The sequence below is a fragment of the Sus scrofa genome, chromosome 13 (genome assembly GCF_000003025.6).
Source record: "Sus scrofa isolate TJ Tabasco breed Duroc chromosome 13, Sscrofa11.1, whole genome shotgun sequence".
In the NCBI taxonomy this organism is placed as follows: domain Eukaryota; kingdom Metazoa; phylum Chordata; class Mammalia; order Artiodactyla; family Suidae; genus Sus; species Sus scrofa.
The window spans coordinates 54204520-54322598 of record NC_010455.5 but is presented as its reverse complement, the minus strand read 5'-3'; the positions used below and the strand labels follow the sequence as shown (position 1 = coordinate 54322598).

Below are 118079 nucleotides of genomic sequence, written 5' to 3'. Positions count from 1 at the left end.
GCCAGGTGGGTTCAGTCTGGCAAAGGCAGAAAAGACAAGGGATAAGGCTGAAGAAATATTTCCTTTGGTTCATTTCTTCCTTGGAATTCTTCTCCATCTAGCATATATCCCAATGTCTGTGATTACTAGAGCCTCTCACTGGTACAAATTCTCTTAGAACAAAACAAAATAAAATGTGACATCTGGAGTTCCCATCGTGGCGCAATGGTTGACGAATCCGACTGGGAACCATGAGGTTGCGGGTTCGATCCCTGCCCATGCTCAGTGGGTTAAGGATCCAGCTCTGCTGTGAGCTGTGGTGTAGGTCGCAGACGCAACTCAGATCCCACGTTGCTATGGCTCTGGCGTAGGCCGGCGGCAACAGCTCCGATTAGAACCCTAGCCTGGGAACCTCCATATGCCGAGGGTGCGGCCCTAGAAAAAGCAAAAAAAAAAAAAAAAAAAAAAAAAAAAAGACATCTAGGGAGTTCTCTAGTAGCCTAGAGGTTAAAGACTTGGTGTGGTCACTGCTGTGGCTCAGGTTACTGCTACGCTTAGGTTCAATCCCTGACCCAGGATCTTCCGTATGCCCCTGACACAGCCAGAAAAACAAAATGGGGGGGGGATCCAACTTTGACAATTGTCCCCAATGATCCTTGTCTCCTGGGGTTCATGTTCCAGTATAATTTCCTCCTATGTGAATCAGAGCAGTTCTGTGTAAACACTAAGCATGGAGGAAAGGATGGTACTTGACTTCTGAGGTTGTTATAAAAGGTGTGGAGGCTTCTGCTCTGGGTACTTGGATTGCTCTCGCTAGAGGAAGCCAGCTGCCAAGTTGCAAGAACATCACAGAAGCCCTAGGGAAACACTCAAATGGAGAAGAACTGGTGCCTTTAACATGGGTCCTTCAGCCCCAGGAAATCCTTCACATCCCTGCAGCTCAAGCTGGCATCTAGACCACTGCAACCTTGTAAGGGATCCCAAGCCAGAACCACCCAACTAAGCTGCGCCTTAATTCCTGGTCCACAGAAACTATGAAAGATGACTAATGTTTATAATTATTCTTAGCTTCTAGATTCTGAGATGATTTGTTACATAGCACTAGATAACTAAAGCAGCAAAGGAGGATGTTAAGAGTAACAGCTAACATTTAGCAAACACTCTCTATATGGCTAGTATACTTTTAAGCACTTTATAAAAATATCTAATTTGAAGTTCCCTGCTGGCTCAGTGTGTTAAGGATTCAGTGTTATTACTGCTGTGGTGTGGGTCATGGCTGTGGTGTGGGTTCAATCCCTGGCCTAGGGATTTCTGCATGCTGAGGACACATCCAAAAAAAGGTCTAATTTAATCCTTGCAATAATCCTATGAGATAAGCAATATTATTACCCCCATTTAATAGAAAACTGAGGTATAAAGAAGCGAACTAACTCATCCAAGGTCACACAACTACACAGGCAAGTGAATGACCCATAATTCAAACCTAGACTGATTTCAAAGTCCTAGACTCTTTCTTGTCCTCAAGAAGGTGGCAAAAGACCAGGAGAGGTAAGACATAAGTATAGACATTGATGCAAAGTAGAAAGCAAGAATGCAAATCTGGTGGTGGGAACTCTGTGATATCTCTCCCAGGCAAGGACAGAAGTTGTTTTTCGGAAGGGCCTCCACCAGAGACTGGAAAAGATTCGCACCAAAAGAGAAGAGGCTTCTATGCAGAGGAAATGGTATTAACCAGGCAGACAGTCTGCGAGGACCTCGTAGGGGCTGGGGAGAAGACATGCATGGAATTTCTTTCCATCCAGAGTCAGGGTGTAATGGAGGAGATGAACTTTAAATGCACATAAACAGGCAAGAAGACTGGCCCGTGGCCCTGGGGATACGCAGGAAGGAAAAGCCCAATGACACAGAATAGAAGGCAGAGGTTGGAGATAGAAAGAGAAGGGGAAAGAGGAAATAGCTGGGTCTGTGTCGCAAACAGTGTGCAAGGATCTTCTCGTAACCCTAGGGAGAATTCCTGGAGTTGAGCCATCCCTCTGAGATGATTTTGTGAGAGGGACAACAAGAGGGGATTGAGGAAAAGTCTAGGAAAAAACTCATAGACCATCTACAAGGGCTGAATTACACAGAACAGTCTGAGGTAAAATACCACTACAGAAAGACATGGAGGGTCTTCGATTCTCACGGCCTTTTATTCATGCTTCTTAGTCCTTATTTGTATATCGCAATGGATACCAAGATGAAGCTGATGTAGGAAGGCAGACAAAATAGGGTAAATACAGTTTTCTAGACAAATGAGAGAATAGCTTCACATATCACTAAGGTTAACCTTTTTTTCCAGAGACTTTGAAAAGCTGTTGTTTTGTTTTGTTTGGAAATAAGGACAACAAAGGATCTACTCCAAAAGATCCAGGGTTTTTTTCCCATGGTGCTGCAATGATGCACTTGCTCCCAGTGGCCATGTTGGGTTGCAGAACAGTGTTAGGAGAGGAGGCTGGCAAAGAGCAGTAAGTATGGCTGGGTGGACGCCTTCATTAGGCCTGACTGAAATTGTGGGGTTCACTCCAAACTGTGTGAAGGAAAAGGGGAATTTATGGAGAGAGAAGAGTATTCCACTGGATCCAGCACACTTTCATGAACCCAGTAGCCCTTGTCTTCTACAGCTCGGCACATTTCTCTCTTTGTCTCTGAATCGATGTTTGTGGACCACAGTAGAAAGAGGTCTTCCAGTGACTCACTGAGACAACTGACCAGCATCTCTTAGTCACAGTCAGAGTATCTGACCCAACATGGGGCCAGCATCCACTCACCTGTGGCCTAGAGCACAAGATCTTCTAGGGTAAACCTAAATGCTTTGGCCATGCATTGGCAGCAGTGGGGTAGGGGTGGGGGAATCTATCAGGCCAAGCGTAGAGATTTCCAGAGAAGTAGGGGGGCAGTGGCCAGAGCCCCCCCAAAGGTGATGACAATAGGGACTAACTGGCCTTAACCCAACTCACGTAGGAGGCAGGATGGTGCCAGATGGAGCCCAAGCAAATGAGCAATCTGAGAGAAAGTTTATCCTGACTGTGGGTAATTTTGCAAATACCACCCCATCTCCTTGTGAAGAGTACACATCCCTCTCTGTCAGGCATCAATTCTTTGCTATCACCATTTGTTAGCCTAGTCTCTCCTAGTCTCTCTCTCCCCCCGCACCCCCCCTCACCACAACACACACACACATACACTATTATGGTTAATTTTTTTTGTCAACTTGACTAGACTACAGAGTGCCCAGATATTCAATAAAACATTATTCTGGGTGTCCTGAGAGGAGAAAAATATTTACAGCAGTAGACTAAGTAAAGCAGATTGCCCTCCCTAATGTGGATGAGCCTCGTCCAGTCAGTGGAAGGCCTGAATCAAACAGAAGTTTGCTACCCACCCCACTCCTTGAGTAAAAGAGAATTCTTCCTACCTAATGGCTTTCAAATTGGGACATTGGCTTTTTGACCTGCCTTTGGACTTAAAGTGAAACATGGGCTCTTCCTAGGTTTCCAGTCTACTGGCCTTCAGACTAGAACTAACCGCTTGACTCTGCTGGGCCTTCAGACTCAGACTGAAATTCAACCCTTGGCTTCCCTGGGCCTCCAACTTGCAGACTGACCCTGTAGATCTTGGGGCTTGCCCAACTCCATAATTACTAATTACTATAAGCCAATTCATTATAATAGATGCCCAAGTAGACACACACACCACACATCCTATTGGTTTTCTCTGCAGATATCTGACAAATACATATATTGCATGCATAAAGACAGAAACATATATACCCACATTATTCAGTAATTGAATATGGAAAAATTAAATGGTGTACGTTTAGGAGGAAATGGTCTAAAATCAAACAGATCTGGATTTAATTCCTGGTTTATCACTTCCAAGATATATGAACTCTGGGAAATGACTCATGTGAAAATGTCTGTTTCTTCATGTGTACATCGGAGTTAATACTGGTAACTGAGTCATAGGTTTGCACGAGAATTAAGCAAGTAATCTGACTTGACCAATGTTAGCTACTGTTGTTATTTAGGCTAAGAATTGCCAAAATAGGAGTTCCCATTGTGGCTCAGTGGTTAACTAATCTGATTAGCATCCACAAGGTCGCAGGTTTGATCTCTGGACTTGCTCAGTAGGTTAAGAACCCCGAGTTGCTGTGAGCTGTGGCATAGGTCGCAGACACGGCTTGGATCCTGCATTGCTGAAGTCATGGTGTAGATGGGCAGCCACAGCTCCGATGTGACCTCTAGCCTTGGAATTTCCTTATACCATAGGTGTGGCCCTAAAAAGCAAAAAAAAAAAAAAAAAAAAAAGAATTGCCAAAATAATATGATTTTGCTTGCTTTTTCTTTGAAATAACTTCAAACTCACAAAAAAGTTGCAACCAGTACAAAGAACATTTTTTTTCTAAACCATTTGAGACTTGAGTTAATGAACAAGTACCTTAAAACCACTGAAATGACATGCCCTTTAGTATGCAATTCTGAGAAGGATATTGTGCTACGTAGCCTCAATGCTATCAGATGAGGAAGTTAGTACCCATTATTTCCATCTGATTCTCGGACCCAATCTAAGATGCAGCCATTTACTCCATAACGTCCCTTCTATGAGAAGAATCCAATCCTGGATCACTTGTTCCATTCAGTTATTCTGTCTTTTTTTAATATATAATTTTAAAAATTGTGTGTGTGTATATATATATTATATATATATATATATAGCAACTATATATATTTTAATATATAGCAAATTACATATTTTTATAATTATGTAAAATATAATTAATTCATATTTTAATATATAATTTTTTAAATTGGGGTATAATTGCTTTTTGGTTTCCTTCAGGCTGAGAGAATTTATCAGTCTTTCCTTGACTTTCATAACCTGATCCTGTTGAAGATTACAGCTGTAGATGGTCCCTCATATTGGCTTTGCGTGGCATTTCCTCACACTTGAATTCAGGTGATGCATCCCTGGCAGGAATGCCATGGCAGGGACACTATGTTCTTTTCATTCCATCCTCATGAGTGGCCCACAATTGCAATCTGTCCCATTACTGAGGATGTTCATTTTAACCTTGTGATTAAGATAGCGACTGCCAGATTTCTCCTTTTTTTTTTATTTATTTATTTCCTTTTTATAGCCATATCTGTGGCAAATGGAAGTTCCCGGCTAGGGACTGAATTGGAGCTGCAGCTGAGGCCTATGCCACAGCCATGGCAACACTGAATCTGAGCTGCATCTGTGTTTGAACTACCATGCAGCTTGAGGCAAACGCCAGATCCTTTATCTGCTGAGTGAGCCCAGGGATCGAACCTGCATCCTCAGAAAGACAAAGTCAGGTCTTAAGCCATAAGAACCACAATAGGAACTGAGCCATAATGGGAGCCATAATGGGAACTCCCAGATTTCTCCTTTTTAGATTGGTCTGTTCCCCTTTGTAATAGTTTCCTGTAGCCGCTATCACAAGTTACCACAAACTGGGTGGCTTTAAAAACAGAAAAACATTTCTCACAGTTCTGGAGGCCTGGAGTCTAAGATCACATCCCCTGGAGGCTCTGGGGGGAATCTGTTCTCTACCTCTCCCCATTCCTGCCTACTCTGGGCATTCCTTGACTTGTGACTGCAAGCATCACTCCCTCTCTGGCCCTGTGGTCATATTGCCATTTGGAGTGGGAGTGGGAGCAGACCAGGATTGAACCTGGGCCTGCAGTGGTAAAAAGAGCTGAGTCCTAAGCACTGAATTATCCAGGAACTCTCCCCCTCCTCCACACATTGTCTCTTCTGTCTGTCAATCTCCCTTGACCTTACTCTTAAAAGGACACTAGTTATTGGATTAAGAGCCCATCTGGATAATCCAGGCTGATCTCCTTAGCTCAAGATTCTTAGTGTAAATTACATCTACACTTTTTTCCCAGTAAGGTGACAATTACAAGTTCCAGGAATAAGGGTGCAGATGTATCATTTTGGGGTCTACTATTAGCTCCACCACAGCAATTAAAATTGTTATGTGGGAAGGTATTTTGAAACTATGTAAATATCCTATTTCTCATCAAATTTACATTGTGTGTGTGTGTGTGTGTGTGTGTTTAGGGCCACACCTGCAGCATATGGACATTTCCAGGCTAAGGGTCAAATTGCAGTGGCAGGTGCTGGCCTACACCACAGCCACAGCAATGCCCGATCCACGCCAAGTCTGTGACCTCACTGCAGTTTATGGCAACGCTGGATCCTTAACCCACTGAGGGAGGCAGGGGTCAAGCCCACATTCTCCCGGATACTAGTTAGGTTCATTGCTGCTGAACCACAATAGGAACTCCAAATTTCGCTCTCAAGTTTTCGCATCCGTTGATGTTTCTTGGCTGAATTTATCATTCCTGTGATGGTTGCCAAACGGTGGTTTTCTAATTCCGTCATTCCTTTTGCATTTACATTTGGCATCCTACAATAAAGAGTCATCTTCTCTCATTTATTTGTTTTTACTTATAACACTTTAGATTCACTGATCCCTATTTTATTCAAGGGGTTATGATCCACTGCTCTCATTATTTATTTTGATACCTAAATTTTCCTAGACTTGGCCATGGGACCTTCTTTAAGCTACCTTCTACATCCTTTGGACATGTCCCCAAACTTCTTGGAGCACTTCTTTATTTTCTGGTACCAAAAGGTATTCAGGCTTCTGCGTCTTCCTCCCTAACCATTCTCTAAGAATTAGCCTTTTCTCCAAGAAGACCTGATTCCTTTTAAGTGGAGGATGACGGTTAGGAATTTAATGAGGTTGCTAGGGTGTGCATTGCCACTGGGGATGTCATTGCTCCAAGCTCTCTTGGCAGACACATCCACGAATATATTTATTTCTACATCTATCTATATAAATATATATATGGAAAACTATGAGTTCACAAGCTTCTAATTCCAGTCCAACACTAGAGGATTCATTCCAGTTTTCTCCCTTTCCATGTACTTAACTCTCCAACAATAAAGAGACTGGCTTCCATTCTCCTCAATATATTCATTTATTTTATCAATCTCCCCGGTATGCAAGTGACCTGTCACCAGTCCTTTACTCCCTTGGGCTCTGACATCCTATCCCAGGGTACTGTCCCCACCACCCTGTAGACCTACTTCTCTTGGCCATACTTAACTGGTTGACCTTTAATTAGTCTGGAAGAAACAGTATAAATTATCAGTATTCATAATATAATAGTCACCTTTATTTTTCAATGACTAATAAATAATATTTTATAAAGAAATTCAAAGAACACGAGACAAGCAAAATCTCTCAAGATGTTCGCCCCCACCCAATACCCACCATGGCATGATGGAGCTTTATGAGTTTGCTCTGAGACTTAGAGGTGTTTACGTGTCTCACCTTTACTTATTTTTATTAATTTTTTTTGTTTTGTCTTTTCTAGGGTTGCACCCATGGCACATGGAGGTTCCCAGGCTAGGGGTCCAATCTGGCTGTAGCTGCTGGCCTATGCCACAGCACAGCAACGCAGGATCCAAGCCACGTCTGTGACCTACACCACAGCTCACGGCAACGCCAGATCCCTAACCTACTGAGTGAGGCCAGGGATCAACACGCAACCTCATGGTTCCTAGTCAGATTCGTTAACCACTGAGCCACGACGGGAACTCCTCACCTGTATTGTTACAACAGTCTCCAACTGTTCTCCTGTTCCCATCCTTGCCTTACTTACAATTTATTTCACACAGCAGCCAACATTTTTAGTAAGATCAGATCATGCTCCACTCCCACAGTTACTCCTCATTTCACTCAGAGGAGAAGCCACAGTCCTTGCCATGGGCCATACTGGGGTCCTATAGCACAATGTGCCACTCCCCTCCCCCTCCCATGTCCCACCACCACCCCTCCCCCCAGCTTTTCTTCAAGCTGCTCCAGCCTCACTGGCCTCCAGGATGTACCCTTAAACCTATGAGCATACTCCCCACTTTGGACAGTGCCCTAGCTCTTCCTTCTGCCAGGATCCCTCTTCCCAGGGGCATCCATGTGACCTTCTCCTCTCCTTGATAACCACTTTCTGATGAGGCCTCCTCAGGCTACACTGGCACCCTGCCCTCCCTTGCACCCCTGACCACCTCCGCCACCCAACCAGGCTCTGTTTGTTTCTTTGCTCCTAGCTCTTTTCATCTTGTACATATTATGTCAGTTCCTTTTGAAATTATGTTTATTTCATCTTTCTATATTACTAGAACATAAACACCCCAGGACAGAAACTGTTTTGCTCACAGGTTTTTCCAAGTGCCTTGAGCCTTGTGCAGTGTCTATACGTCACAGGGCCTCAATAAATAAATGTTTATTGCATAAACATATTCAAGTTGTTCTTTTTGGCTTAAACTTCTTGCAAAAGGTAACACAGTCTTCAGCAATTTGATTTTTGTTTTTTTTAATTAACCGTATGTCTTGGGATCTTTCTGTTTTATCTTAGAGATACTAATTAAAATCTTATTTTGCTTTGTACTGTGAGTATAGATGGAATATTATATTACCAGTCTCTATGCATGACATGTAGGGCTATTCAATTTTTCTTATTATGCACAAGCTCTTGTATAATTCAAATCTCAGTGTCCTCTTTATAAAATAAGACAGTATCCACTTTATAAAAGACTGAGGATTGGAGTTCCCATTGGGTACGGCAGAAACAAATCCAACTAGGAACTCGAGTTGTGGGTTCAATCCCTGGCCTCGAATTGCTGTGAGCTGTGGTGTAGGTCGAAGATGCAGCTCGGATCCCACGTTGCTGTGGCTGTGGCATAGACTGGCAGCTGTAGTTCGATTCGACCCCTAGGCCTGGGAACCTCCATATGCCTCAAGTGCAGCCCTAAAAAGCCAAAAAAAAAAAAAAAAAAAAAAAAAGACTGAGGATTAAAAGAATCCTAGGTAGGACCTGGCAAATCTATTACTATGTTTTTATACTATATTACTTGTGCTCTGTGGTACTCCTGCAAACTTCTTTGCAACCATTTCTCCAGGAGACAGTTGCTGGATAGACTCTATATCGACACTGACAAGATTCTCAAACAGATTCACTTGTGAAAATATGTGACTGTACAATTTATGAGTCATACTTGTGGACTCAGTAATTTTTTCAATTGAGAGTAGAAAACAAAACAAAACAAAACAAAACGCTCTGTTTTGTGATTTTCATTTCCAAGATGTATCGTTAGTGGAACTTTTTTCTTGTTTCCCTCCCCTCCCAGGGTGTGTTTCACCTTTCATTACATTTAAGTCCTAAAGACTTTCCAGACAATCCAATCACCTCTTGGGATCTGGCTATCTACTGGGTCTCACAAGGTATGTCACTTCTGCAATGGCCTGATGGCAGGTGGATTTGTTAGTGTCCCACCCAAAGTGTGGAGTAGGATGGTAGGAAAGGATCAGCCTATATCAGCAAAGTCATAGAGACAGAACATAAAGCAGAGCTCAGGAAATTCTGAGAGTGTATATTTTACATCAGGAACTGATCACAGAGACAGTGTTCAGCAAGGCACAAGGATCCTGGTCCTCCTCGACCTTACCGTCTAGTGGACAGAGGATGTAAAGGAAGTAGTCCACTCCATGAAGGCCCAGGAGTTACAGACGGTAGTAAGGATAAGAAGGAAATATACAGGATGGTCTGAGAGCCATTGGCTAAGCCACTTTGGATGGGGTGGTCACAGGAGGTCTCTCTCTGAAAGAAGGTGTTTGGGTTGTGACTTGAAAAGTAACCATGCTGGAGTTCCCATCGTGGCTCAGTGGTTAATGAATCCGACTAGGAACCATGAGGTTGTGGGTTCGATCCCTGGCCTTGCTCAGTGGTTAACAATCCGGCGTTGCCGTGAGCTGTGGTATAGGTCGCAGACGCGGCTCAGATCCTGCGTTGCCGTGGTCTGGCGTAGACTGGCAGATACACTCCGATTAGACCCTAGCTGGGAAAACTCCATATGCCGTGGGAGCGGCCAAGAAATGGCAAAAAAAAAAAAAAAAAAAAAAGAAAAGAAAAGTAACCATGCTGAGGAGAAGTGAGGAAACTAAAGATGCAGAAGTTTTGAGACAGGACAGGGAATAATGGTTCAAGAATCTGGAAGTGGGTTGGATGATGAGAGAGGAGAGAGCACAGCAAGGCTAAGGAGGCAGAAGCTGGAAACTCTGGTCCTTCCAAGCCCTGTTAATGAGTCTGCTTCTGATCGTGAGTGTGATAGGAAGTGGAATGTTTTAAGAAATGACATGATCCAATTTCTATTTGTCAAAATCCCTGGAGTTTCTTGTCCAGTCTTCCTTTCCAGGCCCCCGACCCGGGGCCTTTCAGGATTCCCAGTTCTGTCATTTCTCTAGCTTCTAAAACCTAAAACTGATGACACACCACCTAGACTGTAATTCTCATAGTTTGGAGTGAGGTAGATTACTTGCGGAGCTTGATAAAAGTGGGTACTCTAGTCCTGACCCAAGATTCTGATTTAGTAAAGCCTGAGGTAGGAGCAGATATTTCCATTTCACCAACCCCCAGGTCAGTGGTCCTCAAATTAGCCTGCACTTGGAAGCCTTATTAAACCACAGCACCAATCGGATCCCATTGTGGCTCAGTGGTAATGAATTCAACTAGTATCTATGAGGACCACTGGTTCCATCCCTAGCCTTGCTCAGTGGGTTAAGGATCCAGCATTGCTGTGAGCTGTGGTGTAGGCCAGCAGCTGCAGCTCAGATTCAACTCCTAGCCTGGGAAAATCCATATGCTGTGGTGCGACCTACAAAAAGAGACAATCCTCCCCCAAACCAAAGCCAAACCCCAAACTCATGGATTAGTAGGCCCACTTCTTAAAGTTTCTGATTCAGAAACTTCATTCTAACAAGTTCCCAGGCACACGGAGGCCACTGGTCCAGGAACCACGTTTTAAGAATACTATCCAGGGCGATTCTCATAAAGGTGATTCTTGGACCATTCTTTGAGAAACACAGGCACAGGGCTAAAGCTAAGCTTACCCTGCCATAAAGGACCTTCCTAATATCTCCCCAGCCTCTCTTTCTGGCTAGTCTTTTCCCACCCACTCTCTGCGCTAGGCTATACGCTGGCATTCTTTGCTCTTGGCACAGGAAAATTTCTCACCACTGCTGGAATCTGTCATGACTGTGCATACTTCCTGGCCTTTGCACATGCTGTTCCTACTGCTTGTAATGCCCTTCCCCCAAGCGTTTCCTCAACACCCTGCCTGAATGTTATCCCTTCTGAGTTAAGTGTTTCCCAGCTCTCTGCTAGATATTTGTTGCTCCTTTCATTGGACTGCCTGACATGTTGAACACATCTCTAACATAAGAGCATGAAAACTATTTTGACCAAGACTAGTAGTAAAAAATTCATCATATCATGCTGCCCAATAACCATATGCTGATTTATTACACAAAATTAATATACAATTTTATAAAATAATATTTATTTTTTCAGTCTTTTTTTAAATTTTAGGGCCACACTTGCAGCATATGGATATACCCAGGCTAGGGGTCTAATCAGAGCTATAGCTGCCGCCCTATTCCAGAGCCACAGCAATGCCACATCTGAGCTGCATCTGTGACTTACACCACAGCTCATGGCAATGCCGGATCCTCAACTCACTGAATGAGGCTGGGGATCAAACCTGTGTCCTCATGGATACTAGTCAGATTCCTTTCTGCTGAGCCACGACAGGAAATCCAAATAATACTTACCTTAATATATACTCTGATAGTCTTATTTTTCTAAGTTGACCATAACTTTTTAAATTGACTGGGGTATGAAACACAGCTTTAGTATACTTTTCTCATACCACATTGTAATTTTTAAAAGATTTATTAAATATTTAGATATTTATCTCCTTAATTAAAGTGTAATATATTTGAAGGATGGGGTTGTGTCTTATTCATCATGTGTCTCCAAAGCCTACTAGGGCATTTAATACATAATCAAGAGATATTTAGTGAATGAATGAATAAGATAAGGGTCATTATCCAACATTGATACAAATTAATATTTTGCTAAACACAAATCAATTGGATCAACTGTTGAATCAGTTGGATAACTGTATGGAAATCAATGAAGGTCAACTATTATCTCTTGCTACACATAAAATTAACTCAAAATGGACCATGTATCCTCACAGGGTTGAGAGAGAAATGGTGTCTCTCTTTTTTCTTCTTCTAAGGGCATTAGCTGACCCTCACACCCTAATTACCTCCCAAAGGACCTACCTCCTAGTACTGTCACATGAGGTTTAAATTTCAACAGAAGAATCTGAGGAGGACACAAGCATTCAGCCTATAATAGTATAAAACCTAAAACTAAAATTTCTGGAAAAAGACACAGAGGAAAAATCTTTGCAACTTGGGAAAGGTGATCATTTCTTAAAACAAAAAGCACAAGAGTCCCATGGTGGCTCAGTGGGTTAAAGACTCACTTTGTCATTGCTTTGACTTAGATTGCTGCTGTGGCACAAATGTGATCCCTGGCCCAGGAATGTCTGCATGCTACAGGCATAGCCAAAAAACCCCACAAACCCACAAAGCATAAAAGATAAAGTTGAGATACTGACTTTACCAACATAAAATCTTTTGGAGTTCACTCGTGGTACCGTGGGTTAAGGGTCTGCTGTGACATGGATTTGATCCTTGGCCTGGAACTTCCACATGCTGTGGGCATGTCAAATATCATTTTTTAAAAAATCTTTTGCTCTTGGAAAGATAACTGAGAAAATGAAAAGGTAAGAAACAGACTAACAAAAAAGATTTGTAACATATATATCAAAGGATTTGTATCCAGGATATATGAAGACTCCCAAAATTTAAGAATAGGACACGACCATTCAATTTTTTAAAAAATGGGCTAAAGGTTTGAACAGACATTTTGCATATGAATGTTGAATGCATGAAATATCCTTAGTCACTAGGAAAATGCAACTTAATACTACAATGAGATAGATATCACTTCATACTCATAGACTGGCTAAAATTTTAAAGATTGTCCATATAATCCTGCCAAGTATGTGGAGAAAGAGAAAACTGTTAGTGGGAATGTAAGTGGTACAACCAACTCAGAAAACAGTTAAACAGTTTCTTGAAAAGTTAAACATGCACTTACCATAGAGCTCAGTCATTCCAGTCCTAAATTTTACCCAACAGAATGGAAAAAACATGTCCAAAGACTTATTCACAAATGTCTATAAGAACTTTATTTGTAAGCCAAAAACTGGAGACAAGCAAATCCATCAATAAGAGAATGACGTAAAAAGGAATGAGCTATCAATACATGCAACAATGTGGATGAATCTGAGTTATGCTGAGTGGAAAAAGCCAAGAAAAAAAGAGCACTTAATTTATGGTTCCATTTATATAAAATCCTAGAGCATGCACTCTTATGTATAGTAATAGGAAGTAAGTCACAGTTTAGCTGGGGATGGGATGGAGCAAGGGATGGATTGAAAGGGTATAAAAAGACTATTGGGGTGATGGAAATATTTGTTATCTTGAGTGTGAAATTGTTTCAAGGAAGGGAACATAAGTTAAAATCAATCAAATAGTATCTTTTAAATATAGTAGTTTATCATATTTCAATTATACCTTAACAAAAGTTGTACAGAAATATTAATGACTAGCCAAACACAAATCATAAACGCAAAAACTAAATAAAAACCCTAGTCTAAAATACAATGTATTTTTTTTTCTTTTTTCTTCTTTTTAGGGCTGCCCCTGTGGCGTATGGAAATTCCCAGGCTAGGGGTCAAATAGGAGCTACAGCTGCAGGCCTACACCACAGCCATGGCAACACAGGATCTGAGATGCATCTGCAACCTACAGCACAGCTTGCAGCAATGCCAGATCCTTAACCCACTGAGTGAAACCAGGGATAGAACCCACAACCTCACGATACCAGTTGGGTTCTTGATCCCCTGAGCCACAATGGGAACTAAAATACAATGTATTTAAAATATGCAGCTTAAAAGGGAAAATAAGGGATAATAGAATTCAAAGCATTTGGGGATCTTTAGAACTTAATAAAACATGATAGAACTTAATACCAACAATGGCATCATTCATAATAAAATTAAAATAATATCCATTGGAATGTAAATGTTCTAAACAAATTGGAATGTAATGTTATAAACCTTGAATATGTCAAATAATAATAGCTAATAAAATCTAGTGGTAGGAGAAAAGTAATTAGGAATCTGCATAAGAATACTAATTTCTAAGTATTGCGTGCAAGGAGTTAATTTAAATTTTCCAAAATGGAAACAGACATGATGAAGAAGGAGGTGGAGGAAGAAAAGGAGAAGAGAAGAAGAGGGGGAGAGGCTGGGGAGGAGGAGGAGGAGAAGAATTTTTATAAGTAAAATAATATCTTATTTAAATTTATTTGTGTTACTCATGTACAAAATTGTCAGTTACAGATGGTGAAATAAAGATCTAGTGCAAGTGATTTATTTCAGGCCCATAGCCAAGGAAAGGCTAATGGAAGAGTGGGGTAGTGAGACAGAGAAAGGAAAAAGCCAGTAGGGAATATATTATCAAGGAAGTTACTAATGTGGGAGGTTTGAACATGCTCCCATTGTAGAATTCTGGCTCAGAATTCCAGAAGACAGCTAAAAGTTGAGAAGAGAGGGAGCTGTGGTATTTATCCACCAAGTCCTCTCAGTCAATGGTTGAAAGCTACTCCCAGATGTCCTGACTTTCCAACATGTCCAGCCTACCCATAGGCAAGCAGAGCAGGCCAGGTTGGAAAAAGAGTCTTCAGGCAAAGAGTCACAAGGGCTGGAAATTATATTTGGAGCTGGCATGCATGAAAATAATGTGTGCTAAAGAAGTAAGTCAGGGTATGCTGTGCTAGTCATCTGTTATGTACCACATACTGTGAGGTCTAAAGAGACAGCAATCTTAAGAAGCTTAAACTTCTTTTCTTTCATTCTTTCTTTCTTTTTTTTTTTTTTTTTTCTTTTTCAGAGCTGCAGCTGCCAGCCTATGCCATAGCCACAGCAACTCGGCAATGCTGGATCCCCCACCCAATGAGTGGGGCCAGGGATCAAACCTGCGTCCTCATGGATACTAGTTGGATCCGTTTCCTCTGCACCACAGCAGGAACTCCAAGAAGCTTAAATTCCAACACCTAATACACCAACTATTCTCTGAATTAATTCTTGACCTTATCTAAATTTAATCTCAATTGAACACAATCTCTTAATTTTATATTGGTTCTCTCCTAAACCAACACACACATGCAAATGACAGCTGAATATCAGCTATCATTATAAATAGCTATCAAGTTTTACACATTTACTATACCAAAGCTGGTATCAGTCCTTTTATTTTTCTTTCATCTCTGTGTGCTTGCAATCATTTCTAGTAACAATAATTTAGGTGCAAGAGGACTCAATTTCCTAATGTGACATTTAGACTTCATCACTAGACCCAAAGCAGCAATCCTAAAAAGGAGGTGTATCCTTACACCTGCCAGAATGGGCGTCATCAAAGCCTACAAACAAAAATGCTGGAGAGGGTGTAGAGAAAAAGGAACCCTGTTACACTGTTGGTGGGAATGTAAATTGGTGCAACCACTGTGGAAAACAGTATAAAGATTCCTCAGAAAACTAAAAATAGAATTACCTTTTGATCCAGCAATCCCACTCCTGGGCATCTATCCAGCGAAAATCATGACTCAAAAGATACATGTACTCCAATATTCATTGCAGCAATATATACAATAGCCAAGACATGGAAACAACCTAAATGCCCATCAACAGAGGAGTGGATCAAGAAGATGTGGTACATATACACAATGGAATATTACTCGGCCATTAAAAGGAAAGAAATAATGGCATTTGCAGCAACATGGATGGACCTAGAAATTATCATGCTAAGTGAAATCAGTCAGACAGCGAGGCACTAACATCATATGCTATCACTTACACGTGGAATCTAAAAAAGGTCACAATGAACTTTGCAGAACAGACACTGACTCACAGACTTTGAAAAACTTATGGTTTCCAAAGGAGACAGGGTGGGGGGTGGAGGAATGGGCTGGGAGTTGGGGTGGAAATGCTATAAAATTGGGTTGTAATGATTGCTGTACAACTATAAATGTAATACAATTCATTGAGCTTAAAAAAAAAACAAACCTCATACTCATACCTCCTGGCAATCAAAAGAAAAAAAAAAAAAGGAGGTGCTATTATTTTGGTAAGACCTAAATGCTCAGTAAAGAGACAGGTGTAGACATTCCCAGGAGTCTGCTTATAGTCATAGCCTAAGAAGATACATTGAAACTCATGTTTTGTCTATCACCTCCATGAATCTATGGGGACTGAGGAGTTGAGGAATGATGAAACCACTCTTGCCAACAGTTCACAAAAATGCATCCCCCAAAACCCCAAATCATTCATTTTATCTTTAAAAATTAAAATTTTTCTGGCTGTGCCCACAGCATGCAGAAGTTCCTGGACCAAGGATTGAACCCACATCACAGCATTAACCAGAGCCACAGCAGTGACAATGCCAGATCCTTAACCCATTAAGCCACAAGGAAACTCCTACTGATTCATTTTAGATTGCTGAATCATTTCTGGTATGAAGGCTTTATCTGGTTAACTGTAGTTCTCAATAAGGGGGAAAACATCTATTACTGTTATTTTAAAATATACACCAAGAGAACAATTTACTTGATGTATTAACCCAAGTTAACAATAGCATTTTTTCAGCCGGACACAGAGACAATGTATTTTTCCAAAGATTCAATGATTCTATTGAAATGACATGAAAATTTCACGGCTGGAATCCTAGAAGGAAGTGTGGTTTTCAATCAAATATTAATGCAAAAAGCATTGTCAGGGTGACAGATTTCTCTTGACATTGTTCAAGCCTTTGAATCCAGAGCTATTTCTGGATTTTTCACTTACATGAGCTAGTGCATTCCCTCTTTCCCCTGAATCAGTTTCAGTTGTGTTGCTGTCACTTGCAATTTTAAAAGTTTTCAACTAATACAGAAATTGGCACCAGAAGTGGGGTTTTTCCAGGCAGCCAAAATCCCACAAATGTCTACAACAGAGACATAAAAAAGAGATTTTGGAAACATAGAACATTCAAGTAAAAAGGAACTTAAATATCATCTGACTCAACCATGTCATTTTATGGGTAAGTAAATAAATCTCCAGGAAATTAAATAAACCACTATACTTTAGCAAATGAGACTTGAGAGAATGGGTTATTATAACCCAGCAATCTGAATATTTGTAGGAGGAATAGATTTTGAGAACAACACTCAAATATAGTATATTATGAAGGTTCACTGATAGGAACTGGTCCCAGTTCATGATGTAGCAGGTTCACTTTATTTTGAATGAATATTTTTGAGCACCAGAAATTCTTTAGTCATTGAGTTAGGTGATGCACACAGAGGAGGGAACAAGATCAGCAAGGACTGTTCCTTCAAAGAACTTCATATCTAGTGAGGAAGGCAGTCAATAAACTAAGAGACTTACCCAAACAAGTACTGTTGCTGTTATAACACAGACTGCACAGAAAAAGTGGAGGATTGTATGAGTGAATATAAGAGGGAGAACAGTCTTTATGTAGGCAGTAGTAAAGTATAGTAGAATTTCCCAGGTGAATTTCTAGGGTAAATGACTCCAAGCATGTGCAAAGCCCTTTGATAAGAGGTTGGCTTCTCAAAGGAACAGAAAACAAACCACCATAAGTGAACAGTAGTGGAGTGAGGAAGGAGAACTCAATGAAGCCAGGGAGGTAGTAGGAGGTAGATACATGGGGACTTTCTGAGAACTTTGGAAAAGAGCTTGGAACTTATCCCAGGAGCAAAAAGGAAAAAATGAGTAGCTTTACACAGGGTTGGGGTGGGCTATGGTTCAGAGAGGACCAGACTGAATGCAGAGTAATAAGAAAGGCATTAGAACAACAATCCAGGCCAGGGAGGGCAGCAACCCAGAGAGTAATGGAGAGTGGAGACAACAGGGATGATAAATCAAGGAAGCTGACACACTGAATATTTTGGAGTTAAGATATCCTGCACTAGTTTGAGTTGTTTGTGTTGTCACTTAAAATTTGAAGGGACTTATAGGACTGGTACCGGGAGTTGGGTATTTCAGCAGGGGTGTGATGACTCAATGATGAGGGTGATGTGAAATCAGAGATGGGGAGGAGACGAGTAATGCTGAGGCTTCTAGGATAAGGTGGTGACATTTGCTGATTTATGGAAGAGTGAAGGAAGCGAAAGGGGAACATTATGAGATCATGATGAAGGACAGAAGGACTACTGCTGAGCTATTTAAGAGCTAAAGGGCATGGTAGGAACCAACCAGAAACAGGATTGCTTTGAGAATGGTAAAACTATGGAAGCCAGAGATGCTCAAATTTTTCCACAAATGTTTCCCTAAAAAGACAAGGAGGGCAGAACTTCCACATGTGGACACTCTGACAGGTAAACATCTGATACCATGGCAGACTAATAAGTAAAAGTGACATTTTTTTCAATCTGATACTCTTTAAAAACCCATTAGTCATTAATTTAGTAGAGGTAACAAGGGCCACAAACAAGGAATTTTTAGTATTTCAAAAATTTCATATTTTTGTGTTTATTTCTCCATAGTCTATGAGGGATTGTTGGCCTTGTGTTTACAAATGGGAAGTCTGAAGGGCAAAGATGCTCAAAAAGGTCATCTGGGTCATACGCAGTCAGAAAACAGCAGAACTAGGATTTAAATGCTGTCTAAATATAGTAGATGAATTTTCTATCTTACATAATAATTTGAGGTGGGCTCCCAGTTATTCCAGAAATCCATATCCAAATACCTTAGCATTTTAAATGTTTTAAAACATAGGGAAAATTCAGTAGATGAACTGAGTACCTTCTGCTGATTTTAAAAAGAGTCTTGGGATTGGGGGGAAAAAACCCTTATAAAGACTGAAAATACTTGGTACGTTATTTTTTTTGATGTTATTAGATAACAAGTCCAGCTCGATTTTGCTAAATAAAAAGGTGAGAACTGATTTCATATCTTCCAAATTTTCTTCATTGTATCTCAAACACCAAATACCTTTGAAACCAAATAACATTGTTTGTTTGCTTGTTTATGCAGCCACTCCTGTGGCATATGGAAGTTCTTAGGCCAGGGGTTGAATTGGAGCTGCAGATGCAGGTCTATACCACAGCCATGGCAACCAAGGATCCCAGCCATATCTGTGACCTATTCTGCAGCTTGCAGCAATTCTGGATACTTAACTCACTGAGCAAGGCCAGGGATCAAACCCACATCCTCACAAAGAAAACATCAGGTCCTTAACATGCTGAGCCACAATGAGAACTTACCAAATAACATAATTCATAGTACAGTATTTTTATAAACAAAGAAGATTTTTAATGATTTTTTTAAAAAGTTGGAATTCCCGTCATGAGCAGCAGAAACGAATCCGACTAGGAACCATGAGGTTGCGGGTTCGATCCCTGGCCTTGCTCAGTGGGTCAAGGATCTGGCGTTGCCATGAGCTGTGGTGTAGGTTGCAGACACGGCTCGGATCCTGCGTTGCTGTGGCTGTGGCTGGCAGCTGTAGCTCCGATTAGACCCCTAGCCTGGGAATCTTCATACACTATGGGTGCAGCCCCCCCCAAAAAAAAGCAAAAAAATAAAATAAAATAATAAGCTAAGCTACTTGCTAAATCAACTATCTCTTTAGCAGCCAGAAGGACTTAAATATTACTATTTAATATTATAAAATCTTAAACTTGAAATCATAAAATAAGCACACTCCTAAAATAACAGCAAAAGACAGGAATTAAAAAAAAAACTTTTAATTAAAAAAGTAAAAGAGGAGATGGCATTTAAAAAGACAAGATAGTAATTAAGTCATAATACCATGTTCTTTTTAATTTGCTGTAATAATTCTTTTTCTTTAGTGTTCTTTCTTTTGCTCACTTCTTCCCAAAGAAAAGAATCACTAAAAAATAAAAGTTTTCCATCATAAAAATGCGTTCAGGTTCTCCTTGGGAGTTATAAACAACAGGTGCACTTTTCAGTGACAACACAAACATGTAAAACTGATGAAGCAGAAATTACATCTGATTCTTACATATTCATGCACGTGGTGATACAAACATAAGCACTTTATCTTAAAGCTCAAGAGAGTATTTCCAGTTTTGACCTGTAAAACTTTCTCTGTTTGCCAGTTTTAAAAACCAACATGGCAACTGTGAAATGATTTCACCCAAGGGGTCACTATGATCCTTCAACAAACAAAGCACAACAAACAAAGCACAACAAACGCTGAGTATTTTTTAAAAAGGCTTGTGGTGTGTGTGTGTGTGTGTACATGTTGTGTGATTTTTTTTTTTTTAATTTTGGAAATTTCTCATCATAAAGATTTGACCTTAGGATCAGAACTCAATCTGCCGGCACAGGGATCCCAGGTGTCATGGCTCTGGCACTGATTCCAAGCACCTTGGTGCCCCTGGGAAGCTAACATCAAAGACAGGAAATGAAACGTAAAAACAAAAAAAGATGAAGAAGAAGAGTTCCCTGGTGGTGCAGTGGGTTAAAGATCTGATGTTGTCACTGCAGTGGCCTGGGGTTGCTGCTGTGGCTCAGGTTTGATCATTGGCCCAGGTACTTTCACATGCTGTAGGTGCGGGTAAAAAAAGAAAAGAATGATGAAGATAAAAATGTAGGCAACATGCAGAAAAACATAAGGAAACTTGTTTACCATACTAATAAATGAAGACATAATGATTTGTACTCCCACAACATGATACGTATTTCTAAATTCAATGTATTTCTTTTCTTTTCTTTTTTTTTATAGATTTTTTTTTTTTTTTTTTTTTTTTTTTTGGTCTTTTTGCTATTTCTTTGGGCTGCTCCCGAGGCATATGGAGGTTCCCAGGCTAGGGGTTGAATCGGAGCTGTAGCCACCGGCCTACGCCAGAGTCACAGCAACGCAGGATCCAAGCCGTGTCTGCAACCTACATCATAGCTCACAGCAATGCTGGATCGTTAACCCACTGAGCAAGGGCAGGGACCGAATCCGCAACCTCAAAAAAGTTAACCACTGCGCCACGACGGGAACTCCTAAATTCAATGTATTTCTGAGTTCAGTCATGAAATCATGTTTTTGGTTTATCCTACACATGAAATTTATCTTTTTCTGTATAAGTATCATACAATATTTATACCTAATCCTGAATCTGTATGAATGCTGTGCTGTCTTTAGGGTGGGTTGCAGGGATTATTCCATTATTGGATCACTATTTTGTGACTGTGAATAAGGTTTTTTATGATTTACTTGCCATAAATTCCAATGAAATAAATACTCACCAACCTCTATGAGTCTGTATACATATCTATTTCAACAATAAATTCAGTAGAAGTCACAATAATTTGCAATGGAGGCACTGAATATGACAGACATTTCAAATACATAATTAAGCTTGGAGCAATATACCCTAAATTGTCATTTTGGAAGTTGAAGGACAACTTAAGATTCTTTAGCCAGTTAATTGTTCAAAAATTGGAATTTCCAATGTAAGTCACAATTTCAGAGATTTATATTGGGGAGAAAACTCAGCGTGACAAATATGGTCAGCATTCTGAGTGACCATGCTATTGCCAGTCTCGATTGTCATGCACACAAAAATATTACCATATTTTGCTATTAGAAAGTATTCTTTCAGAGTTCCCATTGTGGCTCAGTGGGAGGAAGGAGTTTCAATCCCTGGCTTTGCTCAGTGGGTTAAGAATCCAGCATTGCCATGAGCTGTTTTGTAGTTCTCAGATGTGGCTTGGATAGGCCCGTAGCTGCAGCTCTGATTCGACTCCTGGCCTGGAAACTTCCATATGCTACAGGTGTGGCCCTAAAAAAGGAAATTAAAAAAAAAAAAAGTGTTCTTTCATTCTCCAATAGAACTCTGTAGTCAAGCATTAAACAAAATTTTAAAGGAAACAAGAAGAAGACAGGACAAGAGATAGGAGGACAGCAGAAACCCAGACCCAGGCTCAACCCATACAGATTCAATGTGCCACATGGGGCAACACAACCTTTGGCAAACTTTAGACCACAGACTGAATGTTTTAGGAGTCCACTGAATTTAAATGTGTGGTCATCATATTTCAAAGGTGCTAATGTAGTAGTTTTTTGAAAATTATCCAAGGCAGAGAAAATACTCCCTCGTGGTAACATCCTAACTACAGAAAACAATGAGCATGTTTGCAGTGGGGATTGGAAGATGAGATTTTTTTCTAAATTTTCTACCAAACTCACCTAACCTTTCAGGTTACAGCAAAGGAATTACAATGCAGAAAGCCATACCAAGTTCTAAGTTTTCACATGCTCATAATGCACTATTCTAGAATGTTTTAGAGTTTTATCACTGACCTTTGCTGGAAATTGTATTGTGCATCTTGAGGCCCAGAACCAATAGTTGAGAGTTATGGGTAAACAAGGCTGTCAGAAAAGGCACTGTTGTATTTCAAGTCTTTACAAGCAGATTTTTTTGGCAGGACTTGCGAAAGCAGGAAAGGAACTTCTTTAGGTCTGTGAGCCACCAGGAGATCTGAGTGACATGTGTGGGGTTTACTAGCCATGTTGAACAAGTAGAAAGAAAACTTGAATGGAAGTCAGGGAATCATCTTATATCCTGGCTCTTCCATCAAAACTCTTTTTATGGGTGTATAGGATGCATTTTCCCCATCCAAAAGCCCATCCAGAAATTCTCCCACATGCATTAGATATAAAATAATGAGTGATGTCACCTTTAGTGGTGAAATAAGGAAACAAAATACAACAGCAAAGATGAGTTTCACATCATAATGGTAATTTCCCTTAACAAAAATAACAAACCACAGACCACCCAACGTATCAAAAGGAAAGTATGGGTTATTACTCAACCATTTTAGGTTTAAATTTGTTACTACCATAATGGTGCTACATATTAATATTGATTGACATTTACGTATTTTTTGGTAGTGCTGAGGTTTTCGAATATTTTTGCAAAGTAAGACATCTTTTGCTGCTATAGAATCTGATATCCTACCAGATTCAAATATATAGGATACCACATTTGCAATACCAAAATTAAAAAAACTCATTTTGTACTTTCAGATCACTGTCTATATACGATGAAAAGTATTTAATATTTTTGTTTCCAAAAATTTCTCTGTAAAACAAGATGCATCTTGTACACATCTGTATGCCTTAAAAAACAGTAATTATATTGGATATATTTATTTCTTTGTGTTACAATTTTTTTATTTGCCTTGTGGAGATGATACAGGCCCCTACTAAGTTCACTTGGCTGTTGCAAACATCAAGATCATTTATGCAAAAGTTTTCTGAGATAAATCAAGCCTTATGCAAAATGCCCTTATGCTAAGAGTAGCTACATGAGCAACTAGAGCTTAACTTAGATCCCTTTGGGGAAAGAATATAGAACTTCCTCTACTGTAGCTAGGTGATAAGACCTGCCTTTTTCCTTGGCTAACAGCCAGATAACCCTAGAGAAGAAAAAAACATTTGAGAGAATTTTTGAAGGCTGGTAGGAAGTTGAATTTTCTTGCCAATGGAATCTGCTGAACTATGGATTTATACACATGATTTTCCAAGTTGGCCTTTAATTTCCACCTATTTTTCAAGAGTTTAAAGAGAGAAGGCCACAAAGAGGTAAAAGAGGTAAATTATTTTTGTTTGTTGGTAAACATAAAATCACATTATCAGGAGTTCCCGTCATGGCGCAGTGGTTAACGAATCCAACTAGGAACCATGAGGTTGCAGGTTTGACCCCTGCCCTTGCTCAGTGGGTTAACGATCTGGCGTTGCTGTGAGCTGTGGTGTAGGTCACAGATGAGGCTCGGATCCTGCGTTGCTGTGGCTCTGGCATAGGCTGGTGGCTACAGCTCCGATTGGACCCCTAGCCTGGGAACCTCCATGTGCTGTGGGAGCGGTCCAAGAGATAGCAAAAAGACAAAAAAAAAAAAAAAAAAAAAATTTGCATTATCACATCTCTTTGCTAAACAGACCTCTTTAGGTTTAACACAATTACTGAATTTCAGAAGCTGTGGCTGAATAGCCATTTCTTTTTTTCCTTTTCTTTTCTTTCTTTTTTTGTCTTTTGTCTTTTTAGCGCCACATTCACAGCATATGGAAATTCCCAAGCTAGGGGTCGAATCAGAGCTGTAGCTGCATTCCTACGCCACAGCCACAGCAATACCAGATCCAAGCCAAGTCTGCAACCTACCCCACAGCCCATGGCAACACCGGATGCTTAACCCACTGAGCAAGGCCAAGGATCGAACCTGTGTTCTCATGGATACTAGTTGGGTTTGTTAACCACTGAGCCACAACAGGAACTTCTAGTTATTTCTTATGACTTGGAAAATCTAAACAAATTTTTCTTAAACCCCCTCCCCCAATATGCTTCATCCTTTACCACTGCCCAATTAACTAAAATGTGGTTCTCCCAGATTTTAAAGAAAGTGCTGTAAATAAAATCATTTTGTCTATATTTCTTATCTCTGACATAAAATTCTCAGAACAGGGACTGACGTTTACTTAGGCTACCTGTTTTAGATATGTATTACGCTGGAGAAGACAACCAGCAGATAAATATAGAGGCAGGGAGAAGAAGGCTAGAAGGGACTACACTAAAAAAACAATCATTTCCCCTGGTTGAACAGGATTATAACTAATCTCACCTTGATTCTGGTCCACTGACCTATATATTCCTTATAAGTTTTAAAAATGTGTTTGTTTTACAACCATCATGTATTACTTTTATAACAAGGAAAGGGGGTAACACACACAAACCCCCAAAACGACAACAAGGGTTGGGGGAACCAACTGCACAGAAAGTGCTGGATAAATATGCCACGTCAGATGCCACTGACATTATGTCAGACATTTAGAAACTGGAAGGCTCACAAGAGTTCCTTTTCACAGCTAGCTTAACCTGCTGCAACAATGTTAAAGAGCAACAACGTCATTAAAAAAAAAAAAAAGACAAAGAGATAAATAGCATTTGAGAAAAAAAAATTAAAACATTTCCTTTCAGGGGCAACTAATTCAGCAACATTTAACAAGGCTTTTTAAAGTTAACTTTCATAGAGCACCATGAAATATTCACGTAAAAGAGATCCAGGCAGCTTGAAGGTGAGTATTTCCTCCTTGGTGAGATGCCTAATTGACTTGCAACAATGTGAATTACTCAGTGCATCTGGTTGGGGCCCACACGGATGATGACATGTTTCTCATAAGCCCTCTTCATGGTTTTCTCAATTTGCTTCAGAAAAACTTGTGGGATTCGTCCACACAAAGTGTGCACAGTCTCCAAAAACTTCAGCTGAAGAGGGTAATACATGGATTGAAAGAGATTGTCTTGAAAAGGAAACTGAAAGATGATATAAAAAAAAGAAAAAAGAGAAAGTTTATTTTAGTTACTGAAACACCAATTAAAATGCAAATAACTTTTACTGAGAAATGACAGGGAATTACAGCAAACATGCAGGCACAAGTTGTTTTGTTTTTGTTTTTGTTTTTCTTTTTAGGGCCACACCTATAGCATATGGAAGTTCCCAGGCTAGGGGTTAAATTGGAGTTGCAGCTACCAGTCTACACCACAGTCATAGCCACAGCCAACGCTGAATTTAAGTTACATCTGCAACCTACACCACAGCTTGCAGCAACGTGGGATCCTTAACCCATTGATCAAGGCAGGAATCGAACACTGAATCCTCACGGACACTATGTTAGGTTCTTAACTCACTGAGCCACAATGGGAACTCTGGTATGTTGTTTTTGTTTTTGTTTGCCACACCCAGGGCATGCAGAAGTTCAGGCCTGCATGCCACACCCAGGGCATGCAGAAGTTCAGTCACCTGCACATCAAGAGTGACTCAAGCCAGTACAGTGACAATGCCTAATACTGAACCCACTGAGTGACATGGAAACTCCAGGTTGGTAAGTTCTTAAAGCAGAAATGACCTCTGAGTGCTGAGGTTCAAACACTGATTCAATCCTATGCAACCCCAGTTAGTCACTTACCCTTTTGGTACCTCAGTTTCTTTCCTTTTTAAAATTAAAAAAAAAAAAAAAAAAGATAATTCAGTTGAGTTTTAAAAGCTCTTAAAATATAAGAGTAAAAGTATTATCTCCCAGGACAGGATATTCTACATATAGCATGAGTATATATAGAAGGAGTAGAAGCAAGACTCATATAGATACTTGAAAATCTGACAGTAAAACACTGAATTCTTCATACTTTTTGCCCTTTGTAGCAATCTTAAAGAAGAAATGATGGTAATGTCACGAAGTCTAGAGTTTAACACTACTAGTAAAACATATCATTACTGTACTTTAATAGTTCAGGTGCCGAATATTGGTGGTTGGTTTTTTTCCCAATTAATAATGAGCTTTTTTTAAAAATTACAGACTGGGATTACGAGTTTCTAGGAGGAAGATAATCACAGAGATAAATTGCCATTCCTATCACATCCTACACATTCCATCTTGATACTACTTACTATCAAGATACTTACCACTGTTGATATTAACCTGATCGTCTCATTGAGGTAGTTTGTCAGACTTTTTAAAAAAATTAGCTTTTGTCAGCTTTCAGAAAAATTAGTTTCTCAGCTTTTTAAAAAAATTACCTTGGGGGGTTTCCGTTGTGGCGCAGCAGAAATAAATCTGACTAGGAACCGTGAGGTTTCGGGTTTAATCCCTGACCTTGCTCAGTGGGTTAAGGATCTGGTGTTGCCATGCCTGTGATGTAGGCCGGCAGCTGTAGCTTTGATTCTACCCCTGGCCTAGAAACCTCCACATGCCACAGGTATGGCCCCCCATCTCCAAAAAAAAAAAGAGGCAAAAAAATCACTTTGTTTTCCTATGGAGTGTGTGTGTATTTTCCAAAATAAATCTTTCAGATCACCTAGTTATAAGCATGAATCAAAGTTCGGTTGAAACTATCACAGTTCTGTTGAAAGGGAAAAGGGCTAGAGTAGGTCAAGTCAAGGATTCATTGTTGGCAAAGATATTTTAAACAGTAAGACTAGAGAAAAAAAAAGGAAAATAAGAATGACGAAAAGTCAGTATACTACTGCTTGACAGCATAGTGGGTGAGTGTCTAGTTTTCTAGAACTTTTTTTTTTGCTTAAATATTACTGTGATTTATTGTATAATAAGTCTATATATTCATTTTTAAAACTCTTTTATAAAATAAATATTGCGTTTTTGCCCTGCTGTCATAACTCATTGTGTCTAGCTGGTCCGTAACTAGTTGAAGGCAAAAGTTTCTTAAAAATCAATATTTTTCTCTTTTTTATTGTGTCAGGAAATCAGTCGTCCCTTTCAATCTAAATACTTCTGCACTTCTTTAGATTTTGAACTTTTCTTTTTTATTTGAAATTTGAAAATTCCATTTAAGTTTTTTTCTATTTTCTTTTGTATCTTCAAATCTTGCCATCTTTAAGCTTAGTTTTCCAGAACTCTTAATCCATTTAAAGTTCATCAGAAATACTGCTTAAGCATGTTTATCAGAAATGTAAATTTCTTCCCAGAAGGAGACTATACATTATGTAATGCAGAAAAGGTTCTGTCCGAGACCATGTTTGGGACACTTTGTTTCATAGTACAGTTGAGACCAATGATAAGCTTCTTTTCACTACTGTATCCCCAGTGACAGGAATAGACTAGGTCAAAACCTTGGAGTCATTTTTTTTTTTTTTTTCCCTTTTAGGGCTGACCCAGGCTACTGGTCAAATGGGAGCTGCAGCTGTGTCTGCAACATACACCACAGCTCATGTCAACACCAATGAGCAAGGCCAGGGACTGAACCCATTTCCTCATGGATACTAGTCGGTTCATTACCACTCAGTCACAACGGGAACTCCTGGAGTCATTCTTAATTCTTGCCTTATACAACATATCCTGAGTATGGCATTTCCTCCCATCTTTCCGAGAGCACACAAGTGCATGCTAGTCCCATCTCTCACCTGGATGGTTGCAATGAATCTCATAAACAGTCTTTGTGCTTTTACTCTTGCACCCCTGCCGCCAAGTTACCAAGGACCTATTTTTAAAGCATAAATCAGACCATATCATTTTCCTCCAGGGGCTTCCCAGAGCAATTAGAATAAGACTCCAGGAGTTCCCACTGTGGTTCAGTGGGTTAAGGACCCGTCACAGTCTCCATGAGAATGAGGGTTCAATCCCTGGCTTTGCTCAGTGGGTAAAGGATCTGGCATTGCCAAAAGCTGCAGCGTAGGTCACAGATGTGGTTTAGATCCAGCATTGCTGTGGATATGGCATAGACCAGCAGCTGTAGCTCTGATTTGACTCCTAGCCTGGGAATTTCCATATGCTGCAGATGCAGCCGTAAAAGGAAAAAGAAAGAAAAAATTTTTAAAAAAATAAAAAATAAAAAAAAAGAGGGAAAAAAAAGATTCCAACTCTTGTCCCCAAGGTTCAGTGTGACCTGGCCCTCTCCACTGCATCTCCTCTTCTCTCCCCTTTTCTGGTCCTTCTGGTCACAGGGGCCCTCTCCTCTGTCTTGGGCACACAGCTTATTGCTGCCTCAGGGACTTTTCCTGGGTTATTTCTTCCACTTAGCAGGCTCTCCCCCGAGGTTTCCCTGGGGAGCTGCCTCCAGGGATCAAGGCTCAGGCTGGCAGAGGCATCCCTAACCTGAGCTTGTGAATATTGGTCTCTGGCTGGGACTCGGCCTGTCACCTGCCCTGGTTCCCTTCATGCCTTCACTAGCTAATAGGACTTTACTTGGTTCTTGGATTATGTGAGTGCTGTCTAGCTTTCTCCACCCAGAATACACCCTTCATGAGGACTGCGCTTTTTCAGTTTTGCTGACTTCTGAGTTCCAAGAACCAAAAATTGTTCCTGCATAAAAGAGGATTTCCTCGGACTTACCATCGTGGCTTAGTGGTTAACGAACCTGACTAGTATCCATAAGGACTCGGGTTCACTCCCTGGCCTTGCTCGGTGGGTAAAGGTCTGGCATTGCCTCGAGCTGTGGTGTAGGTTGCAGAGCGATTTGGATACCACATTGCTGTGGCTGTGGTGTAGGCCAGCAGCTACAGCTATGATTCGACCCCAAGCCTGGAAACCACCATATGCCATGGTGCGGCTCAAAAAAAAAAAAAAAAAAAAAAAGAAAAAGAAAAAATAGCTTCTCCTGAGATGATTACTGAAAGATTTACTGACAGAATGTCTGCCTGGTAGATGACTTTCCTTTACAGAATCATACATACAAGGTTAGAGAGTGTGTGTGTGTGTGTGTGTGTGTGAAAGGGGGGGGAGGAGGAAAGAGAAAGGGAGAAATGAGAAGGGAAGGAAAGAAGGAAGAGGGAGAAGAGGAATTATTTTCAGAGAGACAAAGGAAGAAAGACATATATTAGTGAAAGAAAGAGAGAAAAAAATAGAGAGAGAGCAAGTGAGAAAATGTGGACAAGGTAGAGGAAAAACTGTGAAACTGTTACCATCCAAACAACTTCTACTAATTACTGAGCACAACTCTGTTAGGCAAGTTGTACTTAAAAGTGTAAAAACCAGAGTTCCTGTTGTGGCGTGCCAGAAACGAATCCGACTAGAATCCATGAGAACACAGGTTTGATCCCTGGCCTTACTCAGTGGGATGGGATCCAGTATTGCTGTGGCTGTGGCTGGCAGCTGCAGCTCAATTTGACCCTTAGCTTGGGAACTTCCACATGCTGCAGGTGTGGCCCTAAAAAAAGCAAAAAAAAAAAAAAAAAAAAAAAAAGAGAGAGAGAGAAAGAGAGAGAGGCAAGGCGGAAAAAAAAAGTGTAAAAACCATCATTTTCTTGAATTCTCACAAAGCTTTTTATGAAGTAGATAATATCAGTATCTCATTTCACACATGAGGAAAAAGCTCAGTAAGGCAAGAACACAGAGTTAATGACTATTCACCAGAAAGTGACAAAATTGGAACCTGAACCCAGGTCTGTCAACGCCCCATGGCAAGTCCTGACCCCACTACACTATGGTGCCCAGTGGTGAGTGGGGAAATACAACTTTCATGATACAGTCTGTCTATACGTACTCACATTTCAGGATGGGGTTAGTGATGCTTCTGACTGACATGCTTGAATGAAAATCGTTTTTTAGGATCAACTGAGGAAAGTCAGTGAGTGTATTAGGCAGGATAATTTATGAAACCGTTTTTTGGCTGTCTTTCTGATCCACCCAGAAAACAAACAAGATGGATTGTAACTCAAGAACCAGAGTTGCTCAATCCCAGGTCAGGCTGACAGATCACAGAGCAACCTGGACTGTGGTTCTGATGTCCATGTCTGCATACTTACTTAACTTCCACAGGTACTCCTAGAGGGGTTTGTTCCTGGGGCCAGCATTTGAATATCTGTGATAGAATTAGTAAGTACAGAACAGATTTTCTGTGTAATTAAATCACCTGGCCTTTGAGAACCAATAGGAGGAAACTTAGGGGAAGAAAGAGGTGTTAGCTTACAGGCACTTGAAACTCTACCCCGGCAAAGAAGACAATTCACTGGGATTTTCTTTAGCAAAATGTATTACGAGAAGTTCCCTTTGTGGCTCAGTGGGTTAAGGACCCACGTTCTCTATGTGAGGATATGGGTTCTATCCTTGGCCCTGTTCAGTGGGTTAAGGATCTGGTGTTGCCGCAAGCTGTGCTGTGGGTCACAGATACAGCCTGGACCCTGCATTGCTGTGGCTGTGACGCAGGCCAGCAGCTGCAGCTTCATTTGCCCATAGCCTGGGAACCTTCATATGCCGCAGGTGTGGCTGTAAAAAAAAAAAAAATTGTGTTACTATGCTGCAGGACTCAGCCCCCCCTCACTCCTGACAAAGCCTGCTCATGAATCATAAGGGTTCAAGAAAAAACACTCTTAATAAAATACGCATGTTCTAGGTCAGGGTTGGCAAACTTTTTCTGTAAAGGGCTTAATTGTAAATATTTCAGTCTTTGTTAGTCACACAGTCTGTCACAGTCACTCATCTCTGCCGTTGAAGCACAAAAGTGGCCATGGACAACATATACAGGAACAATTGTAGCTGTGTCCCGATAAGACTGTACTTAGGAATGGTGAAAGCTGAAAGTCAGAAAACTTCCTTTTATTATGAAACATTCTTCTTTTCATTTTTATCCAACTATTTAAGAAACTGTTTTGAGTTCCCATCGTGGCTCATAGGAGACGAATACAACCAGGAACTATGAGGTTGTGGATTCGATCCCTGGCCTTGCTCAGTGGGTTAAGGATCCAGCATTGCTGTGAGCGGCGGTGTAGGTCTCAGACACGGCTCAGACCTGGCATTGCTGTGGCTGTGGCATGTAGGCTGGGAGATAGAGTTCCGATTGGACCCCCTAGCCTGGGAACCTCCATATGCAGCGGGTGCCACTCTAAAAATACAATAATGATAATAATAATAATAATAAGAGTTCCAACTAGGAACCATGAGGTTGCAGGTTCAATCCCTGGCCTTGCTCAGTGGGTCAAGGATCCAGCGTTGCTGGGAGTTGTGGTGTAGGTCTCAAACACGGCTTGGATCTGGCGTTGCTGTGACTCTGGTGTAGCCTGGTGCCTAGAGCTCTGATTAGACCCCTAGCCTAGGAACCTCCAATGCTGCAGGTGTGGCCCTAGAAAAGACAAAAAAAAAAAAAAAAAAAAAGAAAGAAACTATTCTTAGCCTACAGATCTTGCAAAACAGGCCAGATTTGGCCCAAGTTGGCTGACTCCTATACTCTATGTTTTGGAATGACTGTTTCAAGAGGAAAATCTCTGAAAGTAGCTGTTGCTGGTCCTCCCTCTGCCATCTCAAGGTGACAGGCCATTTGGAAAGCACAGTTTCCCAAAGTGAGGAATGCAGTCCTATGGGGCAGTACTTGGCATAGTACTAGGTGGTGGACCACAAAGCCAGGTCCTTTCAATCTTCCCATTCACTGCAAGATAACGGTTCACAGAGGGCTTTAACTTTTCCTTATTTCCCACTAACCAATCTCTTCAAGGTAGTAAAAGGGGGCCTCAGTTCCAGACCAAATTGCATCTTTATCCTTAACCAGAAGTAACTGCAAGGTTTCCTGGCAGGTCTGGAGTGGGGAGAGGGGAGGAGAAGCTGCCCTCCCCAATACAGATTTGGTGCCCAGGCACTGAGCTATAATAGTTTTCTTGAGGGAGCTGCAGTCAAGGACTCAGACCCTCCACCCCGTATCTGCATCCTGGTCCTAGGCACTTCTATTTTGAGGTCTCCTTTGGAAGGGGGGTTATACCTTTCTCCTCCTTCCATCTTCCTCCTTCTCCCTCTTCCCCCTGGTTCATGGGTCTGTAAAGATGCAGAAGTTTTTGTTCAGGAGATATTCCTGCCTCTGTGTTGCGGCCACTTGACCCTGCCCAGCATCCTTTGGCCCATAAAAATGGACCACTGGGAGCTAGTGCTTGGCTTGCCTCTCGCTTGTACTGTTACACTCCAGAAACAGACCTGATGGTTACTTTGGTTTGACTCCTTGTCCTAACTGACCATCCCAACACCTGTGTGTTTGGCAGGGTGGAGCTGGCAACCAGGAAACACACTTAGCTTGAGCTGAAGAATATCGTTTTATGTGTATTGTAGAATTTATACCCTAACTTATGACCCTTTATTATGACAACTGGCACAGGTGGGTTTTTTTTTTTTTTTTTCTGACATGAAATTTCCTTCTTTAGTGAACTCATTTGGGGGTAAAATGGTGACTTCCTTGGAAATATTAAGTCAAGAGCGGACAAAGTAGAGTATGAGGTGGTAGTGAAAAGAGTGACACAGAGTGCCTGAGGTGGGGGACAACTGGTAGAACTCAAAGCTTCTGGGGAATATTTTTGGCTTTCAAATGGACAGTGACCAAAGCACCGGCACAGCTTCTCATGATAGACACTTTCTGCTGAACTGGTGTGAGAAGACACTTACATCCCGGATTGCTTCATAGAGTGCTTTGAAAGTCGGCTGCTTCTCGTCATGGTAGACGCCTCGGTTACCATGCAGGACAGACACACCTTCCTGCTCAGCCTCTCTGCAGTTGCTCCCGTACATGCAGTGATCAGGACGGTAGTTCCACTGGCAGGGGAACACGTAGAGACACTCTGGAAGGGCGGGGAGGGGGGTGCGTGGAGACAAGAGAAAGACATGTGCACAGTCAGCACCAAGGATGAAATCAGTGTTTCCACCAACTGCATACCACATGGTATTTCAAAGCATGAGAGTGCGATCGTGACTCATATCCCAAATTTCACCACCTTTGTCAATATTCTGAGGTCAGGCATTGAGGGGGCACCCATTAGTGCGGTTGGAAGTTTCGCCCCAAAGAAGAGGGCAGTAGAGCATCTTGGACAAGAAGGCAAACAAGGGCAGCAGACAATTGGAGTCAGAATCCCAACTCTGCCACTTAAAAACAGTGCAACCAAGGTGCAGTGACTTAACTGCCCTGTGCTTCAGTTTCCGCACCTGCAAGAGGAACATAATAGGATCTCCCTCTTACTTTGATGATTCCGTTTTTTAAAAGCGCTTATAAAATGTATATGAGAATGTCAAGCACATAGTGGTGGCTAGCAGTGCTAACAGTTATAATCAACTCTTTGGAGAAGTTCTGTGCAATGAATTTTAGAGTCAAGGTTGAAGCAAAGTTTCCTTTTTGGATTAAAAACCAACCAACCAACAGGAGTTCTTGTCCTGGTGCAGTGGAAATGAATCCGACTAGGAACCATTTGCAGGTTCAATCCCTGGCCTCACTCAGTGGATTAAGGATTCGGCATTGCTGTGAGCTGTGGTGTAGGTTATAGACACGGCTTGGATCTGGCACTGCTGTGGCTGTGGCATAGGCCAGCAGCGACAGCTCCAATTAGACCCTAGCCTGGGAACCTCCATATGCTGTGGGTGTGGCCATCAAAAATACAAAAAGACAAAAACAAAAAACAACAACAAAAACAAAATAAAAAAACAACAAACAAAATATTACAATAGTGAAGGGGGAAAAAAACAACAGAAAAGCAAAACAAGGAGTTCCCTGGTGGCTCAGAGGGTTACGGATCTGGTGTTGTCAATACTATGGCTCCAGTCAACATTGTGGTCTGGGTTTGATTTCTGAACCAGGAACTTCCACATGCTAAGGGTGTGACCTAAAATAAAGAAAAGCAAAACCAAAAAAAGTCCCCAAATCAAGGTAACAGTGTGAAAATATACACAGTGGGTGAGCATGTGCACATGCATACTTGTGTGTATTTACATCTCTAATCCTGCGGTTCTTAGACAAGGATGATGCAACCCCAGTCTTCTGGGACCACTTGGCAGTGTTTGAAGGGAGACATTGCTTATCATACATAAGGACGGTGCTACTGGCATCCAGTGTGGGTAGAGACCAGGGATCAGGAAACATCCTTCAGTGAATAGCACACCCCCACAACAGTAGTAGTGCCAAGGTCGAGAAACTCTGCTCTGACCCTGTTGGACTTGGTAAATCTCCTCTTGGTGACTAGGAATATAAAATTAACAGTAAGTTCATAACCCCTGAGTTTCCTGGCTCCTCCTTCCAGATGCTTTTTAAAGGGCCAGGTCTAGAGGAGGATGAACCAGAGCTCTTTGCAAATATGTGTCACTGATCATGAGCAACGCCCCCATGTGAAAGCACAGGATTAGAGCAAATCAATTACCCCTGTCAGAAAGGCAATATAAAGACACGCATTTTGGTTGGGTAGATGGCATCTCCTTCTCATGGAAAGGTCGAGGGCTCGGGGGTTATTTACAGAAAGCTTCAAGCTGGAAAGCAGAGGATCAAGACAACACTACACCTCCCTTCTGGCAGATGGTGTGAACTTACACACTACTGTGACATTCAGGCACCCTCTAATTCCTAACTGTTCGCAACACACTACGAGATTGTCCTTTCTTCAGGACAACCCCATTCCACCATGAGGTTTCTCTTACTTGCATTCACCTTCACGCTAGCACTTACATAATCCATAGCCAGGAGGGCGTCCTGCTCATCCCGGAGTCATACTATGAAGATGTGAATCCCAGCCGCTGTATTTGCTGTGTGATTTTTTTACATTTCAGTGCAGAGGATGGATGTGAGGATAACAGGAGTTAAAATATCTAAACGTGCTCATGTGCTTCTGAACTGTGGCCTGACCTCAGCCCAACAGCTGCTTCTTAAATTTGTTTTTTTAATTTTTAAAGTGTAGTTGATTTACAATGTTGAGTCAATTTTTGCTGTACAGCATAATGCCCCAGTCATACACATATATATACTCTTTTTCTCATATTATCTTCCATGATGTTTTATCCCAAGAGACTGGATATAGTTCTCTTTGCTGTATAGGACCTCATTGCTTTTCCATTCTAAATGTAATAGTTTAGATTAACCCTAAACTTCCTGTCCATCTCACTTCCTCCCACCCGCCCCCCACAGCCACAAGTCTGTTCTCCATGTCTATGATCTGTTTCTGTTTTGTAGATAGGACTCATTTGTGCCATATTTTAGATTGTATATGTAAGTGATACCATATGGTATCTGGCTTTTTCTTTCTGACTTACTTCATCTAATAAGAGAATCTCTAGTTATATACAAGTTGCTGCAAATAGCATTATTTCATTCTTTTTTATGGCTGAGTAGTACTCCATTGAACATACGTAGCTCATCTTCTTAATCCATTCATTTGTGAATTGACATTTAGGTGGTTTCCAAGTCTTGGCCATTGTGAATAGTGCTGTAATGAACACAGGGGTGCATGTACCTTTTTGAATTGTAATCTTATCCAGATAGATGCCCAAGAGTGTGATTACTGGATCACGTGATAGTTCTACATTCAATTTTCTGAGGAACCTCCAGACTGTTTTCCATAGTGGTTGTGCCACCAACAGTGTAGGAGGGTTGCTTTTTTGCCCTACCCTCTCTAGCGTTTGTTTTTTGGAAGAGCTGCCTTTTTTAAACACAGTGAGTCACTTCATGCCTTTCTAATGCCTGCCTGGCATTATGCATTTGAGAATCATTAGGTACCTGATAATGTTCTCTGCTGAAAGAATTGCCCTAGACTCCATCTCTGTTTTTGTATACACAGTGATTGATGGAATCAACAAATATTTATCTAGTGTCTACTCTGTGTACAGATCTTGCCTTCATGGTGTTTAAGACTGGTGATGAAGGTTTTTTATCTCTTCCTGAAGAGATCCACCACCAAAGGAAAACTGTCCTCTCTTTGCACTCTCCTTAGAGGAGTAAGCCCAGTGAGGGCATCATTCTAAGGCAGAAGATGAAACAGAAAGGCTTGGGACTAAGAAGATGTGATACATATATATTATGGAATACTACTCAGCCATAAAAAAGAATGAAATAATGCTATTTGCAGCAACATGGATGCAGCTAGATATTCTCAAACTAAGTGAAGTCAGAAAGAGAAAGACAAATACCATATGATGTTAATTACATATGGAATCTAAAATATGGCACAAATGATCCTATCCACAAAATAGAAACAGACTCATAGACATAGAGAACAGACTTGTGGTTGCCAGGAGGGAGGGGAGAGGAAGTGGGATGGACAGGGAGTTTAGGGTTGGCAGATACAAACCATTACATTTAGAATGGATAAGCAATGAGGTCCTACTGTATTGTACAGGGAACTATATCCAGTTCTTGGGGTAGAATATCATGGAAGGTAATATGAGACAAAGAGTGTATATATGTGTATGACTGGGTCACTATGCTGACAGCAGAAACCACACAAGACTGTAAATCAACTATAACACTCTAATAAAAAAAAAAAAAACTTGGGAATGAGATGTAGCTTCAAGTTGGCTTCAACCTTCTAGCTCTAAAACCAGTGAGTTACTGAACAATTTGACCTCAGTTTAGAACCAATAAAGAGAAGCTAAATGATCTGGGTTTGAGATCCAGGTTTATCATGTGTTAGCTGTGACTGAATAGCAGAGTGGCAGAGAGAGTAACCTCTGGAGTCAGTATACTGGGTTTGAACATAGAACTCTGCCATTAGTTGCATGGATTCAAGCAAATTACATAGATTTTCTGGGCCTCAGTTTCATCATCTGTAAAAGGGGGAAGACTTTAAATGTCACTTGTCCATTAGCATTTGGGGAAATATAAAATGAGTTCATATATTCAAGTACTTGAACAGTGCTTGGTAATAGAAGGCACAGAGTAAAGGTAAGCTGTAATCATTACTATTATCATTGTTTTTGCTGTAACAACAACTATTGCATTAGGCTGCTAGAAGGATAAAACAAGAGAACTTAAATGGAACAAGCCTAGCATAGTTCCTGATGTATAGTATATCAGTAGTAAATGTTTTACTGCAATTGCCTTTAGACCTGCAGTGGCCAGTCATTCTGAACCTTTTTATGACTCACAGATCTGAGACTCTAACGAAAGCTTTGGACTGTGTCTCTGAAAAAATATGAGAAGAATATTTGCTTACAAGTTTAGGGGTTTGCAGATGTCCTAAAAGCCACATGTGAGGTTTAGTCCCAAACAAAATTCAATTCACATGTTTACCTCCTCTTCTGAATTTTCGAGAGGAAGAAACACAAAATACATTGAGAATATAACTGAAACAAGTATTTGTTCACCACAATGCAAGGCGTTGGTGTCACTGGGGATAAGGCACTGCTTCTGCCCTTGAGGAGTTTTACTTGTAAACTTATAAGGGAAATAGCACAGAGTGTCATCAAAATGAACACGTTTATTAGAGTTCATAGAAAGGAAGGCATATCAATAAAGATTTATTTAAACTTAGACTTCTATAGTGAGGCTAGGATCCTGATACTTAAAAATAGAAGCCTTGGAAGAGCATTCGAGGAGAAGAAAATGACCTGCTCACGGTGAAGAGTTTGGAAATCAGAGTGTGTTTCAGAAAAGATAAGCCATTTAATTTTTCTGGGCTAAATTCAATTTCTTCAAAGCAGTTAAAAGTAGGAAATTTGTCACACAAAATTGCTTTGACCTAAAATATTCAAAAAATATAAATCTAGGGAGAGAGAAATCAGGAGGTTGGGATTAAAACACACACACACACACACACTCTACTACATATAAAATAGATAACCAACAAGGACCTACTATATAGCATAGGGAATTATACTCATATTTCATAATTATCTATAAAGGAAAATAATCTAGAATATATATATATATATAACTGAATCACTGTGTACACCTGAAACTAACAGGATATTGTAAATCAATTACATGTCAATTAAAAAAAAACCCAACAGATATTGAAACTAAAAAAAAAAGAAATGTAAATCTATTTTTGGTTGCAAGTTACCAATTTTGATTCTAACTTGTGAGGCAAAAGAATTTTTTTTTCTTCTTCTTTGGAAAGAGAGGAGGCATTTCATAAAATCTGAGGGAAAGCTGAAATGGGGCAGCAAGTGGGACAGTGCCTGGGGCCTAAGTGTGGGGACTAATTAACCAGTGTCTTGGCATTGCTGCCAGGATGAACGAGCCTCGCCTACTTTCTGTCTTGGATTCCCAGACTCAGGTCCCCAGGAGGTAGTCTGACTGGTTCAGTGCGAGTCAGGGGCAGGCAGGACTCTGAGACTATATGCAGTGGGGGAAGAGAATTCCCCCTAAGAAAACTGGATGCCATTACTAAAAGAAAGGGCAATCAAGAGTGCACAGGTGAGGAGCTCCCTGGTGGTGTGACAGGTTAAGTATCCAGCATTGTCACTGATGTGGCATGGGTTTGATCTCTGGCTCTGAATTTCCATATGCTGTTGCTGCGGCCAAAAAAAAAAAAAGTGCACAGGTAAAAATAGCAGATGTGCCATTTTATTCACAGATACATTTTACGTGGGTTACAGTACGAAATCTCCACGTTGTTAACAGGGGAAGGAGGAGGAGAGGGGCTACCCAGCATCCTGGGGTGGGGTGAAGATGGAAACCGCTGTAGGCCAGCCAATGAACACGTAGCGTGAATTAATGATGGCTACTTGGCACATGATCAATAACTACTCCAAAACGAATCTAGTTTAAGCAAGATTATCATGGCTGTCAAAATCTAATGTTTAAAAATGACAGCATGGTGAAATGTGCAGGTTATTTTCTTCTACTGCTGAGGAAATAATACAGTGAATGGTTTTTAAATTCCAAATCCCCAAAGCCTCAAACCATGGCAATTTATTAAAAACATTTTTTTCAAGCTGACCTCTCTTCAGACCCTGGGTCTTTGCTATTTTTCCTCTTGATTTTACATGGATAAAGCAGCTCATTAATTGATTATTCATGACACTGAAATCCCTAAGTGATAGCTTCAGGAGCCTACATTTATTTATTTCCAGAGTCTCCTAACTACTTGCAAAGTACTGTATGAATTGATTGGCCCTTACATTTCCTATCATTTCCTACTCTTGGGGTCTCTAAGATGATGGAGTAGCTTATGCCTGATCATTTTAACTTCGTGGTGAAATAGGTTTGCTATTTACTCTCTACACTCTGTCAAAAGAACAGAGGCTGTTTGCATGATTCATAGCATTTTGTTTGTTTATGTCTCATTCTGGAATGGAGCTTTCCCAGCCTCTTCTTCCTTCTTCCCAAATGCACCTTGTTCCAGAAAGGACAATTCATTCCTCTAAGAAGACATTTCTGAATCATAATCTAAAAAAGCAACCCTCTCTCCCAGCCTTGAAACAGTTCTCTTCAAACCTGCATCTGTCTTTTCATAGCATTGATCACAATTTGCGACTTTTTTTTCTACAGCCACACCCGCAGCATATGGAAGTTCCTGGCCAGGGGTCAAATCAGAGCTATAGCTGTGACCTAGGTCACAGCCATGGCAACACTGGATCTGAGCCACATCTGGGACCTACGAGACAGCTTGCTGTAACTCTGGATCCTTAACCCAGTAAGTGAGAACAGGGATCGATTTGCCATCCTCACAGAAACAAGGTTGGATCCTTAAACCATTAAGCCACAATGGGAATTCCTCAATTTGTGATTTTGAACAACTCATTGCACTCTTTGAAAGTCCACCTTTCCCAATAAAAGATAGGTTTCAGGAAAGTAGAAAGTGACTCCTGTTTGCTGCCTATCCCCGACACTAACCCTGTGGCTGGTTCCTAGTTGGTGCTCAAAAGATATCTGCTGAATGAACAGAAGAATGAAAGTTTATACCTTCCTCTACCATCTGTATTTTGCTCCTTTCTTCCTCTCCTTTCTCTCCCCACAATCCTTTCCTCTTGCTTTCCTGGATGTGCTCTTTCTCTTCCATTTCCTTCCATCTCTCATGACCTTCTCTTAAGTCCATTCATCCAACCAGTCAACATTTCTAAAGACTAACTCCATTTAAGGTATCAAACCTCGCAATGGAATCACTCTATGAAGACAAAGTAGCGTGACCTCTTCCCACAAGGACCCTACAATCTTCATTCTTGTGCATTGTGTCAGAGCTCATGAACTTGCTAGGCTCCCAAAACAATGATCTGTGACCGGTTTTCCAGGATGGTCCTAAAACAAAATAATTGGGCCTGTCCACCCCAAAACACACTCATAACTGCCAGCTGCTGGGTGTTTGGGTGGAGTAAGTACACTGCACGCTGAAGCACAGAGCTCCAGCAACCCAGGCAGGATGAGAAGGCAGCCTGACGGGCCCACCGAAGGGGCCTGTTCCATGTGACTCTGTGTTCTGCTCCCTGTGGCCCAGCAAACCCTCCTGACTCCCCAGGATCCCATTCATGGGCAATCTATGTACATTCCATGGGCCTTTCAGGTCTTCTCTCTTTGTGGTTGGAATCCAACTGCTTCTACTCAGGCTGGATGCCCTACCTTGTCATCTCTACTGGGCTGGTTTCCCTTCCTTCCCTACCCACAGCCCACTTTTCTAAAAATTTCTCCTGAAGAAGGGTCAGACCTAGGTGGTCATGTTTGAGAGAGGAAAATGCCACATGGTTTGTTCCTCTGGCCCCTGATTATCAGATCCAGGGTGGTCTTCCTATATGAAGCAAATTGGTTCATAGCAGGGCTGACAATCAATTCATAGGCCATGCCAGGCCAATCTCTCTCTTTTTTCTTTAAGAATTTGAATTAGGAAACATAGCAAATCCATTACCATTAGTATGGACTTATAAGGTTGTATTGACTCAGGGTTGGGCCATGTGCAAACAGAGTAGACTGCTTGAGAGGTGGAATGGAGTCAGATGGGCATGGAGAGAAGAAATCAGCCTCTTGACAGATGAAGAAATCAGCTTTGGTCCTGAACACTGGCCCAGAACTAGTTCTCCTAAGGCCTGGTGTGATCTGATCCATGTGCTCATGGGGCTGGCACCTGGGCCACCAACATGCACGAATCCAAGCACATCTTTCTACACAGGGTTCTCTTTTAGCCCTTGTCAAATTTATGCTTCCTTGAGTTCCCATTGTGGTTCAGTGGGTTAAGAGCCTGATTAGTATCCATGAGGATGCAGGTTCAATTCCTGGCATTGCTCAGTGGGTTAAGGATCCAGCACTGTCATAAGCTGTGGTGTAGGCCACAGACAGGGCTCAGATCCCATGGTGCTGTGGCTGTGATGCAGGCCAGCAGCTGCAGCTCAAATTTGCCTCCTAGCCCAGGAACTTCCATGGGTGTGGTCTTACAAAGACAAAAAACACCAAAAAAAACAAAAAAAAACCCACAAATTTTACCCTAAGAACTTTGCTCTTGATTCAAATTCACCTGTAAAGATGTGAGTTCAGCCTGCCATCCTCTGAAGAAGCTGCTTTGGCTCACTTGCCAAGAAACGTCCTGGGAGATGAGCTCCCCGCATGCCCTCATGGGCTTCAGCTGTCTCCTCCTGAGTCAGTCTATTACCCAGCAGGGCAATTACACACCCACAGGCATTTACTATCTAATTATAGCAACAGTTTTACAACATTTTTGAGCTAATGACTTTTAAACACATTTTAAAAGCAATGTTATTGGCTAGGGGAGGCTGTAATAATAAAAACATTCTAGACATAGGCTCAGGTCTCAGGTTTTGTGTGTATTGCTTCACCCATGGCAACCCAAAGAATCAAAACAATAAGCATGTTTATCTCCTGGTTGGGGCCAATCTTCTCTCCCTCTCTCCTTCCCAGGGATAAAGGTGACAATTTTTTTTTGTGGCGGGGAGCCGAACCTACAGCATATGGAAGTTCCCAGGCTAGGGGTGAATTGGAGCTGCAGCTGCTGGCCTATATCACAGCCACAGCAACACCAGATCCATGCCACGTCTGTGACCTACACCACAGCTCATAGCCACTTGGATCCTTAACCGAATGAGCGAGGCCAGGGATCGAACCCATGTCCTCGCAGATACTAGTTGAAATTGTTACCAATGAGCCATGACGGGAACTCAGATTTTTTTTTTCAAATATAGTTTGTTCTGATTTAGAGAAAGTGCTCACCATCAATAAAACAAAGAAAAGGCTTTCAATGTGATGGCTCTCACTGGATTTCAGGTCAAAGAGCTCATGTTTTATGAAGTCCTGGATAAAGTACAAAAGATCAAAGGCAGGCCATATGAAGAACAATCAAGGTGTTAACTAATACTGACCTAAAGTTAGGAAATTCTGCTATACTTGCTACTGCTCAGACTCAGGCTTCAGAACAACTTTGTAATTATTTTATAATATCCCTGTACTCAGAGGATCTAAGACGGGGCAGTGTGACGCCATCCAACTCAGTTGGTTTTCAGCCCTAATTAAAGACAAGGGGCTTGTGTCTAATTTCAGAGCTGCTTGGAACCACCTCTGAGTATTATTTATTCACTGATCAAATTCTCAAATAATCTGCAACAGGCTAAGAGGGTTTGTGAGAAGGCAACTGTGTAAATCTTCTGAATTTCTCAGTTTGGGAATACAAAGAGATAGGCTTATGGAAGAGGGTTTTAGCCATACAACAAGAAAGGAAAAATGCAATATTGAAAGGACAGAAATAATGAGGGGGAGAGGCACAGTTGGGGATGCCTGTCCAGCAGTCCAGGATCCACCCCCCACCTCCTGGCTCTGAGACCTTCCTCCCCCCCCACACACACAGAGTGAAGTTGGAGTGGCCTGGGTTTGTTCCCTTGCTCTGGCATGCATTAGCTCGACTGCAGATTATTTAACTCTCTTTCCCTTGGTACCTTTGTCTTTAAAGTGAGGATTCTATTCTCAGGGTTGTTGTGAGGTAATGTTCAGAAGAGCACCTGACAGTACATAATCAAACGTCAGCCACTACTCTTTAGCTCCTGCTCCCACATCACTGTGGGCCCACGCTGGCAGTATCTGGTTTCTCCCCTGGGAATGTGGAACTGGGATGAAGTAAGTCTTTCTGTGTGGCTGGACCTGGGCTATAAAACCTTGGTACTCTGAGCACAGAATGAGAATCTTCAAAGAGAGGAATCAACAGCTCAGTGGGAGAAGGAAAGCCCAGCCTGGATTGCTTATCCTTTAACCTTTCCTACTTCAGGTCCTGGGCCCAGCCTGCTGGACTTACCGCCTTAGGTTTCTATGGAAAACTAAAAAAAAAAAAGTTTATAAAAACTTTTTTAAAAAAGTTGCCTCTTAGGAGTTCCTGTCATGGTGCAGTGGAAACAAATTCAACTAGGAAACATGAGGTGGCGTGTTTGATCCCTGGCCTCGTTCAGTGGGTTAAGGATCTGGTGTTGCTGTGAGCTGTGGAGTAGGTCGAAGACACGGCTTGGATCTGGCATTGCTGTGGCTGTGGCGCAGGCCAGTGGCTACAGCTCCGATTAGACCCCTAACCTGGGAACCTCCATATGCTGCGGGTGTGGCCCTGAAAAGACAAAAAGCCAAATAAATAAATAAATAAATAAAGTCACCTTTTAAAAAGAAAGTATCCTTTGTGCTTAGACTAACTCTAGAGCTCTTGTATTTGCAGTCAAGAATCCTAATCAATACACTACACCTAGATTTAAAAAGATGAAATCTACTTGAAAAATTAGGTGGAGTTCCCATTGCGGCTCAGTGAGTAATGAACCCGACTAGTACCCAAGAAGAAGCAGATCTGATCCCTGGCCTTGCTCAGTGGATTAAGGATCTGGTGTTGCTGTGAGCTATGGTGTAGGCCGGCAGCTGCAGCTCCAATTTGACCCCTAGCCTGGGAACTTCCATATGCTTCAGGTGTGGCCCTAAAAAGACAAAAAGGAAGGAAGAGAGAGAAAGAGAGAGGGAGGGAGGGAGAAAGAAAGAAAGAGAGAGAAAGGGAGAGAGAAAGAAAGAGTAGGAAATACAGGCTTTAAAATCCCTGTTGCTATCAGAGAGAAATGGATTAAAACATGCCACAGGCAAATAGCCAAGACATTCCTGTCATCTAATCAATTAGGACTAAGAATCTTTCCTTGAAATGAATTTCAAACCAGTCTGCTTTTTTCCTTTTCCAGGATTTGCTCCTTTTTGATCCAAAGGCATATGAGGAGAGGTTTTATTTCTGAATTTATTTCCGAATATTGTTAAAAAACAAAGGTACAGAGTAGGTGCTTCTAAGGTAATAAGCTACCATACACAGAAGTCTTTATAAACAGGAATCTCTATTTCAGGATTTTTAAAGAAAAAGGAGAGGCTTGAGTAGATCAGGGTGAGGACTACTCCCCTCTGCCCATCCCCAGAGATCTTTTTCAAAGGAAAAAAAAAAAAAAAACATGCTTTTGATTTTCATAACATTAAATAAGGTTTTAGAAAAGATGAAAGAAGGACCGTTTTTAGCTTTAGGTGTCAATATAAAAACAGACACACTGCTTTATGTTGAGAGCCACACGGGAAGTCCACAGACACACCGCTTTATAAAGTGGATGATTAACGAGGACCAACTGCATAGCACAGGAAAATCTACTCAATGGTTTGTAATAACCTATATGAGAAAAAAGAATGGATATATTTATACATATGACTGATTCACTTTGCTGTGTCCCCTGACTCATACAACATTGTGAATCAACTATACACCAATAAAATTTAAAGAAAAAAGACGAGAAATTTCCATCTCCTTTCCTTTCCCAATTCCACCAAATCACTGACTTAACAATAAAGAAGACTTTATTTTGCCCAAGATGAAAAGAAAGGGATGTGGGTATCCTTATTCTAGACCCTTTTACCCTTGAACAAGTCACTTAACTGTAGGGATTCCAAGAAGCAATTCCCTGCAGCCTAGCCATTGTTCAGGCTCTGTAGGGTCTTGAGCCTAGATAATAACGTTTGCATTTAGTTCTGGGCCGCCCATTGGTTTGGCGTGTACTTCTCAGAAGAAAGGCGTGGCCAGATCTAAAAGATACCCTTGGAAAATGAAGCCGCGCGTTGGAGGTTTCAACATTTGGCCTTTTGTGTCAGGAGTGCAAGGACCGCCTGTGTGAGACCCCGGGGGCGGATGAAAGGGCACACTTTACAAGGGACACAGTCACCATTCAAACTTCATCAAGGGTGGCCCAGGGCTAGAATGTGCTCTGGGTGGGGAGGTGGGTGGAGGAGTCCACCCACGGCATTCTCAAAGGAGAACCTACCTGGGTTGAAATAAAAAATAATATTTAATAAGTCCTGGTCTCCCCATGTGATGGCATTCTTGTACTTCTGGTACAGAGGGTACAGCATGTCCTCCCAAGCCAAGCCTGTTGGAATCATGCTATTCTGGAAAAGAGAAAACCATCAGAGTGGCTAAGGCACAGCTATGCATCTTGTTCACTGACCGTCAAGTCAGAGGCACTTGTTCTCCTTGAACCCCCACCCTGCCCCATAGAAGGAACATGAAATAAATTAGAGGAGGGGTCCTGCTGGCCTCAAGGCTTGGAACAAAGCAAATCTAGGGCTGCAGATTATATAGGTGTACACATGGACACCAGTTGGACCAGGAACTGGTAGCTGGGCCTAAGGCTCAGAAAACCATGCCCCAAATTGAATCTCTCTTTATTATGCTTAATTCCTGCCTCTAAAGTGAAGGAATAAAATACAGATAACATAATTAAGCTATCTTAAGAAAAAATATCCTTATCTTACAATAACTATTTACTTTTAAAATAAAAGCAAAAAAAAAAAAAAAGAAGGAAAAAGAGGAGTTACCGTTGTGGTGCAGTGTGTTAAGAATCCGACCGCAGAAGTTCTTTCTCTGGCACAGCAGAAACAAAATCTGACTAGCATCCATGAGGATGCGGATTTGATCCCTGGCCTCACTCAGTGGGTCTCGGATCCAGCATGGCCATGAACTGTGGTATAGGTTGCCGATGCTGCTTGGATTCCGTGTTGCTGTGGCTGTGGCCTAGGCTGGCAGCTATAGTTCTGACTCAACCTGGGAACCTCCATATGCTGCGGATGCAGCCCTAATGAAAAAAAGCAAAATAATAAAATAATCTGACTGCAAAGGCTCGAGTCATTGCAGAGGTACGAGGTTCAATCCATGGCCCAGCACAATGGTTTAAAGGATCTGCCATTGCCACAGTTGCTGCGTAGGTCAAAGCTGCGGCTTAGATTCAATCCCTGGCCCAGGAATGTCCATGTGAGGCCATTTAAAAAAAGACAAAAGGCAAACATACTCAGACTAAAATATTCAAATAGCATACAAACGTTAAAAAAAAAAACCGTTTAAAAAAAAGACAAAAGGCAAACATACTCAGACTAAAATATTCAAATAGCATACAAACGTTAAAAAAAAAAACTTCTTGTGGAAGTTTCTAAGGCACAAAAGGGATCACACTCTATGGTATTATGCTTTGTTGCATTTTAAGTTTTTCAATTAATATTTTTAAGAGATCTTATCTCACTTATAGATTTACCTAATTCTTTGTAATGGGAAGATACTTTTTTAATATTTGTTCTCTACTGATATTCAGATAAGTTTTTCCAGTTTTTTGCTAGGATAAAAGAGGATGCCAAGAACAGCTCTGTACATTTTTCTCTGTATATTGATGTAAATATATCCCTGGATAATTCCAAGAAGTTGTCCATGGTTTTTGAAGCTTGATATTCACACAGGGTTTAAGCATGGAATTCAGAAAAATGCCACATAATATTCCTGAATAGTAACACTACAGAAGCCTGGAATTCCATAATCACCTGGGGTTTTCCTAAACCAACAAATATTCCATAACTTTCCAAAGTCCTTTCTCTTCCCTGGCTCTTCCCGTTTCACCTATAAGCCACCTACTTCCAAAAGCAGCACACTGACACTCCAGGAACATCACTGCTGAGAATACAAAGTCCCAGTGTTTAAACAAGGAGGTATAACATACTTCCTTACCTTGAACTGTGCACTTCTTATCCGAGTCAGGTTCATCAGCATGACTCCTGAGTTTACTCCCGCAGAGCCATAGAAAGGGTGCCGGGCAAAGCGGCTGTACCAGCCGATCTTGGGGATCTCGTGCTCAGGGGCCATGGCTGCAAGCTGCGTGGAATTAAACTGCCTCAGAAGCTTCCAGATGTCATCGACAGGTCTCAGAAAGAGAACGTCAGTGTCCACATAAAGAAGGGAGTCCACATCCTTTAAAATCACCTTTGTGCGTATTGGGCGAGGAGGGAGAAAACAAAGCAAGTCAGAACAACAGAAAGTGACCTGATAGGTCAATCAGTGTCATTGAATAATGTTAATCTTAGAAAGTGTACCACTCTTAGCCCCCATTCCTCCCTTCTCCTTGGACTTTATAGATAAGTGTCAAAGGGCAGAGACTCAAAGGAAGAACAATCTTGATTCAGTTTGGTCCAATTCCAAGACCCTGGACTATATTTGGTAAGGGTTGAACTCCCCAAGGAATACAAACATCAGCAAATGACTGTGGCTTTCTTCTTCCATCTTCCAATGAGATCATCAGTCTTTCTCTTTCAGTTATTTCTTGGAACAGCTAGGGCTGGCATTAGATCCCTTGAAGTGGACAATCTTTAAACCAGGCTTTAAAGTAAATGCTCTTGTCTGTGGATTCTTTTTTTCTAGTGTTGATGGATATGGCTCTGCATCTTTTTGGAGTTATATTTTCAGCTATGATTTAGACTTGGGAATAGGCAAAGTGAGTCACTGGCCTGCTTTGTCTGCAGACTGGCTAACATTTCACTCTAAAGGGCCAGAGAGAAAATATATTGGGCTCTGTTACAATTACTCGGCTGTTGCAGCATCAAAACAGCCCCGGACAATATACAAACAAATGAGCATGGCTGGGTTCCTATAAAACTTTAAGTACACTAAAATCATAATTTCATATATTTTTCAGGTGCGGAGAAACATTTTTTTGATTTTTTTTCAACTAGTGGAAACACGAAAACCATTTTTGCCTTACGGGGTATGTTCATCTACCTCTGTTGTAGATCATATGAGGCATCCACCTTGAGTAAATAAGTTCTCCTATGCTAAATGTTTAGCTTACCAGAGTTTTGCTCTGGGGTTTGAGGCTTTAAAGCCTTAGTCAGAATAGTGTGATTTGCCTTGTTTTGCCATTGTTCCCCAAATTTAGAGGTAGGTTAACCAAGGAAGGATCATCATCCTAAAATCCTAACAATATTTGTAATGCACTTAAGATCTGTGTCTTTCCAAAATTCCTACATTGAAGTCCTAACCCCCAGTGTGATGGTATTTGGAGATGGGGTCTTTGGGAGCTAACTGGGATTAGATGGGGTCCTGAGGGTGAACCCTCGAGATAGGATTCTCAGACTTTTAGCCTCCAGAAAATATATTTTTGTGGTTCAAGCCACCCAGACGTGGTATTTTGTTATGGCCAGCTAAGACAACATTCCACTGGGATCCCAACATTTCAAATGAATGGACATGGACATCATGGAGTTATGGGCATCATGGAGATGTCCACATTTACACAATTAGCTGCAGGACGTACCTTCCCTTCCCCATTTACTAGAGGAATGGAATTTACAAGTCAATCAAATGAAATTACAAGTCAATAATGATCATCTACCACATCATACAAGGAGATTATCTTAACATCCATCTAAACAATTTAGAGATCCTAATTCCAGAATTACGATGAATTCTTTAAACTGAATACACATATTTAAACAACAACAAAAAAATCTACCACATTATACTTCTTTTTTCCTCTTTAGCCATGGAAAGGTAAAAACTTTAACAAAGATTAGCACCAGTCTGCTGAATTTTTCTTTTCTTTTTAGAGGAGGGGGCCACGCCCAGAGCCATGTGGAAGTTCCCTGGGCCAGAATCAAACCATACCATACAGTGATCTGAGCTACTGCAGTGACAATGCCAGATCCTTAACATCCCTAACACAAGGGAACTCCTGAATTTTTTTCTTTTTTAATCACAGCTCCAGAGTGCTGTGGAGAAAGGGCAAACTCTGGACAAAAGTATTATTAAAAGACACAATTATGATACAAGTTATGTATCACATATAAATGCAGTTTTGATGGTTTGTATGCTGAAGACCCTCTGAAGAACTCAACATCATGCCAATCTTATTTTACTTCGAAGGAAAACTAATGCATGGAAAAGTGTTCTGTCCAAGCAAGTGTGTCAAATAATACTAAGAATTGCTGGAGTTTGGCTAATAAGGTTATAACATGATCAAGTCTCTCTCTCTCTTTTTTTTTCTTGTATTTTTACAGCCGAACCTACAGCATATGGAGGTTCCCAGGCTAGGAGTCGAATTGGAGCTACAGCTGCCAGCCTACACCACAGCCACAGCAACCTGGGATCCAAGCCTTGTCTGTGACCTACACCACAGCTCATAGCAACATTGGATCCTTAACCCACTGAGTAAGGCCTGGGAGTGAACCCATATCCTCATGGATACTAGTCAGGTTCATTATTGCTGAACCATGATGGGAACTCCAAAAAAGTCACTTTCTAGAATGTGTTTAACAAAATAAAAGACTGCACAGTGTTTCACTAAAAAGCTAATTTATAATTACAGAATCAGAGTAGACTAGAAAGCTATTTCAACCCATGTGAAAGAAAACACATTTCTCTTTATGGCTGATTATCTAAGCCTTGAATGAAATCATATGATAATGTTTTTATAAGTTAAAGGTTATGTGGACATCTAGCTCCAAAATTCAAGCTGTATAACTTGATTAATTTTTTCCTTGGTCTTAATATTATTGTTAAAATTATCACTTTTTTTTTTTTTTTTTTTTGTCTTTTCGCTTTTTCTAGGGCTGCTTCCCATAAAGCATATGGAGGTTCCCAAGCTAGGTGTCTAATCAGAGCTGTAGCTGCCAGCCTACGCCAGAGCCACAGCAACCCAGGATCCAAGTCGTGTCTGTAACTTACACCACAGCTCACGGCAACGTCAGATGCTTAACCCACTGAGCAAGGCCAGGGATGGAACCCGCAACCTCATAGTTACTAGTTGGATTCATTAACCATTGAGCCATGACGGAACTCTTGACTTTCTTCTATAAAATAAAAGTTACTGCCCTTCATCAAAACAAAAAAGAAAAAAAAAAAAAGACCTGGAGAAAGATCTGGAAAAGGAAAACCTAAAATTTCCTAGGATGGAGGCATTCCATTACAAAGCTACAGGCAATATCTTCAAACAGGAAAGACAAAAGACAAAAAATATTATCAAAAATTTATAATATCAGAACAAACTTAAATAATGTTAACATTTTCATCGAACTAATATTCCCTTATTTGATATGCAAATTTCTTCCACTTTTCTTTTTTTACTATCATAAACAACACTACAGGGAGTCCCTATCGTGGCTCAGCGGAAACGATTCTGAGGAGTTCCTATAGTGACTCAGCAGAAACTAGTATCTATGAGGACACAGGTTCTATCCCTGGCCTCACTCAGCGGGTTAAGGATCCAGCGTTGCCATGAGCTCTGGTGTAGGTCACAGCTGTGGCTCGGATCTGGCATTGCTGTGGCGGTGGCATAGGCTGGCAGCTACAGCTCTGATTAGACACCTAGCCTGGGAACTTCACGTGAGGCCCTAAAAAGACAAAACAAACAAACAAATAAACAACACTACAATGGGTTATTTTTAGGGAAAATTTTAAACCCATAATATGGCATTTCTTTTTATTTTTAACTTAGTAAATATTTACATGTTTCAAAAATAAAAACATATTGGAGTTCCCACTGTGACACAATGGGATTAGTGGCATCTCTGGAGCACTGGACACAGGTTTGATCCCCAGGCCTGGCACTGTGGGTTAAGGTCCAGCAGTGCCGCAGCTGCAGTGTAGGTTGCAAATGAGGCTGGGATCTGATCCCTGGCCTAGGAACTCCATATTCAGGGAGGACAAAAAAGAAAAAAAATTAATTCCCTGAAAAGTTAATTTTCCTGTGTTTCTATCACCAAGTCCTGTTCTAAGGGGTGCCCATGTTATTGGACTGCTCTGTGTTGTGCCACAGATATTTCATGCACATAAGAAAAATCAGTCGTGCATACACAATTCCCTCTTTTACACCACAAATGGCAACAGAGGGCACACAAATGTCACCAGCCTGCTTACTTTTTTATTAACCCAAAAAATAAATATAGGAGGGCTTTCCATATCACTACATACAGATTTTTTTTTTTTTTTTTTTGGCGGCACTTGTGGCATATGGAATTTCCCAGGCCAGGGATTAAACCTGCACTACAGCAGTGACCTGACCCACTGCAGTGACAATGCCAGATCCTTAACCTACTGCACCACAAAAGAACTTCCAGTACATATAGGTTTTATTTATTTTTCATGTCTGTACAGCATTCCATTGTATGGAACTTCCACAATTTATCTAGCCACTTACTATAGAACATTTAGGTTCTTTTCAACCTTTTGTTAATTACAAACGATGTCACAATGAAAAAAATCCTCTTAATTCACTTCAAATATATAAAAGTGTATCCTCATTAAAATGTAATTCCCTAGTCAAAGAATACATGCATGTGTGAATGTGACAGATCTTCCCAAGCTACATCCTAGAAGTGCGTAAATTTAGGCTCCAACCAGCAAGGTAAGGGGGCCCTCTTTCCCCTCATCTCTGCCAGCACAGCGGATGATCAGACTCTAGGGAGCTGAAAGACCTCCCACGGTCCTGGTCTAACAACTCGTTTTAGTTCCAAATTTCCTGCCAGTCTTGCCTGGTGGGCTGGTTGTGGCATCTAGCCTGGTGGCAGACGGTGATACATGTATGGAAGGCAAGCAACAAGCATAGAGGGATACATGAATAACAGCGCTGGTTTCTACTAGATACCACCACACAGGCCCCAGATCAGAACCCTCAGGACAGCAGGCCCTTTACACAGTCCTCCTCCAGAACCAGACCTAATCCATTCCCTGATGGGGTTTGATTCTGAGACACACTTCCTGACTGGGATTGAAGAACAAGGAAGAAAAACATCCATGAATACATAGCTGCTGCTTTTGGTAAGCTGCAAGTCTTTCATTAAGGTGGAAAGTCCAATTCAACCTAAACTACAGATTACAAAGTAGGACCTGAATGGATGAATTCAGCCCATGGATGGATTTTTTTTTTTTTTTTTAAATGGCTACACCCGTGGCATATGGAAGTTACTGGGTGAGGGAATGAATCTGAGCTGCAGCTGCAATTCATACTGCAGTTGCAGCAATGCCGGATCATTTAAACAACTGCACAGGGTTAGGGTTTGAACCCATGCCTCTGCAGCGACCTGAGCTGCTGCAGTTGGATTCTTTTTTTTTTTTTTTTTGTCTTTTTGGCATTTCTTGGGCCGCTCCCGCGGCATATGGAGGTTCCCAGGCTAGGGTTGAATCGGAGCTGTAGACCCCAGCCTATGCCAGAGCCACAGCAACGCAGGATCCGAGCCGCGTCTGCAACCTACACCACAGCTCACGCAACACCAGATCGTTAACCCACTGACAAGGCAGGACCGAACCCGCAACCTCATGGTTCCTAGTCGGATTCGTTAACCACTGCGCCACGATGGGAACTCCTGCAGTTGGATTCTTAACACACTGCGCCACAGTGGGAACTTTGGATTTTTAAAATATACAGTGATTTGACATTTTTGAATGAGTTGCCACATTTTTAAAAACTGGAGATTTCATAATAATATCCAAATATTTCTGTCTTCTTTTGAAAAAATCTATAACTCAGGCAAGAATAGTCCGTATCCTATAATGAAAAAAAAAATAAAAATCATTATATAAAAAAAAAGAAAATCATAGACTTGGAGAATAGACTCATGGTTGCCAAGGGGGAGGGGGAGGGAGCGGGATGGATTGGGAACTTGGGGTTAATAGATGCAGACTATTGCCTTTGGAATGGATTAGCAATGGGATCCTGCTGTGTAGCACTGGTAACTATGTCTAGTCACTTATGATGGGGCATGATTAAGTGAGAAAAAAGAATCTATACATGTATGTGTAACTGGGTCACCATGCTGTATAGCATAAAATTGACAGAACACTGTCAACCAGCTATAATGAAAAAAAAATCATTTTATATATGTATAAAAAATCTATCCCTATCTATCTATCTATCTATCTATCTACAAAGAATAGCCTGCATCCTGTATGGGAAAAATCTACTAGTGTGTTTGGCCACAGCCACCCCTGCCCCCCCCACCATGTTTTCAGTTCATTCATATAATAAATATTTATGGAGCATCCACTAGGTGCCAGGTGTAACCGGCAATGACCAAGGCAGACAATCTCTGTCCTCATGAGGGAGTCAGACAATAAGCAAGATAAATATATTGATTATATAGTAGAGAAGTAGGAGAAAAATAAACTTGGGAAGGGACAGGGGTTCTAGGTTGGGAGGGATTTACGCTTTTATTTTATTATTATTATTTTTTAAATTTTCTTTTTTCTTTTTAAGGCCACACCTGCGGTATATGGAAGTTCCTGGGCTAGGGGTTGAACTGGAGCAGCAGCTGCTGGCCTACACCACAGCCTGTGGCAACACTGGAACCATAACCCATTGAGTGAGGCCAGGGATTGAACCCATATCCTTGTGGACACTAGTTGGGTTCTTAACCCATTGAGCCACATCAGGAACTCTGGATTTGCAATTTTTTTTTTTTTGGTCTTTTTGTCTTTTTAGGGCCACACCTGCAGCATATGGAGGTTCCCAGGCTATGGGTCCAATTGGAGTTACAGCTACCAGCCTGTACCACAGCCACAGCAATACCGGATCCGAGCCATATCTGCAACCTACACCACAGCTCACAGCAACACCAGATCCTTAACCCACTGAACAAGGCTAGGAATTGAACCTGAGTCCTATGGATACTAGTCAGGTTCGTTAATAGCTGAGCCATGACGGGAACTCTGGGTTTGTGATTTTAAATAGGGCCGTTGGAAGGGCCTTGCTGAGAAGGAGGGGGGCAGGCAGAAATAATGGGGGCATGGCTGCACCATGCTCAGAAGGGCAGCAGGCTAGGGCAGCTGCACCACAGCAAGCAATGAGAAGAGCTGGAGATGAGGACAGAATGGTGAGTGGGCTGGTCACTCCATTCACCGCTTTGAAAGAACTTCAGTTTTTACTCTAAGGGATATGGTAGCCATTGAAGGGCTTTTAAAAGAGACATGGTCTGCCTTAGATTATAGGATCACTTCGGATGCTGCGTTAAGATGACTGGGGTGCCCAGCAGAAGCAGGGACCCTGTTTTAATAATATCAGGACACTATTTTAATAATTTACCTGAGATGTTGCTGGTGGCCTGGTCCAGGTGATAACAACCTGGGGATGAGAATGCTTGAACCCTTAATATAGTTTGAAATAGAGCCAACAGGATTTCCCCAACAGACTGGAGGTAGAATGTGCAAAGAGGGAAGAGTTAAGGGCAACTCCATGGTTTTAACCTGAGCAGCAGGTATGCTGGGATCACCTTTAACTGAGATTGTACCTGATGTGTGTCATTCCTGAGTTACCTGTCTGGCCCTTGCACATTTGTATCAGAGTCTGCAGCTGCTGAAGTCTCCCTCCCTCCCTCTTCCTCTGCTTCTGCTCTTCCTGAAATATAAAGAAGCCCATGTGGGCCTGGGAAGGGATGCACTGACAGTGATTTCTATGTCTAGTTGTGGACCACAACAGCGGTCACACAGGTGTGAGTTTGTTAAACTAAGCATATAGCATTTTGGTGGGCTCTTCATGGTATGTAGATAATATTTCCAAACAGACACACCAAATCGTCCTAATCGTACATCTCAGAGTTGGGATAGAGGACAATCCTTCGGAATCCTGAGTCTGGCATTCCTGAGTTCAAATCCTGGCATCATGAGCCCTGTGACTCTGGACAAGCTCCTCGGTTCCTGATTTGTACAAAGTGGAAAGCAAGATCTCTACCACCTCCCCTGTCCCCAGGTCGTCACAATCACCCTGTGAAATAAAACACACAAGGAACTCAGTACAGTGGCTGGTACGTAGTAAGCATTCAGTAAATAGCCAGGTTGTTACTATAAGAAGTCTCTATGCTTTTCCTTTGAAAGTGTCAAATGTAATTCTTTACCATTTGCATCAAAGCCCATGGCACTTCAAAGCTTGTGTCGACCACAAAACATCTTTTATATAGTCAAAGTCAAGCACAGAAAAATGGAAGTTTTTGAACCTTTCTAATACCATAATCCACTTAGTACTTCAACTGAAAACAAGAACACAAGGCCTTTTTTACTTTTTATCTGGGAAAACAAAAGACCAGAAAAAACCCCACTGTTCCTATAATATTGCATCTCTGGAGGCTAATTCTGCAACAATTATTGCTGGTATTAATTTGAAGAGGATCACTGTGGCTATGTTCTAATGGGCAGAGGAATATTTACCGAAAGGGTATAAAATTAGCCATTCTAATTCCCTTATGGAAATTAGTCAGCAGTAGAAATGAGGCCTTTGTTTTCTTAGAGAAAGGGGAAAAGAGGCAGCACACAATAGCTACTTGTATATGATGCTGCCCCCGCTCCATTCACCACCCCAACCTGGGCAGCTGCCTTCAGGGAACCCTGACTCTCTGCCCTAAGTAAGGACCAAGGGTCGCCATGGGCAGCAAGATGATCAGGGACCACTATCTCTCCTTCAAGGTCATTTTGCTCCCAGCTTGTTCTGATTGGACAGCACAACTTTGTGGTTGAAAGCTCTGGGTTTGAAATCTAACTTCCTGCATTTAGATTCTGCGTACACTACTGACTGTGGCCTTGGGCAAGCTGCTTTAAGCCTTCTCAGCCTTAGTTTCTTTAACTTGTAGGTGCGACTGGTCATTTCACTTTAGAGTGCTGCCAGGATGATTAAATGAAATAATGTGTGGGAAGCCTCTGTACATACAGTAAGGACTGAATAAATGCTACATGACATTCTCATCGTCTCACTCTCACAAGGGCTGGTTCTTTGACTCTCAGCCGGTAACTATAGGAGCACCAGCAGCACTAGTAGCAGTACTGATAGCAGGACTACTGGTAGTACTAGCAGCAGTACTAGTAACAGTACTACTAGTAGTACTCGCTACAGTATTGCTAGTAGCACTAGCAGCAGCAACAGTAGTAGAACTAGTAGCAGCACTACTAGTAGAACTAGCAGCAGCAGCAGAACTAGCAATAGTACTAGCAACAACAGTAGTAGTAGTTGTAGCAGTACTGTAGCAATAATACTAGTAGTAGTAAAAAATGAGATATTCTCGGTTCTCAGGGAGCTTTAGTGGAAGAGACAGGTAAAAGGCAAAGCAAAGAAAGGCATGGCTAATGGTAGGGATAGTAGAGAAACACAACAGTGCTCCTAAACTGTTCTAGAGTGGAAACGGGGAAGGCTTCCCAGAAGAAATGACATCTAAGCCAAGAGATAAGTAAGTGAAGAGCAAGGCAAAGAGTGTTGGAGATAAATGGAATGGGATGTGTAAAGGCCCAGTGACCAGGAGAGGACAATGCACAGGGGTAGATGGCAAGCTGTTTGGTGGAGCCAGAGCTTACAAGTGGGACGGCCAGGAGCCAGGAGTGGTTAAGAGATTAGGCCAGCAAAGTGGGCAGGGGCTCCATCAAGAGATATGCTGACCAATGTGGACCTGATCCTAAGAGCAATGGAAATATGGAATATGACATGACCAGAAATCTTCCTTTGGATGCCTACATCTGAACCTCAGCAAGCCCCATATGCTCTTCCTCCAAAATCTGAATCTGTCATTTTTCTCTCTTTCCACAGCCTCATTCTGAGTCCAAGGCAACACTGCAGCTCCCTTAGAATTCTGGAAAGGTCCATCCAATGCACTTTTCCAGAATTCTAGGTCTCCTAGTGTTCATACTTGCCTCCTCTAATTTATTCCTCAGAGAGTAGCCAGAGGGATGTTTAATCTCCACTGTGATTTCTTTTTTGACCCATGGGTTATTTACAAGAGTATTGCCTCATTCCCAAACATTTGGGATTTTCCAGATATCTTTTTATTACTCATTTCTACTTTAATTTCCTTGTAGTCAGAAAGCATACTTTGCATGATTACAACCCTCTCAAATTCACTGAGACTTGTTTTATAGCCCAGCATATGTTCTATCTTGGTGAATGTTGAATGTTTATTCTGCAGTTGTGGGGTGGAGTATTCTATAAATTCTATAGCTGCTGATTAGGTCAGTTGGTTGATAGTGTTGTCAAGGATTTCTAAGTCCTAACTCATTTTCTGTTTGCTTATTTTAATCACAGGAGCTTTATGGAGTTTTTCATCTTCAGACACAAAGAAAGAGGGGAAAATATGAAGTCACTATAAATTCATTTATATTAACAAATACGATTTGGGAGCCATCATTCATTTTCACACCAATACACGATTATCAAAAGAGGAGTGCTGAAGTCTCCAACTCTGAGTTCGGATTTGTCTATTTCTCTATTTGTCTAAGCATGGTTTTGCTTTGTAGATTTGGGCCCTCTGTTATTAGGTGCATACCCATTTAGGCTGAATACGTCTTCCTGAAGGACTGAAATACCTGGGCTTTTAAAAAATTTACATTAGGAGTTCCTGTTGTGGCACAGTGGAAACAAATCTACCAGTATCCATGATGTGGGTTGGATCCCTGGCCTTGCTCAGTGGGTTGGAGATCTGGCATTGCCATGAGCTGTGGTGCAGCCACAGACATGGCTTGGATTGTGAATTGTGGCTGTGGTGTAGGCTGGCAGCTGTATCTCCTAGCTGGGAACCTCCACATGCCTCAGGTGCGGCCTGAAAAAGAAAAAAAGAATTTACATTAGAGGATGCCACTTTCATCTTTACACCTCTTAGGGCTCTTCACTCCACTGTGTTACACATGAACCATGGTCCCAAAAAGCCTCTGCAGGATGGACAGGCTCTGTCTCTAAGGGCAACCTAGTTCCTGTCAGTGGTGATCTTTCAGCTCTTCAGACAGCCTAAGGTTCTTCCAGCTTTAGGGCCTTCAACTTTTCATTATGGCTCAGTTACTGTCAAAATCAACAGAGTATAGGAAGCAAAATCAAGATGAACTTAAAGGGAGCAAATGAGCTCCTACTTCCCTTCCTGCCTATGGCCAGGGTTTCCTCTGTCAGAGGTGTTCTTAAGTCTAGGCTTAGATAGAAATGAACACATAAGTCCCCCTCCTCTGGCTTTCAGAAAGAAAACATAAATGAGAAACTATCTTAACAATGGAATTGTCTTCTGGAATATTTTCACTCACTTCACTCAAGGTGCTCAAATTTGCTGAAAAACAGTGGGTTTATCGGTTATGAAAAATATGTGCAGCCCTGATGCTTTAGTCGTTTTCCAGGTTTATGAGCTATCATTTTAGGTCATTGCTGAAAGTGTCAAAACTATGATCAGGGTGAAAATGAATGATGTCTTCAGATAGTATGTGTTGACAGAAGTCAATTAGTAGTAACTTCACATTTCTCCTCCTTTCCTTGGGTTTGGAGATTAAGCTCTAGGGAGCTGCTGTGATTTAGGACAAGCATCTTCCCAGGCCTGTGGCAAAGTGCTACCAATAGCATCCTCGATGTGAAGCAGAGCTTTCCACTTACCATTCTTGAATGCCCAGCTCATCTTGGAGATCAAAGCTCAGGTGTCACCTTCTCAGAAACGTTTACCTGAGAGCATCCTTCCTCTCTTCCTCCAGTCTCTCCTTCACAGCACTATACTTATTTCTGTCCATAACCAATGGCCTTTTGTTAAATTATTTTCTCACCTATTGCTTGCTTCCTCCAAGTAGAAGAAGCCCCATAGGGGCAGGGACTTTCTGGATCTAGTAAGTTTCCTTTTTTTGGGGGGGGTTGGACGTGTGGCATATGGAGGTTCCCAGGCCAGGGGTTGAATCAGAGCTGCAGCTGCAGGTCTACGCCACAGCCGCAGCAATGTGGGAGCTGAGCCATGCCTGCAACCTATACCACAGCTCACAGCAACACTGGATCCTTAACCTACTGAGCAAGGCCAGGGATTGAATCCACATCCTCATGGATACTAGTCAGGATTGCTACCCCTGGGCCACAAAGGAAAGTCCAGAGTCCAATAAACTTCTGAAGTTTGTATGCCTAATACAATGGCTAGTAAATATATTAGGCATCCAATAAATATTCACACAAAATAAGGTATTCAACTTCTGAACTGTCTCAGAACCATTGTAATGTTAAATATGCTTCAAGGCTGACTGCAGGAGTAAGGACGGGTTCTGGGAAATGAAAAGGTCTATGAATAATTGAAGAAAAAAAGACCCAAGTCTCCAAAGAGAAAACCAGCCTAACACCTCCCATGTTGAATATCATTCTTTTGCTTGCTGTTGTTCAGTACATCACCCTTCAGGCCCCTTGATTGGACAGCTAAGTCACTAAGATTGTAAACCATTCTTCCCTTACCTCTCCACCATTTTTAAAAGACCCTAGAAACTGAAGGAATGGAAAGGGAGCTGAAAGAGGGAACGGACAGAACAGATGCAAAGTTAAAAACAGCCATTTAGATTCACGGACAACTGAATTCCAGAGGGGGTATCTCTGGTAAATGATATTAGTGATTATTACTAGAAGAAAAAATATTTAAAGAGGGTTAAAGCAGGAGGTGAAAACAGAGAGGAGGAAAGGACAGGTTTCACGAAGAAGGAAAAAAGAAACACTTCTCTCTCTTTTTTTGGCGTTTTAGGGCTGTACCCACAGCATATGGAGGTTCCCAGGCTAGGGGTCGAATTGGAGCTACAGCCGCTGGCCTACACCACAGCCACAGCCATAGCAACACCAGATCTGAGCCAAGTCTGTGACCTACACCACAGCTCCTGGCAACACTGGATCCTTAACCACTGAGCAAGGCCAGGGATTGAACCCGCAACCTCATGGTTACTAGTTAGATTCCTTTCCACTGAGGCACAATAGGAATTCCCTACTTCTCTTTTTTTAACCAAGGGAAGACAACCCCCACATGTATGAAAAACAAAGAGAGCTGAATATAATTAGAATAGCAACAATTCATCTGTACAGTAAGAAAGCCACAGTCTGTGTAAGCGATTATGCCTCAGCACTAGTAAATGACAGCAATAGGATGAAACGAGGGTTCTTAGACACCAAAGCTCACATTCCTTTTGCTCTACCATGTTGTTTTCCATCTGACACAAAGCAATAACCATACATATTCACAATGGGAATGATAGAGGCGGCTGTGTCAGAGCAATTGTTCTTAAATTTCAGTCTACATGAGAATCATCTAAGAAACTTGTTTAAAATGCAGACTCCCAAGCCCTACTTCCAGATTCTGAATTATAAGGTATGACATGGACCCTCAGAATGTGCACATATGTACATACACGTGTGATTATTTATTTATTTATTTATCTCTTTAAGGCCATGCACATGGCATATGGAGGTTCCCAGGCTAGGGGTCTAATTGGAGCTGCAGCTGCTGGTCTACACCACAGCCACAGCAATGCCAGATCCGAGCTGCATCTTCGACCTATGCCACAGTTCCCAGCAATGCGGGATCCTTAACCCACTGAGTGAGGCCAGGGATCGAACCTGCATCCTCATGGATACTAGTCAGATTCGGTCCTGCTGAGACATGATGGGAACTCCCATGTGTGCTTTTAAATCTTTTACTCTGAGACCATTTTAGACTTATTGAAGAGTTGCAAAAAGTCCAAAAAAAAAAAAAAAAAAAAGGCTGAGAAAAGGCTGAGTTTCTCTTGTGTTAATATTTTACATAGCCACCAAACATTTATTAAAACTAAGAGATTAACTTTGGTACAATACTGTTAACTATAGAATTACTCTGATTTTACCAATTTTTCTACTAATGTCTTTTTTCTGTTCAAAAATCCACTTGAGGATCTCACCATGCACTGAGCTGCCCATACTTTCCTCCAATCCATGACAATTCCTCAGTCTTTCCTTGTCTATTCATGAGCTTGACACTTTGGAAGAATACTAGTCAGCTATTTTGTACAAAGTCTCTCAATTGGGGTGTTTTCTCATGATTAGACTGAGGTTATGCACCACCAGGAAAAATACTACAGAGGTGAAGTGTCCTTTCTGCATGTATGCCCCTCTCTGGGTGTATGTGATGGTGCAATGTATTACTGGTTATGTGACCCTTGATCACTTGGCTAAGGTCCTATCTGCCAATATTCTCCACAGTAAACTTATTATTTTCCCTCTGTAATTACTAAATACTGTCAAGAAGACACTTTGAAACCAGGAAAATATCCTGTTTCTGCTTAAACTTAGTTCTCTTAATTTTAGTACTCATTAGTAGATTTTACCTGTAGTAATTAGTACTGTAGTGTTCTAATGGTGATTTTCTATTTCCCTCATTTATTTCTATGTCTATTAATTGAATTTTTCTGTAAGAAAGAGTTGTCATTTCTCCCATACATTTACTTGTTGAATTACTCATTTATATCAGTATGGAATCAGGAAAATTATTTTGGGGGGGTTATAATTTAAACACTATCATTATTTTGTTGCTCAAGCTGTTTGCTCTTTTAGATTGGCTCCTGTGCCCTTTCAATATGCATGCCCTTCCTTTTTTTTCTCTTTTTTCTTTTTGCACAGAAACTAAGCTTTCTAGCTTTACAAGACACTCCATGCTTGTCGTGTACTTTCCCTGCCCTAAGCTCTACAGTCAACAAATTCTCCAAGGAGCCCTGGTTTCATTCTTTGGAGGATGGAATTTAGAAACCAAGATCTGGTTGTAAGGTATGTTCACTGCTACCGGGGTGTCACTGCTTCTAGCCTCTCTTAGTCAATTTCTAGGAAATACATGTACACTAACCACTGTATACTCCCATATCTCTCATCTCTCTCTCTCTACCTATCATCTGTTTTTAAAAAAATGAATCAGAGCTCCCGTTGTGGCACAGTGGAAACGAATCTGACTAGGAACCATGAGGTTTCAGGTTCAATCCCTGGCCTGGCTCAGTGGGTTAAGGATCTGGCATTGTCGTGAACTGTGGTGTAGGCCAGCAGCCACAGCTCCGATTAGACCCATAGCCTGGGAATCTCCATATGCCGTGGGTTTGGCCCTAAAAAGCAAAAAACGAACAAACAAAAAATCCATATTGATACCTGATTTCAGGAACTTTTGCGTGTGCTTTTGAGAAATAATTTGTTAAAGGGGAAAGACTATTTTGAGCTTAAATTATTAGGGTATTAGGCTGAGTTTTGAATTACTGGTCATTATTTTAATAAGTGAGGCTGGAGGTGGGAGAGTGGAGAGGCTTGGTGCCCACATAACAGTATGGGTGGGAGGGGATGCCCAACAGCATTTTGAGAGGATAGTGGCAGACAAGCCTGGCTGGAATGGGAATTCATGATTGGGAATAATGCTAAAAAATAACACATTAATTTGGTCAGAATGCAAAGGGCCTTGAACCCCAGGCTGAGGGGTTGCAACTTGATCTGACAAGAAGACAACAGGAACTCTGGGTAGGCTCTCAGCTGAAAATCAACAGGAGAGTAGCATTCAAAATCCAAAAATACAGGAGTGGCACAAAGGAAGGAAGGGACACAGGTGGCAGAGAAATAGATCAGTACAATCAACCTTTTCTCTATTATCACTGCCACATTTACTGTTTGTATTAATGTAAACATACCCAGAATCAGAACACCTGGTCAGAAAAAGGCCAGTATTTCCCATCACTCTGAAATTCTGGTGTGTCTGTATGCGAAAAGATCATTCACAAGAAACAAGATCATTGTGTCACAAGGAACTGTAGCTCATCACTTGAATTGGACTGGTTTTCAAAGAAAGTTTTCCTTTTCTTTGTATTGGAAATTGTGAAAAGCTCTTAATTTTTTTTTCCTTCTTACTGGTTTGCCATTTCAAAAAATGGTCTAAATTACACAATACACACACCCATGCTTGTGTGTTATGAAAGTATGGACAATTTGGGAATCCACAGACTAAGAAATTCCATTGCTGTTTTTCTCCCTATCCCTACCATGCCATGACTCCAAGTCCCCACAACCCTCACTTTTAAGAATTAATTAGTCATCATGGTTCAGTGATTATCACCCCAGACATTTTCTCTACACTTATCTATATATGCAATCTTTGCAAGGCCAGGAATTCAGATCTCAATTCAATTGTTAACTCCTCAGCAAACCTCATTGCCCACCACTCTCTAAATGCTTTATTTTTTTTTATTATTCTTATAGCTACCTGAAATTAACTTAAATTTAATTGTTTATGTCATTCTTCCCTGAGGAGGATGTAAGCTTCGTGAAAGCAGGACATTTGGATATCTTATTGACAATCATATTTCCAAGGCCAGTCGATAGTTGGGGCTCAATAAGTATTGATGCATGTATGTTTGTGTATATGAATGATTGTACACAAATACTCATGCTTTTGTAACTTTAAAAATACCAATGGATTCACATTATACATACTTTCTAATTGTTTCCTTTGGGATATTTTCATCTTGGATGTACAAAGGACAAAGAAAGCATTTCTGTTTAATGCTGTATGTTTTTAAATACCCTTTATAATGTTAAAATAGTTTAAGATAGGAGAGAGAATTATGAATAGTTGGAAAGTATCATTCTTATATAGTAATCTTTTTTCCTGTTTGTTTTTGGGAATTTGTATGAAAATAAATAACCGCTAGATCAAATAGTGACCCACCATTTAAACACTTTTGAGATTTTAAGGGTCACTAAATTGTTAGCTTAAAATGCAGTGGTACAGGAGAAAATTAAAGTATATCAATTTTTATTTTTGCTTCTACTGTGCCCTCTTGTGGAATGACATATAACTTACATATTCATTTTTATGAAGTTTTAACAAAGAGCAGATTGTACCCATGTCATGGCTATATTCACGCATGTTCCCATCAATGAAATAGACTCTTCTGATCAGTTTAACCTTTGATCTCCAGGCAAACAAGATTCAGATTGCCTCTGAGTTGGGCAAATCAATGATGGCTTTGTTCAGGATGGTTTTCTAAAATTCTGGCTCATCAAGCTTGTGTTTCGTCTGTGATTTCATCATCTCAGCTGTGGGGCCAACTGTTAAAATTGCATGCAGGACATTTTCCACAGGCCTTGCGTTACCAAAGGTGTCTCGTTTCTCTGGGGTGCTCTGAGATAATGGCCCTCTCAGATCTTCCATCTGCTTCCATCCCTTTTGGCTTGCTTCCTCCTCTTATCAGGTGTTGCAATCCCAGCCAGCAAGAATATACTATCTTCTCTTGTAGGCTGTAGACATCCTGTTAACCATGGCAACTCTCACCGAAAGCAGAGTCCAGTTTCTTAGTCAGATGGTGCCTCCCCAGAGGATGTGCTTGCTGCTAGGGTGTTGCTGGAAACAAGATCACTGTGTCACAAGGAACTGTAGCTCTTCACTTGAATTGGACTGGTTTTTAAAGAAAATTTTCCTTTTCTTTGTAGGGGAAAATCAAATCCAACTAACATTTACTGGGTTTAAGTCTGAGCGCTTCATAAGCACTGTTATCTTCAAATCCTCCCTACAATCCCTTGATGAACTTGGCAAAGACCTTGTTATAAATCCATCCATTCAGGCATCCATTCACCCATCCTCCTCCTCCCTCCTTCCCTTCCTTCCTTTTTTTCTACCTTCCTTCCTTCTCCTCCAACCATCACCAGTATTGAGTCACAATTCTTAGACTATGCTTCAGCACAAGCTTGATAATCCCAGAACTACTAAGATGGTAATCATGGTGGGGTCAAAAAAACAATTCCCTACAATGTGTCTGACATCATAATGGGAGCGTTCTCTGCTAGGGCATGTTATAATTGTTTAATGTTGGTTATAGCTTAGCCAACTAGACCAAAAAAATCTTGCTGCTGTTAACCAAGATACTATCCTCTTGGGAAAGAAGTTAATGGTTTCAGTAGTTCCATGCTACTCATCAGTCCTCACGAAAACAGCAATAATAATAAGGATGGCAGCTAACACTTTATTGTGTGCCAGGCATCATTCCTAATGGTGTTCAGTGCATTAACTAATTTAAATGTTCACAACACTATGAGTTGGTAATTTTATTCTCTTATTTTCATTTTACAAATAAGAAAATTGAGGCAAGATAGAATTATTTCTTTAGGTTATAAAGTAGTAAGTAGAGGAGTAGAAGCAAGATCTGAACATACTTGGACTGCCTTTAGAGCCTGTGGGCTCAACAACTATACTACATTGCCTCTATATATCTCAAATTAATTTCTGTCTCCATTAAATGCTTCCTCAATACTGGTGATTAAGTTTTCTAAAGGCCTCTCTGTGTTTATATATACTCCTCACCTTAACAGAGTAAAAGGACCTCTCAGAAGGCCTGAGAAGAGATGTTATGGAATTATTCATTCTTAAGTCAGATTGGTATCTATTGTTTGGTCCCCCAGCCTATCATCATCCAACTTCTGACAAGAGCAACTCCATCTCCAGGGGAAAAACTGAATCCACATAGTTCAGATACAGTTGGTCCCTGTCGCCCAGGTGAGAGAATGTAACTTAAGTCAAGCCAATCAGAATATCCTATTTTCCTAGCCATATAAATAATTGTTTAGGGAGAAGCATATGAACACTACTGAGCAAAACATAGTCTACTCCAAGATTTTAATGACAGAGTTATTAGGCATCATTCTTTTACTTTCTCTTGTAATGGCTTTTGTAAAATATTACTTACATATCATACAATTTACCCATTCACAGTAAACAATGTAGAACACTAAGAGTAATTACTGTGGCTTTATAGTCAAACCTGAAGTTGCGTAGTGTGGGTCCTCCAACTTTGTTCTTCTCTTTCAATACCGTGTTGGCTATTCTGAGTCTTTTGCATCTCCATATAAACTTTTAGAATCAGTCTTTTCCATATCCATAATATAAAATTACAGGGATTTTGATTGGGATAGCATTGAATCTATAGATCAAGTTGGGAAGAATGGATACCTTACCAATATCGAGTCTTCCTATCTATCCATGAATGTGGAATATTTCTTCATTTACTTAGTTCATCTTTGATTTCGTTCATCAGAATATTGTAGTTTTCCACATAGAGACTTTGCATATATTTTGTTAGATTTATACCTAAGTATTTAATTTGGGGGAGTTCTAATGTAATGATACTGTGTTTTTAATTTCAAATTCCCCGTATTTTATTGCTGGTATGTAGGAAAGTGATTGACTTTTTTGGGGGGTGTGGAGGGCTGCACCTGTGACATATGTAAGTTCCCAAGCTAAAGGCTGAATCAGAGCTGCAGCTGCTGGCCTATGTCACAGCCACAGCAACTCCAGATCCAAGCCGCATTTGTGCCCTACATCACAGCTTGTGGTGATGCCAGATCCTTAACCCACTGAGTGAAGCTAGAGATCGAACCTGCGTCTTCATGGATACTAGTTGGGCTTAACTTGCTGAGCCACAAAGGGAACTCTGGAAAGTGATTGACTTTTAAATATTAACCTTGTATGCTACAACCTTACTATAATCAAGAGATTTTTCTCTTAGACTGTTGTTGTTATCCACTATTGTTTTTCTATTCTTTATTTCATTAATTTTTACTCTAACCTTTATTATTTCCTTCTGCTTGTTTTGATTTAATTTGTTCTTTTTCAAGTGTCTCATGGTCGAAGGTTAAGTTATTAATTTGAAAACTTTAATTGTCATGTAGCAGCTTACAACTATAAATTTCAATCTAACTACTGCCTTAGCTACCTCCCATAAGTTTTGGTATGTTGTATCTTCATTTTCATTCATCTTTGAATTTCCCTGATAATTTTTTCTTGGTTCATTGGTTATTTAGGAATGTGGTGTTTAATTTTCATATATTTGTGCCCTTCCCAAATTTTGTTTTGTTACTGACTTCTAATTTCGTTCCATCGTGGTCAGAGAACATATTTTGCATGGCTTCAGTCTTTTTAAGTTTATTAAGGCTTCTTTTTATGGCCTAACGTACAGTCTATCTTGGAGAATATTCCATATCCACTCAGAAGAATATGTGTTCTGCTGGTGTTGAGTGGAATGTTCTACAGATGTCTATTCATCCAGCTGGTTTACAGTGTTGTTCAAGTATTCTATTTCTTTGTTGATGTTCTGCCTACTGCTTAATCCATCACTGAATGTGGGGCACTGAAGAGTCCTACTATTATTGGTGGATTGCATATTTCTCCCTTTAATTCTGTCCATTTTTTTTCATGTATTTTGGGAGCTATATATATATTTATAACTGTTATATTTTCTTGGTGGACTCACACTCTTATCATAAAATATGCCAGTTTTTCTCTAGTAATGTTTCCTTTTAAATTCTATTTTATCTGATATTAGTATAGCTACTCCAGCTTTTGATGGTTTTTTTTTTTTTTTTTTTTTTTTTTTGTCCTTTGTCTTTTCAGGGCCACACCCGTGGCATATGGAGGTTCCCAGACTAGGGGTCAAATTGGAGCTATGGCTGCCAGCCTACACCAGAGCCACAGCAATGCGAGATTTGAGCCATATCTGCCACCTACACCACAGCTCACCGCAACACTGGATCCTTAGCCTACTGAGCGAGGCCAGGGATCAAACCTGCATCCTCACGGATGCTAGTCAGATTTTTTCCGCTGAGCCACCATGGGAACTCCTACTCCAGCTTTTTTGTTTTTCTTTGATTGACATATTTTCCCATTCTTTTGCTTCCAACCTGTATGTATTTTGAACCTAAGGTGTATTTCCTGTGAATAGCACAGAGTTAGATTGTATTCTTTTTCATCTATCCCTAGTAATTTGTCTTTTGACTGGATTTCTATCCAATCTGATTTAATGTTAATACAGTTAAAGCTGAATTTATGTCTGCTAATTTACTTTGTTTTCAATGTCTTATGTTTTTCTATTCCTTTAGGCTTCTTTTAGTGCTTTCTTTTGCACTATTTTCTTTCTTGCTTGCTTGCTTGCTTGCTTGCTTTCTTTTGTTTTTTAGGGCATATCAAAGTTCCCAGGCTAGGGATCGAATCTGAGCTGCAACTTCTGGCCTATGCCACAGCCACAGCAACACAGGATCTGAGCCACGACTGCAACCTACACCACAGCTCGCAGCAATACTGGATCTTTAAACCACTGAGCAAGGCCAAGGATGGAGCCTGCATCCTCATAGATACTAGTCAGGCTCTTTTCTGCTGAGCCACAACAGGAACTCCTGCACTGAGTATTTTCTAATGTAGCATTTTTTTGTCTGTTGTCTTTTTAGGGCCGCACGCATAGCATATGGGGGTTCCCAGGCTAGGGGTCCAATGGGAGCTGTAGCTGCCAGCCTACACCAGAGCTGCAGTAACTTGGGATCTGAGCCACATCTGTGACCTATACCACAGCTCAAGGCAATGCCGGATCCTTAACCCACTGAGAGAGGCCAGGGATTGAACCCAAAACCTCATGGTTCCTAGTTGGATTCATTTCTGCTGCACCACGACAGGAACTCCACACTTCAGATTTACACTAACTTCATTTCAATGATATACACAAGTGTTAGTCATATATAACTCTATTTCTTCTCTTCCATTTTATGACATCATTCTTATACATATTACATCTATTATGTTACAAATGCAACAGTATAACTGCTACTTCATATAATTTTGTGTTTTAAAGAAGCTAAGAGAGGAAGAAGAGGAAGCATATATTTATGAAGTTTGTTACATTAATTTTCTTATATACCTACCATTTTTTAATTTTCTTCATTTATTCCTGTGGATTCAAATTACTGTCTGGTGTCATTTTCTTACTTCATACAATTTTTCTCTAGTCCCACCTCCTTTGTGCTATTATTGTTAAATATATTACATTTCTATGTTATAGGCCCACTGTATATACACAATGTTTCCTACAATTGTTTTTTAAATAAATCAAGAGAATAAGGAATAAGAAATATTCATTTACATTGTCTTTTGCATAAATGCCTTTATTGGTGCTCTTTTAAAAAAATATCATTTTAATTACTATATAGAGTCACTTGCTTTCAGCCTGAAGAATTTCTTTTGTTTTTATGATGGTTCTGCTATAAATGAACTGGCTAATATTTTGTTTATCTGGCAGTGACTTATTTCACCTTCATTTAAAAAATAATTTTTCTGGATAAAAGATTTTTGGCTGACAATCCTCTCTGTTCCCCACCTTTTTTGGCACTTCAAATAATGTCATCTCATGGCACGCGGCCTCCACAGTTTCTAATGAGTAAGCCAGCTGTTACTCTTATTGGAGTTCCTTTATATGTTAGAAGTAATTTTTCACTTGCTGCTTATAAGACTTTGTCTTTTAGAATTTTTACTATGATTTATCTTTGTGTGGATCTCTGAGCTTATCTTACTTGCAGTTAATTTTTGATGTATAGATTATTTTTCATCAAATTTGCAAGTTTTCAAACATTACTTTTTCAAAAATTTTTTCTATTCCTTTCTCTCCTCCCTCCTTCTGGTGCTCCCATTATATATGTCCTGGTGGGTCTAATGGTATTTTATATCTCTGAGTCTGTTTAATTTTATTTTTTATTTCATTTGTTCTTCAGATTGTATAATTAGTATTGATTATATTCAAAAATTTACTGATTCTTTTTATTATTCAATGAGTTTTATTACATTTATAGCTATACAGCAATCATTACAACCCAATTTTATAGCATTTCCATCCCAAACCCTCAGGGCATCCCCCCACCCCCCAACCTGTCTCATTTGAAAACCATAAGGTTTTCAAAGTCTGTGAGTCCATATCTGTTCTGCAAAGAAGTTCATTGTGTCCATTTTTTAGATTCCACATGTGATAGCATTTGATGTTGGTGTTTCATTGTTTGACTGACTTCACTTAGCATGATAATTTCTAGGTCCATCCATGTTGCTGCAAATGCCCTTTTATCGTTCCTTTTAATGGCTGAGTAATATTCCACTGTGTATATGTACCACATCTTTATCCACTCTTCTGTCAATGGACATTTAGGCTGTTTCCATGTCTTGGCTATTGTATATAGTGTTCCTATGAACACTGGAGTACATGTGTCTTTTCGAGTCATGGATTTCTCTGGATAGATGCCCAGGAGTGGGATTGCTGGATCAAATGGTAGTTCTATTTTGAGTTTTCTAAGGAATCTCCATACTGTTTTCCACAGTGCTTGCATCAATTTTCATTCCCACCAACAGTGTAATAGGGTTCCCTTTTCTCCACACCCTCTCTAGCACTTATTGTTTGTAGACTTTTTGATGATGGCCATTCTGGCTGGTGTAATGTGGTACCTCATTGTGGGTTTGATTTGCATTTCTCTAATAATGAGTGATGTTGAACATCTTTTCATGTGTTTTTTGGCCATCCATACGTCTTCTTTAGAGAATTGTCTGTTTATATTTGCCCATTTTTTGATGGGGTTGTTTGTTTTTTTTGGTATTGACTGGAGGGAGGTGTTTATAAATTTTGGAGATTAATCCCTTGTCAGTTGCTTCATTTGCAAATATTATCTCACATTCTGTGGGCTGTCTTTTCATTTTGTTTGGGTTTCCTTTGCTGTGCAGAAACTTTTAAGCTTACTTAAGTCCCATTTGTTTTCGCTTTTATTGTCATTACTATAGGAGGAGATGTTGCTGTCACTCATGTTCAAGAGTGTATGGCCTATGATTTCCTCTAAGAGTTTTATAGTATCTGGTCCTACATCTAGATCTTCATCCATTTTGAGTTTATTTTTGTGTATGGTGTTAGGAAGTGTTCTAATTTCATTCTTTTCCATGTGGCTGTCCAGTTTTCCCAGCACCACTTATTGAAGGGGCTGCCTTTTCTCCATTGTATATTCTTGCCTCCTTTGTCATAGATTAGTTGACTATAGGTGCGTGGGTTTACTTCTGGGCTTTCTATCCTATATATTCTTTCCACTGGGCTATATTTCTGCCTTTGTGCCAGTACCATATGGTTTTGATTACTGTAGCTTTGTAGTATTGTCTGAAGTCAGGGAGCCTGATTCTTCCAGCTCCACTTTTCTTTATCAGGATGGCATTGGCTATTCTGGATCTTTTGTGCTTCCAAAAAAAAACCTTTAATATATTTTGTTCTAGTTCTGTGAAAAATTTCCTTGGTAATTTAATAGGGATTGCATTGAATCTGTAGATTGCCTTGGGCAGCATAGTCATTTTGACAATATTGACTCTTCCAATCCAAGAGCATGGTATGTCTTTCCATCTCTTTGTGTCATCTTTGATTCTTTCATAAGTGTCTTATAGTTTTCAGAGTACAGGTATTTTGTCTCTTTAGGTAGGTATATTCCTAAGTATTTTATTCTTTTTGATGTAATGGTAAATGGGATTGTTTCCCTAATTTCTATTTCTGATCTTTTGTTGTCAGTATATGGAAATGCAGTTGATTTCTGTGTATTAATTTTGTATCCTGCAACTTTGCCAAATTCATTGATGAGCTCTAACAGTTTTCTGGTAGCATCTTTAGGATTCTATCATGTCATCTGCAAATAGTAATAGTTTTTCTTCTTCTTTTCCAATTTAGATTCCTTTTATCTCTTTTTCTTCTCTGATTGCTGTGGCTAGGATTTCCAAAACTATGTTGAATAGTAATGGCGAGAGAGGACATCCTTGTCTTGTTCCTGATCTCAGCAGGAATTCTTTCACCTTTTCAACATTGAGAATGATATTAGCTCTGGGTATGCCACATATGGCCTTTATTATGTTCAGATAGGTTCCCTCTTGGCCCACTTTCTGAAGGGTTTTTATCAGAAATGGGTGTTGGATTTTGTCAAAGGCTTTTTCTGCGTCTACTGAGAGGATCATATGGTTTTTATTCTTCAGTTTGTTAATGTGGTGTATCACACTGATTGACTTATGGATACTGAAGAACCCTTGCATCCCTGGGATAAATCCCACTTGATCATGATGTACAATCCTTTGAATGTATTGTTGGATTCAGCTTGCTAGTCTTTTGTTGAGGATTTTTGCAGCTATGTTAATCCAGTGAGGTTGGCCTGTAATTTTCTTTTTTTGTGGTATCTTTGTCTGGTTTTGGTATCAGGGTGATGGTGGGCTCATAGAATGAGTTTGGGAGTGTACCTTCCTCTGCAGTCTTTTGGAATAGTTTCAGGACAGGTGTTAGCTCTTCTCTAAATGTTTGATAGAATTTGTCTGTGAAGCCATCTGTTACTGACTTTTGTTTGTTGGAAGTTTTTTTAATCAGAGTTTCAACTTTAGTTTTGTGATTAGTCCATTCATCTTTTCTATTTCATCCTGGTTTAGTCTTGGAAGATTGTACCTTTCTAAGAATTTGTCCATTTCTTCTAGGTTTTCTGTTTTATTAGCATATAGTTGCATATAGTAGTCTCTTAGGATCCTTTGCATTTCTGTGGTGTCCTTTGTAACTTCTTTTTCATTTCTAATTTTATTGACTTGAGTCCTCTCTCTTTTTTTCCTGATAAGTCTGGCTAAGGGTTTATCAATTTTGTTGATCTTTTCAAGAACCGGCTTTTAGTTTCATTGATCTTTTCCATGGTTTTCTTCATTTCTATTTCATTGATTTCTGCTCTGATCTTTATGTTTTCTTTCCTTCTGCTAACTTTAGGTCTTGTCTGTTCCTCTCTCTCTAGCTGCTTTATATATAAAGTTAGATTGTTTATTTGAGCTTTTTCTCGTTTCCTGAGGTAGGCTTATATTGCTATAAACTTCCCTCTTAGTACTGCTTTTGCTGCATTTCATAGGTTTTGGAGTGTCGTATCTTTGTTGTCATTTGCTTTGAGGTATTTTTTAATTTTCTCTTTGATTTCTTCAGTGATCTATCAGTTGTCTAGTAGCATGTTGTTTAGTCTCCATGTGTTTGTGTTTTTTTCCAGTTTTTTTCTTGTTGATTTCCAGTCGTATAGCGTTGTGGTCAGAAAAGACGCTTGGTATGAATCCAATTTTCTTAAAGTTACTGAAGCTTGATTTGTAGCCAAGGATGTGATCGATCTTAGAGAATGTTCTGTTTGCACTTGAGAAGAATGTGTATTCTGTTGCTTTGGGATGGAAAGTCCTATAAATATCTATTAAGTTCATCTGGTCTAATGCTTCATTCAGGGCCTGCGTTTCCTTATTGATTTTCTGTCTGGACGATCTGTCCATTGCTGTAAGTGGGGTGTTAAAGTCCCCACTATGATTGTGTTATTGTTGATGTGTCCTTTTAAGGTTGTTAGCAGTTGCCTTATATATTGAGGTGAACCTATGTTGGGTGTGTATATATTTAAAATTGTTATATTTTCTCCTTGGATTGATCCACTGATCATTATGTAATGTCCTTCTTTGTCTCTTAAAATATTCTTCATTTTAAAGTCTATTTTTTCTGATATGAGTATTGCTACTCCAACTTTCTTTTCATTCCCGTTTTCATGGAATATTTTCTTCCATCCTCTCAATTTCAATTAGTATGTGTCCCTAGAAGTGAAGTGGGTCTCTTGAGGACAGCATATATATGGATCTTGTTTTTATATCCATTTATCCAGTCTATGTCTTTTAGTTGGGGCATTTAGTCCATTAACACTTAAGGTAATTATTGATATGTATGTTCTTATTGCCATTTTATTAACTGTTTTGGATTTGTTTTTGTTGCTCTTTTTTCTTCCCTTCTTTTCTTGTTTTCTCCTCGTGTGGTTTCGTGACTCTATTTAGTGCTGTATTTGAGTTGATTTCTCTTATTTGTTTTTTTATCAAGTGTAGATTTTTGATTTGCAGTTACCCTGAAGTTTTGATATAGGAGTCTATATATATACAAGATTGTTTCAAGTTGTTGGACTCTTAATTGCAAGTACATCTCCAGTGTCCTGCATTTGTACCCTCCTCTTCTCATGATTTCTGATTTTGGTAGCATAATTGTGTGTAGATGATTTCCTTCCTTTACTGTATATATGCCTTTACTGATGAGCCTTGTCATTTGTGGTATTTTTGTTTCTTTTCTTTTCCACCTAGAGAAGTCCCTTTAGTACTTGCTGTAAAGCTGGTTTTGTGGTGCTGAATTTTCTTAGCTTTTGTTTATCTGTAAAGCTTTTGATTTCTCCTTCAAATCTGAATGAGAGCCTTGCTGGGTAAAGTAATTTTGGTTGGAGGTTTTTTTCTTTCATCACTTTAAATATATCATGCCACTCCCTTCTGGTCTGTAGAGCTTCTGCTGAAAAATCTGCCGATAACTTATCGGGGTTCCCTTGGATGTTATTTGTTTCTTTTCCCTAGCTCCTCTCAGTATTTTCTCTTTGTCTTTAACTTGGTCAGTTTTATTAATAGGTGTCTCAGGGTGTTCCTCCTTGGGTTTATTTTATATGGTACTCGTCATGCTTCCTCGATTTGAGTGAGTGATTCCTTTCCCATGTTAGGGAAGTTTTTGGCTATTATCTCTTCGAATATTTTTTCTGTCTTTTCTCTCTCTCTTCTTCTTCTGGAACACCTATAATATGGATGTTGGTGTGCTTAACATTGTCCCAGAGTTCTCTGAGACTGTCTTCATTTCTTTTCAACCTTTTTTCTCTTTTCTGTTCCACATCAGTGATTTCCACTAGTCTGTCCTCCACCTCGCTTATTCGTTCTTCTGCCTCCTGTATTCTGCTGTTGGTTGCTTCTAACAAATTTTTTATTTCAGGTAATGCATTTTGTATATCTGCTTGCTTAAGGTTTAAATCTTGTATTTCTTTGCTCAGTGATACCTGTAAATTATCAATCTTTGCCTCCAGTTTATTTCAGATATTTTGCATCATCTTCAGTCTAAAGTCTTTTTCCTGGAGGCTGATAATCTCTTGATCACTTAGCTGTTTTGGGGGAGGGTTTCTTTCTCCCTCATCTAATTTATAGTTTTCTGCTTTTTCATTTTTATAGGTTTTTAGTGTAATCTCCCTTTTGCAGACAATAGAGTTATAGCCTCTCTTACTTCTGATGTCGCCCCCCTTGTGGCTGAAGCTAATATGGGGGTTTGCTGTAGGCTTCCTGATTGGAGGGACTGGGGCCAACCCACGGGTAGGTGGGGGTGGATTCCTATCCCTCTGGTGGATGGGGTTTTGTCTCTGGGTGAGATTACAGGTGTCTGTGTGCCTGGGGGGGTCTTTAGGCATCCTGTTTATTGATGGGTGGGGCTGTGATCCCAGGCTGGGGCTTCTCAGCACTGATGGATTAGGCCAGATTTTCCCAAAATGGCCATCTCCAGAGAAACACACATTGACGAGTATTCCCAAGAGCTTTGCTTCCAATGTCCTTCCCCCACAATGAGCCACAGTCACCCTGTTTTCCCAGAAGATCTTCCAGGAAGTGCAGTCAGGTCCAATCCAGATTCCTATGGAGCCTCTACTTTGCCCTGGGATCCAGTGCACATGAATGCACAATGGCGTCTCCATTTCCCCCAGTCCCATGGAGCTCCTGCACACAAGCCCCTCTGGCCTTCAATGACAGATACTCTGGGGGCTCTCCCAATGCCAGATCCCCAGGTGCGGGGACCTGAGGTGGGGCTCAGAACACTCACTCCCGTAGGTGAGTCTCTGTGATAGAGTTACTTTCCAGTCTGTGTGCTTCCTGCCTGGGAGGGATGGGCTTGCTTATACTGTGTAATTGCCTCTCCTACCTCTTGATGTGGCCTGCTCTTTGTCTTCTGGAGTAGGATATCTTTTTGAAAGTTTCCAGTCCATTTGGCTGAAGGTTGTTCAGCATTTGGTTGTAATTTGTTGTTTTAATGAGAGAAGTTGAGCTCCAGTCCTTCTATTCTGCCATTTTAATCCCATCTTGATTCTTTCCATTTTAGGTTTAAAGCAATTAGATTTTTCTTTCTTTTTTTTTTTTTTTTTGGTCTTTTGTCTTTTTGAGGGGCACACCTGCGGCATATGGAGGTTCCCAGGCTAGGGGTCCAATCAGAGCTGTAGCCACCGGCCTATGCCACAGCCACAGCAACGTGGGGATCTGAGCAGCGTCTGCAACCTACACCACAGCTCACGGCAATGCTGGGTCCCTAACCCACTGAGCAAGGCCAGGGATCAAACCCGCCACCTCGTGGTTCCTAGTCGGATTTGTTTCTTCTGTGACACAACGGGACCTCCAGTTTTTTTTATTTATTTCAGTTACTTTACCTTTCAACTGCAGAACTTCTATTTGGCTCTTAAAAAAAATAACAAATTTATTTATGGATAGTCCTTATTTTTATGAAATATTGTCATCATATGTTATTTTACTTCTTTAAGCACAAGTTCCTTTTGCTGCTTGAACATATTTGTAATGGCTGTTTTTAAGTGTTTCTCTATGCAATCTGACAGCTGAGTCCTCTCAGCAGCAGTCTCTGTTGCCTGTATTTTTCTTTGTGAATGAGTCACACTTTCCTGTTTATTTGCCTGTCTCTTATTTTTTTTGTTGAAAAAAATTTAGATACTATTTCACCACATTAATATATTTTAGCATGATAATACATTTTAGGATGTTTTAGATAATATATAGTGGCAATGCTGGATAATGATCCTCTACCTCCCCACCCCACACCCCAACCTGACATGCAGGGCTGGTTGATGTTGTTTGCTTGTTCGTTTAGTATCTTGACTGGACTATTACAGCGGAGTCCACTTCACCCACTGTGTGAAACCTATGATGCTGTTCTTCAACAAGAGCAGCCTTGTGCAAACTCACAGTCACCCAGGATGACAATGTTTTTTTCAGGGCTCTCTTTGACTAACTCTTCCTCCAATCATTCTCTTAAGCTGTCCATTTCTGTTGGTATTACACCCAGCTAATATCCTTTACTTATGGCCAACTGATTGCTCTACTGATTTTCACAATGGCCTGAGCCTAAATTGCTTTGCAGTCTGATCCATTCAATCCAGGTCTATTTGCAGGGGTAGCTTTAGAGGCTGGTCTTTGCACTCTGTTCTGATAGAGTTAGGAAGGTATTTTTTATTTGTCTCTTTCCCTGGTTCTCCAGTGTAAACTAACTGGCTTGTAGTTCAGCTTGCTGCTCTCATGGAGCTTCCTCTTAACGGAGGGAGCTTCTGAAACCCTGGCCACACTTGTCAGGAATTTAAGCTCTGTAACACATAGCTGGTAGAGATGAGAAATGCTGACGACCTACTCCTCCCGAGGAAATACCATAGACCTCATATGGGAGGTGTGGCTGCACCAGTGGCATATGAAAGTTCCTGGGCCAGGGATCAAATCCAAACTGCAGCTGTGATCTATGCCACAGCTGTCACAACACTGGAGGATCCCTATGTACTTAACTGAACTGCCTAGAGTTGGGGTTCCATCATGCTGAGCTAGAAGGGGAAGGGACAGGGAGGGTCATGATTCAAATGTCAAAGTCTCTCACTCTTTAAGTTTTAGTAGATTTTCTTGAGTCAGAAATATGTTTCTTCTTTAGGCCCTTAGGAGAATTTTCAAAGAGTCCAGATAATTGTTTTACAAATAATTTTAATCAGTTATGCTTGTTTCATTGGGGAGTGATTTCACTTAGCTTCTCATGTCACCATTTCAGATGTCACCACCTTGCCAGGGTATTTTTCTGCTATAATAGCTAAGCTTCTAGAATTTGGATCTCAGGCTGCCTCAGGCAATCTGCATTCTCACAGACTGAGCCTTGCAAGGGACTGGGAGAGAGACAGACAGAGCCCTAGTGACATTATATGAGTCTCTGGATCTGGCTGTGCTTAAGATTAGCCCTATCATCTGGACTCCACAGTCAGATAAGTGAATAAATTGCCTTCTTTGCTTAGCTAGTTGAAATTGAGTTTCTCTCACATGCGACCAAAAGTTGTAACTATTATCATGAATGTCAAACTTTTAATAATATGTGAGTAAATGATAAGTACTGTGGAAAGGTTGTTCCGGAGTTCCTGTTGTGGCTCAGCAGAATTTAATTCGACTAGGAACCATGAGGTTGCGGGTTTGATCCCAGCCCTTGCTCAGTGGGTTAAGGATCCAGTATTGCTGTGAGCTGTGGTGTAGGTTGCAGATATGGCTTGAATCCGCCTGTGTTGCTGTGGCTGTGGCATAGGCTGGCAGTTATAACTCCTTTCTCAGGGTGAAGCCTCGACAGTGCCTTAACCGACCTCATATTACCATATTGGGTGTCACTTGCCAAATGTAAGAAGGTTCTGCAATCAGAATCAGATGATTCTGCAATCCAATGATCTCTTGTCATATTTTAAATATGTCCAGAATCTCCAGACAAGAAGATTATTAAGATAGATCTTTATAATCAAATAGGCACACTGTATAACAAAATATGGATGTCCATTATAAAACCTCACTAATTCCTATTAAATGAGAGATAAGTTTTATAAATTCACAAAACAATTTTTCTTACATTAAGAAAAGGCTCCTGGAGTTCCTGTCAGGGCTCAGCAGAAACGAATTTGACTAGCACCCACGAGGACATAAGTTTGATCCTTGGCCTTCCTCATTGGGTTAAGGATCTGGCATTGCCATGAGCTGTGGTGTAGGTGGCAGATGCGGCTCTGATCCTGCATTGCCATGGCTGTGATGTAGCTCCAATTCGACCCCTAGCCTGGGCACCTCACATGCCATGGTTGCAGCCTTAAAAAGACAAGGAAAAAAAAAAAAGAAAAGAAAAGAAAAGAAAAGGCTCCCAACCTTTACTAAGGAAAAAGGGAAAAGTCCTCCAGGATCAACTGAACGGATAGATTTGATTTATTTGTGATTGGCATATTGTTTTAAATACTTTGAGCTTCTGAATTATCTGAAAGCAGGATGCAGCCTAGAGAGCTTAATCATACTCTCTGCTGTTTAAGTGGCACTAATAATGGTCCTGCTCGCAGGTCCATTATTCACAGGAACAGAAAAGTAAACATCCACTGATTTTTAGGACTCCATAACTCTTGAATTGGAGGAATCTGAATTCCACTAATTGTACTTGAGAATCTAATATTCGAGTTCTAATACTCAAGGCTGTGCTCTGATCTTATTCTGATATGTAAAATTTACCTAAGAAAGAGTTTCATCTATCGATTTGGGGTAGATGACACGCCTTAGGAAAAAAGGTTGAGACTGTGATTCTAAGTCAAAAGACTGGCCAGGGCTAGAATGCTTGCATTTTAGAATCTCCATCTCCTTTGTGTTACCTCAGCAGCATACCTGATTTGGTTTTATAGAGATGAATTTCAAGGAAAACATCACCTAGACTTTATTTCAAATTACCCTGAGGATCAATATATCTCACTGATGTCCAGAAACACCATGTTTATAATCTGCTATTATGATACACAACTCAGGGAAGGTAAATGTCCTGTCAACCACAATCTCTCTTTATTATTTTTAAGAAGGGCTAGTTTCCATTATCAATAGCAGATAAGGAACGCTGGAACCCATTTGTCATTCAAAATGCCACAGACTTGTTTAGCTGGGAATGAATGAAAACCATCATGTAGTGGGGTTTGTTTTTTTTGTGTGTGTGCAGCAGCAATAAAGTCACAATTCAAGGTCAGGGAAATTTCAAATGTTTTCTAAAGGGTTGCTATTATATTTTTAGATAGGTTGGGGAAACAATTTTCCAACATAACTTGAGCTTTCTAATATTCTTTTCCCCTAAAACAGAGATAAGAAGCAGAAACCTGAGATTTTTCTCTCATCTTCTCAAATGGTAATTTTTATTTAAATTTTTTTGGGGCCATGCTGTGGCATGCAGAAGTTTCTGGTCCAGGGATCGAACACATGCCTTGTAGTGGCCTGAGCCACAGCAGTGACAACACTGCACCCTTAACTGCTGGGCCACTAGGGAACTCCTATTAAATGTTTTTTTATTGAGGCATATTTGATGTACAATATTATATAAGTTTCAAGTGTACAACCTAGTGATTCACAATTTTTACTTTTTTTTTTTTTTAATGGCTGCACGCATGGCATATGGAAGTTCCTGGACCAAGGGACCGAATCTGAGCTGCAGCTGCCACCTACACCATAGATGTGGGAATGCTGGATCCTTTAACCCACTGCACCAGACCAGGGATAGAATCTGAACCTCCACAGTGACCCAAGCTGCTGCAGTCAGATTTTTAACCCACTGTACCACAGCAGAGCTCCAGCGATACACAATTTTTAAAGATTAAACTCTATGTATAGTTATTATAAAGTATTGACTATATTCCCTGTACTGTGTAATATATTCTTGTAGCTTATTATTATTATTTTTTTTACAGCCGCACCCATAACATATGGAGGTTCCCAGGATTGGGGTCAAATCAGAGCTGCAGCTGTCGGCCTATGCCATAGCCACAGCAACACTGGGTCTGAGCCACATCTGTGAGCTACACCACAGATTGTGGCAACACCAGATCCTTAACCCACTGAGTGAGGCCAGTGATCGAACCCATGTCCTCATGGATACTAGTTGGGTTCATTAACCACTGAGCCATGACAGCAACTCCTCCTTATAGATTATTTATTTTATACACAGTAATTGTACCTGTTAATCTCCTAACTCTACCGTGCCCTTCCTCCATTCCCTCTTCCCACTGGTAACCACTAGTTTGTTCTCTTTATCTGTCAATCTGTTTCTTTTTTGTTATATTCATTAGTTCATTTAACTTTTTTAGGTTCCACATATAAGTGATATCGCACAGCAGGGAGTTAATTCTCATATCACCCACCTAGAGATTTTACTTCCAATTTGAGGGAATCTTTTCTTTTCATTTTTATGTAATAGATCCCATCTCACAACATGTATAAAAGGCTATGGCATGTAAAAAAGAGGTTATTTGATAGTGATGGACTTGTATAGCAAATCAGCACTAAGAGTACATCAGGCCTTATTTTTTTCCCACAGGTTCTGTGTAGAAACGCTAAAAATGTCATTTGCCATTTGGGATTTCAGATCAAGAGATGTGTGCATCTTTCCAGGCACCTCAAAATCAAAATATGACCTGAATTAAACTCATCTCTTCCCTTATAAATAATGGTCTTTCTTTAGCTTTTTCCATTATTAAATAGCATTGCCATCCATTTTGTAGGCTGAACCATAAGAAAGATGCCTTTTTTTGTATGTCACAAATACCTGAATATTGGCAATTTCAAATGGGTCAACTTTAATAGTTGTTCAGGTCAGAAACCTGGGTGAAATCTTTATCATTCTCACTACCCATTGACTTTCCCAGCCAGCCAATCACAAGAACTAGTAATTCTATTTCTCAGGCATATTCTGTATCCAGCTCCAGGACACCTACCATAGAAGTCATCATTAAACGGCCTCAGCAACTCTACTGTCCACATTACAGTGAACCAGTGAGTCCTCTCTAAAACCTAAGTCAGATCATCTCACTTCCATGCTAGAAACTGTTCAATGGTTTCTGACTACCCTTAACACAAAGATGAGACATCTCAACATAGCTCAGAGAGTCTGCTAACTCCAGCCCCTATTGATCTCTTCCATCCTACCACACTCTATTTTCTGGTTACTGGGACTTCTCTCTTCTCATACATGCTCCCTCCCATCTCAGGGCCTTTGGACCTACTATTCCATCTGCATGGAACCCTTTTCTCTTTCATTACCTCCCAGGCTTTTGTCACTCAGTGACCCCTACTGTGCTTTCTTTCACATCTCAGCGTAAAAGCCATGCCTCAAGAGAACCCTCTCTCTACACATGCCCCAGACCAGTTGGAAACCCATGTTACCTCCACCTCAGCATGGATACCATTACTAACTACCTGTTCAATGCCTTGCTAGACTCAGATTCCACAAAGGCAAGATCATGGCTATCTTGTTCACTACCATATCACCATCACTAAGCCAGGGCTTAGCACCTAATGGGCACTCAAGAAATGTTTACTGAAGGTGTGAGCCCTCACAAGTGTCAAGGTTGCAATTCATGGTTCAAAGCTTCCATCTTCATTCAGTAATTGTCTCAGTTCTGGTATATCTTCAGTGATTTTTCTATTAAGGATTTTCATTTGTTTTTTGTTTTGTTTGTTATTTTTGGCCACAGTGTACAGCAGCCTGATGTGGGATCTCAGTTCCCAGACCAGAAACTGAACCTGGGCCACAGCAGTGAAAATGCTGAGTCCTAACCACTAGGCCACCACGGAACCCCTCTATTTAGGATTTTTTTGCTACACTCATAGCATGTGGAAATTCCTGAACCCACACCACAGCAATGACAATGCCAGATACTTAACTCACTGAACCACCAGGGAATTCCATGTTTAGGATTTTTTTTTTAAAAGGAAACAAAAACATTCAATTTGAAAATTCAAAACTGAAAAGGTGAGCTGGAACCCTGGACCGTCTCTGAATCATCCCTTAGCATGGCTACATTTGGTAGTGGCTATTGTTATAAGAGAAATAATAACTGAAAATAACATCTGAGGGCCAACCATGTGCCTAACTTATGGAGGAATGTGAGTCTTAGAGAAGTTGGGTGATTTTTCTCAAGTTCACAGAGCCAGTAAATGGTGGAGCCATAGTCACAAAGACACAGAATCCAAGACATGCTTTGGATGCTCTTCAATTGGTCACTCAAACCTTGGGAAAGACAATTTCTCAAATCCAGGGACCATCTCTTGATAAACCTGAACACTGAAAGCATCAACTACAGAATCCAAGAGGAACATACTTCCAACTGTCAGTAAAATGTTTCTAAACACACCCTAGTTAATTTCATGATGTTTCCAAGCACAATTCTCTTCCAAGCAACATCTTATTAAAAGCAGGTGTTCCTACCGGTAGAAAGAGTCTCTGGGCAGCACAGGGCTTGAATAATTTCTTCCATTCCTGAGGGTTTCCAACCGAAAATGTGATGGGGTAGATTCTGTGCTCAAACTTCTTTGTATAGGAGTCAGGCCACTGTCGTAGCTGAAAAACATGGAAGGGAAGAGAAGGGTCATAAGACCTCAGAAAGATGGAAAACACCTAAAGCTTCTGGGTGGCCAGGTAGAATTTTTTTTTTTTTTTTTTTTAAGGCCCACATCCACAACATATGAAGTTCCTGGGCTAGGAGTCAAACTGGAGTGGCAGCTGCCAGCCTATACCACAGCCACAGCAACACCAGATCCAAGCTACATCTGCAACCTACACCACAGCTCAAGGCAACGCTGGACCCTTAACCCATTTATCGAGGCCAGGTATCAAACTGGCATCCTCATGGATACCAGTCAGGTTCTTAACCTGATGAGCCACAATGGGAACTCCAGGTGGAAATCCTTCAGGCAGCATACACAGAAAGCCTAACTCTATCACCACAATAAATACTCATTGACTAAAAGACTATTGCTATGACTTAAAAAAATAACATCCAGAGTTGGCAAGGATGATGGGAAACTGGCACCTAAACACTGCAAGGGTAAATGTGAACAAACTTCCAGGAGGGCAATTTAGAAATTGGTAACAACAAACCCGAAGACAGAGGTACAAGGACTTTCACCAAACATAGTGTGTAATAATACTTAAAAAAAAAAAAAAAGAAAAAGAAAGAAACCTTGGGAACCCATCAAATGCTCAATAATAAGGAACTGGGCAAATGCATTATGATAAAAATACACAATGGACCAGTGGACAGTTAAAATAAAGTAGACCTGTATGTGCTGTCATGAAAAATGGTTATGACATACAGTTACCTTTTCAGGAAAAGCAAAGTGCAAAAAGAAATTTATAATATTGTTCTATCTTACAGGAGGAAATATATGTATATATACTTTATCGCAGAGAAAAAAATCTGAGCAGTTGCACCAAATTGTTAAAAGTGAGTACCTGTCGAGGTGTAGTTGGTGGCAGTTCATTTTCTAGGTCTGTATTCCTATACTCTTGAACTTTTACAGAAAGTATATTAATTTCCCTGCATATATTAATTTTATAATAAAATTACATCAAGGAATAGACTTTATTTTTCAGAGCAATTCTGTTTACAGAAAAACTGAGCAGAAAGTACAGAAAGTTCCATATACCCTCTTTCCTTCCTCCCCCTCCCCAGTTTCTCCCATCATTAATATCTTGTGTTAAACTGGCACATATGCTACAAATAATGAGCCAATACCAATACATTAAGTAAAGCCCAGAGTTTATATTAGGGTTTATTCTTCATGTCGTATAATTTTATGGGTTTCAACAAAGGCATGTTGTTCTGTATCTACCACTACAGCATCATACAAAATATTTTCACTGCCCTAAAAATCCCCTCTGTGCCACCTATTCATTCCTCCTCCCTCCCTCCTCTCTTCTGAACTCCCAGCAACCACTGATATTTTTATTGTCTCTCAGCTTTACCTTTTACAAATGTGATAAGGTTGGAATGATACAATATTTAGCCTTTTCAGATTGGGTTTTCTCCTTAGCAGTATGCACTTAACCTTTCTCCATGTCTTTTTATGGATTCATAACTTATTTTCTATCACTGACCAATATTTCATAGTATAGATACATCACAGTTTGCTTATCCATTTGCCTACTGAAGGGCATCTTGACTGCTTCCAGTTTTGGGTGATTGTGAAAAAAGTTGCTATAAACATTTATGTGCCAGTTTTTGTGTGCACAATTTTTCAACCCATATAGGTAAATACCAAGGAGTACAACTGCCAGATTGTATGGTCAGCTTACATTTAGCTTTCTAAGAAACTGCCAAGCTATCTTCCAAAGTGGCTGTGTTATTTTGTATTCCCACCAGCAATGAGTGAGAGTTCCTGTTGCTCCACATCCGTATCAGCATGTGGTGTTGTCATTGTTGTGGATATTAGTGGTTCTAATGAATAGTAGTGGTATCTCAGTGCTTTCATTTACAATTCTCTAATGACATGGAATCTTATGCATCATTTTATATGCTTATGTGCCTATATATATCTGTGTATGTCCTTAATTTTTTATTTTTAAAATTTATTTATTGATTTATTTATTTTTAGGGCCACACCAGTGACATAAGAAAGTTCCCTAGCTAGGGGTTGAATTGGAGCTGCAGCTGCTGGCCTACACTATAGCTACAGCAACACTGGATTCACCCAAGATGCATCTGTGATCTACATAGCAGCTTGCAGCAATGCTGGATCCTTAACCCACTGAGCAAGGCAAGGGATTGAACCTGCATCCTCAAGGACACTATGTTGGGTTCTTAACCCACTGAACCACAACAGGAACTTCATCCTTAACTTTTTTTAGTTAATGCCTTTTCAAAGATACAATAACTCTACCTCTAAGAATTTACCTTAAGGAAAAATTCCAAAAGTGCATAGATATTTATTACAAGGTTATTTATTATAGTATTGTTTGTAAGAGTGAAAAATGGAAAACAATATAAATAAGAAGTTGGTTAAATAAGCTCTGAGATACTACGCAGCTCTCAGTGACAGGGTTGCAGAACAAGAGTCAGCAAAGCATGGTAGTAGAAGGGCCACACCCGACCTGCTACAAATAACAGACAAGCCAAGAACAGGTTAGACATTTAAAATAGTTGAAAAAATAGGAGTTCCTGTCATGGCTCAGTGGTATCAAATCTGACTAGTATCCATGAGGATGCAGGTTCGATTCCTGGCCTCACTTAGTGGGTTACGGATCTGGCCTTGTTGTGAGCTGTGGTGTGGGCCACAGCTGCAGCTCCAATTTAACCCCTAGCCTAGGAACTTCTATATGCCACAGGTGTGGCCCTAAAAAAATAATAATAATAAATTAAATTAAATAGTTGAAAAAAATAGGCGTTCCCTCTGTGGCATAGTAGGTTAATGATTTGGTGTTGCCTAAGCTGAGATATAGGCTGGATTCCATCCCAGGCCTGGGAATTTCTACATGCTGTGGGTACAGCCAAAAAAGAAAAAAAAAATGTTGAAAAAATAAAAACAAGGGTAACATTTTGTGACATGTGAAAATCATATGAAATTTGAATTTCAGTGTCCATAGCTACAAATTTTGTTGAAACACAGCCACACCCATCTGTCTACATATTTCTATGGCTACTTTTATGATATACAGTTGAGTAACTGTGAGACCATACACTCTGCAAAGCCTAAAATAATTACTAGCTTTACTAGCTGGTCTTCACAGAAAAGGTTGATCAAATCCCTGGTTTTCTTTTTCTCTCTTTTTTTTTTTTTTTTTTTTTTTTTGGTCTTTTGTCCTTTCTAGGGCCGCACCAGTGGCATATGGAGGTTCCCAGGCTAGGGGTCTAATCAGAGCTGTTGCTGCCAGCCTATGCCAGAGCCACAGCAATGCCAGATCTGAGCCCCGTCTGCGACCTACACCACAGTTCACGGCAACTCTAGATCCTTAACCCACTGAGCAAGGCCAGGGATTGAACCTACAACCTCATGGTTCCTAGTCGGATTCGTTCCTGCTGTGCCATAACGGGAACTCCATTTTGGTTTTTTTTTTTTTAACCCCTGTTGAAGAAGAAATGCACTAACATAGTGTCAGTTATTGTGAAAGATTATGAAAGAGAATATAGACTGTGATTCCACTTCTGATGTTGATATGAAAAGAAATGTAAATACATACACCAAAATTGTTCTCCTCAGCATTAATAGGATGATTTTTTTTTTTTTTTTTTTTTTTTTTACTTTTTTGGGCTGCACCCATAGCATATGGAAGTACCCAGGCTAGGGGTCATATTGGAGCTGCAGCTGCCAGCCTATGCCGGAGCCACAGCAATGCAGGATCTGAGCCATGTCTGCAACCTACACCACACTCATGGCCACACTGGATCCTTGACCCACTGAGTGAGGCCAGGGACCGAACCCACATCCTCATGGATACTAGTTGGGTTCGTTTCCACTGCACTACAATGAGACTCCAATAGGATGATTTTTTTCATTTCTGATTTTATAACTTATTTTTACAATGTACATACATTGCTTATATATTTGTATACAATTTTTGAAAAAAATATGCCATTGGGAATACTTTAAATTTGCAATTTTGAGATGACTATTTGGGAGAGAAATCTCAGCATGAGGAGAGTAGGAATGATAGTCATAGTATTTGACAACTGATTTATGAAGGCACTGACTGATTAAAACCCACATCAGGCACAACACCCAGTACAGGTGCACGAGCATATCAGGAATGACACGGGCACAAACATTCAGGGGAATAGCAACAGCCAACCTGACTGGACACTGGGCTCAAACACCCAGGACCACTGTGCCACTGCACGATGGTCCCAAATCAGCCCTAGTAGGAGAAGGCAAAGGGCCCATGGTCTATGAATTTGCTTGATTCCTTGATCTCTAGCATCCTCTCTTCTAAAAGGGTTTATCAACCTTTACCAAACTGTCTTTTCAGTGGAACGTTTAGTCCATTTACATCTGTTTCTATCTCTTTATTTGAATAGTATACTGATTCCAGCCACAGGAAATTCCTATTGACACCTTTTCCCATGGCTTGCACATGCATGCGTGCACACACACACCACACACACACCACACACACAGGATGTCAATGCACCATGGGCCCCACCTATCCAGAATACATTGGTGGCCATCACCACTTTTTTTTTTTCCTTTTTACAGTTGTACCTATGGCATAAGGAAGTTCCCAGGCTAGGGGCTGAATTGAAGGTGCAGCTGCTGGCCTATACCACAGCCACAGCAACACCAGTTCTGAGTCTTACCTGTGACTACACCACAGCTCACAGCCATGCAGGATCCTTAACTCACTGAGCAAGGCCAGGAATCAGACCCATATCCTTATGGGTACTAGTTGGGCTCTTAACCCACTGAGCCACAACGGGAACTCTGCCATTCCCACTTTTGTGTCCCACTATTTCTTGATTCTGAGTCTGGGGCAAGAGCACAGACTAGCCAAACTTAAATTATGTATTTGGAAGTTCCATTGTGGTTCAATGGGTTAAGAACCTGACCAGTATCCATGAGAATGGGAGTTTGATCCGTGGCCTTGCTCAGTGTGTTAAGGATCCAGCATTCCCATGAACAGTGGCATAGGTCATAGATGCAGCTCAGATATGCATTGCTATGGCTGTGACATAGGCCTCAGCTGCAGCACTGATTCAACCCTTAGCTTGGGAACTTGCATATGCCACAGGTGTGTACCTAAAAAGAAAAAAAAATCATATATTTGATCCTGAAGAGGCTAGGAAGTCAACCAGTTGACATTTTCAGCTTCTATGTTAGAAGGTGACAGAAATAAATGAAACTTTCAAATATTAAATATTAACAATGTAGATGGTAAATACAACCAGTAGAGTTCAGCAGCTTTAAAAAAAAATCTACTTAAATATACGCTGCTATGGCTCTGGTGTAGGCAAGCAACAACAGCTCTGAGTGGACCCCTAGGCTGGGAACCTCCATATGCAACGGATGCGGCCCTAAATGGACAAAGGACAAAAAAATAAAATAAAAAATAAAAATAAATAAAAATTTAAAAATTCTCCTTAAACATAACAATGCAGTTTCCAGGGAGATAATGATGGCAACTAGCACCTTGTCTTGACCCTGAGGTATGGGGCCCTGAGCTTCCCATGAATTTATCACAAGAAGTTCTGGATATTCCCACAATGCCTCAGTGTTGAAATTGACAGCCTTGAGAAGGTTAGTATAACCTGTTCCTCCCACACCAGCAACTCATGCAGCCGAAAAGAAACCAACTGCTGCTGATCTACCGTTTCAGGGCTGACACAGTGCCCAATACAGGGAGATGTTCCAAGGAATCTTTGTGGCAAGAGAGTCAATAGATTATCTGTTTCAGCCTCACAATTATACTCTGAAATAAGTACAAGAAAGGGGTGACACCATATGCCCTGTTGAGATTTTTAACACCCAATTTTAATTTCCTCTGTCAAATGAGCTTTGCTGGTCTAACAAAGACCTGAGGGAATAAACCATCAGAGGAATAAAGTCATCAGGGCACCACAAAACATGGTACGTCCTGACAAGTATCTACAAGAATTCTCCCAGACCCTAGTTCTGATTTATAATGTCCCAGTTACTATGGCTCATAGCAAATTACCCAAAATTGAGTAGTATAAAACAACCATCTCTTATACTTGGAGAGTCCAAGGATCAGGAATTCAGACACTCAGGAGGGATGGCTTGACTCTGCTCAACATATGGGGCTCCAGCTAGAAGACTTGGAGGCTAGGGGCTAGAATCATCTATAGGCTCCTTCTCACATATCTGGTGGTGCAGGTTAGTTATCAGCTCTTCTCTGTGTGGGACTCTCCCTATGGGTGAGTATGGATTTCCTTACCACATGGTGGCCAGGTTCCAGGGTCAGGCACCCCAAGAAAAAAACAGGCAGGAGCTGTATCCTTTCTTGGATGTGGCCTCAGATGTCACAAGCAGGTCATTTTGCATACTCTATTCCTTTTTTCTTTTTAGGGCCGCATCTGCAGCATACGGAAGTTGCCAGGCTAGGGCTTGAAACAGAGCTAAAGCTGCCAGCCAACATCACATCCATGGCAACACTGGGTCTGAACCGCATCTGTGACCTGTGCTGCAGCTTGTGGCAATTCTGGATTCTTAATCCAGTGAATGATGCCAAGGATCGTACCTGCATCCTCATGGATACTAGTCGATTCTTAACCTGCTGAGCCACCATGGGAACTCCTGGCATACTCTATTTTATATACACATATATATTATGTATGTAGATGTATCTGGATTAGCTCTTGCCTGATGAAAAATTACCCCCAAACTTAGTAGCTTCTTAGTAGTTTAAACCACAAACATTCATTATCTCATATAATCTCTTAGGATAAGGACCTCCCATGAGGGTGAGTCATACGAAGGCTGGATGGGGCTGCAAGTCCTGACTCCAAGCTCACTTACTGAGTGTCTGCAAGAGGGCTTCATTCCTTAACACATGGGCCTTGATGAGGGCTAGTCAGACTTAAAGCTGGCCTTCCCCAGAGCAAGGAATCCAAAAGAGGAAACCAAGAGGGCTCAGAAGTGACACAGCATCACATCTTCCCTAAGCTACTGTCATGCAGACTAGCCCTGGGACAGTGCAGATGAGAAATACACAGAGGTGTGAATAGCAGGAGGCTGGGCCACTGGAGACACCTTGGAAAACACAATCTGTTATACATCTATAGTTATATATACAGATCTTCCTTCTCTCATCTTTTTAAAGTCCAAGTCTGTACTCTGTCCTGCTCCATCCTCATGCCTCAACTTCTTGCATACAATAGGTATTCAATAAACACTTGTTCCGTGGATATTATACAGGACATGACTAGTGTTGGCCCGGAGCCACTTGTCCTCCATCCCTGTGAACACTTATCAGCCTCCCTGCAGTTGGGTAGGCCTTGTGACTGCTTCAGGAGTTAAATATGAGCAGATATGTCACTGTCAAGCTGAGGGAGTAAAAAGCACAGTGGCCGTCCCTCTCTTTCCTATAGTGGTATCTCAAGAACTGCAGGGGCCAAATGCTCTAACAACTGTGGCTACGTACATGAACCATCTCTGTCAACTGTGTCCCAGACCAAGGGGGCCGAGTGGACAGGCCCCCACTGCCTGCATGAACCACGTAGCCCCCACTGCCTGCATGAACCATGTCAGGAAACCAGATCTAGCTTATCCCAACTATAGAGAAGCAGTTCTTTTCACTCCTGCGGGCTCCAAGCTGCAGAAGGAGAACTGAAGCCCAGAAAACCCAAGAGACTTGCCCAAGATCTCGCAGTAAGTGAACATGGAGCTGAGTTTTGAATTCCAGCCTTCCATCCATTAGTTACAGAGGACGTACAGCAGAGTGACTAAGTTCGTGGAAGTTTGAGTTGGTAGCCTAGAACTGACACCTTCTAAGCCGCATTGATCTCAGAGAGCAAAATAGGGGCATGGTTGTTACCTTCTTCAAAGGATTGTGGTTAGGATTAAAATAAGAGTAAATCATAAATTGGAGTTCCCATTGTGGCTCAGTGGTAATGAACCTGACTAGGATATGGATTTGATGCTCAGCTATACTCAGTGGGTTAAAGCTCTGGCATTGCCATGACCTGTGGTGTAGGTCGCAGAGGCATCTCAGATCTGGCATTGCTGTGGCTGTGGTGTAGGCTGGCAGCTACAGCTCTATTTAACCTGTAGCCTGGGAACTGCCATATGATGCAGGTGTGGCCCTAAAAAAAAAGGAGTAAATCATAAATCATAAGCCCTTGAGAAAGGCTATTTTACTTTCTAAATTATTATTATTACTACTACTTTATTAACTATAATGCCCCTTACGCCCCAGCTTCAGACACGCTACCCTTGGTGTTTCAGTCTTTCTTTGCCCCTTCCCCAGACTCAAGATTTCTCGAAGCATTTTCCAATCCATTTCAAAGCCCCAGGACTGCTTCTTCCCTGGCTCTCTTGGTGAGGATGTCAGAGTGATTTTTTTTTCTTTACAAAAACATAACATGTTTTCTACTTTTCTCTGATTAGCCTTTCTTTGCCCAACATGCTGCTTTGCCCTTTTGGTGGCTACCGCGGGGGGTGGGGGGGATGCAGCCCTGGGGACTGAAGTTAGTAGGTAGAAAACGAAACAGCTTCTCTTTCTGCCAGTAACTCAGGAACTCACCACACAAGAAGACTCTCAAGGAGAAGGAAGAGCGGTCTGCAGTCACACAAGAACCATGCCCTGGAGAAGAGGCATTTCCACAGCTCCTCTCCAGGGAGGAGACCATTACATGTTCCTCAGCACAGAAAGAATGAAACAAATGATGACCCAGCCACATCATGAAAGACTATCAAAGACTAAGTAGTCAACAAAAAGGAATGAGGTGAGAAAGTATGAGTTCTGACCAGGAACAAGGCTCTCATGACATGGTTTTAAGTGAGGAAAAGCAAGTTCCAGAATGATCCATGGAGAACAATCTTGATTCTGTAAATGTTTAAATAAATAAACATATTTCTATGTTTATAAATATGTAATAACACATGCATGCACACGTGTTACACATGTCTATACTTACATAAAAACACAGGTATACATACATACATACACAATCACCCAGATACATAAACATACACACACACCTGTATATAAAGATAACATGGAAGAATCCCTCAAAAGTGTGGACTCCACTAGTTTCGTGTGTGGAAATGAAGGGCGGCAAGGACTCTACATTTATAATTTACAACATTGATACTATTTGAATTTATTGTGATGAGAATATATTATTTGTTGTTCAAAAAATAGATGGATAGATAGGTGATAGATAGATAGACAGAAATAAGCTCCCTAGTTCCCAGTGGGAACAATGTGATTAACAACAGGAGGGCTGCTGCCTTGGGTCAAATGCATCATCTCATTTAATCCTCACCATCTCTCTTGAAGGAGAGGTGTAATTTTCCCTATGTTATAGATGAGAATAGCAAGCCTCGGAGTCAAGGGTTCATGGGCACACAGCTGAGTATGCAGCAGAAATACAGTAGGAAATAGGATACGCGTTTCCCAAAATGCAGCCTGCCTGCACTCAGTAAATACGGTTATAATTTCTGCACATTCACCTGCTTGTCAAACTCTGGCTTCAGAGATTCTTCTGTGAAGATATGAAATTGCATCTTCCTGTGGCTGAAGAGCACGGCTGATTTGAGCATGACCAGCGTCTCCTCCAGCCGATTGCCACAGGCCACCACAGCCAGGTGGATCCAGAGCTCGTGGGGCAGCACAACTTGGAAACTTCTGGATTCTACAGGCCTCCTAGAAAGAAGAAAAACAGGTTAGAGCTATTATTGAATTCACTTAAAAAAAAAAAAAAACAAGCTAGTAAAGGGTTGGAACATTTCAAAACATGAACAGGCACAATCTGTTATATTTTATAAAGTGATAAGCATTTTGACAATTCTTCCTGCTTAGAGAAAAAAAATACCATTTATTCCCATATTTATCCTGGCAATAGCAGGGTGAGTCAGTGTTTGGACGGCTCTAGGTGTCTGAGGCTTTTGCTGCCAGCATTCAACTGTCTAGTGCCTGCTGGCTGCCTAGTGGCCCATGTTTGGAAATGGTATTGCTAAACTCTGACAGCTGACACAGGGCTGTGAAGCTCCCACTCACATGGGCCATGGAAATTAGATTTGAATGCAACTTGAACAGAGGAGGGTGGGCAGTGGCTTTCCCATGTGAAAAGAGCAACACGATACTCCCATCATCTGGAGGGTTTTAGGTTGCCGTGGAATGCGTGACCACGGCACCAAAGGAAAAATCATGCAAACCCGGGAGGTGAGCAAAGAAAACAACACATGGCCCTCCACGGCATCTCCGGAGAGTCTTGAAGAAACAGGTGTTAATTCCAACCATCTCACTCCATGGTGCTGAGCTGGTAGGTATGAAATTCAGCTTCGAGGATAAAATGCATATTAACAAGAAGCAGGCAGGAGAAGGGGCAGGTTATGCTGCAAACTACCAAAGTCTCATATACTGAGTCAACAGCTGAGAGGGGAACAGGCTCCAAAAGTCCAGAATCATCATCCAGCTATTTCCTCGTAATAAAAGATTTGTTCCAGACAAGGAGACACAGCCAAGCCTCAAACACACCACTGAGAAACATTTGCAAGCAAGTTGGAAGAAGCTGGCCTGGAAAAGGTGCCCTGAGACAAATGAAACTAATTTACTTGCACAAAAGATTTGGAGACCAGGGGAACTTGGATGAGGGATGCTACCTTCCTTCCAAAAACTTTGAGCTCCATCAGCGTGCTGCTCCATTATGCACTTCTCAGTCAAACAAAGGCAGTCTTGCTCCAGATTTCTTGAGCCAAGGGGAAGTTGAAGATGTGGGTGGAGCACTTTGGAGAGCTTCCCAGTTTGATTACTTAAGAGTATGCTTTGTAAGGGCATGGCTTCCTGGCTAACTTAAGTCGAGATGCAGAGTTACTCAGATTCCACTTACTTGGAGGATGGCAGGAAGACAGTAGAGATGTTCTTCGTATCCCCTGAAATTGTCCATGTCTTTTCATCCCCCTACTGCTACCTGATAAGGCCACCATCTTCCCTCACTGGATCACTGTGACAGTTCCGGGATCATCCACCTGCCTCCAATCTGATCCTTAACCCCCATCCTGTGATTTCTTCCTGTTGGGTGCCCAAGTGATGTTCTTCTAAAATGCAAATAGGACTGCATTATTCCCTCAATAAAAATGTAAAGGCTCCTGACTGCCTTCAAGATCAGGTCCAAACTGCTGATCGTGGTCCTACTTATATCTCTTGTAATTGCCTCCAGCACTCCCAGCCTGGATGGACAGTCATTCATAATCACGCTTACATACATGACTGCTCTCCATCTTATTTCTAGTCTTGGCATATGTACTCTCTCTCAGAAATGCTTTTCTCGTGGTCATCGTTAATAAGTCTACAAATAACAAATGCTGGAGAGGGTGTGGAGAAAAGGCAACCCTCCTGTACTGCTGATAGGAATGTAAGCTGGTACAACCCCTATGGAAAACAGTATGGTGGTACCTCATGAAACTAAATATAGAACTATGATATACAGTAATCCCACTCCTGGGTATATATCTGGACAAAATGATAACTCAAAAAGGGACATGCTTCTTTGCAAATGAATCAACTGACAAGGGATTAATCTCCAAAAGTTACAAACACCTTCTGCAGCTCCATACCAAAAAAACAAACAACCCCATCCAAAAATCGGCAGATCTAAACAGACAGTTCTCCAAAGAAGATGTATGGATGGCCAAAAAACACATGAAAAGATGTTCAACATCACTCATTATTAGAGAAATGCAAATCAAACCCACAATGAGGTGCCACTTTACACCAGCCAGAATGGCCATCATCAAAAAGTCTACTAACAGTAAGTGCTAGAGAGGGTGTGGAGAAAAAGGAACCCTATTACACTGTTGGTGGGAATGTAAATTGGTGCAACCACTATGGAAAACAGTATGGAGATTCCTTAGAAAACTCAAAATAGAACTACCATTTGATCCAGCAATCCCACTCCTGGGCATCTATCCAGAGAAAACCATGACTCACAAAGACACTGACATGAACTTCTTTGCAGAACAGATACTGACTCACAGACATTGAAAAACTTATGGTTTCCAAAGGAGACAGTTTGGGGGGTGGGGGGATGCGCTGGGGTTGTGGGTTGGAAATCCTATAAAATTGGATTGTGATGACATTGTACAACTGCAAATGTAATAAATTCATTGAGTAATAAAAAAAGGGACATGCTCCCCTATGTTCAATGATGCACTATTCACAATAGCCAAGACATAGAAACAATCTAAATGCTCATTGACAGAGGAATGGACTAAGAAGTTGTGGTACATATATACAATGGAATATTACTCACCCCCAAAAAGAATGAAATAATGCCATTTGCATCAACATGGAAGTAACTAGAGATTCTCATATTAAGGGAAGTAACTCAGAAAGAGAAAGACAAATACCATATGATACCACTTATATGCAAATCTAAAATATGCCACAAATGAACCTATCTACAGAATAGAAAAAAATTCACAGACATGGAGAACAGACTTGTGGTTGCCAAGGAGGAGGGAGAATGGAGTGAGATGGACTGGGAGTCTGGTGTTAATAGATACAAACTATTACATTTAGAACAAATAAGCAATGAGGTCCTACTGTATAGCACAGGGAACTATATCCAATCTCCTGGGAGAGACCATGATGGGAAATAATATTAAAAAAGAATATATATATATGTATGAATATATATGTATTATTCACTCACTGCTGTACAGCAGAAATTGGCACAACAGTGTAAATCAACTATATTTTTATTTTTACTTTTTTACTTTTTAGGGCTGCACCTGCGGCATATGGAGGTTTCCAGACCAGGGGATCAAATTGAAGCTGTAGCTGCCGGCCTATGCGACAGCCACAGCAACGCCAGATCTGAGCTGTGTCTGTGAACTTCACCACAGCTCACAGCAACACCAGATCCTTAACTCACTGAGTGAGGCCAGGGATCAAATCTGCAACCTCATGGCTCCTAGTCAGATTCGTTGCCACTGAGCCATGACAGGAATTCCTACACTTTAATTTTAAAAAATAATAAAAAGGAAATTCTCTGCTCTCTTTTCCTTGCTAAGTCCAGCTGATTTATTAGCCCACAAATCTATCTTGAGTACCTTCTATGTGCCAGGCACTGTTCTAGGCATCAAGAAGACAGTAGTGAACAAAACAGACCAAGACGCCTGCCTTAGCAGAAGTTACATTCTACAGTTGGTAGAGGAATGACAGAGTAACAGCCAAAGTAAATAATAACTAAGTAACTTACATAGAAAGTTATCCAGTGATATGCACTAAGAGGAAATACATAGTGGAGCCAGGAGGGATACAGGAGTGGCTGATGGGCTGGAACATACTATATGGTACAATGTTGAAGAAGTCTTCACTGAACACTGAGTCCTCACTGAGAAGGTGAGGTCCGATGATATTCTGAAGGTGGGGACAGAGTGGTCACATGCACTTCTCAGAGAGGAGGATTCCAGACAGAGGGGACAGTCAGAGCAAAGGCACTAAAGCAGGAACATGCCTGGTCAATTCCAGAACCCATGCCTTCAGGGCTTAGATGTCCTCTCTCCCTCAACTTAATCGTGGGTTTTCATACCTGCTATTAAAGCCAACTCCCAACTTATTTATGTAAAAAGATTGGATGGATGTGTCACAGATAACACTAAAACCATAGTCAATTTAAACAAAGATAGTCAAAATATCACCCAAAATATGCTACAAAAGAGACTTAATGCAAACTCACTTGCTTAGTTATGCTCAATATTTAGGAACATAGGTATTCAAAGGAACTAAAATAATAAATGCAATACCTTAGATACTTTAAATATGACCATTACACTCCTTTCCAACAGAATACCTGTGCATAATGTGGCTTTACACATTGGGCTTCTACATGATACAAAGTTTTAACCTCAGTAGTCAGGGAAAGACAAATTCAAACCATAAAGATGTTCCATTTGGTCCTGGACTGGCAAAACTTAAAAAATAAAAGTTGGCGGAGCTCCCTTGTAGCACAGTGGATCCAGCATTAAGGATCCAGCATTGTCACTGCAGTGGCTCAGGTTGCTGCTGAGGCATGGGTTTGATCCCCGGCCAGGAACTTCCACATGCCACAGACACTGCCAAAAAAACAAAAACAAAACAAACGTTAGATCATATGAGTTTCAGAGTATATAGGAGGTGGGGGACAGCTCAGAAGCAGTGGAAGTTGACCCAAATGCTTTGGGGTGGCTTCTGGCAACATCTAGCAGGAGTGAAGATATATATATCCACCCTCACGTTTTTGGGTCTACACCTGCATATGCAACCTGAAAAAACTCTTACATCTTTGCAAAAGACCTACACAAGAACATTCGCAGCAGTTCCTTTGTAAGAGTGAAAAGGTGGAAAACACCTTCCTGTCCATGAACAGAGTAATCATGAACATATTTGACAAGTTTAAGTGGAATACTACACAACAGCGAAAATGAACAACTCAGAAAGTTATGTATCAACATAAGGACAAAGAGGAAAAAGACCAATTTGGAGCAGGATGGTGATAGAATGAGACCATTTCCATGAAGTTTAAAACCCAGCAAAATAGCACTGTATGCTGTTCACAGATGCATAGAGGAAAAGTCATCATGCATGAGGATGAAAAACACAAGCAGGATAGTGATAATCTCCGGGGACTAAAGAATTTTTGGTTTTAATTTTTTGTTTTTGTTTTTTTCTGGTTTTTTTTTTTTTTTTTTTTTTGCTTTTTATGGCTGCAACCATGGCATATGGAGGTTCCCAGGCCAGGGATCTAATCAGAGCTATAGCTGCTGGCCTATACCACAGCTCACAGCAACGCCGGATCCTTAATCCACTGAGAAAGGCCAGGGTTTGAACCCAAAACCTCATGGTTCCTAATTGGATTTGTTTCCACAGCACCACGATGGGAACTCCATTTTTATATAATTTTTAATTTTTTGCCCATGCCCACAGCTTGTGGAGGCTCCCAGGCCAGGAATTGCACCTGCACCACAGCAGTGACAATGCCAAATCCTGAACCACTAGGTCACCAGGGAACTTCAAGTTTTTATTTCTTGAGTGCAGGGTACAGAGAAATTCATGATGTAATTGTCTATATCATTCATGGGCCTAAACTATAAATACTTTTTTTTTCTTTTTAATTAAGAAAATCACCACTTCCCTGGAGCACAGCAGGTTACTTCTTTGCAGGCTTCAGTGATTTGGGCCTGCATGGTACAAAGCACAGGGGCTGGGGCGTGCAGTCTTTTTTGGTGTCTGATGACAAGTACTCAGAAAGAAAAATTAAAGCTTTTCCTGGTGGCAGTTCAAGTATCAGTGGCTGGGGTTTAACGAGACGTTTGCTGCCCCCACTCTATTACCTCTCATGTTACATCAAAGATCTTAGGCTTCAGGTAATAAGCATGTGTGTAGTGAGGTCACAATGAATAATCAAGTTTAAGGGCGCTGAAACAGTGTGCCTTTCACCAACTCCTACCAAAGCCACACTCAACCCCTCTCAAATGTCACCTGAAGACTCTACAAGGATGAAGGGAGGTCCAGTCTATGAACCTAAGACTTCTTAATCCCTTGAATCACGAGGCACTGGTGGGGGATGGGAGATGGGGAATTGTACTTCCCAAACTCTGACTGATGGCTAACTACATTTATTTACTTTATAAAAAAGACTGGGAGTTCCCATCGTGGCTCAGTGGTTAGCGAATCCGACTAGGAACCATGAGGTTGCGGATTCGATCCCCAGCCTTGCTCAGTGAGTTAGGATCTGGCATTGCTGTGGCTGTGGCATAGACCAGCAGCTGTAGCTCTGATTAGACTCCTGGCCTTAGAACCTCCATATGCCGTGGGTACAGCCCTAAAAAGACAAAAAAAAAAAAAAAGACAAAAAACTAAAAACTAAGTAAATAAATAAAAGAAGACTGGAGTGGACCTTTTGCTGCCCAGGATTTTCAAAGACCTGTTGCTGAGGCTGAGCTGATGGTAACCACCTTGACCACTGTGCTGGTAGAGCCTGAAAGAAACACAACAGAGAGGAAGGCAGAGCCACAAGGTAGAGTCAGATTTGAGCACCTGAATCCAGGTGCACCTGAGTCTAACCTTGGCAATTCATTATCAAGCCAATTCTCCTCTGCTGAAGTCAGCTGGAAGCAAGCTTAGAACTCAGCATCAAAAACTGGCACAGGGAACTCTACTCAATATTCTGTAATAACCTATATGGGAAAAGGATCTGAAAAAGAATGGATATATGTATAAGCATAATTGAAACACTTTGCTGAACACCTGAAACAAACATAGCAATGTAAATCAACCAAACTCCAATATAAAAAAAAATTAAATTTAAAAAAGAGTCTAAATGTAGGTCTTAAAAATGTTTCTGGGAGTTCCCATTGTGGCTCAGCAGGTTAAGAACCTGACTCGTATCCATGAGGATGTAGGTTCAATCCCTGGCCTTGATCAGCAGGTTAAAGATCTGGAGTAGGTTAAAGATTTTGGCTCAGATCCTACATCACGGTGGATGTGGCGCAGGCTGGCAGCTACAGCTCAAATTTGACCCCTAGCCTGGGGACTTCCATGTGCCTCAGGTGTGGCCCTAAAAAGAAAACAAATATATGTTTCTGAAGTGCTCCTGTGACACAGCAAGTTAAGGATCTGGCATTGTTGGAGTTCCCGTCATGGCTCAGCAGAAACAAATCTGACTAGCATCCATGAGGAAGCAGGTTTGATCCTCGGCCTCACTCAGTGGGTTAAGGATCTGGCGATGGCATGAGCTGTGGTGTAAGTTGCAGACGTGGCTCAGATCCAGGGTTGCTGTGGTTGTGGTGTAGGCTGGCAGCTGTAGCTCCAATTAGACCCCTAGCCCAAGAACCTCCATATGCCACAGGTGCGGCCCTGAAAAGATAAAAGACCAAAAAAAAAAAAAGGATCAGGATTGTCACTGCAGCAGCTTGGCTCACTGCTGTGGTGCGGGTTCGATCACTGGCTTGGGAAGATATGCATGTGGCAGGTGCAGCCAAAAACATAATTTTTTCAATCACCCTGGACTCACTCTGCCTCTCATATTCTCACCTTGAGTCATCCCGAAATGCTCAGTGAACCCATCCCCTGCTTGTAGCTCACTGCTAGGACCTTGATGTAAATCCTCATCCCTGCACCAGCTTCACAGGTGTCAAGGATACCAGATACCACCCAGTGCAGGGGCGGGGGGGCTTCCCCACCTGGCTGTGTGTCGTAATCACTGGCAGTGTGTGTTAGTATTTGGACCCTCAGCCCACAGAGATGGTGAGACCATGGGTCCTGGGTGAGGCCTTGGAGTTGCACATTAACACATTTGCCCTACAACCACCCACAGTTTATCTCCTGCCAGGCACTCACCACCTGAGCTGACCTCTTACCTCTCCTCTCTCTCCCAAACTCTTCCCAGGCCCTCAGCAACACCCACTCTGTCCTCGGCCTTTTCTTGAGGGCTTCTCGTCACCTCTCACCTTAATGAAAGCACAGCTCCCTCATGAGGGTACCACCTCCCCGGGAGATTCCTCAGGTAGAGGAAGCCCTTCCTCTCCTATCCCAGGCAGCGGATGGGGCGGTTTTCTTCTTGCTCCTCACTGCCACATCCAGCTGTGGAACAGGGCTTCATGGCAAAGTCTGTGGATGCAACTATCCCCCATTCCTCGCTGGTGGTATCTTTCAGCTTCCCGGCTACTCCTCCTCGTTCCCTGAGGAGGTGAGCCTCTTGCACTCAGTATGTCTCCCCACCCCAGCTCCTGTCATCACAGGAGGGACTTCAACTGCTCTTGAGAAGATGGTTCCACCACCTGGATCCTTTAGTTTTGGGAGCTGCCCAGCCTCCACCTTTTCCTTCTTACTTCCCGAGACACCCAGTGCCGTGCTCATATCCTGGGCCTTCACATAAACTGTGTTCCCTCTGGAATGTTCTTCCCTAGCTCTTTGCATAGCCACCTCCTTCTCTTTTGAACAGAATGGCCTTCCCTGACCACCTCATTGAAGAGGCACCCCTGCCTTTTATTTTCTATCACAGTCTTTGTTTATTTGATTCCAAAACCTTACCTCAGCTGGTGATTTATATGTCCTTTCATTGTAATTTATAGCAAGTGCATGATGTTATTTCCAGTCATTATAGGACAATGTAAATTAAAAATACCTTTAGAAAATAAGATCAGAATAAGACACAATGTTTTCCGCTTAAAATATATAAAACATTATGTGTTGCGTGAGTAAAGCTGGTACATGAAAAATAATCTTGCCCCATAAAAAAATTTTTTTAAATACTACATTCTGGTCTTTACTTCATTGGATACATATTTTTACAGCTGCACTAATGGTGTACATATGATTTTATATTTTGCTTTTTTAATCTGATTCTTTAACCTTTCTTGTTACTTTTTAAGTCTTCAGGACCATCATTTTAACCAGCTATCTACTATTCCATCCAACTAAAACACCATAGCTTATCATCATTTCCTTTTTGTTGGCTGTTTCCAACTATTCTCAGTTATTAAAACAAAACAAAACCTTAGACTAAACATGTGTGAGCCAATAGCTTTTCTTCCTTCTTTTCCATTATTTCCTTCCACCACATTTCCAGAAATGGATTTACTGGGTTAATAGCTATTATCCTATCAAGAATGTGGTAATTGTGACGACTCTCAAATTCACCCAAGAGCTCTTAGAAAACACAAGACCATGAAAAGAAAAACAAAAAAAGCATAACAAATACCAGCTCAGCCATCTCTGAGCCCCTTGTATGAGGTAACCAAGAGCCGACTGCTGAAACAAGACGCAACAGGCTTGCATATGGCATCAGTGCTTCCAAATTCCTTATGTTTCAAAGGGGTGATACCTAGGTTGTAGTTATCATTTATACACTGCATCAAATAACATTGCCTCTCACAGTGAAAGTTATTCCATCTTCAGTTCTTTTCCAACAATATCAATAAAAGAGGGTCAGCTGATGCTGCTATGTCTTGAACACCTTTCTAACACTGCCTATTCATCCCTTTCAACTGAAAACCCACCAGACCTCAGAGAATCTTCAGCAGACAGAAGTACCAAGTTAGAAATAAACAACATTGTTTAGTTTTCTTTGGTGTTTGAAACAATTACCTCCTATTTATGTTAGCATTGAGAGTTTATGGCAGTGATATAGTTTCCTTTAGAAATAAATATACTTAGAACGTGCAGAAATTAGCACCCTCAAACATTATTGGTAGGATTGCAAAATGGTACAGCCACTTTGGAAAACAGTTCTACGGTTCCTCAAAATTAAATATAGAACTACCATATGACTCAGCAATTCTACTCCTGGGTACATACCCAAGAGAGATGAATATATATATCCTCACAAAGACTGTACATTTAAGGAGTTCTCTTGTGGTGCAGCAGGTTAAGGGTCTGACATTGTCGCTGAAGCGGCTTGTGTTGCTGCCACGGCATGGGTTCCATCCCTGACTTGGAAACTTCCATGTGCTACAGGTGGAAAAAAAAAACTTTGGACATTTATAAACGTTCATAATAGCATTATTCACAAAAGCAAAAAATGCAAACGCAAAAGTTCACCAACTGATGAATGAATACAATGTGGAATATCCATACATTGGCATATTATTTGGCAATAAAAAGGAATGAAGTACTGATACATACATGAACCTTTAAAACCATGTACTGTGAACCTTGTGAAAATACAGAAGACCACATGTTTTATAATTCCATATATACAAAAAGTCCAGGACTGGAAGGTCCAGAGGGACATAAGGCTGATTAGGGACTCACAATAGGAGCAAATGGGGAGTGGCTACTTCACAGATATAGGGCTTCTTTTTCAGGTGATGAAAGTGTTTTGAAATTCGCTAGCCGGGGTGGTTGTACAACTTCATGAATAAACAAAAAATAGTCACACCGTACACTTTTCAAAGGCACATGAATTACAATGCAATAAAGCTGTCATTAAATAAGTACAAAAGGCACATATTTATAACAAGAATAGATTTAATTTTTTTTTCTTTCAAAGGTAGCATATAGTAGTGTAGTCATAAGAATCGTGACACTGACATAGGGCATGTCCGAGGTTTGGAAAACACCGCCTCAACTGTTCTGGCTTAAGCCTGCCCTGTGCTCCAGTAATGATGCTCTGAATAATAGAAAAGGCTCAGAAACAGCCTCACTGCCTCCACGATGCCCGAGACAGAGAGTCTCCTTAATTGCTTAAAAGTCTCAAGCGTGTGACTTAATTAAACTTCAATTTGTGGAGTGTATAAATAATGAAATACGGCATTTATGTGTAGTGCTATTTACTTTGGAGCCTATTACTGCAAAACACACTGAATTATTAAAGCGAGTAATTGGTTCTACTCAGACCCTCTGTTCTGCCTCTCCAGCTACCTCTTATCAGGGCTTCCCCTTAACTGACAGGCGAAATTAACTCAGGTAAAGCTGATGCTCTGATAGCGGCAGACAGTGTGAGCGAGACGGAAAATCACAGTTCTTGCAAATACAGCTGGAAAGAGTGCTGTTGGTGACTAGTTTCAACAGGGAAGGAAACACAGAAATACGGGGAGGGAGGATGGAAGGAGATAAATTTTAAGAGGTTGAATATGCTCACCTTAGGGGAAGACTAGATTAGCAGAATGCCCCTCCTCAGTGGAATCTTTTACAAGAGGAAGCCATGGCTATTTGAACATGGAGAAGGTTTGCAAATGAGGTCAGAGTGGCAGTTGAAGAAGTGGAAACACCTTGATTCAGCCCCTAGTGGGAGAATTTGGGGATGGGTGATAACAGCCACGTCAAATGTTGGCAGCAAGAGGCACTTGCGAAGTTCCTTGCAAACCACAGGTTTGGAAACACATGAAAACATTGACAAAAAATTTCCGCACTGAAGTTGAGCAGAGCCTTCACTTAAGACACCCAGACATGACGCTAAGGACTGTGCTAACAGTTAAATCACTTTTAATGACCCATGGTTTGGAGTTAAGTCAACCATCGTTAATCATCCAAGACAGACCGAAAAGCTGACATTTGCCTTGAAGTCTCCACATTACACGCCTCATGTTGACACAATGCCAAAAAAATCAGCCATGAGGGGGAGACAATAAAATCATTTGATAAGTGCACTCAGTTATTAATAGTTTGCATTTAGTTTGGATCATGATTATTTCAAACATGGCTGTGCTCCTAAACATGGCTGTGATCCTAGGTCTATTGCACAGTAGATGTTCAAAGACCAAAACTGGGTGATTTTATCTATGTGTCTGCATGTGCATGTGTGTCTGCTTCTAGCCATCATTGTACACATGCATGTGCTTTATGATTAGCAAAGAGCAGAGCAAGGATTCCAACTCAGGGAGTTGGAATTAAAGAGACCCTGCTTTTAATTATGATGCTGTATTTGGGGATACACAAGTCAGAAAAGGTGGATGAAGGCTTTTTCCCTCAGAGCTCCTGACTCAGTGATCAGACAGACTGTGGACTGGATTTCAGCCCCTCCACTCACAGCCTCGCCAGGTGTGACCCCCACAGGATACTCGCACCATCTCTGCCTCCGTAACCCATCCATCCACCCTTAGACAAAGTTACACACAAAGGCATTTAAAATTCTTCTCCTTCCAAAACTCTATAATGCTGCCTGGACTAATTCTCATTTCATTTTTTCCCCTTACGACTGTTCCTGACACAAAGGGGATTCTATTTCTCCATCTCCCTCCTCTTTCCAAATTAAGATGTTATTGAGACTTTAAAACATGAGCCAGCAGTGTGAGTTGGAAATAAAAGGCTGGTGACAAGGTAGGGAGAAGGATGAGGGTTACATATTCTGCAAATGGGCATCTCTGTCCCATTTCCTGAAAAAGATCATGAAGGACTTACCAACTCAAAGGGAGGAAAAATGGTTTCCCACACTCATTTCCATCCTCGTATGCCTCGGGCCAATAATGAATTTTTAGTTTTATGATAATTTATATACTTTAACTTGTTCTATAAATTACAAATGTAATGCATATATTTATCATAGGAAAAATGGAAAATACAGAAAAGCAAAAGGATGGGTACCCAATTTCATAAACTGTTAAAATTTTGGTACACCATCTTCCAGAACTATAACTAATATATGTGGGAATGTGTACATAAATACGGAAATATATAAAAACTTTTTTTTTTTTGCTTCTTAGGGTTGTACCCATGCCATACGGAAGTTTCTAGGCTAGGGATCAAATCAGAGGCTGCAGTTGCAGGCCTATTCCACAGCCACAACTTGGGATCCGAGCTGCATCTGCGACCTACACCACAGCTCACGGCAATGCCAGATCCCCAACCCACTGAGCAAGTCCAGGGATAAAATCCACATCCTCATGGATTCTAGTCGGATTCCTTCCACTGCACCATGAAGGGAATTCCCAGAAATATACAAAACTTTTAAAGAATGGGATGATTTTTATAATCTGTTTTTCCGCTTACAAGTATGAACTATTTTGAAATTTAAAGAGAGAGGGGTTGTATCAAAGGGACCTTCTTCAAAGGGACTCTAGAAAGCCATCAAATTTCAAGATTTGTTCCCAAGTTCAGCATGGTTGTAAGCAATTTGGCTCTAGATGCACAGGGACCTGGCTTCAAATTCTAGGTCTTTCCATCTTGGGCAAGTGCTTTAACCACCTCTAACCCTCAGTTTCCCCATCTGTAAAATGGGCTTATTGATTCTAGTGGCTCCCAGCTTTTGGTATTTCTTATTAGCAGCCTTTTTCAGGAGTTGCCGGTAAGAACACCTCCATTTTCTTTAGGGGAAAGGACTGTTCTTCTAAGCCCATGAGGTTTAGGGGGGCTGACGCTTCCTCCCCCAGGGGTGGCCATCAGTGACTGGGTATGCATGTGACCCCAGTCATGCCAAACTGAGGCAGCCTTGGGACTCTTGCTGAACAAAGCCTTTCCCTTCAAGGTCTCTGAGGGAGGAGGATGGAAGCCCAGATCTGTCAGAACTACAGCATGAATAAAACTTACCTAAGAGTGTGGGCCACACACAAGGAAGCAGAGCTGAAAGATGGAAACAAGGTGGTCAGTCATCCTAGACACATCTGTAATGGAAGTTTTATCTCCTTTACACCTTACAGTTTTGTGAGCTAGTAAATCCCTTATGAAGATTAAGTGACATCAGCTGATGAGCTGGGAGTCTCACTTGCAACTGAAAGAACCTGACTTGTCCAATGATAGTACCTACCTCTTAGGTGGTTATGAAGAATAAATGAAATCATGCGGTGAAATGCTTCATACAGCACCCAGCATGCTGAAGTCACCATCTGATATCAGCTGTTAGTGTCGGTATTACTATTAGATATTAACTTAGATGCATCAGAAGCCTTTTTCTCCAAATATTTTTATATACATGCCCACAATGGGCTAAGCAGAGCAGCAAAACACTTGTTATTATTGTAAGTCTCCATACTCGAAATTATTGCAAATCAGACTGGAAGGTTTTGTAAACTTTTTAAACTTCTCAGACTTGAACACCAACGTCCGTTAACCCATTCCTCTTGAGGCATAAAATGTGACACTTGAACACTATGGCTTGTTACTTTGGGGCCAGTGATCAAACAACTGGGGTTCTTGTAATTCCATAAAATTGGGAAGAAGAAAGAGCAGAGCAAGGGTTTAAGCCCATCCAGAGACACAGGCGCCTGAATAGCAGTGTCTGTGGACAAAATTCCACATTTGGGTTCCTGAGGACACCTCCCAATTCTCGCCAACTCTTCTCTCTCCCTCGGCTTTTCTAAGCTGGCAAACAATAGCTCTCTGCCCTTGAGTAGAAAGCATAGCCACACGGAGCCAGAATTCCAAGTCTGTAAGTCTCCATAGCAACTGCCCAACTCTATGAGATGGGGGTGCAAAGGGTCCTGTCCCATCTACTCCTCCAGATTTTACTAAGGATCAGGACACCGGGGTTGGGGTAGCGTTCATTATATACGGAAGCTGAGTCTTCAAGATACAACCTAACGAAAAGCCTGCCTGAATCCACCTCTTAGCCCTGGCTAACATTTGTAAAGAGCTTCTCGTGTTGCATGTACTGTGCCAGCCTTTGACTTGCATCATTTCATTTCCTTGTTGAACTTGTGAGAAAGTCTAGATTTGCCGAGGAGTACTGACTCATGCAAAGCTGCCCAGCCAGTCAGCTGGATCTAGTTAGGATTCAGTTCCTAAATAATAAAGCAACCATGGACAATAACAGCACTCATAGAAGCACGTCCCTTGCTCTGGGATCACTGTGAGGTAGCCCTGTGCGGCATGCTTTAGGTGCATTATTATTATTTTAGCTCTCTGGACACCAGTTCTCTCCCATATAAAAGGAAATCACATTTCTGATGATATGTTCTCTATTGTCTCTTACGTGTGTAAAGCTTGGATCCTGAATTGTACCGTGATGAATTTTTGCCAGAAGATTACTATCTTCTGTGTTGCTAAAAGAGGCTGGGGAGGGGGTAAGGGCAGGAATTAAAACATCACCCTCAAATATACCACAGTGATTCTTGGCTGCCAAAAAAAATCATGGAATCCCAATAAAGGCAGCAAGTTGAGAAACTACCCTCTCCAGGGGCAGTTTTCAAAATTTCCCATTACGAAATAAATCAAGTACGGGGGAAGATTTGGAGAGGAACATAAAATGAATTCCATCTTCACCTGAAGCCTCTTCTTTTTTTTTAGGGTCACACCTTCAGCTAGGGGTCAAATTGGAGCTGCAGATGCCGGTCTACACAACAGCCACAGCAACATAAGATCCCAGCCACATCTGCAACCTACACCACAGCTCATGGCAATGCCGGATCCTTAGCCCACTGAGTGAGGCCAGGAATTGAACCTGCATTCTTACAGATATTAGTCAGGTTTGTAACCTGCTGAGCCATCACAGGAACTCCCCCTTCTTTTCTTTCTTTTTTTAAAATATTTTAAATGGTGGTAAAAACAGATGTAACATAAAACTTCATCTCTTATTTTCCTACTTGAATTAGAACACAGAAATATTTCGAAGGAAAACAAATCTGTTCTCAAATTTTCTTCCAAGGAATCTCACCTGTGACTTTGTAGGAGGCTAAAATGCCCATGTGGCCACTGTTTACAGAACTTTCTAAAGGTCCTAAAGGCAGGTGTGGCATATCCACATTAGGACTCTTGGGCAGTGAGTGACAGAAACTCAGTTCATGGGAGCTGGGGCAGGGATGGGACAGAACTGCCAGTGAAGGGCGGAAGGCATTCTTGGGAGCTACGTTAGGATCCGCCCCCAGCCCAGGTGCTCCGCACTGCTTCTCATCCCTCTGCATTGTCCATGAGCTCTTTGTGCAGACCAGCTTTCTCCACCTGGCAGAGACACACTGCCACATCTTGAGTTTCCCATCATACAGCTTCAGCTACTGGCAACAGTTTGCCCTATCCTGTCTCAGACGCCAATTTTTAAAATCCCTAAGAAAGGCTCTAATTTGGCCAGGGAACCTACCCCTGAATCGCCTGCCATCTGGGACAAGGGCAAGTGCACAGCATGGCGGCTCCTGAGTGCCCCCTGCAGCCATTCCCCTTTCTCTCCATCATTAACTCCCGAGATTTTGATTTAAAGGTTCTGCTGAGAAGATTTTGGATGCAAGTAACTGAAACCTCAACTCTAACATGGAACAGGAGGGTTCAGGATAGGACAGACCTCAGGATCTGTGGGTCCCAGGGCTCAGCACTGTCCTCAAGGACCTATTATCTCCTTCTCTCTCTACTGGCTGTGGCGATGACTTCAGCCAAGCTGGTTCTCTAAGGATTGTAGTGACAAGCAGCTATTTATTCTTCTGTTCCTATTTAGAGGATAAAGTCTTTTGTCCGATAATGCAAAATTAGTAAAATAATGTCCCATGATGTAAAGTAAGCCCAAATCTCTTCCAGCTGATTGGGTCAGCCAGGGTCATGGAATACCTATGGGCCAGTAACTGCTGCCAAAGAAATGAAATTATTGAACGTCCCAGTTCTGAATTGACCAAGTTTACATTGAGACAGTCATGGCAGGCTTGGACTGTTTCTTGGAGATATGGTCCACTGAGAAGCTGGGGGTGGATTGGGAGAACAGAGGTCAGGCGCTAACCACAACGTCTATTATACCATCCCCCACATCTGGGTGGTTTGGGTGGTCCTGGATGCATTCCGAACTCAAGGGGTGGGCCTTGCTTGGTTTAGGTCAATTAGCTGATCCCATTTATTTTTTCCCACTTCCCCATCTACTATAGGCATTTAAAGCAGCCAGAGCCAATAAGATGGGAGAAAACATTTGCTGGGGCTTCAAGGAAATAAAAACATTCCTTTTCTCAAAGAGGCGAGGAAGAGGCTAGAATGATCCATGTGGTAATGGATTATAGTTGGAGACATCACTATAAACCCATATTTAACTTAACATAGATAGATATGGTTACACATGGAAAACCTCATAGATATGTTTACATACACAGGATAGTATGCACACACATATCTGTTTTTCTCTGTCAGCTGTGAGAGCTAAAGCAAATGACACTCCAGTTGCAACACGCCTAGTGTCCAAATCTGCTTTTTCGTCTTTTTAGGGCCAAACCCACAGCATATGGAAGTTCCAAGCTAGGGGTCAAGTTGGAGCTGTAGCTACCAGCCTACACCATAGCCATAGCAATGCCAGATCCAAGCTGCATCTGCAATCTATACCAGAACTCACAGCAACACTGGATCCTTAACCCAACTGAGTGAGGCCAGGGATCGAAACCACATCCTCATGGATACTAATCAGGTTCGTTATTGCTGAGCCACAACAGGAACTCCCAAATCTACGTTTCTAATACCATTTTCCAATCAGAGAAATCAGAGCTCCTAGAAGGAATGGCTGATTCTAAGACTGAAACAGGAAATATTCAAGATGAGCCTGGAGCATCTTTTAGGGCCAGAGTAATAAGGAAATACTCAGAAAGACAAAAATGAAAACAAAAACCAAAAAGATACTGACGGGGGTCAGTCAAAGGAGCACAGCAACCAACTGAAAGAGCTACTAGTGACCAAAACTGAAACAATTTTAGCAATAAAATTAAGTCATATCAGATTGTAACTCAAAGTATAAAATAAATATCCATGAATCCATACTGATGTATGATTGAATCAATAAACGAGGGGAAACACATCTCCCATGCAGAAAATTTTCAAATAATTTATATAGAGATACTTTACCGTCAAGGAAAGGGAACATAATTCCACGGTCCTTTGGAGGGGACCATGCAGAGTGATTTCTTTCTCAAGTGTACAGTATGTGGGAGCAGAGGCAGGGTAGGAAGAGTATGTGGGGTGGAGAAAGCTGACAAATACCACCTCAGGCAGGTCACCAGGCCAACATTAAATCATATCAATAATACATACACTTGATATGACGTGAGGAAAATGGCACTTGGCCACTACGTCTTCCTCCCAATAATCCATAACCCCGGTATTGCCATGAGTAGAACACCAGACACATGCCAATAGTGGAGCATCTTAGAAAATATCTGACAGGTGCTCTTCAAAACTCACAAGGTCATTAAAAACAAGGAGATCTGAGAAACTGTAACAGCCAAGAGGAGCTTAAAGAGACATGACCGCTAAAGATAATGCGGTATCATGGATAGAATCTTTTTTTTTTTTTTTTTTAAACAGCCACATCAGTGGCATATGGAAGTTCTTGGGCTAGGGGCTGAATCAGAGCTGCATCTGTGACCTACAGGGCAGCTCCCAGCAACATCAGATCCTTAACCTACCGAGCGAGGCCAGGGATCCAACCTGCATCCTCACAGACACTGTGTTGGATTTTTAACCTGCTGAGCCCCAAGGGGAACTCCTCATGGATAGAATCTTGAAACAGAAAAGAGCATTAAGTAAAAACTAAGGAAATCTAAATACACACTCAATGTTGGTAATAATGTCTTGATATTACTTGATAAATCATACTAGTGTATGATGTTAGCCACAGAGGAAACTCAGTGCAGGGTATATGGAAACTCTTTGTATTCCCTAGACCCCAATTTTCCTACAGATTTAAAACTGTTCTAAAGAAGAAAACCTATTAAAAAGAAAAACATTCCCTGTCTTGGAAGGATATTACTAGTAAAGATACCATTCCCCTAAAGGGTGTGGGATTGTTTTGAACATTATTAGATAATATGTAATTTAATAATCTAAGCAAAGTCTTCACATAGTGCTGGCACAAGAGGAAGGGTACCACATTCATTCATTCCATTCATTTGGCCATCTGAGGAATATTTATTACCTACTGTGAGATCATCTCTGTTAAAGGTACCAGCCGCGGAATGATTAATAAGACACCGAGTGCATGTGAAAGGGGAGAGGAGCAAATAAAGAGAATTTTCATATAACATGGAGTGCTGTTTAAAAAAAAAATACTAAATAGGGTAAGGAGGCAGGATATTTTCCCCTAAAGCAGCTGGGAAGACCCCTCTGAGGAGAAAACCTTAAAGTATAGACCTCAAAGAAGTGAGAGAGCTGGCCATGCAAGGATGTGAGCAAAGAACATTCCAGCACAGGAACAAGTAAACAGTGCTGAGATAGGAATGAGTGCATTTGAAGGCTAGAAAGCAGAGTGAATGAAGTGGGGATGGGTATGATGAAGTGGGGATGGGTATGAGTTGAGGCCAGAAAGCTAAGGGGGCTGAAATCAGGAAAGAGTTCAAAGGCCACACTAAGTTGAATTTTACTCTGCATGATGGGAAGTGACTGGAACCAGCAAAGTGATCTCCATTACATATTTGAGATCACTCCAGGAATGGAGTGGGATGGATGGAGAGTTTGAGGTGAGCAGATTGCAAACTATTTCATTTTCAATGGATAAGCAATGAGCATAATGGTTAAGCAATATACTGTATAGCACAGAGAATTATAACCAGTCTCTTGGGATAGAACATGACGGAAGATAATATAAGGGAAAGTATGTATATGTATGATAGGTCACTTTGGTGTACAGAAGAAATTGGCACAACACTGTAAATCAACTATACTTTAACATATAACACACACACACACACACACACACACATATATACACACACACACAATTATTCCAGCAACTGTATGGAAAATGGATTGAAGTGGGTGCTAGAGTGGATACCCCAAGCCAGAGAGGAAGCTGCTGCAGTGTTCCAGATGCCAAACTATTGGGTTTAGGAGGCAGGAACCATGGAAGTGGTAGAAATGGTGGGACTAGGATTATATTTTGAGACAAAACCAAGAAGACTTAATAACTGAATACATGGAGAGGATGAAAGAGGGGTCTCATGGGCTAATCAACAAAAATGAATGTGACTACAATCAAGACTCACAATGATTAAATAACATAGATGGTCCCTAAGATCCAGAGATCATTAATGAGCTCTGAGGAGACCAGCTAATTTCAGGATGGCCACAGGCTTAACATTTTTCTCTATAACATGATATCTCTTTAGTGAGACCTTTTTTCAGGCTTGAACCCACTGAGAAGATTTATCTCAGAGACCAAAGGGAACTGCAGGAAGTGGCGTCTCTTGATGAGCAAATACACTTGCTTCCTCTCTTTGGGGCAGCTGGGGAGGCTGCCAAGTGTATAATGTGTTTCTGTATCATCTCCCCACTCCTGCCTCCCCCAGATTCTTGGAGGGAAGCAACTCCATTTACCATTGCACAATGAGTACCTGGCCCAAAATGCCTGTACAATAAACACTTGCTCAATGACTGTGAAATAAAATGACAGAGGAGCTTAGAGGTAGCCCAAGTCTCCCTTAGAAACCATATTAAGAGACAACAGCAATATCCAGGCTGACACAGAAGTTCAGGGAAGGGGTGAGGTTGAGTAATCAGTAAGGGTTCTAGACTCCAGCCAACAAATGAGAAACAGAATGATTTTGCAAGAGGCGGAGCAAAGGGCTAAGCAACAGTCATTGTTGGGATTATGCAGCTAAACTTAATATTCTCATCACAGGACCACCAAATATCAGAGTAGAAGAGATATTTAGAAAACTTTTGAATCGAATCACTCATTTGACAGATAAGGAAATTAAGGCAAAATGGCTCAGGACTAGAACCAATTTCTTGGGACTTCAGATGCCATATCCTTTTTCATATCACGCTGTTGGGAAGTATTAAGCTTCCTTTTCTGTATGAAGGCTCAAAGAGGAGTTTTCAGAAGCAGTCTGGAGAGAGTCTTCCAAGGTCTGAAGCCTATTCTAATGTACCACCCTCATTGTAGAATTCAGTCCCTTGAAACACAAGTCGTCTTTTACTATTTTTTACTTTTTTGACCACCCTGAGGCATATGGAGTTCCCAGGCCAGGAATGGAATCTGAGCTGGAGCTGTGACCTACACCACAGCAACACTGGGTCCTTAACCCAGTGCTCTGGGCCAGGAATCGAACCCACATCCCCGACACTGTAGAGATCCTGTTGTGCCATAGCATGAATACCCAAATCATCTCTCTTGGTAAATTTTTCCTCTTATCCTTCAAAGAAAAGAAGGCAAGGCATCTTGGCTCCCTTTTTGACCTGGCCACTAGGAAGCTTAAAGCTAAATTTAACACTTAATCCTCATAACAATAGTGGCCTTAGTTTTTGACAAACAGTGCTTATTTCCCCCTCCTCATGGTGATTTTTCATGTTTTACAAGTATCTCAAAGGCCTTATTGTATATGTCTTTTACTGTTAGTTGTCTCAGATTTGTTTTGGAAGTCAGCCAGGTATAAATAACCAAAAAAAGAAAAAAAAAGTAGAAGGAAGATCTCACTTCTTTTGTGCACTAGAACCGCTACTTACAGTGTGGTGGCCATTTTCAGATCCCACCCTTGACCTAAACCCTCAGACTTTACCTCCTGGCTTTACATTTATAGAAAGGGGAGGCCACCACAGGACAGATTGCATACAAATGACTAGTTATAAAATTGTAGGGTCTGCCTGCTCACTAGGCAAGTCCCTGGAAACTTCTGTGAAATGAAAACAAGATGTGGAAGGAGAGTGCCCTGCTTCCTTCGCTGACGTGGCAGGATTTCACTTACAGCAGGAGCCTGGGGGGAGCGCACAGCCGGGTCCATGGCTGGTCAGCAGGTGGTGGGCTGGGTCACGTCCAACTCCACGCTTTCTGCTGACTGCTCCCCAGGCCCGAGATAGGCGATCACGTACAGAGCCTTCATCTCTTCTGGATTCCAGCCACGTACAGAGATTAAAGCACTCATTTTCTGAAAACATGAGGCTTTCTTTTCCCTCCCTAAAATGAAATTCCTCCTAAACCACAAAAATTTAACCCAGGCAGGATTAGGAAAGCAATAAAGGACTTCATGCAGACATCTTCCCTGCTGCTCCCTTACTGCTTCACGATCTTCTCTCGCCATTTCAGTCCAGGTAGCAAAAGAAATATTTATAAGTCCCCAGAAATGTCTACTTCTGCAGAGGATGCTAGGCTTTCATGCTGATGCATTTGAGCCTGAGACTTGCTGTGGCCTTTTTTTATTTTGTTTTGCACTCTTTCCTAAGTTTGAAAATGTTGTCCTTTATTCTTATGATGTTAGCCATGATCTCTGTGATAATCTAAGAGATATGTTCAAAAGAAAAATGGCTTCAGGCAGTTCTGTTGCTCATGGAAATAATCCTTCCCTAAAAACATCCATTTGGATTCTATTCATGATCTCTTGCTAGTGAGAGCCAATTTGTTCAGGTACAGATAGGAAGGTGCTGCCCCAATGTCCCCAACACCTTGAGGAATGAAGATGGTTCCAAAAATTGGCGATGTTTCTTGAGAAAGTCTCAGTAAAATTATGAAATGCAGGCAAGCTAGTGTATGACATCTGCACAGCAGGAAAGGGCTGAACCTGGACCCAGACCGTGTGGATCTGCATCCTTATCTCTGAACCTCAGACAAATTGCTAAACCTTGTGTAGTATTTTCATCCATAAAATGGGAATAATGTCAGTACTGATTTCATGCTTACTTTACAGAGCAGATTCTCACAGTTTGGTGTGCATCAAAACCAGAGCAGAGCTTGTTAAAACACAGCTTATTGACCTCATCATCCTGATGTTCTGATTTAGTGGGGCTAGGGGAGGAGGGAGCCTCTGCATTTCTAACAAAGCCCCAGCTGGTACTGCTGCTTTAAAGCTCACTCTATGAGAACCACTATCATAGGGCTACGATGTGGATGTCGTAGTTAAAGAACTAACCTAAGTGCTAACAACGCCTATTTGAATGTACTGCTGTTAACACTATGCTGGTAGGAATTTAGCCATGATACATAGTGTCCATCATTATCATCTTCCAAGCTGTCCCATCAGCTTAGAGATCATAGCAGATCTATAGTGAAATCATAATAAAATTCATTACAAGAAACCTCAGTACACAGGAGAGAAGACCCTATTAGGTTCCTCACAGAGATATCCTTCTTTTAAGGAGTGACTGTATTCATAAGAGGTTGTAAATGGTTCTACATTCTTCAAAGCAATTCTATAGCTCATTGGGTTTTTCCCCCTAAAACCTGTCAGTACCCATCTGAACATTTCTCACCAGGCAGAAGAGAAACAAAAGCTGACACAGCTACTTGCTGAAGTTTCCTGACTTTTCTCTCACTTACAGTAAAAACATCAAACCAGATTTAGTCATTACGGTCAAAAAGAATTCTTCCACTCTTGTCAAATAATTAAGGAGCCCAGCAAACGGGGACGTTCTAACTGGCAGTTAGAAACATCAACAACCTCAAAAAGGGTAGAGGAAACAAACCGGCTACACTAGAAGAGAGGATTGTTAAAAAGCTCCCCACAACAAAGTAAATGAATACGAATCCCTAACCTGCGGGCGTTCCAAAAACCCTAGGGCCAAAGATAAAACACCAGAAGGAAAAGCTGTAGCAGGTTAAGCTCTGTGTAGAGAAAGAGGGTATCAAAGATAACGTCGAGGCTGAGATGTTTCCTTTCCAGGACTCTGACCATACACGAATCCAGAGTAGGAGGAGGAAGAGAGATGCCCGCCCCGTCTTCCCCTGCCACACATCACTCCTTCCAAGGAGAAAACTTCTTTTTAATACACTCAGGTCCAGTGCCTCCTTCTGTTGGAAGCACAGGGCGAGTTCAACAATGAGAAGCAGTCAGTCCTCGGTAAACATCTAACTTTTCCAACTCAATCAGACCTAAGTTTTTGGTAAACAAAACAAAACAAAACAAACAACACGCCCCCCCCCAAAAAAAACCGTCCAGAAAACAGCCAGTGAAACATGAGAATTAGATAAAGCATTCTTGCATAGCGATGGCTTTTGAGAAATTAAACAACGGGCGCATGTTTGCAAGGATCCAAAAATAAGCTTTACCCTGACAGTTAAGAGCTTACTATGCAATGCACTTTCCCTGACACTTCTCTTACAAAAAGGTACGTGATGACCAGTACTGCGCTGTGACGAGGACTCCACGAAGCCGGTCTTTCATTTCTAGTCGGGTAAGAGACAGAGTGGGCAGCCGGTGGGCGAATTTGGAGTGTGCGTCCCTGGAGCCCAAAGCCTCCCTTTGACTTGGCACGGGTGGAGGGAGGGAGACACAGGTCCGGAGATGGGATTCTGGGGCTGCCACGACTCACCTCACCAACTTCTTCAGGCTCGCAGCGCCTCGACGGCCGGCTCGGGGGCGCAGACGCGGTGGCGAGCGCCGGCGGGGGCCCTGGCCGGCCCCGGGAAGGGCGCCCAGGCCCGGGAGGCGCGCGGGGGCCGGCACGGGGCGTCGCGGCAGGACAGACGCTGGGCGCGCGAGCGGGGCGGGGGGTGCGGCGCGGCCGGTGCGCAGGGACAGCAGCGCGAGCAGCAGCGCTGCCAGCGCGAGCAGGAGCAGCGCCGCCGCCTTGCTGCGGAGCTTCATGGTGCGGCGCGGCGGCGGCGGCCCCCGAGCGACGCGGCCCCTCTGCGCATCGCGGCGCGCTGGGCGGCGGCGGCGGCGACGGCGGCGGCGGCGGGGCGAGGGCAGCGGCGCGCGGCAGCCGCCTCCTCCGCCCGCCAGCCGGGGACTGGGGTCCCGCCGGCCGACGGGCGGGCGGGCAACGGAGGAGGAAGGGGGAGGGAAGAGGAGGCGTGAGCGGGGCCCAAGGAGGAGCTGCCCGCGCCTACCGTACTGTGTGGAGTAGCCGCCCGTCCGCCCACCGGCCAGCCGCCAAGCGCTCCGACTTCGGTAGGGTGGTCTCAGAACTCCTCACTTGCTCATTCATTCATTCTCTCCCACTCCGTTTTGTTTTATCGTTTACTTCCCTCAATTCACACACTCACTCTCCTATTTCATCCCCTTTTCACTGGAGGCCCTCATTACTCCTCGCATTTTCCACATCATTTATTTTTGTCTTATCTATCCAGGCACTCATGTGCTTATGCATACATCCAATCAGGCATTGACGTCTCTGCCCGGTTTGCCCAGTTCAGGTCCTGGCACTTGGTGGATATGAGTAGGATAACATCATTCCAGATCCATGTAGTCTTTAAACAAGTTTCAGAATGAATTTGAGAGTCTGGATGTGAAATCTGACTCTGCCATTCAATGGCTAGTTGATCCTGAGTAAGTTGCACAACTTTCTTGATCCTTAATTTCTTTACATGCGAACTGGGATTGTATTGCCGCTCTTCGCAGCGGCATTTTGCAGGCATTACAATGAACAAAGCGTTCCAAGAAACTAGCACAGGGCCTGGCTCACAAGTGGTCCTGTCTTGTAATTAATACAGTAAAACGTAGCTGTTGTATATACATAAATTAACTTTTTTTTTTTTTTTTTTTTTTTTTTTGCTTTTTAGGGCCGCGCCCACTACAGCTGCCAGCCTACATCACAGTCACAGCAATGCAGGATCCTTAACCTGATGGACCAGGCCAGGGATTGAACCTACAACCTCATGGTTCCTAGTTGGATTCCTTTTCCTGAGCCAAGATGGGAACTCCCAT

At 41.4% G+C, this 118079-nt stretch overlaps 1 protein-coding gene across 1 annotated transcript; it reads right to left on the bottom strand.

Annotated features, from left to right (window-relative positions):
* Nucleotides 19820-117074, bottom strand: GXYLT2 (glucoside xylosyltransferase 2). The gene is made up of 7 exons (XM_005669726.3): nt 116743-117074; nt 92643-92835; nt 82945-83076; nt 47251-47502; nt 45524-45647; nt 32972-33144; nt 19820-25415 (listed from the first exon to the last, which is right to left on the bottom strand). The coding sequence occupies exons 1-7, from the start codon at nt 117015-117017 to the stop codon at nt 25233-25235; spliced, it is 1332 nt and encodes a 443-aa protein (XP_005669783.2). The 5' UTR covers nt 117018-117074; the 3' UTR covers nt 19820-25232.

What these genes read in the sequence shown, in the direction of transcription:
- GXYLT2 (XM_005669726.3), bottom strand. Translation starts at nt 117,017, where the DNA reads ATGAAGCTCCGCAGCAAGGCGGCGGCGCTGCTCCTGCTCGCGCTGGCA. An exon ending in AGCCAGAGTTTGACAAGCAG is followed by an intron (nt 83,077 to 92,642) that starts GTGAATGTGCAG and finishes CATGTTTTTCAG; the next exon opens with CTACGACAGTGGCCTGACTC. An exon ending in TAAGAAGTGCACAGTTCAAG is followed by an intron (nt 45,648 to 47,250) that starts GTAAGGAAGTAT and finishes TCTCTTTTCCAG; the next exon opens with AATAGCATGATTCCAACAGG.